The 131,936-nt window shown below is 39.5% G+C and overlaps 4 protein-coding genes and 1 non-coding gene across 6 annotated transcripts; 2 read left to right on the top strand and 3 right to left on the bottom strand.

The window, feature by feature from the left end:
- Nucleotides 1-3,978: 3,978 nt before the first annotated feature.
- On the top strand, nucleotides 3,979-4,066 carry trnay-gua. The gene is given in 2 exon segments: nucleotides 3,979-4,015; nucleotides 4,031-4,066. It is a non-coding gene; the product is annotated as a tRNA-Tyr (tRNA).
- A 5,013-nt stretch (nucleotides 4,067-9,079) lies between these two features.
- lrrc32 (leucine rich repeat containing 32) lies at nucleotides 9,080-18,524 on the bottom strand. The gene is made up of 3 exons (XM_031750359.2): nucleotides 18,331-18,524; nucleotides 16,654-16,747; nucleotides 9,080-13,344 (listed from the first exon to the last, which is right to left on the bottom strand). The coding sequence occupies exons 1-3, from the start codon at nucleotides 18,372-18,374 to the stop codon at nucleotides 11,512-11,514; spliced, it is 1,971 nt and encodes a 656-aa protein (XP_031606219.2). The 5' UTR covers nucleotides 18,375-18,524; the 3' UTR covers nucleotides 9,080-11,511.
- A 9,222-nt stretch (nucleotides 18,525-27,746) lies between these two features.
- Nucleotides 27,747-49,812, bottom strand: mpzl1l (myelin protein zero-like 1 like). Its single transcript, XM_031750281.2, has 6 exons — nucleotides 49,665-49,812; nucleotides 43,059-43,240; nucleotides 39,974-40,184; nucleotides 36,926-37,055; nucleotides 32,468-32,573; nucleotides 27,747-30,083 (listed from the first exon to the last, which is right to left on the bottom strand). Exons 1-6 carry the CDS (start codon nucleotides 49,735-49,737, stop codon nucleotides 29,988-29,990), a joined length of 798 nt encoding a protein of 265 aa, XP_031606141.2. The 5' UTR covers nucleotides 49,738-49,812; the 3' UTR covers nucleotides 27,747-29,987.
- Nucleotides 49,813-56,551: 6,739 nt separating this feature from the next.
- Nucleotides 56,552-106,867, bottom strand: rabep1 (rabaptin, RAB GTPase binding effector protein 1). 2 transcript variants are annotated; one of them, XM_031750292.2, is made up of 19 exons: nucleotides 106,703-106,867; nucleotides 98,993-99,121; nucleotides 98,420-98,623; nucleotides 92,964-93,124; nucleotides 90,104-90,223; nucleotides 88,178-88,313; nucleotides 85,631-85,809; nucleotides 84,292-84,402; nucleotides 82,582-83,043; nucleotides 81,301-81,405; nucleotides 81,074-81,190; nucleotides 76,889-76,987; nucleotides 74,157-74,297; nucleotides 71,085-71,274; nucleotides 70,945-70,956; nucleotides 65,325-65,380; nucleotides 61,137-61,235; nucleotides 60,707-60,823; nucleotides 56,552-58,550 (listed from the first exon to the last, which is right to left on the bottom strand). In XM_031750292.2, the coding sequence occupies exons 1-19, from the start codon at nucleotides 106,746-106,748 to the stop codon at nucleotides 58,449-58,451; spliced, it is 2,586 nt and encodes an 861-aa protein (XP_031606152.2). In that variant the 5' UTR covers nucleotides 106,749-106,867; the 3' UTR covers nucleotides 56,552-58,448. The 2 variants fall into 2 exon arrangements, with proteins under 2 accessions (XP_031606152.2, XP_031606153.2); XM_031750293.2 differs by lacking the exon at nucleotides 70,945-70,956 and having other exon boundaries at nucleotides 106,703-106,866.
- A 721-nt stretch (nucleotides 106,868-107,588) lies between these two features.
- LOC116328533 lies at nucleotides 107,589-124,515 on the top strand. The gene is made up of 5 exons (XM_031750348.2): nucleotides 107,589-107,750; nucleotides 108,463-108,581; nucleotides 113,992-114,040; nucleotides 117,373-117,449; nucleotides 121,726-124,515. Exons 1-5 carry the CDS (start codon nucleotides 107,740-107,742, stop codon nucleotides 122,226-122,228), a joined length of 759 nt encoding a protein of 252 aa, XP_031606208.2. The 5' UTR covers nucleotides 107,589-107,739; the 3' UTR covers nucleotides 122,229-124,515.
- Nucleotides 124,516-131,936: the final 7,421 nt, after the last annotated feature.

Here is a 131,936-nt window from a genome sequence, read left to right as displayed (position 1 = left end):
GGAAAAGGGAAGAAAAAACAAAGCCAGGATGTAAAAAATACAAAGAGCCACATGAAAAACTATCCTTCAAAGTAAACCGGGAGCTTAAACTGGCAAACATGAGGACAGAGAAAGGAGAACTGAAAGCACAAAAGAGTACAAGAACTGTGACATATATTTTGTTTAGGTACTAGCGTTAACCCTTTCCACCCATAATCTCGCTCCACAGAGACCAGGCTGGTTTCTTTTTAAATAGAAAGAAGTTTTTCCACTGTGGCATATTCAGCAATGAGGCTTCAGAGATTATTGAGATGACTGTACTTGATGAACTTTATCCACTCATTTCACTCGCATCAGATTTGGTAGAGCTGCGGTTGGTTGAATAATATCACTTTTTACCAGCTCATTTTCTTTATGACTCTCTGTGCTGCAATTTTTAAAAAGGCTTAGAAGAAACGTCTCTGACAGATGATGTGGTGTGATTTGGACTCCTACATATTTACTCTCAGACAACTTCATCTTGGTGTCCCATGTCCAAAGAATATTTCTTTTATGACTGTGCAGGCTCCTTTAAATGTTTTCTGGTGAAATCTAATCTGCCTGTAACCAGTGGTTTGCACCTTGTTCTAAACCATCTGTGTTTCCATTCATAAAGGTGTCTCTTGATTGTAGACCCTGATAATTACACACTTATCTCCTCAAGATTTTCTTGAATAATGTTTTTCTTAACCATTTTTTTGACCATGGAAATCATTCTGAAGTCCCTTTTATTAGTTGTCTTCTGTAATCCTTTGGCCACTTTCACTTTCATTTATATATGTTCAGACCTGTTACTGAACATTGCAGTAAAAAAACTACCAAATTGAGTTCAACACCTGTGAAAATGGGGCACTGTCTATAAAAATGGGGGTAATTCTTAAACAGTTGATGCAAAAAGTTTGTAAAACCCCTTTAATTAAAGAAAAGTGTCTGAACTTCAAGTGTTTTCTGATGTGAAAAAGGACACAATAATTTGTGCTGGTGTGATTTGACTTCTAAACCATTTAAAAGTTCTTCCATAATCCAGTACTGACTGTAATTAGGACACAGGAAGGAAACAGACCTTTCTGACCTTTCCATCTACACTGACCTTCCTCGGTGGACTGTGTGACTCAGTAACAATGTGTCAGTGCTCCAACTAACAAGAAAAATCATTAACCTATCCATATGTTGCTACTGACACGAATCATGGTCTCCTTTTTCTTGGGAACACATCAAATGCATGGAAAATGCTGTTTTAACCTTTTCAACATGGATATTTACGACCATTGAGACGCAATTTCTACGTAAAACATACAAAAATATTAAAATCTACAGGGAATAGTGCCATGAACTTTCAAATCCCTCGAGGATGCTAACTTTCCATTTTGGATGCTCTTTCAGTTTTCGGGCCAAAATGACAACTTTTCTCACAAAACATCTCTTAATCTAAAAGGCAGATCACCATCGAATTTGCTGTTTGCATTGGCTGAGTGTTGATGGGATTTCCCCGATCACGAAGTGCCAGAAATGTAAAAAAGTGCCTGTTTCTTGGAATCAGCAGGCAAAAGGACTGCCTCAGATTGTGGAGCCATTCAGTTCAAGTATTCAGGTACACAACAGAAGGGCTGCACTTGTTTATTAAGTCAATGAGCAGACGTAATTTTCCCCACGTAAACACAGTCTAGACAGTTCCAGATTCCAGATAAAACAGATGTAGATTACAGTTGGAGTTTCCTGTAAATCCAAACTCCTCACAGCAAATAAGCAACCTCTTACTCGCAAATCCAACAAAGAAGGCCACAGTGGGTTTATTCACAAAACTGGATCTTTAATATATATTTTCTACTTAAATAAACTTTATGTTTCAAAGTATTATTTGGATATAAATATTTATGTCTTCGTCTTTTTGCGTCTCCCAGCCTCCCCCAACCTCCTAATTAAAATATAAAAACAACGACTTAGCACGAGACACTCAACTTAGACTGAATATTCTACTTTAGCACTTGAAAGACTTTAAATAGCTTCACGGTGTAAATCAGGACAGTGTTTAAGTCAAACACAAACACCAGAAGGCTTGTTGACAGACTAAATAGAAGGATAACCAAAGCCTGTAGCAACACGATGCCTCATTATTAACACAAAAGCCAACGTCTAGCTGTGATTTCTGCGTTGACAGAGATAAAGAGGCTTTTTCCCCTTTGACATAAAACAGGATGCCCCGTTGACAACTTCCTGTACCACCCTGGACAGTAAATTAGTTTGAGTAACTGTGTATTTCTCTCTCCTGGGGGGAATAAGGGGTGGAGGGTCTGAGTCACTGAGGGTAAAAAGCTTTCTTTGGACAGTTAAGATAAAGCTGCTCGTGCTGAACAGCATTTTCACAGTTCCAGAGACTTAATCCCAAAAGTAAACGGAGGAAGAAAGCTGAGGTAGTGAGGCTGGGAAAAGAGCAGCACTATCGAGTTAAAGGCCTTGGCTCTGTAAATTTAACTGGGAACTAAAGGCAAAATAATAAAGTTAGGTTTAGCCCTCAGGTTTCTGGTTCAACTCCAGCTGAAAGGATGGGTTTTTGGGGGATATTTTTCTGTTTGGAACAATATAAAGGCAGAGAGGATAACTTTAAGTCTGAAATGACAGTTAGCTTTGGGACACTGGATTGTTTTCCTGTAGTTAGCCTTTTAGGATGCAGGGATTAGCACAGATTCAGTATAAAGAATAAAAAAGTCCAGTTTCTGAAATGTTGAGCTGAATGCCAGCTTTGTGAAATCAGATGTGAGTGAATCTAACTGTGTACGTGCAGTGTATGTTATCTTCAGTAGTTTACTGGCTGGCATAGAGGACCTCAGGTCAAAGAAAGAAAGAAAGAAAGAAATCTGGGTAAATTCCCAGATGATTAAACATGCAACTACTTTGCTGGTAATAACTGAAATGCATATGCAAGATAATTCATAATTTTACTGGGGGTGTTATATTGGTTGGGTCTGATTATTGGGGGGGGGGGGGGTCATAATGCCCCTAACCCCCCTGGAAATTACGCCCCTGTCCATAGGTTGCTGGAGCCATTTGAAGGTTGGTAACTTTTGTAGGTGTCTATGGTTTTTAGAGATGTGAAAGCAGAGAAAGCGACTTTATTTCTTTGAGTTTAGCTGCAGATATTCTTTTCAGACCAGAAGTCTATAATCATCAAGCATTAATACACTAGTATATTATATAGCAGACAGATTTATTTTCATTTGGATTTCATATTCGGTGCTGTCCTGCAAAATGTTTTGTGGGCAACCATTTGTTTTTAAGTTGAACAATTTCACCACTCACGAGCCCTTTGATAGTGGATCTGGTAGAGTGGACGACTGTGGGTGGCTAACACAGGAATCCTTGCTCATATCCTGCTGGTGAAAGAAGAGGCTTTTGTGTGCACATAAGAAGTTAGAGAAAGACAATATCTTGATCAGATTTTCAAGAACAACGATGATCTGCAGATCTGTACTAACTAGAACGATGACGCTGATCAGCCTTATCATAAGGATGATATGATGTATAGAGATGTGAAGGCAGAAAGAACAACTGTAACTCCCAGTTACCACTGAGACAGAGATTTAAAAAAACAACATCCATCAGGTACACTAATATACGATATAAAACAATGGCTGCACATATACATATATTATTATTTAATATTTGAAGACGGTTGATCAGTCCTACAAAGCAAATTGTGGCATTAGTTTCTGCAACCAAAAGTTGAACAATTCAGTTCATTTCTGTAGGGATTATTGGCAGAGCAGATAAACTGACTTGTAGTAAAAATACGGATAACTGCAATCCTCTAGCCACAGTACAGTAGTCCACTAGCAGCACACATTGTTTTATATTGATTAACATTCAGAGGTAATTATCGAGTCCTGCAAATCTTTGGTTCAACAAATCAAATCTTTGGTAAAGTTTCTGCATCCGAAACTTGAACAGTTGAGGCATGTGTGCCCTTCGATAGCTCAGCTGGTAGAGCGGAGGACTGTAGGTGTGAGTGGTAGGCATCCTTAGGTCGCTGGTTCAACTCCGGCTCGAAGGACACAAGTTTTAAATGTGCCTGTAAAAAGAAAGATGACGTTACAGGAGGGCGATCCCTCTGACTGACGGGAATGATTAATGGCTAGAAAAACCATGAGGAATTGTCGTCACAATGACACAGAGTTAATATTCAGAGCCAGATGTTCAGTCTTCCATACTTGTGGTTAAGCATTTCTGCATCCAAATCTTGAGTAATTCTACACCTTATGGACCCTTCAGAGGACTAGGTGAGAGAAACAAGTATCCTTAGGTCATTGGGTCGATTCTGGCTTGAAGAGGTGCCTTATGTGTGTAACTGTACGAAATGATGGTTAAGGAGGGTCGGTGTCTCAATCTAACTGGAATGAACAGAAAATCTGGTGAACTGTCATCAGTATTTACTTTGACTGAAGGTTTGAGGCTGGCTTTTCAGTCTTGCAAAATAAATTTATGCATCCAAGGAGTGAACAGTCCAACACCCTTTAGTGGGAGGACTGCAGGTGGGAGAAACTGGTATTCTTAGGTTGCTGGCTTGGTTGAAATCTTGTGTGTGTCTGCACAACATGAAAAAATGTAGAGACTCTTTGGAGTTTTCTGTATGACAAGCCTATCAGAACACTAGAAAGACTGTTAATACTGAGCTGCTGTAGGTGATAAAGTGGAACACTGTAGGTAGAAACAACAGTCTGTGTTCACGTTTTGTGTCTGTACAAACTGGAAAGGTGTGAAGGCAGAAAAGACTGTTGTAGTCAGTAACCTTTCAGATAGACAGGGTACATAAAGAAAGGAGGTAGCCTTGGAATGATATTAAGACTGTATTACAGAGTGGAGCGCTTTAGATAGAACTAAATGAGTAACAAAGATGGCTAACAGGATGAAGACAGTTATCCTGCAAATTCAACTTAATCTCCATGAAAATAACATGTGCAGCCAGTGCGCTACACACCTTTCTGTAATCACCATGCAGTGGTAGAGTAATATAACCTTTGTATACAAACTCATTTTGATTTAGTGTTTGGAGCCAGCATTCCTGAAAAACAAGCATCAGGATGGTAAAGCGTCAAGCTCAACATTCAAAAGCTGGACAACTAAGGTGAAATTAGGTCTATATCTCTATCACAAGGAAATGAGTGACTGCATCCAAGACTTAAACAATTTAGCATTTCATATAGTCTTCAACACTTCTGCTCGACTGGGAGGAGGACTCCTGTTAAAGGAGGGTGATGTCGCTGTCTGACTGGAATGATTGATGTGTAGAAAAATGATTAATTTGTACTGTCATCATTCACTCAGACAGAAAGTTTGTGGTTTGGCTTTCAGGCTTGCAAAACAAACTTCAACATAACATACACTCTTTGACAGTTCACTTGGTAGAATGGAGGCCTGTAGGCGGGCTAAAGAGGTATCCTTAGGTTGCAGGTTCAACTTTGGCTCATAGGAAGTAGAAGGAACCTAGAATTTTTAATTTAATATTCAGAGACTTTTCATTGCAGACTTGTGGTTAACCATCAGTTTCTGCATCCAAAACAGCTAAGTATTTCATATGGTCTTCAACACATCAGCGTGGTTGGGTGGAGGACTGTAGGTGGATGCTTACTTGATGAACTCTGGCTATTTGAAACCTGTCACAGTGGAAAAGCTGTAAGGCTTTTATTCTTTTCATTTTTAAGTACCAGAGATAGAAACTTAGTCTTGCTCTTTGATAGTGTGGAGGACTTTAGGCATAGGATCTATGGTTGAAAGGAGGGTCTTTGTAGGAGTAAAAATCATGTTGAAGTACTTTATGAACATTTTTGGTTGGCTTTTCAGTATTACAAAACAAATTTGTGCATCCAAGAACTGAACAATACCTACTCAGTACCCTGCAACAGCTCAGTTGGTAGCATGGAGGACTATAGAATGATAGAAAGATGATGTCCTTAGGTCACTGGTTCAACTCTGGCTAAAATTAAGGTGCATTATCATATTTTTGATATAGAAGCATTAGTACAAGTATTGGAATATATTAAACTGCACAAGGTAGCTAATAAAGTGTTCTGAGAGAAGCATTAACAAGCATTCAAGTTCCTATTTTCATTACCAGTGACAAGCTGCTTCCAGTCGTTGTGCTAAACTAAGCTAACAAACTAACAAATGGCTCTATCTACATTTTCCACAGGCAAAACCGATTATCTCATCTAACATTTAGAGACAAATCAAACACATTTTAACCGGCTCATAAAAATCCCATGACTCTTTCACCAGATGTATTTAAGGTCACCAGTCTCTGGTAAAAAACCATATTACAATGCTTCAACATGAAGGACAGATTTATTTATACACATGGTGACAGTAAAGAGGAAGTTTTAATGATCTAATCATTAATAATCATGTTCCTTTTATGCTACAGAGAATATCACTGCTAATTACAACACACACTGGAATTCACCCCTTTGGCTGTTGACTTCATGGTGATAAGGTTAGAAATTTCCCACTCCACATAAGCTACCCGAATGCACCACTGTAAATTGAAACCAAAATAAATGCAGCAACATCTGTTATGTCATCGACAACAATTCACACTTATTTAACCAATACATCAAATATAAAACCTGACCAGTTGTTCATTTCATGTTCTGGCTCAAGGTAGCTGCCTTTGGGAACATTAACATTAAAGGTAAATTCATTATATAGAGAGAGCAGTATATACTACTTAGTCTCTGTGGTGGGTAATCATCCTGTTTTATACCCACAAGGTCAGAATTGGCTCGCTAAGCTCATGGTTTCTGCTAATCTTTTAACTCATGTCACAGGTTTACATGGCGTCAACACAGACAGTATAAAAGATGGATGGAGCCTCTGGAAAGTGCGTTAAAGCTAGATATATATATGTATTTTTTGATGGTTGCCAGAGGGGGACTTCTGATCTCCAAGAGCCTTACGAAAGTTTTGCAGAAACATGACCACTAACCATGTGACTGCTACCCATGTGAAGTTAACTTGTCTGCTGTTTTGGACGTGTGACAATCATGGCGAAACTGTAGGATCAAGAGAATAAACACAAACCACAAAGGCCTAAAGACTCCCCGAAGCAGTGGGCAGCCACCAGTCTTGAGGGAAAAATGAGTATTCCCCAGCAGGTTGAAACCTTCAGGAACCACTGCTAACCAGCTGGGGAATACACATTTTTCCATAGCAACCAGTGGTTGTATCACATCCAGTATGGCGGAGTTGATTAACTCAGTCACTCATGAAATAGGAACTTTGTTTTGGCCATTTTAATGGTCACAAGGGAGGTTTATCTTGAGTGTGCCCACTGGCGAAGGACTTGTGACATCACATTGTTAGCAGTGAGTGTGCGGTTTCATAGTGAGGTCCTCCCCTCGCCCACAACATCAGGTTTTAAAGCAGTAAAATGGCGAAAACATGCATCTTTTACCCCGCTCATAAACTAAAACCGCGCAAGGAAAGACATTTTTTAACTGTCAAGTATTAACTCTGCAAATAAGTGCGAGTCCTTTCTCTAGAATTACTGTCATTTTAAAATACAGCGTTTGTGAAAAAAATCCTAAATTAAAGAAATAACAAAGGCCAGGGTACAATTCCAGTGAAGCACTGTTTGCTACAGAGAAACACATTGCCAGCTTAGCGCATACGTCTCAAACTCATTGTCTTTGATAGCCACATTCCTCAGGGACAACTAGTCGATACTTACGGGCCCCTTGCTTATTCCCTCTCTGATACAGTAAGCAATTTAGGTGTTTTTCTGGATAGTTCTTTTAAACTTGATAAACAAGTGTCCTCCATAGTACAATCTAGCTTTTATCAACTACGTCAAATTTCTAAGGCTAAGCCTTACATTCCATGTAAGGACATGAAAAATGTATCCATGCCTTTGTTACTTTTAGATTAGATTACTGCAACTCCCTTAACCTGGGCCTCCAATCTGCCCTTCTTCACAGATTGCAACTTGTTCAAAATGCTGCGGCACGTCTCTTAACGGGAACTAGAAGGTATGATTCGATCACTCCGGTTCTTGCTGACCTGCATTGGCTCCACATTAAGTACCGTATTGATTTAAAAATGTTATTGCTTACTTTTCAAATCGTAAACAATATTGCGCCTAGCTACTTAACTGAACTCCTCAGCCTGTATACCCCTAGAACAGCCCAAAGATCAATGGGCCAGCTGCTCTTGGTGTAACCTAGGTCCCGGCTGAAGACCAGAGGTGACCGTGCCTTTGCTAGTGCTGCAGCCAACCCCTGGAACAATCTTCCAGCTGACATTTGTGCATCTGAATCTATTCAATCTTTTAAACTACCATTGAAAACTTATTTATTTAATCTAGCATTCCTGGCTAGTTCATGTTTTTATCAGATAGTCTTCTTTGTACTTTGCAATCCCACCTGTATGTAATTTTAACTTATATTATTGTATTACCAGAATAATCTTCCAGTTGATATTCCAGCGTCTGAATTTATTCAATCTTTTAAATTACGATTAATAACTTATTTATTTAACTTAGCATTGCTGATTAATTAGTGCTCTCTTTCATCTGGTAGTGTATTTTGGACTTTGCTATCGCATCCTTATGTAATTTTAATTTAATTTCATACTATTGTATTATTGAGAAGCACTTTGGTGTACCTCTGGTCTTTAAATGTGCTATATAAATAAAGTTGTATTGTATTGTATAACTCAAACGACCCAAATGTCAGTTTCAGGTCTTTACAAATTTTAATCCAGCACACATGTAAGTTTGGACTGTTAATAAAAAAATGGCACAGCTGCAGCTGTAGAGCAACATGTACCCAGAAAATACATCAAAAAGAAAGCTAACAATGTACTTAAGGGGCAGACTTTAAGTAGAGGTCTGTATATCCAAAATACTTGTTGTTCAACCTCTATTTAAAAAGCCATGAAAACACTCTTGGCTATATTTGTAGGATCTTTAGGATACATTTATGAGAGTGTTATACATTACAATATAAAGTGCCTTGAGGCGATTGTTGTTGTCATTTGGTGCTGTATATTAAAAAAACAAATCATAACTACACAGAGTGTAATCTTTAATAACAATATTTGAGTTGATGTTAAAATAACAAATAAAACACACACATTAAGAAATTGTCCTTCATTTACTAAAAAAAAGAAAACAAACTTACACTTTACAAAAATACATGGCATGATGAGAAAAAATATTTAACTTTGGTTTTTGCTAATAACATCAATAATAATTTGCTTTTTAAGGATTGAACACAGTAAAAATCACATGAAACTGTGAATCCCAGTGTAGCCCACAACAGCACAGCGCTAGATTTACCATTTTATATAATATTAATGTGGGAAAAACAACACAAACACTCATGCCAACACATTATTCATATCAGTCAAATTAACAGGTGAAGGACCATGGGCCTGGTATCAGTATGGAAAAGCTTTGTTTTTATAGTTTTTTTTATATATATATAAAAACAAACAGAAGAAAAATAACTTATGTCATCATATGTTCTGCTCTATGTACTTAGCATTATTAAGGTCTTATAGTGTTCTAAAATCAGATACAGTCACACATACAAGAGGAAGTTTAAAGTGCAAACTATAAATAAAGGTTAAAGTGACGGCTTGAATTTCTTAAAAAAAACAACCAAAAAAAACAACCTTCATCTAATCCTACTTCATGAATAAAGAGCATCTTGTTTCATGACCTTTAGTAGTGTTCCTGTCTTTATTTTTAGCTTAGAGGAAAATTCCAACATGTCTGAGTGAAGACATCTGTCTGAGATTCGATGCTCCCTCGCCCCGTTTCATCTTTCACCGTCTCAGTCACTGATCCATCTTCAACAAACCTTCATTCTACCTTTAAATGAGTGTGAGTGACGCTTTTGGAAAACACACAACTTTGCTTTCTTGTTGTGATTTAAATGAGAAGGTCAACTTCAGTATGAAGTTAAGGCGTGGAATGAGCCGGAAACAAGCTAGCTTACCTTTGAAGCTCAACAACAAACACGCTGTTGGTTTAATGCACGCACAAAAAAATTAGATTAAAAAAATATGTTAGGTGTTTATTTTATTCCTCTGGGATAATCCATCCATAGGGGTGATGCTTTTTGGTAGCATCGCCTTGGTTCACTAAACTAACACCCAGTGGTCTTCTCTTCAGGCAAAAATTATAGCAGAAATTAGCTCTGGTCATCGGAAGTACATGTTTTGTTAATGAAGGTGAGTGCCACATTTTAATTTGAATTTTTAAGAGCAAACGTAGTCTCCAAAAGTAAAAGGTTAACATTAATTCATGAACAAAATTAAGTTTCGCTACACTGAGATGCCGTGTTCGGTGGGATAATGAGTAATTTCGCCGACAGCTTGCTAGCAACACTTATAAGTTGCTAGCAAGTGGGGATATTTGCTTAGATTGGAATGGCTAAATCTTTTTTTTTTTTTTAAGTTTTTTTAAGTTTTCTTTTTAGAAATCTAACCTTAAAAAAAAACATTACAAAAAAATGCTGGAAGCGCAAAAATGCAACCTCATTTCTGTGTTTTATTAATTTCTTTGGCACTCTTTGGCTTGATTTCCCCAACATGGATCATTTTTTACATTTTGATATGAAAGAAGATATTTTTCCAAAAATTAAAATCCCAGTTTTAAAAAATACAGGTTTAAAAGTGTGGGTGTAGCCTGTGTTTATTTTTACTAAAGCACATTTTTTCTGGCAAGCTTGTTTTTTGATAGCCAAATTTAGCTTTCCTGTTTGTCAGAGCTAACATCCACAAGGCAAATGCCACAAACCAATGAGTGACTAAACAAAGGCTAAGTTTCACACTGAAATCAAAGTGTATTTTCCAAAAGGCCAAACACTTATAATAACTTTTATTGCTGCATTTCAGGCACGCTTGTTGATGCCACTCTTTTGTGGAAGTGTTTTTAGTGTTAATTCTTCATTTTACATTCAGTGAGATAATGTGCGGTCATGGCTCTACAGCTGGCTTAGCCATACAGTTGTGTTTAGACAGAAAGCAAAACAAGTTTTCACTTTGTGTCCCTCAAGCAGACACGGCTGCTTAATGTCCAATGCACCAGGTGTATCTGCTCTGTTCAGTCTTTGCTTGTTATCAAGTCACCGAAAAGACTTTTATGTGAGTTGCCATCACTCTTGAAACACTCAGTTTTGTAGTTTTCATTTGACTTTGCATTCTCACACTGCCTTGTTTGGTGTCTGAGCACACCATAAGGTCCTTAAAATCTCTTGTAAAAAATGATTTCTTCACTTGGGAAGATACTGAGGAATGCTTGCTTGTTGATAGATGTCCCAGTGATCAATGGTAGCTTTTCGTAGTGGTAAAAACAACTCAAAGCCTCACATTGTTCCTTCAGGAGACTTTGGTTTGCCCCACAGAAGTTACATTCACATTTTCAGCTGTGTCTGACTGAAACCTTCAGCTGTTTCCTATATTCCTTCATGGCTTTCTGTGTCCAACCTTCATTCATTATGCCCTAAAACCTCTGTTATGTTTCCGCCTCCTTGAGTGGCAGCATTTAACCCAGAGCACGAACACGATCATCACAAGTAACAATAACACTATAACTGTAATAATATAGTTCTGGACGGGTGGTCCATGGCACATTGTCTGGGTCACCATCTTGATGCTGACCGGCTCAGAGTAGTCCTCGTGAACGCAGGTCACCGTTTCAATGTCAGGAATGACCACAGCGGACTGCTGCACCATGGTGATGAATCTGAGGTTGCCGCAGCAGCTCAGAGGATTGGAGCCCATGTAAAGAGTCTTTAGAGAGCGTTTCAAAGCAAGGATGGTGCTGTACTCCAGGGTCACCAGGTGGTTGTTCTGCAAATTTAGGGACTCAATGGAGGACTCTTTGCTCCACGTCGGCAGAGTGGTCAACTGGTTGGTGGACAGATCTACGTATTTGAGGCTCCTCAGTAAGGACAGGTCTGCTTTTAGAATGGAAATGTTGTTTTTCCTCATGGAAAGGTGAACCAGGGAGTGCTCTAGACCAGAAAGAGAGTCTTTGTGCATGTCCAAGCCTGGATTCAGGGACAAATCCAAGACCTTCAATGGGGTGTTGGCAAACATGTTCGCGGGCAGACTCCTCAGGTTGTTTTCAGAGAGGTACAAAGCCTCCAATTTAGGAACAGATAAAAAGGACACACAACTTTGAGGATCCTTGTGGTTTTGGTCTGTTGGCTCAGAGTCACAGACTTGCAGGTTGTTCTGCTGGAGATGCAGGTATTTGATGTTGGGGAGTCTCTGAAATATTTGATAGTCCAGGGTTGTGAGGTCGTTTCCTTGTAAGAAGAGTTCTTCCAGCGACTGCACAGTGTTTTCTCCAAATGTCAGACTCTGCAGTGGATTATAGCTCAGATTGATGATCTTAACTCTCTGTAGAAGGCCTCCATCAGTAATAGAAAATGAGGTAATGCAGTTATTACTCACATTTAGGACCTCCAGTGATCCCATCATGGAAAAATACTCTTCAGGCATTTTTTTGAGTTGATTGTAACTCATGTCCAGGTATCTGAGGCAATTAAACGTTATATTTCCCATGAATTTAATGTTTTGGATTTGATTTTTTGAAAGGTCCAGATATTTAAGGCAGTTGTTTTTCGGGAGATGGGGAAAGAAGAGCATTTTGTTCTGACTCAGGTCAAAAGTGACAAGTTCATATGGAGTGTCTGATTGCGCGCTTTGGAATGACTCCAAGCTGTTTTGGCTGAGATTAAACACTTTTAATTTGTCGAGATTGAAGTCGTCGATGCACCTTATCGAATTCTTGGACAAATCAAGTTCGGTCAAATGAGATAAAATGTCAAAAGCTCCATCTTCAATTTTCAAGATGATATTATTGTGGAGGCTGATTTTCCTCAAGGACAAGGATCCACTGAAGGTATCTTTTGCTACTTCAGTGATGCTATTGCTGTTCAGAGAAAGGTTCACCAGCCTGGGAGAGTCAGACAAGAAATAGTCTGACATCCCCGTGTAGAGGCCGTTGCTTGACAGATCCAGTGACTCAACAGCTTTAAGAGGTCCGATGTTTGTTTTGGAGTGGGCAAAAACATTCAAATGATTCTTGGACAGATCCAGGATTTTCAGATCATTCATGCCTTCGAAGAGCCTGGGCTCGATGAAGTGGATCTTATTGGAGTGGAGATTCAGATGCCGGAGGTTGGTGTGGTGTGCTAAAGTTTCCCGGGTGAGATTCTGCACCTGGTTTCGTGAAAGGTCCAGCATTTGGACGACATCGGGAAGGTTGAGTGGCGCACTTCTAAGGCTCAGATCGCTGCAAAACGCATCCATCTGGACCTACAAACAAAGACAAACACACGAGTCTGATTATCTCGGCATACAGCCAGGTTGACTGACCATGACACAACACAGACCACATGTGGATGTGGAGGGTCGATTTATGAGTCAGTGTATCTGGGCCTAAGGCATGTTCTTGGCAGCAAGACAACCCGGTGTTGTAATTTTTTTTTTAAGTGTTTGAACTATGATTATTTCTCTTTGAATTGATTAAAAAAAAGCCAACCAAAAGAAAAAGAAAACAAAAAGTTCCTAAACCAAGAAGAAAACACACCTCACACCTTTACTTCTTCTTTCGTCTTTCTTCCCTATTAGACGTTTGAGGTATTAAGTGCAGTTTATAATTGAAACCATATGGCCACAAAACCCCCATGTCCAAAAACAGCTCATAAAACTGTCTCCCTCCCTGCTTACTCTCTAAGGCAGAGTACATTTAGCTTCTTGGCGTATTTGTGGTATCGCGAAAGGGGCATTCCTTGTTGATTGCAAGCTGTCTGTAAACAAATAAGAACTGGATGGCAGAACATCTTGTATCTGCTCAGGAACAAATCAGTCACACTTGGAGAAAAGTTTTATCATTGAAAAAACACGTATGTTTCCTATGTGACTTTGTGTCTCATCAGCAATACTCCTCGTGTGGCATGCAACTGCTTATGTCAGACTAAGTCAGACTTTAACTCCACATTATCTGATTCATGCGTGAGGTGGTTTACGGCACATTTAGTCAGAGTAACTGTAAAAAAATGACTAATACTTGTGTAAATAATGGGAACCAAGTGGGGAAACTGCTAAGGTCGTGCTCAACTGCCTGAGGCTAGAACACCGTAAAGTGCAACATCCCCAATTTGGTGATCTTTGTTTTACGGTCTGCTAGTGGTTTATTTAATGGCTCACAGTTCAGAGATGACAGTAAACGAGAGTGAGCGTGTTTAGTGCAACAAATGTCGCCAAACTGGACACAAACGTCGCAACTGAGGTCAAGGGGGGGGTGCCCTTGACCTCAAGTTTCATTCAATTTCCCATCTCTCTATCCCCTCATTATCGGTCATCTCACCGCTTTCAGTTCTCTTATAAATACTTGCTGTAACAAGGCCAAAATATGCTTTCAAGAAAGACTTTAATGCTGGAAGATACCTATCTGGTTTCACAAAGTCAGACTGAGAGGACTGCACAATGTTTTTTAATCACAAAAGCATCTATGGACATCCAAACACGGGGATTTTTCCCCCTGCTCTTGTTTTTCCTCACAGTTGATTAACAGCTGATTTACGAACAAGAGTGTATCTTACGCTTCCACACCACAGACCTCCACTGTTGTCCAGAAACTGTGACCACATTCATAATTTCATTCCCAGTGTACAAAATACAGCGTTTGTTTATCAAAGCCGCTGGTGTGCCGCAGTTTTGTAGTGCGCTTTCTTGGCTGTACACTCGTCATTTTTCATGCCGAGGCTTTATTGTTGGTGAAGGGTTTATTGTAACCCTAACCACAATGTTTTTCTAAACCTAATCAAGCAGTTTTCAGAGCCTAAACCCAACGAACCGACTGGAGGATGCAGTGTGGTTAAGCAGGTGACTCTCTGAGGGCCTTACTGCAGCAGACTTGGTTTGAATCTGCTCCAGACCATTTGCTATGCTTCACCCTCCCCCTCTCGCCATTTTCCAGCCTACTCTTCATGGCCCTGTCTAATAAAGATCTGAAATGCCCCTCTTAAAAAAAAGTAAACAGTCTGTATTGAGAAAAAAATCCTAGCAGGTTGTAAACTGTGGTTTCCTGGCTGGTAAACATGAGATTTATGCCACTACTATCCCTTTACCCTACTTTGTTGATCTCTTAAACAGAGCGTTTTATATACTTCTCGGGACATTATTGCTGCAGTTACTGTGTAACAGTATCAACGGTTAAAAAACACCTTCATCATTGTGGAGACTCTGGCTAAACAGCATCATGTGACCATCCAGAATGAGAACCTTGGGGTGGGACAGTCCTCCAGAATAAAAACTGCATTAACTTGTTCGCAAGCCTTTTTTTTTTTTTACAATGTTTTAATTTCTTAAGAGCTTATATTGGAGCGAATGATGAGTTTTTTAATACTAAACTAAACAAAAGCATCACCTTTTCGAAACCTAACCAAGTAGGTTTGGTGCCAAAACCTTGAAATTGGTCAGCAGAGGTGTCAAACATAAGGCCAGGGGGCCAGAATCAGCCCGGCAAAGACTCTAATCCAGCCCCACTGGACGGCTTCTAAACACAGGAAGGAGGGCATAAACTGTGGACTCTTTGACATTCCCGGCTTAGAGTGAACAAATGATTAATACCATGGAGGACTAGTTTATTCTAATTCCAAAAGTATACCAACCAGTGAAGCAAATAGGTATTACTCCACAGCCCAAAATAGTCTTTAACAAATGCAATATTTGCTGCTGTCTCAATAACATTTTGTAAGAGCGACACTAACCAGCTACTTCAGGGAACTACAGAGCCTTTTTGTCTTAGACTCAAGTGTACAGAGTGTGATTTGTGGCAAAGTAAATGTATACCTAACACAATATACACGTTCTGATAGACTTTTGAAGATATCCTTAGATTTGTCTCATCAGTAGTGTCTTTGTGCTGCTTTAGGATCTTTTTTTTAAACTTCATTCAGAAAGTGTGATGCTCTAAAAACCGTTCCGATTTCAACAGAGAAGTTCGCTGATATCTGGGTATTTATAGAACCACTGATGACCACATCAAGTGTAAGTGACGCACCTTTCGCTTTCACTATCTGGCTATTTTTAGCTAACACATCTGAGCCTGACACTAATGACTCTGACCAATTGCGACGAACTGTGACCCAACCTTTAACCTATAAAGGCTTTCTTCATGTGTTTCCGGCTCTTTCCTAAGAAAAGCGAGTACTGTAGCTTACTGGAAGTGATGCATTTTTCTTTTTGTCATTTGATTACAGCAATATTTCTGCAAGATCAATCACTAGAAATACCAAAAAAAGAAATCACAGCACTGTACACAGTGACACAGCTGGGTGACGCATGCCCTCTATGTCTAAAAAAACCCAACCCTCTATCAGCATGACTTCCAGTGAAGACAAATAACATTTTAATGCCCACTTATTAAAGCTGGCAACTCGTGAACAAACTATTCAGGTCTAAGCTTGCAAATAATTATAAAATAAACTGCCTGTAGCTGATCTGAATGCACGGAGAAAGCACACATACAATGTAAAACGTAAGTGAACAAAAAACAGAGAAAAGATGCCGTTAAAAAAACAGACAAAAGACCCGACGTGCGTGTCTCTGTTTACTTACAACTCGGCATGGAGGGGGTTGCTGGGGAGGGTACGCGGATGCCGCCACGCAGCTGACCAACAGCAGGAAGAGCAGCTGGAGGACGTCCATGGTGCTGCAGGCACAGACAGTCCAGATCACACAAGTGAGCAACACATGAATGTGGGAAGCATGCTGTATATGTAACTAAAAAGGGAAGGAGTAGTAGTGTGTGACCTATGAAGGCGTTTTGTTGTTTTTTTTATGCAATGAAAACGGGGGCTTTTTGTTGCAATTAATCTGAATGCCGTTTTTTTTCTTTCTGGCATAAAGAATGACTAAGCCAAAAAAAAGGGTTTCCATTAACTCTTTGTACTGTTATTGTTTTTACAAAATTAGCGACTGTTTGAGGCGAGTGAGTCACGCTTATAGCGCTTCACTGTTTCCTGATAGGTTACTTAGAAACAAAACAATACATCATGTCACCTTATAGGGGAGACACGCTGTGCCCCGGAGGGTTGATAAGCTGATATGCATATGGAAACTTACGGGGGAAACAAAAGGTTTGCAGTTTGAGGCTAAGAATGGTTTAAAGTCATGAGTGACAAACACGGAGGCAGTTTGCTCTAATTTAATTCATCACAGTGCTCTCATGTGATGCTTGGAGCACACAATCATCCTTCATTTATCGTTAGAGAAACCTTTAAAAAATTGAATGAATCAGCCTTTTACTCCGATTTAAGGCGGATCGCAGAGCTGCAGGGCTTTGATGAAAGTCGAATAAACTTTAAGGTTTATCTCATAGAAAAAAAGAAACGTTTACAGTCTGGTTAAACACCACAGCCGTTAAACTGCAGCCAGAAAAGATCCACACTTTCAGACTTTTAAATGTTCCCATTCAACCTTTTTTTTTCTTCTTCCCATTTTAATTCCCATTTTACTTCCAGCCCCACCACAGGGAAATTTCACTGCATTTGTTTAAACTATCCCACTAATACCATGAAAGAGATACAGAGCATTGTTTGGCAGGGGGACATCTTCAGATTTCAGATCCACCAAAGAAATGTTTCCCCTCAAAATTCCTCACATGGTTTCACTTATATAAACATCTAAGGCACTAAAGAGGCCATCAGACATTATGTAATGTAGGATGTATTAACTAAGGTGAGGAAAAAGTCCACCTTATTAAAGAGCTTGTGACCCCTAGTTTCAGAAACGCCGGAGCGCCTATAAAAGAGGAAGTTTTGTACATTTTGCAGATAGTTGTAGTAGTAACAGTGCTGCAGTGGTAGAGTTTACTGCATAAATGTGAACCAGGAGGCTTTTATTTTGGCAGCATCACAACTTTTTTAAAGATTCTGTTACACAAAATAATATTTTAGCACGTAGAGTTCAAGTCCATGTGTTGGTACATGGCAACTTCATCACAGTGAAGAGAGAAAATCAGCCTTTTCCAGCCTTTAAAGTCCTGATAATGCTGATTTAAAAGTATTTGAAAGAGCTGTTTAGCTGTTACCCATGCAAGCAATACAGCTGAGTTAGTAGCTGGTAAAACACTTTTTCTTCTGTTTTAGAGTTTACATGCAGGACTTTTACTACAGAATGAGTATTTGTACTCCCTCCACCTCTACAACTGTAAGCAAGTACACAAACGTCAGCGAGAACCCGAGAACCTTCCAAAAACCTCTGCAGCAACAGCCCAACAATATGAACTTTTACCTCACTTTCAGCTGATGACTAATCTTCACAAGCCTCCTGACCATGTCGATTTCACATCCTCACACACCCACACAGGTCGATCGCTCCTTTCAGCTCAATCTTCTCCCCACATCTCACGGCGGCTGCCGGCTGCTGTCCAGCCATCCTCACATCCTGTGAGAATATCCTGCATGGCTTGGCCTCTTTCCCCCCTCCCACTGTTCTCGGGGAAATGCCATATAAGGGGGGGCTGGGTTGGGAATTCTAGTTTTGAGCTGCAACTTCAAGGAGACTCAACCCTAACCTCTCTCCCCAACCTCCCCCCAAAAAAAGATTTAAAAAATGCCATCTATTAATCCTAAAATTGGATGTCTCGAGGAATAGTTTGAACGTTCTCACACGCACCAGACTCCGTTTGGAATCTGAGGCATTTAAGCCTCAGCTCTGCCCAATACTTTTACGTTCTTTGAAATCTCTGGAAAGCAGCCTTTTATGGATGGTTTTTTTAAACATGTTGAGCTGTTTTTGATGCTTCTACGTCAGCAGCTCTTATTGATAGCGTTCACAGAGACGTGTGGGTGCGCTGAAAAATCACACATCCTTTTCATGACTGTGGGAGTAAGTCAGACTTGTCATGTGGCTTTTCTCTGGTCTGCCCTACTGTAAACAAACATCGCTCTAATTATAATGAATAAGACCAGTTTATACATATAGACAATCAGTTTTAAATGACTGTACGAATGTCTGCTTGTCTAGACAGGCTGGAAAAAAGCATGAGTAAAACTCTCGCCTCCATAGAGGGCTCTCGAGCTCTGACTGCATCGGTGGAGATTTTCAGCCACAGATCGCGCTGCATGTGAAGCAGAAATGCTATTTTTAACAAATAAAATCAGATTGTTTGTAAACTACAGTCTGTTTTAGGACGCGAATATTGGAAAAAATGCAATTTATAAAGGGATTTGTATGCATTCTATCTCCAAGTTTATATAAGCAGGTGTTTCTTAATTCGTTGGCTTTTATGTAAGTGATTAAACTCAACATTTAATCAAACAAATCTGAATCTGTTATAAAGTATTAAGGATGCTAATGCTGTTTATCTGTTTCACAACCACAAAAATAAATATGATCATATTAGAAACTGAAACAGGAGGAGCTAAAGCAGCTAAAGGATAATTCTATTTATTTAAGGGGAGGTAAAGAGGACATCCTTCATATGCTGTAATGAATTCTAACCAAAGGTGGCATAACCCTCCAAATCTTTACCCACTTTCTGAAGTTTTCTCCAGTGAATTATCAGAAAACAGATCGCGCATGCAGAATAGCTGGTTTCTGTTTCTGCATCATCACAGACAAAAACTAGACTGTAGTGTCAGATTGTGGCACTTTGGAGCGCGTGTGAAATTGACCTGATTGCAGAGCGTTTCTCGTGTAGTTATGCTGAAAAGAAATTTACCCAGAGGGCCTGAAATTTTAAAAATCTTTTACAGGATGAAGGTTACATTTTGGAAGGCTTTGTTAAATTTACTGAAGTTATCGCACACACATAGAAACCTGTTGAATCTGACCAACTGAACCAAAGAAACAAGACTATCGACCTGCAGAGCGAGGGGAACTTATCAGAGCTGACGGCGTGGTCCTTCGTGCTGCTCTCCTCGGCTCTCTGAGCTTTTTTGGGGGATCTCTTGTCTTTAGTCTCGACCTTTCCTCTTACATGTGGGAACTCCGGCCCTGTGTTGCCCCACTAAAATGATGACTGACCCTACAGTTCATTTTTGCTCTGAGAGTTACTTAAAACTGTGTTGATGTGTAAAACCCAGATTGTGACCCACACCTCGAATCATCAAACAAGCCTAAGGTGACTTATTTCGTTTTTCGAGTTCCTGATGATTTGCCCGCTGAGTCTGAGTCTTCAGTATCAGCTTTACTTTGTAGCGTCTGAGCTCAGTTTGGGTTCTTTCCCGCTAAAGACGTGACACAGGATGAGCTCGCCATCAAAAAGAGACGAATAAAGATGTCACCTTTAAATTCTCTGGTTTTGCTTTTTCTTTCCCCCCCTTATGTAAATATTTAGGTGCAGTTTTTAACCTGAATTGACATGGTGGAATTTTCTTTAGTTTTTTGAATTGTAAATGACTTCTTGTGGTACACCTGCAGCCGAGAGCCTTCACTTTCTGTTCTGAGAGAGAAGCCACTGTCCACTCATTATGTGGTCCGACACTTTCACATGTACAGATTGTAGTGATAAGAAAAGCGAGCGATCACATCTATCATGAATACGTTGGTTGTATGTGTTCAGGATGTGTTTCGTAACCTTTTCTCTTCCCTGACCTCGTCGAGAAGCACACTCTCTGGATTCAGCACCTCCTGATTTGCCTTTCCTCTCCTGCTTCAGACGCACATTTCAGCTGTGTGGACTGGCGCGTGTGCGGCTTTTTAAGCCTGTAAAGCATTCCCAAACGTTTGGACAGTTAATACATGCACCGCAGCGTTCCCAAACATCCAGCCTGGAGCGATCTTCATCCAAAAAAAAGAACAAATCCCACCTCACACAGAGAACTGTGACCCGGACTTCATGGAGCCGGTCTGGGATTAGATCAACAGACAACCTAAATCCACTAAAGACCCGTGGATGCCTCCAAAAGAGGCTTGCACCTGAAATAACCTTTAAAACTGAACACCTGCTGCAGGTTTAATGGCTCACACCAAATATTAGCACCACACAGACGTGCTGGGTTACTGCACAAGCCAGTCAGCAGATTATTCTTCTTAAGGGTGTTTTTTGGTTCACACCAAAATCTTTCCCTCTCTTTAACCAAGTAGTTTTTATATGGAAACCTAACCAGTGAGAGGAAGTGAGACCAAAAAAATAAAGTGCCAAACAAAGCCGGTACTAACAGGAGGAAAACCAGGATCCCCTGGTTGTTAATCTTGGATAACATGGTCCTCCCCATTTTCCAACAACCTCCTGAGGACTTCAAGCATCTCATAAAAGCACCAACACCAAAGGATACCTTACAGGTAACAGCGAGCTGCAGGATGCACCTGCCAGAACAGCCTCATATAACACTCTCTAAAGCCGGCACGTTATGAACTTAAAAAACAAGCGCTCTGTTTAGATCTTCAGCAGCTCACGTGGGCTCATTATGTGAGTTATGTGGCTGAAAGCTCCAGAAATACTCAGCAGGTGCAAGCGGACCATTAGTTTGCATCGTTTGTGTAAATATTGGTATTTGTTCTTAAGTTAGATCTGGGGTTTAGAGGTTTATTGTATATAAATATATATTTCCATGCGAAATGTAGAGTGGGTGAAAGTGTAAAATTGGTTTTTTGGAGTAAATCTACGGTGTGAAAATACACAAACACTCCTTGTTTAATTTGATTTTTAGCATATCGCCTCTCTGGCAGGTGGACTCTGATTTATTAATAACTACTAACACTTATTTAGAAATATTTACAAACCCACAGTGTGAAATGGTGCATCAGGTTAATGTTCCACATTCAAACATGTATATTATACATACATTTGCCCTACAGAGATGATATGGACAAAAAAAATCACTTGAAGTGGACTCATTGCACTCATATCCAGACCCAGCCTTTCCACTAAGGGGCTCCAACACAGTAGCTTTGCATGATTCACAGTGCATCTGACCCCTCAGCCAGCTTACTTCTGATTGGCTGCCCCTCACAAACAGGTTTGAGGGTTTAGGACATCACCCTGAACCAAAAGTAGAAAGAAGGATCTGAAGCCTGTTTAATAAAAGCATCTCCTACTGTAACGGCACATGTGGTGACAGCAGCCGCTTTAAGGCGTCGAAGCAGAAAAACTCGTCGTATTTGGCGAAAACTATGATCTCCATCTCTGAATTTGGTGGACGCGAATATGAAACGCTGTGCTGAAAAGCTGCCGAGCTCCTGCTGTTTTCGGATAACAGCTGATCTATACTAATGCACAAGCTTTATCGTCTTAACCGTGAATTTTTAAAAACAGCGTAAAGCTGCGCGAACACAGGCACGCGTTAGCAAACAGGTGTAACCCTTCCAGAGGGAGTCACGTAAGAAGGAGCCTTACCTGGTCTGCTGTCTGCTGGCTGTCGTTCATGTGCAGGTTTAGTTTCAGATTAACTATCCTTTCACTCTTTGCCATGTTTTATCAGGTGTCATGTTTACACACAAATACACAATGTGAGTGTGTTTGTGTGTCACAGATCTCCCTGGGGGATTGTCCCCTTACATATCACCGGGATTCCCGGACTTTTTGTTTCCATTTCATAAAAAAAAAAAAAAGAAAAAAGGTCGCCATTACTCGCGGGTGTGTGGGGTGGTTTTTTCCCCCCTTTATTTCTCAGATATTTGTTTCCTGGAAAAATACAGTGAGATCAGTAGGATGTTATTCCTGCAGGTGAAGGGTGCTTAAGAAAAGCTAAGATTATGGACGGCTCAGGTAAGGTGTACCTGACGGTAAGGGAAGGACCACTCTGCCTCCTGCTGGTCATGGAAAGAAAGCACACCTATGTGAAAATTTGACTCTATGCGCACAAAACGACCTCACAGCCAAAGCTGTAATAAACAAAACTCGGTGTAAACTAGACTTAAACAGTGAAATGTTAACGCATTTTTCTCTAGAAATATAATAAAGTACTGCGTAATAGCCATATATTCAGATCAACATTTACTTTTGAATTTGTGACTTGAAGTAGTAGATTAGACTTTTCCTCCTCTGTTTATTTGCTCAGAGAAAACAAAAAGTTTAAATTTAAATTATCTTGGTTCTTGGATACCAACGTCATAAGTAATTATAAAATTTTAACCCTTTTTCTTGTTGGTACCCTAAAAAAATAAAACTAAAAATTGGCAACTTAAAGGTGGAAAATAGTCTCATATATCTCACACACACCAGAAGTAGAAATTAATTTTTCTCTTTTATGTCCCATCAACCGCTTCTGCATCTGTCAGATTTACACTAAGACCCTCGCTGTTCCTTGTTCAGCAGCACCCTCATGTTCCCTGCTTTTTCATGGAATAAGTTTTGGTTCCAGACCAGACCTCCTCCTGGGAAGTGGACCATCAGGTCCATCACCAGCAACAGAGCACAGACTCTGGCTGAGCACAGACCTAAAGGCGCTGTCCTTTGTAAAAGGATTAAACTTTGTATAGTACTATGCAAAAGTCTTGAGATGCCCCTCCTTTATGCTTTAGGAATGTTAGGAATGTGCAGTAATTTAGTGACACACAGACAAACAGTGTACAAGACAAAAACAGAGTTTGTACACCTCTAAAGTTGTATGAACCTTTATTCTTCAGCACAGCCTGAACTCTTTCAGGCAAACTTTATTGTAATGTCTTTAAGTAGTCTTCAGGAATAGTTCTCCAGGCTTCCTGAAGGACATTCAAAGCTGTTCTTTGGGTTTTGGTTGCCTGATCTCTATGAAGTGCTGCCAACAGTACAGCTGCAGAGCGCCCTCTGGTGGACAAACTGCAAAATCAACACTCATAACGTGGTTAAAGATGCATCTCATGTCTCTTCTTCAGTTTTTAAATTCTCATTTAATCTAATGCATCAGTATATAGCCAATATATGCCAGCTTGTACTGTAGGCACTCACTGTTATACCCGTCTTCTGACCTCCTCTGTATTCTTTTGCAATTTCAATCAAAAAACAAATTCACATTCATGACTCCATCAAGCCTGTTATTGATTTTCAGTCCAGTTCTTGTGTAATGGGCCCAGCATGGGCCATACCTCAGCCTTTCTTGACAGCCACCCTTCCACTGAGAGCATTACTGATGAGGTGTCAGTGAACAGTAGATGGATCAACTTCCTCAAATTTTTAAGGTTGCATTACCTGGGACATTACTTTATCCTAAGATATGCCAACTTTTTATTCAATAGCTTATTGACAATCACCTTGTTGGTGCCAAAATACAATGTTATGGCTCTCTTACTCTTATCTTTGGCATATTTTATACATTCTGCTAAAGAAATGGGATCAAATGGCTGATAAGCTACGTGTCGACAACACAGGTTCATCCTTTGGGTTCGGTGCCTTTTTATATGTTTGACTGACTCAAATTAGTTTTAAGTGGCTTAAAAACAAAAACATTCCTGTGAAAATGGTCAGGTGCAAGGACTGGACTGAAAATGAGTGAAAAAGAAGCCAATGTCCAAAGAAATTCACAAAAGGTATGTGAACTATTGCTCAAGACTACTTTAAAAATATTAAAGTCTGGCTTCATGGAAGCAAAACATGAAGAAATGAGGGGTGGCCCAAGACTTTTGCACAATATTTACACCTAGTAGTTAAAAATTAGCCAACATACATAATATTCATTGGGGGAAAAGGTAATGGAAGAGAAATCTGACAGTTTTGTGAGTATAATATAATAATAAACAGAAACACATGGATAGTTGGCCAGGAATAAGTTTTATATAAAATTTGAACAGTGGATACAGAGGCGATATTATGTGTATAAAAAAATACATACAATAAAAGTAAAATAAATGAATCTTATTTCTATTTTGAGCAGATGTTCAAGTTAGCTGATGAAATGTAAAAGGCACTAAATGTACAACATTCCAGTTTTAAAGACGGTAAACAAACAGAGGCCAAAGTCATTCAGAGACGAATGAAAATAACAATAATAATAATAATCACAGGGCATTTTGTTGTCTTTGTTATGCCAGACATAGTGCAGATTTTACAACATAACATACCAAACGATTCTCAAATAACACACAACTATTTACCATCGATAAACACCGAGCACGCACTTTAAGACCTGCGTCCAATCAGAACACCAAACGCCGCCACCGCGCGAGCTCCGTCACATCGGAAATCTTTCATAATTTATAGTTTACATCACGATTTCTACAACGGCACTAAACACTGCAACGAGTCACAACTAGGAGCAAAGCGACCAGCAGCTGACGGTTTGTACACGGATGTTTCGTTTTGGTTTGAAATGCATGCTGCAAACAAGACTGTTTTTAAAAAACAACCCAAAAACAAAAAGAAGAAACAGAAAGGAAAAGATGGAAGACATCGCGGTGCTTGCGGGCTGTGATGTCACAACCACAGTCGGGTCAAAGCGGGCAAAGCCTGGATTTCTTCAGCCTGAAGTTGGTTATGACCCATTAAGTTTTACTGCTGTGTCAGAGGATTTCACAAATTTGGGATAAAATTACAAAACGTGTGAGTAATTTCCCTTTTATGTGTCAGCGCAGACACGGAAACATCTGAAGAGGTCTAACAAACACTTCCTTCCTTGTGGAAATCCTCTTTCACCACAGTTGTCAAATCTGTCCTGAAAACACAGGCTTGGTTGACGGCCTGAGCCGGGCTGTTTTTACCCGGGGGTTTCCTCGGTAACTAACCAGACTACTTCACTAGTTTTAAAAGTCAAAGAAAACATTCACAATTAGACACAAATCTAACAGATGAAGTTAAATCCAGTCCACACAATTACAGCGTGTACATTTTCAACAGCCTTTTAAAATTATTTATCACATTCAAATGTTGCTATCACCTCAGGGGGTTACCTGAGGTGACCCCTGGTAATCACTGGTCAACAGGGAAAAATAGGTAATCTCCAACTGGCTGTTCATTGGCTGTGGGTGGTGGCAGAAAGCCACATGGTGCTGCACCAAAAACCTCACAGGTTGCTGTGGTCAACGGTAGCCTGCACAGAAAACTCCAAACTGTCTACACATGCTCGACAAGTACGCGCCAAGTGGTGCAGAGGCTGACGAGCGCAACGGAAACTGGAAACGGAGAAGGCTCACCTTCAAAGTAAAAGTTGTGCCTTACTTTTCAAATGAGCTGGTTTCAAAAGTAAGGCACAACTTTTACTTTGAAGACAAACACTAGTTGCACTAATACTTAGCGTTACAGGCAAGTTGGTGTCTTCCATGCAATCTGATAGCAACCAAAGCAATCAGCTGTGGTGCAGCACCTGGCAACCACTCTCCAACCAGTTGGGGAATATAAATTTTTACAAGTCAGGTCTCTATGTGACTGAGTGTGATCAATCATAGTCAGTGCCGGCACCCTTCCTTGCAGGTCCACGTTTCTGCAGAGCCGCTTATTTTCTACATTAAAGTGCCGCCTTTAACCTGATTAAACGGTTACACTGACAGGAAACATTTCCTCTCCATTTCCAATAAATGAACTTTATTTACTAGCCCTGGCAGGTCAATAAAGTTGGGTTCTACTCACACATTTTAGACCAGGGGTGGGCAATCTCAGTCCACGAGGGCCGGCGTCCCTGCAGGTTTTAGATCTCACCTTGGGTCAGCACACCTGAATCACATGATTAGTTCGTTACCAGGCCTCTGGAGAACTTCAGGACATGTTGAGGAGCTAATTTAGCCATTTAAATCAGCTGTGTTGGTTCGAGGACACATCTAAAACCTGCAGGGACACCGGCCCTCGTGGACTGAGATTGCCCACCCCTGTTTTAGACTCAGGGGTTTGATGAGCTTTACAGCCTTTACCGCTTTACCGTAGTTGAATAACTCCTCTGGATCTCAGCATCTAAAGGAGGCTTGAAGGATTTAGGCTTTAAGAGCAAACTTCAAGCCTACCCAAATTATTCTGCAGGATACCTCTGCACCATGTTCAACAAACATGGACTTAAAGGCTTTTTTAATCAGGTCACATTTATTAGTGTGTTCTGCTCAGAATGTTGGCTGAAGAAACTTAAGCATGAAGAAACTTTAAGACGGCGGGTGTTGTGACACTTCTTGCAAGAGCTCTGTGCACATGTCAGACTGTCTGGTGACAAATAATTAAGACTTAAGAAAAACAAAGCATGCCACCAACTTTCTTGAGCAAACCGCTTCCATTCTCAGGAAAGACATCCACAGCCATACCACACTGGAATGAGTTACAGTATAACAGCACTATATCTTACATGAGGAGCAAGAAATATATACAAACACTGGTCAGCATGGAGTTTTACTGCATTTGGAATCACAAGACGAAGCTTAAGGAATCAAGACAGCAACACAAATATTCGCATTAACAAAAACCAAAGAAATTAGAAAATGAATTTGGCTTTTTGGAAGAAAACAAAAGTTTTGGAATGTATTTAAAGCATCTGAAATCGGAAAGTGTTGGTATTAGATATTTGGCCCATTAGATTGACAAACAAAGAGCTTTATATTATGCATAAATAAGAAAAAGAGGACGGATATTCTCATAATAATGCGTGTTATGTTAGTAAATTGCATGCAAATGTGTGTATTGTTCCACAAAATAACATCTCCCAGTTTTCATAGGAAGGAGATCTTTCACCTCAATTGAACCTAACATGCATATTTCAACATAAAGAAATAACAAAACTGCCCATGGCTCTTTAATAAAAACAAAGGAATCACATAAATCTACCTGGGTTGCATTGTCCGTATGTTTATATGTACACAACTGGGACAAAGAAAAATAAAAAAGTGACAACAACTGAAACTCAAACGTACGGAATGTTCCACTGAGGTGAAAATCTAAACGCGGCGTCTTTACCGGTACCACAACGACATGCTGGGAGTTTACAGAGAATTGAAGCATTCACAGTAACACCAACGTCAGACAGCTGCTTCTGCTCTTAAAAATTAAATAAACCAGCCGAGCAGTACCAAAGTTATTCTTTAGATGTCATTATATCTGCATGCAAAGTTACCGAAGGCGGTGTAAAAAAACAAACAAACAAACAAACAAACAACAAAACAAAACCAAAAAAAATCTACATCACACGCCTCTACAGAACAACATCACTATGGAAGTGCCCAACGATGGAGAGGGAGCCGTGGCTTCGGCAGACTGTTGCACCAGCTGTTAGCGAAGGTGATGAGATATGAAGGCAGACAGACAGAAGTTACAGTACAGGTCGAGCCCGCTTTAAGGGTCACCGCTCACTCACGGTACAGGACGTCTAAACTTCCACCGGGAGAAAAAAATGTTACCGTTTCAGTCAGAAGTTATTCTCCTGATGTTAAAGATTTAATCCTTTTACTCAAAGTAGTTTTTTTCCTTTTTAATTTGACTAAGGTTGAGTTCAGACAACACATATTTCCCTTGATTACTTTCTAATCGGAGATGACACAGTGCACAAACTTTGGTCATTTTATCTCATGCAGTGTGGCATAACCGACAAAAACTACAGACATATTTACTCTTTATCATAGAAACAATATTGGTAAATGTACCTTTTTCCCTTTTGAACATGTACTTTCTTTATTGTTCTCGTAGGATGATCATCGTGTCAGCTCTCAGGACTGAGCAGCTTGAAGTTTCACATTTTGTAAAGAAGCAATTTTTTTTTTTTTGTGCTTTAATTCTATAAATTTTTTTTATATTCCAGTGATCACTGAAATGAATGCAGGGGTTCTTTCCTCGTTTAGATGGGAGTTAAAAAAAAAAGTATGAAATTTGCCCAAAAGCACTGCAAAGCTGTTCTCTGTGAACAGAAGTTACAAATTTTATCTGATTGAGTGAGTCATAGTGTGTCATACACACCACTTCAGTTGACTCCACGTGTTTACATTTTTTTTTTTTTTCCTGGAAATTACTAGCACCTCCTTCTCAGTGCCATCATCGTCTCAGGTGTAGAAAGATTTTATGACTCTATAATCATGTAATGTGACACAGTGACCCATCAGAACAGGAAAAACTTGCGCAGTCTGAACTCTGACCTGTTGATGAACCAGTCGGGTTTTCAGGATGACAGAGATGCCCACAGTCAGATCAGAAGCCCGTAAACAAAGGAGGACAAAACGGTGGAGCGTCTGCCCAGCTCATTAATGGGACTTTTAACACTGTGAGCACACATTTGGACCACACTACATCTCTTTACATTGACCTAAATGCGGCACAGTTTGGTTAAGACGAGAGCACAGGTGCTTTGTGACGACTACAGTCCGCCGTTTCTAACAAAAAGATGTAACTTGAGGTTTTGACGTTGGTAGGATTTCTTTGATCTTTACTGATGTTGCTGTTTGTACAGTTTCTGACCAGTCTCACCGGCCAATAAAAAGCACCAAAGTTTCGGCAGAAGTGATCAATGAATGAGAAGGCGATGTAAGACAAACAGTGAGAGTATCGTTCAAATATCTGCTTTATAACGTCGTCTTCTCTCTGGAAGAAACAGTTTAACGCACCAATGGTCTTTTGTTTTGCTTCGTTTTATTAAACGGGGCTCACTCGGTTCAGGTGTGAGCATCCTAAGTAGGACTGTTGAGTTGGTGCAACAGCCTGCTAAACCTTTAATGTGGCACAGGGGGCACAAAGCTACAAGAACAAAAACAAAAACAAACAAATAATATTTGGAATGATAACCGAAAGCTTTCTCGATTTTATGTGTGCCCCTGTTTTTTTTTGGGAGAATAGTTTTGATGTAACGGAGTGGTGGAACATCGACTTGGAGTGTTTTCATAGCTTTTTTTTTTCTTTTGTTTTTACAACAAAGCACATGGAGACATTACTTTATCATATAATATCATCATGCTTTCAGAGGACAAAATTTTAAAGAGAGAGAGAGAAATAGAGAGAGAGAGAGAGAGAGACTGCACCACTTGTGTCCCTGTTGAGATATCCCCACCCTTCCCAAGAGCAGCTGATAGAGAGGTCTCATATTTTACTGGATTTTTGTTTACTTTTTTTTCTTTATTTGGTCCCCGGTTCCTCTTCAGTTTTTACGAATGTCAGCATAGACCACGGGCTCCATCTTATGGAAGGAGTTTTTGCTGCCTGAGTGATCCAACTGGGCGTATATCACCGGGCCCTGGAGGACAAATGAGATGCAGAGCAGGAAAGAAACACAGTCAGCCAATGACACAAGTACATACAGAAAGAAGCAAATAATAAACGGCAACCTTTATATGATTTTATGCACATGGGTGATTAAAAAAGCCCAAAGTTAGAAACCTAGGTGTTTTTTGTTTGTTTGTTTGTTTTTTAAATGGAGCTTCTGATTGCGAGACAACAGCTTCTTATAGTTTGACTTAATTAGTGCTTAGCTGTGGAGATGTAAGGGCAACACACACACACACACACACACACACACACACACACACACACACACACACACACACACACACACACACACACACACACACACACACACACACACACACACACACACACACACACACACACACACACACACACACACACACACACACACACACACACACACACACACACACACACACACACACACACACACACACAGGCTTAGATAATTAGTCCATATTTGGAAAATTACTTAGCAATTACAGGGCCTCTGAAAAGTGGTTTACATTAGTTTTTTCCACATTTCCTTCCCACTCCTATTAACACCTTTGGCACTGGTTACATTCAGTAATAATGATAATAATAATAGTAACATTACACTGCCAAAATATGGAGTGTCACTCAATATACAAGTATTTAACATACGTCTCACAAAGACAGGAAGAGGAACTCTTTAGCACCTCATGTTTTGATACCTGTATTCGGTTGACAGGCTTTAGCTGTGATACAATAGTTTCCAAACTTCTGGGATAGATGCTGAATATTTTATCTCATCTTACTGCATTTAAGATGATTTTAAGGGACAAGCTACAGCTGGCCGTGGTAATCGTCCAGACTTGCCGTGATTGAGATTCAGAGCCTTGGGTGCTTCCTAAAGAGAAGCGTGACCAACACACCACAAAAGTGCAGGACTGCCACAGGATCATCACTGCACGCAGACAATACAGTGCAGTGTAGTGAGAGTGTGACAGCCGTGACTACAGCCGCAGAGACAGCTGTGTCATCCCGTGGGTGCAGTCATAATTACAGTGACAGCGTCTCTCAGTGAGAAAGCTGGTGAACCAGCTCCTCTGTTTCTCTTTCTAAATATAAATGGTGCAGACCGGTGCCCGCGCAGCCGCAAGTTGGGAACGTGCGCTGCACAATACACGATACTGTATCATAAAAACGGCTCTGCACGGGTCACAGGAAATGCAAACGTTATTGTGAGAGTTAAAAAAAAAAAAAAAAAAAAGTACTGCAAAGTAGAGCAAAAGTTATCAAAACATCAATTTAAAGGGAAAGAACCCAAAACAAAACCAAAAAAACCCGCCCACGCTTTAAGAGACTCGAAAACTGAACAGCAGTCCCGTGTCTGTATGGGGTAGTCTAGTCTTCTTTTTAAAAAATAAATAAATAAAAATAATAATAACAACAATAATGATAATGATAATAATAATAATAATAATAATAATAATAATAATAATAATAACAACAAATGCTGACATGCTGGCCTTAAGACAAATGTAAAAGTTGTGCTTGACACTGATTTTTCTAATATTACTTATTATCATGGATAAGTGATGAAAGGAGATTTCACATTTAAATATAGCAAAAATTTAATTTTTTGCAACAAGGACAGCAGTTCCGCCTTCATGTATTATTCAGAGGAAACACTTCAGTAAAAACAATTAATAGTCAAAAGCTGTCCTAAGATTAAAAATAAATTCTCACTGTGGCCACTGGGTGGGGGACTCTGTAGTCTGTAAATAACCGTCCTTCATTTTTTTCATTTAATCTACATTTTTCAGTTTTCGTTGAATTATTCTGCCGCCTTTCACTCACACTTTAGAAATCAAATCCAATTTGTTGTTTTGTTTCGTTTCAAGCAAAATTCACTCGCAAGTTTGAAGATTAGCTCTGCTCTCTGTCGTATTAAGACAGCCCACTGAAGATTTCTCAGGGTGGGTTGACTGTTTGGTCAATTATACAGCTGATAAATCTGAGAAACATCAATAAAGGGAGAACACACATCAGAAAATTTCAGTCTATTAGCTAAACAAGAAATGCAACACTAATAACTGTTCATGATGTCTAAAAAACGTAAACTAACAATAGCATTTTTTTTCTTATTCATTTCTTCCTAATATTTTGCACCTTTTTTTAGATTTTTTATTTGGCAAACAATAAAAAACATGAATGGAAACAACTGAAAATAAGATTACGTAACAAATTAAATTCATATAAAAATCAAAACTAAATATTACGGATGGATAAAAAGTTATTTTCAGTTGTATTTGGATACGTTGTCCACATAAATGTGACCACCTTCCAGTAAAACAGAGGCAGCCACTAGTTTTTTGCTCCTTCCCTCTTTCGTCCCCCAACTCATACCTGTAGCGGACCCGAGGGACTGGTAGATCTGGAGCCCTCCACTCTGGACTCCACCTTCTTTCGAGGCTGCGGAGCCTGAGAGTTCACGCTTTCCAAGGACGTACAGCTAGTTTAGGTGTAACGGAGTCGAGCAATCATTGGTGCACAGTCAAAGTGAGACGGACACAAATAATGGACAAGACAAAAACAAAATCATGAGACATGAGAACATGAAACGCTGCAGCTGAGCGCCGACTAGAGGTGCACCGATGGGATTTAGACCATATCAGATTGGTAGGCCAACAATTTTGGGAGCACATTTGCAATCAAATAAAATCCAAATTAAGATATTTTGATGAATATTTTTATGACTGATTCTTTAGCACAAAGGGTACAGCTTATAATTTTGTACTTAATTCATAGTGTATTATAATTTAGCTTCTTTAATTTTATAGATGAACCTTATCTCCATCTACTCTTACGTATAACAGTTTAGCTGTTTTAATTTTATCTACGTGATAGTTTTTTCCCTTTTCGGTTTTGAATCTTTTTTACAACAACAACAAGGTAATAATTGTGGCTCAGTCACACTAGTTTTTAAAAAAGGACTGAAAAACTGACTGCAAAAACATTCGTAGTTGCTTAGTGATTGCACTGAACCAGCTGCAAGCAGTTGGGACAATTATGGTTGCCAACTGCACGGCTCATCTGTAGGAGAACTGGTCTCCAAACAATTGTGATCCGACTCAAACGGACTGCAGTTGCTTTCAGGCAGATTGGCAAAAGTTTTCAAATTACTGTCATCTAATTTATAAATGCAGACTGCTGGCCAACCCATCGCAATCAAGCAAAGTAAGTTTGCACTGATGAGTCCAACTAGTGTCTTTGCAAATCTCTTTCCAGTAGGCGGCTTAACTCAACTAATTATAAAACTCAGAGATACTTCAATATAAAAGCAAAGTAGCCAAGCACCTTAGAAGCAGCCAGTTCCAATGCAACAAGACTGCAAGTTCACTGCACACAGCTGCAATAATTTGGGTCATCGCACGTCTCCGACCAGTTTTCCCCAGTGTGACCATGTGGGAGATCTTATATTACATTATCATTTGTAATATGTGGTTTATAATCTGAATGTGAAGACTGGTGATTTCTCTGATACTGAATTTATTCCATTTGAGGGATTACAGATTAGGTTCTTTTATTCAACTAATTAAAACTGCACTGAAGGTCTGTGCTTTGGCTCTAGAAAACTGTACAAACAGCCACTGATTCAATTGTTTTGGTATGTAGAGCAGAAGTACAACAGTGGAAATTAACCCAATAAAAGGTTTATTAACATTCTCTATTGTTTATCTTACTGTTCTGCATCTGAATTACTTGATTTCGAGTATATGCTCATCTAAATTATGGATAAATATTAGTCATTAATAATACGTTTACAAAAGGTTAGTGCAAACAACACAGAATAACTTTAAGAGGAGTTTAAATAGTTAAGAGGCAAAACCAGTCATTAGATGCTCTTCTATTGTAATGACATCTTAATTAATGACAATGAATTTACCATTTTTTTGACAAAACAACAAAAAGTTAATCACATAAGAGCAGCAACGACTGATTAATGTTAGTACATCAACAAAAGACTATAAGTCTAAATGTTTATACTAAGTTTTATCATTCCTTCTTCAGTATGAAGAGTAAACCAAATATTTTTGATTTTAATCAGTAGCTCAAGCAAACCTCAAGATGTCTCTGTATTCGCAACAAATTTATTTAATTTTAATCTTACTTATAACATATAAAACAGACAAAACAACAAAATGCCAATCGGTTTGTGCTTGAATCAATACATATATGATCCAATTTAATGACTCAGTCTAAGGGTTGTTGTAAATATTATAAGTCAAGCAGCCAATCAGTGCAACTCTAGTAAAGGCAACAGGTGAGAGAGGCAGTTTACCTGAAAATAACAACATGAATGCTAAATGAACAATGAGAGGCCAATATTTTGGCCCGTTAAGGTGACTGAACACTGCGGAAAAAAATAAAAATCTGTAAATACTGTTGTCAAATAAACATGTTTCATGGGAAAAAAAAAAGCTGATGACGAATGGTTAGTCTCACTGAAGCAGATGAGAAAGACACTGTTTAGTTTTGTATGTTAGTGGCAAACAATGATGGATAAAAGTTCTACACAGTTAAATAACCTGGTAACATGTTTAAATGGTTTCCATCGGCCTGGGGACTAGGCTGCCTTTAGCTTTTCCTATTGATAAAATAGTCAAAAAAGTGAATTAAAGAATTAAAGTTTTACCTTCTCAGCTGATACATGTTATGTAAATTCTGTAATTAAGTATTCCTTATTCTATGTAAATGAGGGTCAGGATTATCGGACAGGTTACTGTAGATATAACTTCGAGTCTTGTTGTGCGACATCACAGCATCATAGCAGGTGAATGGCTCTACATTAATCCTGCCTAACATTAAACATTAAATTGTTCTAAAGACAGTAAATCTGCCTAAAGGAGAAAATGACTGTAACCAGGATACTTAATTACATATAAATGCATTAAACAACAATGCGTGGATTATTTGGCAACAAGCTCAACCTTGATGTTAGTGGAAGGTGTTGCTGTGAAGTTAGTGGTGTTAATACAATACATATATGTAATGGAGGGGGAAAAAATGACTGGCACCAGTGAAAACAGCCACCCCACAGATCCCTGTTAGCTCAGCTCACAGGCTCAACCCACTCAGCAGCCAAGCAGAAGGTGCCAGATATTTTTTTTCTTACTCAGTCAGAAGCCAGTGCTGGTGCCTGAAGTAGAACTGTTTCCACACAAAGCATTAGCACTGGCATGGCTACACAAAATTTCAAGGTTGAACACAAAACTATCAACAAGAAATTTGCAGCTGCTTTGACAAGAGAGACCTCTCAGTGAGTGCAGCTTCTGCTTTGCAACATTTAGTGTTCAAACCTTTTAAAAATGTGGGCCGGTTCTCAAAAGACAGCATAACAGACCTGTCCTCTCATTGACACCTTCCTGATGGACAAGAGGGACATCTCTCAGATTTGTGGCTCTTTTGTTTATACCTCAGATGTAGAGAGAGTTTCTATGGCATGCGAGGTAGACGTGGTCAAAAATACCTCAGGCATGCAAAGTCTGAGGTAGTCTGAAGTTGACACTTTTTTAAAAACAAACGTGTTAATAATTAGTACCCACCAAACACCAGATACTGTGAAGTGTTAGAGCTATACAGAGGGTTACCGGTCTAACAGGAAAAAAACAACCTCTGAAGTGAAATATTACTGAAAACAAAACAATGATTTAGGAAACCAGTACCATCTGTTTAACTTACCTTTCATTTTAACAGCATCAAGTATAATTTTTACATCAGTATAATGAATACATAATGTGAGCATTAAACATCAACAGACACAAATAACCAAAGAAAACAACCCAATTATAATTCAGTCAGTCTGTGGGGGTATTTTTCTGTATTCACAGGAGATTAACGTTAACATATCCTCATTGCTAGCTATCAATTAAAATACCACTTGCTGTTTATCATTATTGTTGCAGGTCATTTTTACAGGATGTGCAGATGAAGCACTTACTTTATGGATTTAAAACATCACATATAGCTGTAGATATAAAGGATTTTACAGGTGAAACCACTGTCTGTGGCACACAAGACAAAACATTCTCAAATCTTTTAGAAATGTTAAACTTTAATACTGTCTAAACTGTATTTATGAAGAAAACACCTGCAGACCCTGCATGGATGTGGGTTAATAACAGTATCGCACTTCCCTAAAAAACTAAATAAATACATTAAAGTAAATAAATAACACACAAAATTCACTATTAACTACTTTCTGTAGAAAACTGAAAAAGTAATTGCCGTAACTGAGTCCCATTGAGAACGAAATTAATTATACTGAAAAAAATGCAAGTAGAGTTGGCGAGTCTGAAAAATGTACATCATTATCACGTGTGCATCGCTCACACAAGATCAATATTTCATACTTAAATATAATGATAGTGTCACACTTACACTGAAACTACTAGTATAGATATAAAGGTGTAAATCATATAATTGTAGTATTCAGTATTTACCAGCAATTACAACTTCAAAAACTTTATTGCTCTTCATGATGTATCTTTATATTTTTATATCTATAATATAAATATGGACCTTAAAGCTGCTAAGAACAAAAATAAATAAACTAACAAGGGTTTGACTGCGACTATGTCTGGATATATATGAGTGGATCACCAAATAGCTGTTTTATCACGTGTACATATGTGTTACATTTATTAAATGAGCGTTGAGCTTATAACTGCATAACGATGGAGCTGAGAGTGAAGCTACTTTTAGGTTCTGAATATAGTTTTGAAGTTTTGAAAATTTTGCAGCTGCACTGTAGTTGAGGTCATCGGTAATCAGGAACAGCGGAAAGTCGAATGGCTCACTTACCCTTCGTAATCATGGCGGTTGTGAAGCACCCTCATGACAATGCAGGCCGCCACAGCAATGAGCACAAGCACCAATAAAGCACCACAAACTCCTGCAACTATAAACGTAGTGTTGTTCTGCGAATACGACTCTGAAAAAAAAAAACAACAACAAAAAAAACACACACACAATGAAGAACATTCAAGGTCAGTCCACACATCCATGATATTCTAGACATTCCCAGCCACACCTAACATTTCATCCTGGGGGATCCTGAGGCATTCTCAGGGCATCTCAGTAGCGGGTACTGGGTCTACCCCAGGGTCTCCTCCCAGTTGGGCATGCCTGGGAGGCACCCATGAGCCATCCTAACCAAATACCCGAAACATCTGAACTGGCTTCTATTGATGCGCAGGGCCAACCGCTCTGCAGGACTGTGGAAAAGTCTTGAGTCAACTAACAGACTATTTTGTAATGTTTTAAAGTGGTCCAGAGTTTCCAAAAATGTTGGACTAATTACTCACAGATTATGACAGAACTGCCCAAGATTGTGAAATGTACTGATATTACACACACAAACACAACAAAAAGAGTTTCATGGATTTCAGAATATCCTCCAAACCAAAACAAATTAGATTTCATGTGAAAGACCCAAATCACTCAGTCACTGTAAATAAAGCTACGCTACTATAAATAAAACACTTTTAAACCCCATTCCTGGAAATAAAACTAACATCACAGATGGGAGTGGTGCTTAAACCTGAGTATCCAGTAGTATTAAAAGCTGGAACAACACCAAGGCAGCTCTTTGTTTGAGCCAAAGTGTGTGAAGATAAACAGAAGTGTGTGAATATATGTATATATATAATTATTTTAAAGTAAAAAGTGGATTTCAGAATAAAAAAAAATAGGATTGTGAGCACAAGGCCGACTCGGTTCCTTCACCATGTATAAATACAGTTATGCTACCATAAATAAAGCACAAAACTTGAACCCCCGGGCCTGGAAACCAAGAACACAGCTGGGTGTATCGCTGAAAGCTGAGCAACAAAAGCTGGAACAATACCAAGGCAGCTCATTGTGAGAGCTAAAAGAAACTGCGGCTAAAACATACTCGAGTACAACACACATGCTCTATTTAGACCCTTTATTGCTTCCTAGATACAGATGTTCGGTACAAAGAAAAACCTCAACCTGCGAAGAGGTGCAGCCACATGTAAAACAGACAAGCCATCACATGCACATGTGGTCTTCAGCTGAGTGAACACAAACAGTGGTTGTGCAGTGATTTGCCGTATGTGCTTGAATAGCTTTTATTTATCAGTCTTTTCTCATTAACTGATGATATTCGATGTGTTTATTTTGTACCTTTAATTAATTTCACCTTTAAGTGATCAAATGGAGTCATTTATGACCTCAGCTGTGTATGTAAATGTACTGTTGTGATCATTTTAATCATAAAAATGTACGTCTAATCTACTTCTCCTACAACTTTTTATAGTTTTTCTTTTCCTTTTGTTTTTCTTTTACAGGAATTGGTCCATTGATGTGGCAAAGATAAAGGAAAATTGGGTTGCTTGTTTTTTTTAAATATATGCAACATTAAAGACTTGTATTTTAGTGCAATTTTCCACTTCAGATTACTACAATGTGAACCCTGGCTGACAGACCTAGTCAGAACAAGATTCAGAGATATGCTGAGGTACATGCAGTTTATTAGACAGAGCAGACAATCAGGCCGTGGACCTGTTGCTGCTTTCGGGGATATTTGGATAATGTTTGTTGCCCAGTTACCCAAATACTATCTCTCTGGCAGGGAACACAGTGGTCACACCCACTCGGTGATGAAATCACAGTTCTTGTGGTCAAAATTCTGTGATTCGAGCAGACCATAAAAGGCGCCATGCAGACTAGAGGCTAAAACACTCCTAGCGTGATTTAAATTTGCGTGAAGGGCCTCAAAAACCTGGTGAATTATGGGGTAAAGCCAGAAAATGATTGCGTTTTTCATTCCTGATTGGCAATTGCAACTTTACAAATCAGTCTGATCAGAAATATGAGAGAGAACAACACAAATATCTGTAGAGGGACATAGTGAACGGGTTTAGTCTATCACTCACACAGCATATAAAAACAGTATGTGTGTGCCCCTTTTTGCAATGCACAAACATGCCAATGCAAGTGGAAACCTGCTCTCATGAAAGACCAAAGGTAACGTCCTTTTCCCGTAACAGGATGGCATAAATAAATCTCTAATGAGCTTGTCACCGAACATTGTTTCTCTGTTGTTGTTTTTTTTTTAATTAATCATAACTTTACCCACATCTAATATGAACACCCAACACTGTAACATAATGCTCGATTTAATCGTGTAATAAGCGATTTTTTTTAGGGCATGCGAGGGAATAAATGTGAGCCCATAAAAAAAGAAAAGCATTTTGGCAGCTAAATACGTCACTGTGTGCTGTTTAGTGCCAGCAGGCAGCGTAGAGTCAGTGTTCAGCACTTTTATTCTTGACAGTCTTTCACATTTATCTTTTCAATTTGGGAGATATGGATCTAATGTTTACAGATGCCTAACAGGAGATTCAAAGAAAGTTTGCAGTTAATCCGGTTTGGACTGCAAGTAGTATAAAAGCATGTCGCAACAGCATTCCTAGATAAACCATTAAGTAGTCCAGGATTTAACTTGTTACAGGTGGTGCAATCGACACACTGTGGTTAAGATGGCCACGATCCAGTCCATCATGTTTGATCAGCTAGTGAAACAGAGAAAAGTCTCCTCTTTGCCTGGAAACACAAGCGATAGTGCGCAGAGGCTCACACTGTGCTACACTGCATTTTCTCGCCATCCAATCAGCATGTGTGTGAGCAGAGCCCTGCTGAGTGGGTGAAAACAACTGACGAGTGTCTGGCCAAGGCCGCAGAGTAGCAGGAGGCACTTAAAAAGACATCTTTCCCAGCCACACTACCTCAACCTGTCACTGATTTGTCTTTTTATAAATTTTCTACATTTCCAACATTTAACTCTGGTGCATTAATTTCAATGTAAATCCGACAAAAACTCACCTTTCAGCACGACCCTGAGCTCGGTTCGAGCCTGCGTCCCCTTCACATCTGGGGGGTTCTTCACGTCACAGAAAAACGTGCCGTTGTCGCTGAAATAAGTCGGGCTTAGCTGTATCGAGACGTCCCTCTTGTTGATGTCCCCGATAAACTGCACGCGGTCTTTAAACTCCTCTGGCCCTGGGAATCCTCTCCCACCTGTAAAGTAGAAAATCTACAAAAAGGAAGGAAATGCTGGTGAAAATGTACTCATGTATAAATGGGGACATTTCCAACCCCTGAACATTCTCATCTAGATCAGCCTTGCTGTCTAGCAACCACCGAGCAACGGGCTAAAATGACCTGATTTTAGTGATCAAACAAGCCCACATTTTTCTCCCCACAATGTGATTAAATGTATTTGTTTTTCAATAGCACAAACAGACCAAGCAATACTGTAACATGGACTTTTACTATTAAATAAAATGTATAAAAGTACAGTAATGCCAGATTAAATAAAAGAACAGAGATGTAGACAAAATGCAATAAAGTGTACAATAATTAAAAAACAAATCTCCGGGTACTAAAAACAATAATAATACATTCTTTTGACAATTACTTGAACAAAAATCTCTAATATTTACTGCTTTCTTACCATCGTTTTATATTTGTACTCTATTTGTATTTATTAAAATTATAATTTTTATTCTTTTTTGTTCTTACATTATTTGTATTGGGTTTTACTCATCGTCCAGCACTTTGGTCAACATATAAACACTTTGGTGTTTATATGTGCTAAATAAAATGACTTTTTTTGGACAATGCAGACACTGCAGCAATATTGTTCTTATATTTGACATACATAAATTAATAGATAAATATTTCCATAATTTAGTAAACAAAGAGGTCAAACAAACTGGTTTCCTGGCTGTGACTAATATTCCTGTATACAGGAACAACAGCTGTCATAAGACACCTACACACTGAACAGTCTTCACTGCAGCCACACTGTGCTACGTGGAACTGACAGGACATCAAGCATCATGTATGTGAATTGTATGAGGATACCGAACTTGCTGCTGCTGCTGCCAATGCTACGACTATAACACAGACGGCAGTTTTTCATCTGTCATTTGTTTCTGTGGTCTTTGGCCTTGGCTCAGTCAAGATGACATGACACATCATACAAAAACAAGGCTTTGTTGCCACAACTCAACTAGATTTTCTTCTTTACTGGAATCCCAAATTGTTTTGCAGTTTTCCTTTTCTTTATTATGGCTGAGGTTTTTTCTCTACCTTGAAAAATTAACACAACAAATAAATAAAGAATTCTCTCAAAGTTGATGTCAGATAATTCGATTCTTTTGTAGAAAAACAGACAGAACTTGAAGTGGCTTTCATATTGTTATCAAACTATAAAGAAGGATTAAAAATGCCAACAATTATTCAGTTTTATTAGTAATAATTAAAGCAGTAAACTGGTTTCATTCTTGTAGTTCTATAAACATAAATGCAACAAAAAATAGCATTAATGTAATTTAAATGCAACATTAAACTACTAAATAACTTGTAATGTAATTATTTGTACCTATCAGTAATGGTGAAAGCTGTGTTACTGTAGCTGTAGCTTCAATTTGTCTTGCAGCTCATTTCAGATTTTTTAAGGGTTAGTAATGCGACATTAGGCAGTACTGATTGACAACTTCTTTTCTGGATGGAAGTCGATGATTAAAGGCTCTCCTTTGTAGTCAAAATGAATGCAAGAAAATGATCATGTTATCCCAGCAATTTTGTTTTTATAAATGACTGGAAGCCAAATCTAATGCAGCCTAATTAAATTTAAAATCTTATTGGTTAACGCCCTGGACCGTTTCCTGCATGTCCCCTTTGTTCTCCTAGCTGCTCTCTAATGTCAAGTTTGGGTCTCAAGCCAACTTTGAACCTCTTTCACTGCACAATGTCTTAAACAAAAGGAGGGAACATCTCAAACCTGTCTAGGCAGCTCAAAGACGGCCCTGCAGATGTTTACAGGGAAAGTAGGTCACTCTTGATTAGTTTTTTTTTTTTGTACTGAAATGCGTAGAATTTGAAACGCATGCACCAACTACAAATTTTTGGTATCCTGCCATCTCTAATGACAACAGTTGCTTAGTGTGTTGGACAATTTTGACATTTGGATTAATCACAGAATATCTGAGGTACTAGAAAGACCTTTTTTTTTCCAACATTACTGCTGCACAGCCTTTTTCCTTCACTGAGCAGCTTTCCCTTATCTTAGCTTTTTGGTGTTTTTTTGGACAAGCATCATTTCTGCAGGAAGAGAAGTATTTAGTCTGCAAATGATGGGTCTGAAACGTCAGAGAGATTGATGTTTTAAGATACACAGCTCGATGTTACAACATGCTCCAAGTGTAGACTGCGTGTATGTGTTCTGCCATGACTGCTCTGCAAATTAAAGGCCCTTCAGCTATGTCATTATATATGCATGAGTCAGATCACAGCAGACAGACAGGCCCCGCCCAGCCTGACTGGACTGTAAACAAAAAGTCTTTGTAGATAGGACATGATCCACACAAACGTCCCTCTTTTTTTCTTTTTTTAGCTGCATAAGAGTTTTAGAGGAATATACACTAATAAGTTCATGCTAATCACCACAAGTCAATTCTCAGCAGTAATAAATAACAGTGTAGGAAAAATCTGTAGCTGAAAACTAAAGTCTACAAAGAGATTTAAGTCAACAAAGTGCTATAAGAACTAAAGAGAAAAATGAAAGCATACCACGGGATCCAATTACGATGCTCAAGCAAGATAGCAGCAGAACATAAACAGATGAAAGCAAACGGAAAAATTAGATAAAAACAAATATGTAGATATGTAAAGACAGTACATGGAGAGAGTATAAAGAAATAAAACTGTACCTGATGTTTGTTTGTTTTTGTTTTTTTTAAAAGGCTGGCGCTTAAACTGAAAGCCTACTGAAACCAAATCATAACAATGTGCTCTCACCCATCCGTTCTTCTTGTGTCACCACAGATAAAACAATCGCAGGAAAACATCCTTAAAACTGCGGGAAATCTTCCCAGAGCGGACACAACCAGCGGGGACTTACCACGTATGGAGATTTGTAGAACTGACTGTCGGGATGACTCGACTGAAAGTACCAGGTCACCGTGGTGACCGAGCTGACCACTTCGCTGGACTTAAAGGTGCATCGAAGAATCCCCGTGGTACCATTCTGTACTATCACCTCAGGATCAGCGTGTATCTCGATCGCAGACGTGGGTCTTGTGACTGTTTATGAACACAAAACAACAAGTGTAAGCACACAAAGCAGCAAGGGTTCAGGGCTAAACCAACACCACGGCCAGCAGGTATACAATCCAGAAAGGCTATTGGTTTATTTTGTAGTTAGTCTTCCAAGATCCCAAAATGGTTTTTAGTTAGTTTTAATTATTTTTTTTTCATAAATAATTTTTAGGTTTAGTTTTAGGTAACTATAATAGCCTTGTTAATCATCGGTTAATAATCGGAAGCTTGGTGCAGTCCCACAGTATTAATAAAAAGGGACAAAATCTGTCCACACGAGTTAGTGTGGTCAATGCACCTTAGAATTACATCATTTTTTTTAGTTTTTAGGTTTGGAACTCCGTAACTGTCGCTTGCAGAAAGCATCCTTTATTAAGGTAAACAAAACAAGGGGCATTTTTCATCATTCACCAGCAACATTATAGAGCAGCAGTACTGCTAAAACTATCCCAGGTGGTGAAACATTTAAGCAGAAATATAACATACCTGCTTAACACTTTGATAAAACTTAACCTTGTAACTCTTCTGCAGCTGCACAATATTGTCACATAAAATTCCACAAAAAGCAATTAAATGCAACTCCAGCACACTATTTGTGCGTGCAGAAGGGCTTTGAATTAGTTGTTTGTCACATAATAAAACTGAAATTGGAAAATATTTTCTACCTGGGATGTTTTATCTTGGATTGGGTTTTTTTTAATCATTATTATTCTTATTCTCGTTACCATCTGCATCAGTAATTTTAATCCTGTTTGCTTTTCCTGTCATTTGGAGTCCAACTAGGGAGGGGTCAGCTGAGTCATGCGTTTTAGTTTTCTCATCCTTTGCAGCCTGGTTTTACTCCAATGGTGTTTTTGCCTCAAGTAGTGAATTAAGTGTTGTTACCACTTCTAGCAGGAAATGTTTTCTTACACAGTTTGTAAAAAAGTTTGCTTTGTTTGAAGTTGTTAAAATAACTTCTTTGACATCATGACACTTATATATATGAAAGATTTCTTTTGCTTCCCCCAACACAAAGGGCACAACACATACACATAAGAAAAACAAACATGTATCAGGCCAGAATTTCACAATTGGTGCATCCCTATTAAATTTTAATTTCACTGAATTAATTATTCAAGTGTCCCTAATTAAAAAGATTTCGTCCAAACCCTGCAGTGGTAGTAACGTTTACTGTGAGCATGCCCCAAAATCATAAATTACAGTCTAACACATTCATGCCACTGATCTTTGAACCCATCTAAACTTCCTCATGCTTGTCCTGTAGAGCTGGATGTTGTTTTAGTACTTCTTGCTTGCTCTTAACTGGCCTCTATGTGGGAAAACACATATGTATGAGTCAGAGCACTAAATAAACAACTGAAGTGAGGTCACAAGCAGTGAGACAAGCCGGACACAGATTTTAGTCTGACTTCAGTTTGTGAGAGACATGGAAAGAGGTAGTATCTTATCCAACCACCTGTAAGATTACTCAAACTATTTTAATGTAACCGGAAAAACAGACGGATGGTTGTACAGCTCTGCTCAATTATCCAGAATCCTCAATTCCCATTTATGGCTGCATCAAAGGCAAGTTGGGTTGTGCATAGTGTAAAGAGAGACGTACAACTGAGCAACACGGGCTTTCTCTGCTCAGAAACAACCTAACAGGTATCACAATGCTGATTATCAGCCGTCTCTGCTAAACCAGACTTCCTGCTACAGGGTCTGTCACAAGAGTCTCTTGTGACAGCCTGCTTCATTTAGACATTATCAAAGGAACAAAGATAAAGATATAAGACAAAGACGTATAAAGAATAATTTTTAAACTGTAAAACACAGCACTGAAGCTGCAAATAAAGAGACTGAAGTTTCACAGATTTTTAGCCATAAACATCCTACAAAAAGACTGATTAATTTTCAGAGATTTTCTGGTGTAAATGTAGGTCCGCAAGACTTTGCCGAGTGTTCTTTTGCAAGGTTTTTCCACTGTTGTAACATCTCCCTCTGTATATACGTACATCTCTAAGCTCTTGTACTGGAAGAAAAAAAAAAAAAAAAAAAAACAATCGTACACTTGTGTCTTCAACCTAGCTGCAATGGCCGCAGCGTAACACGGCAGGTTACACCCCCCCCCAAAAAAGGTGCAAGGCCAGCACCAAAAAGTAGACTTGTCTGCAAACAGTCACCAAGAATACCCTCTGAGAATAGTGAAACTGCATGGCACAAAGTCTTTTGAAATGACTACGGCAATAAGGCACTACTTTGTTTTTGAGTTTTTTTGGTTTTTTAAGTCAATGTTCTCCATTTCCAGTTTTGGGTTGCACTTTCTCAAGTCATACTAGCGCTCGGCTAGTAGCTGACGAATATTTGCACACAAGTCGATGACTTGCGTGTAACTCATCGACCTGTCGGTGACTTTGGCAATCTGCTAGTGACCAGAGCAATCACAGGGAAATTTCTGTTGCAGCACCTGCTTTGTGATTGATTTCAACCTCCAGCAACCAATTGCAGAACACACATTTTTCCCAAGCAAATGGTTGGTTGCCAGATTATTACCAACTGTTCTCTAGGCCTGTGTGACAGCTTAGAGACCGATGAACACAGAGCTAATGAAAAGTTTTTCCAGCATTCACAACACCAGCGCTTTTTACTGTGATCATAATTATTAGAATGATTTCGTGGAAATGTCGCACCTGGTTCCAATTTTAAACCTAAATTGCTCAGACCAGATTAGATTATCTGTTAAATTCAAGTTAACATGGCAACCTGCATCAGGTAATGTGATACTTAATCTGATTGTTCTTATAGCTCAGAAAATATATACCTAAATGTGACCCTGACTAAATCTGCACAACCTTGATCACCAAATCAGAACCATTTTTGACAACTATAAATTATAGAAACAAGATTGCAGTGCATACTGGACACATTGGAGACAAATAAATGCAACAAATGTTCTTTAAAAGGCTGTGTGATAAATGTCAAACACTGACTGCACAGCTTGATGATTAATAAGCTGACCATAGCAGCTATGAGTAGGAAATGTTTGGCAGTACATTCACCTTTTAGCCACCTTGAAAGGTTTTAATACAACTATGAATATACAAATCGAGCCACACAAGTATTAGCAAACAGAGATACATGACTTCCACATCTTGTAATCAGAAGAGCTAGCAGGCCAAGGTATAAAAGCAACAGAACAATAAGTAGCCTCGGCCTCTCGCAGACATTAGATCCAAGTCTGTTTAATGAACACCAACAGATTTAGACTCGGGGAAACACCGTGCTTCAAAAACAAAAGCAACTCTTAGAGCAGCACATAGTCAGCACACTGCTGAAACAATCTCACAATAATTTATAAAAAGAAAGGAAGTATTTGTCAGATGATATCAGTCTGTGATTCAAAGCAGAACACTGTTTTCCATCTTCAAATTTCAGGAAACAGCTTTAAATGTTTTTTTTAGGGTTGACAAAACTGTTTGATTTCTGCTCTTAATCTCACTTCACAGAAACATCCTCTCCAACATCAAATAAAGTTACTGTCAACTGCTGAGTCGGCTAATTTGCAATTTCATGCACATCCTTTCTAAAATGCCAGATCATGTTGAGCCTGTAAAAGCGGAGTGATCTACCAATGATTTAAATGTGATTTGAAGTAAAAACAAACAAACAAACAAACAAACAACCCCCAAAAAAAAAGAAGAAAAAAAAATCAGCTGGATTACGCAGAAGATGACCTGCTAGTGCTTGAGTTCAGAATGTATCTTTTTAAAAAGGTTGCTCTCCATAATCTGCACTTCATATTTTCTGTGCTTGACCACAAGGTTAAATTTTTAGGTGCGGGGTAATTTTCTATTTGTGAACCTTCTTCTTTCAGTTGTACACCAGCATTAAAGACATACTTTGACCTAGTCATCCTAAAAGCCGCCATTTTAAACTTTTTCTGTCTTTTTAAATATTAGATGGCAGAGAAATGTTCAACATTTTTCTTCACAAACCTTATTAAATCATTGTTTTATCGATTATTAACCGCTCTTTATACATTGCTTTTTCAATATAGTGTGGTCGAGCATCTTTTAAACAAACTAAATCTTAATCCTTCAGTTCTTAATAACTTCGGACCAATTTCTTAACTCCCATTTTTAATCACAAATTACAGAAATTCACTTCTTTTGAAAAGCTTCACTCATCTGAGCTCACATTAACTGTGGTGTACCACAAGGTTCGATTTTAGGTTCTATGATGTTTTCTGTTTTTATGCTTCCAGCTGGTCACTTGTATTAAGTTTCACTGCCACATTTACTTCTTATTATTTCTTCTTTCATTGCAACACCAACGACATTAGGATATATCCGTGAGACCTGGTGATCCTTAAACCCTAGGTGCTGTTTTAAGCAGTCTCAGTGATGTTAACTGTTAGATACAATCCTTCAGTTCTTCATCCTTCATCAAAAGTTTCAGAAACAGTGATTTCAACCCACTTTAGCGTTTGTGTGCCTAAATGGCAGTTTGGAGAAATTTCAATTGGGTTTTTGAGCTCTACACAGCACAGAAAAGGCGTTCCTCGAGGTAACCAAACACCTTCTTTTAAACAGCATAAAAGGGACAGAAAGCCACTATATCTTTTTAGACATAAGAGCAGTTTTCGATACAACAGATTACAGGATTTTAATAGATGGGTTGGGATCAGGGACAAACCACTTGGTTGGTTTCATTTTTATCTCTTAGAAAAAAATCCCAAAAAACCCTATCTAATAAGAATATGCAACTTCCCGTCATCTACAGCCCACAGGTAAATGTGGTGCACCATAAGGTTCAATTTTAGGTCTTATGTCATTTCTCATTTATATGCTTTTCACATTTATTTAGTTTTACTACACCCACATCACAGGTCTAAATTCCCATGAAACCTGCTGTTTTAAACTGTCTTGTCATGTGAAATGTTGGACGGTGCATTTCTTTAAATCTGTTAAACCCCAAACCACATCTCTCTCAGCTCCAAACTGTTTGGTCTTGCTTTCTCCAAATAAGAACTATCTTGATAGAAAAATTGATACTTTCACATTCAGACCTGGATGAAGTATACAGATTTGTTTTCTTAAGGATCAACTACTACAACTCCTCTCTGGTATAAAAAATGAAAGATGCTCAATTGTGGATTAGAGTCAACACTTTCCTAATACATACTGTTAAAACTACTCAAATTGTATGCAAATATAATTTTTTCCGATGTTCATGATGTTAAAAATGTTGTAAAAAATTAACTACAGATAAATTAGATTAAAGTGTATGTTTTCCTTCTTAAGATGCACATTTTGAGCTGCTAAATGTATAGCACAAAACGGCTTAGTCAAAGTAATGAATGCAAGTTCGTGTTGTAGTTCACAGCTTTTTATATTACTATGCGACCAAACTGTGTGCTTTGCGAGGGCACATATACCCTGTGCATGAGTAGATAGAGGGCCCCTGGTCATTTCAGTCCGTGCCTCTCATCAACTTGCAGGCAGCTGCAGTAACACGTAGTTACAACACGAAGCCACTATTGTGCTTCCTGCCAAAAACAAAAAAAAATAATAGTGACGCAAATCTGGCTATCCAAAGCGAAACTTGGCGCAAAAATCATGTCCCTGCCGTTGTGATGCTACGTGTACCATTAAGTACACAGTGTTTAGTACCCAACATACTTCGTTATCTGGGTCAAAATACGGTTAGCGGACGACGAAATGAGACGTTATCGCGGGGGCTGGAGGCTGTGCTAGTCCACCTGCATGCAGATAAAAACAGTCTTAGTGTGCTGTTCGATTATGTAAATAAAATAAGACTTGATTGGTAGCTCTATTAGTAGAAGACATTTCCCAGGTGACACGTAAATACCGTTGAGACACACGCCCAACAAAAGCTCTATTCAGAAATCAGCGTTTAAACGGCTTTACTTTAAATTTTGGTTACATGTACGACAGCACACACTTTTAAATATCTCCTGCCTTACTAGGACATTTAAATCAATACGGCATGGGTCTTAAAACACCCAGGGACTCTTATTTCAGCTAAACAGCTGGTTAGCATCGCTACTTTCCACGCCTGAACCCACCTTCACCTTCCGCAGGACGACGCGGCCAGGGGCGGCAGCCACCATCCTGTGCCAATCTCCATTCATGTTTTAGTGAATTTAACAGATTGCATTTTCTGTAACACTGTCTCTCACATAAGGTGGAGTCTCTATCCCATATCCCAGTAAAAAAAAAAATCCGGGCTGTGTTAAAGATAGTTTCTCGCTTACGAGGCTGAAGAAAGGCGTGTTAACTCTTAAAGGATTGGGAATAGAGGTGTAAACGCTGCTAGCCTGCTAACCTGAGATCCCACCTAAAATAATGAACTCAAACGTTTACAAATGGAAATTTAACCCAAGCGGGGCTTCAACACTCACCCAAAACAACACAAAGCGTAAATCCAGTAAATAATATACGCCTGCGAATCGTATTTGGCCATTTGGACTCCATTATGTGGTTGTAAACAGGAGTAGTTGCTCCGCTTTTTTTTTTCCTCCACCCTCCACTGTCCTAGTGGTTTCTTCTTCTTCGCTGCGGGTACAAACAAATATGGGTGCGGCTGCTGCTGCCCCCTATAGAACGACCAGACGAACCACACATAACGTCTACCAACAGACAGCAAACAAAAGGAGGATCATCAGTATCAGCTATATTTTAAACCCCTTTCTCTTCAATGAAACCAAACTAAAGTGAAGAACAGAGGGTGATATATAAGGGTGGAGGGAGGGGCACACAGGTAGACTGCAATGTGGTGTCACGGGAGAATGAAGCTAGAAAAAGAAGTGAAAATTAAATAACAGAAGTTAAAGAAGGAAGAATGTTGCACAGAGTTCAGGGAGGAGTTGAGACGAACTCTGAAGAGTTACCAGATGACTGGGAAATTGTCAAGAAGGTATTTGGTGCATTGTCTGGAAAGAGGACAAAAGGGTAGAAGACTTGGCGGTGGAATGAGGAAGTACAGAAAAGGATTCAGCAGGAGTATGGGCTAGTCAGAAATATGAAGAAAGCAAACAGAAGTTCTGGGAGGCTAGACGTACCGAAAAGAAAGGGCCGCAAAGACAAAGGTGGATCAGGTGGCGTTTAATCTGATGATGTGGTGCATGTGTAATTGTGATGCTTGTAAAGCAGTGAGATGACAGTCAGCTGATAGTTATGCTGTAGTGAGGATGGCCTAGGAGCCACAGTCTGTAACTGATAATGGTGGTGCTTTTGGTGCTGTGCAGAAAGCACAGTACACTCGATGTTGTACTGAAGTCGGCAGGATCAGCGACGTGATGGAGCACAGTCTGCACACGCTGAAGCAGAAAGGGGAAAATCCTCAATCTCTAACAGCTCAAATATCTGATCTGTAATCATCTTTATAAAATCTGTCTGCAGTAGTTTGCTTAGAAAAAAAAAACTACTACATTTTATTACAATCCCTCCTGTGATGGCGTGATGAAGTGAAGAGCTCCATCTGCTCATAAATACATACTAAAAAGAGGAATCATTTCTCCAGGGCCTGAATGCAACATAATGCATAAAAGTATGGAGGTAAAATGAAGGAAGGTTTCTAATAGCAGATCAATGATGGCAAGATATCGAACCAAAAAAAAAAATCACCTGTGTGGAAAAGATATGAAGGCACGGTATGATAACTTTAAACCTGAGCACTGGAGGAACTGCGCCTCTCCAAATATGAACCATCGTCTTATCTTTTGGCATTGTCCACACATGCTGAGTCACTGGAAACAAATATTATTAGTATACCAGTAAGAATGATTAGATTTCAGGAGAGGGGACCAGACCTTTGCAGCAGGAAGGGGCTGGGTTTGAATCCACGAGTCATTTGGGGTCTTTCAGTGTGGATTTGCATCCACCGTTCTTCCTGTGTCTGAGTGAGCTCTCTCTGGGCTTCCTACCACAGTCTAAAGACGTGCATGTCAGGTTAATTATCATGTTAGTGATAATTAATTATCATTATCATGTTAATCTCATGGTAGGTGTGAATACTTGTCTGCCAAGTTGAACCTCATTTTGCCCTCATGGCTGCCTTAATTTCTTGTGGCACAGATTCAACAAGGTGCCGGACGCATTCCTCATGATATTGAAATGATGACATCACACTTATGTTCCACCACATCCCAGAGGTGCTCCAACAGATTGAGATTTGATGGCTGTGGAGGCCGTTTGAGTACATAAAACTCAGTGTTATGTTGAAGAAAGTAGTTTAAGGTGATTTGAGCTTTGTGACACGGTGCTTTGTCTTGCTGAAAGCAACTATCAGAAGACGGGTGCACTGTGGTCATAAAGGGATTGATTGGGTCAGATACATGCCAAATTCTGACCCATCCATCCAAATGTTGCAGCAGAAATTGAGCCTCATCAGATCATGCAATGTTTCTCAAGAATCTTCTATGATCTAATTTTGGTGAGCCCGTGTGACCTGTAGTCCCAATTTCCTGTTCTTAGCTGACGGTAGTGGCACCCGGCGTGGTCTACTGCTGCTGTAGCCCATCTGCTTCAAGAGTCAGCCTGCAGAGATGCTCTTCTGCATACCACAGTTTGGTTATTTGAGTTACCGTTGCCTTCCTATTAGCTTGAAGCAGTCACACATCAACGAGGCATTTTTACCCAGTGAACCACAGCTCGCTGGATATTTTCTCTTTCTTGAATCATTCTCTGTAAACCCTACAAATGGTTTTGTAGCAATCCATGAATTACTCAGACCAGCCAGTCTGTCACTTAAAGCCACTTGAATCACTTTTCTTCCTCATTCTGATGCTCAGCAGGTCGTCTACATGCCTACATGCACTGACTTCCTGCTGTGGGATTGGCTGATTAAATATTTGGGCTAACTAGCACTTCAACAGGTGTACCTAACAAAGTGGACAGTATTTTATTTCAACTTACTAAAAGATTAATGACAAACACTGTACCTACTGTAAATAAGTGGGTGGATGTAACAATGTAAAACTAGACATTTATCAAAGCTCTGATGCCAGACCTTTAAAGAATGAAGGGATTTTTCTGCCTTCTCTATTTTCATTTATTTCCCATTTATTTTTCTCATATATGCAAGTATGAAATCTCACTTCCCCCTCTGTGGATCCACGTGGTTATGAGAGGATTTTCCGATTGTTTTCTGCAGGGAGAGACAGTGATTTAACTTAAATGAAAGTAAACAGAGTTAATGTTTCAGGTGCAAAGCCTCATCTCCTTTTTCTCGTTCTCCAGGAAAATAACAAGAAAATAAAAGCTCAAACTGTGCACTTGAGTCAGTTTTTAGTGGCTAATTGAGAGAAAAGTGCAAGAATAAAACCTCTGTCATCGTATCTGAGTCATCACTTTTCTAGTTTGTAAAATTTTATACAGCTGCTGTAAAAACTGGCTACAAAAATGACCCAAAATCCAAGTTTTTTAAATTAAGCATCATTAAATTTAACAGTAAAAATTCAAAATTAAAGTGCACTTTGAGTAATTAGTTATTATTTACACTAAAAACAAGGTAGCAGTAGACAGTGAGAACTTTTAGACCAATTTCATTTGAACATTTACTTATATATCCTTTTCTTTTTTTGACATTAGATTTAATAAATAAAAGCCCAATCTGTGATGACCAGCTCAGAATCATCTCATATTAACATCATATGACACTATAATATAATAATTGTTATAGACAAGACTTTATTTGGTCTTCATAAATAAAATTCAAACACAATAAAGCTTTCAGAGGAAGTTATATCCAGAATTCACTTTGGAAACTCACTGCATTCATCTCTCACAGGTCTCAGCTCAGGGCTTTCCTTCACCCTCATAGACCCAACGAAACGTGAGGAAATGTTTGACATGCAGGCCGGAAAATACAAAAAAAAGTGATCAATATGTTCTCAAACCAAGCAAAGCTGCTTCTGCGTGCTCTGCGAGTAGTCTTTCGACATCTTTACTTCTTTTACAATGGAAGAAAGGCTATCCTGCGTCATAGTTTCCATGAATCTGAAGCTTTGTGTTCAGCCTTTTCATACCAGTCCAGAACATCACACAGCGAGCCAGCTCCCGGAAAATCATTTGCATCTTTAAAAAAAAATATGTAGTTTGATGAAGTTGTGCATTCACTTTCTGTGCCAGTAAAGGAAGTAAGTCTCCTTTGAGTCATCTGAGAAAACTAGTTTTTCCACATTTTCAGTTTTAGCCATATTCAAGGCACAAATGCAGACTTAGACACACGTCTTCTGACTCACATGCTGAATTTTTTATTTTGAAAGAGGCTTGAGGATAAAGAGCAGCACTGTTTTACAGATCAGAGCACTAATAGCTCCTGATTAGCAACTTCTTATGATCAAAAAGTCTGGATTAAAAAACGATGAAAAAGAATCTGCAGTCAACTGTGTAACATCTGACAGCTTTATCACCTTCTAATCCGGCCTATACGACAATCTGGGGCATGCAAAACAAAACAGGTTTGAACCAAAGCTTCTACATTTTTATGTAAAAGCTTTATCTTACTTTCTGTGGCTTTCAAGATTGGACTTTTCTCACACTTTTCTCTTCTCTCACTCTCAAAAGTTCTTGTACTTTGTTTTAAATCCTTAATTGGTCTTTCCTTGTCGTACTTCTTCGAGCCCTCAGGTCATACGACCAGTTGCTCAAACCTATACAGAACTCTAAGTGCAAGCTCAGGTGGGGGACAGAGCATTCTTGATTGCTGCCCCTCGGTTATGGAATAGATCGCCTTTGCACAGTTGTCCTTTTTTGAAACTGTTTTTATTATAGTTTTTTTCTTGGTGTTTTCAGTGTATTAATTCTTTCTTTTTCCTGTGGCTGTTTTTAAAGTGCTTTTTAACTAAAGTTAGTTTTCTTTATGATTGTTGATTGTATTTGTCAGGGTCGCGATTTAAGAAGTCTAGAATAAAACTCCTTGTGACAGGAACACATCCACCTCCACTCATCCATCCGTCTAAGCGCTTATCCAGTTCAGGCTCACCACGCTGGAGTCTATCTCAGCTGAGTCTATCCCAGCTGTTATAAAGCAAGAGGCGGGGGTACACCTGGATCTGGACAGGTGATGTCCATCACAGGATGAAAATCCCTGTTGTGACAGAAAACATATGAACCAAAGCCTTCTGATGCTTGTTGACAAATTTGAGCAGCTTTAGTAAAGCCTCATGCTATATCTACTTTTACTTCAGTGAGTTAAAATGTTGTCTCACACCTGGTTTTAGTGTACTTCTAGTCCACTATAATAGCCCTGGTTGGAACCTCATAAACAGAAAGAGACTAATAGTGATGTAGCTACACACTGCACACTCAGAGCCTGGAATGAGGCGAGTGAATTGCTTTATAAGTGAACAGAGCAGTGTGCCATGTGGGCGGCACATTGATGTAGTGGTTAGCACTGCTATCTCACATCAGGGTGGTCCTAAGTTTGAATCCACCAGCCAGCGGAAGCCTTTCTGTGTGGAGTTTGGATGTTCTCCCTATGTGTACATGGGTCCAAAGACATTCATGTTGGATTAATTGGCGATTCTGAACTGGCTAACTGGCTGTCGGTGACAGTTTCTGCTATAAACTGGTGACATGGCCATCTTTCCTCCACCCAATCACCATATATTGGATTAGCAGAAGAAAATGCACAGCTGGAGTTCTTGTAAAGGTGTCCAAAGAGCATGGAGACCGGCTAAGAAATATACCCACTTGTCCAAAAACCTCTGGCTGTCAGTAGTGAATCAACAGTTTGGGTCACGTTACAAATTTGTGGAATGTGTCTGAGATGAGAGGTGTTTGTGGATGTCCCTCCAGGTCGCCTTCAAAGAGAAAACTGAAGGAACGTAGTTTAAATTTGGGAGCAGCGGTGCACAGTTTCTGGCAGTTTGCTCCTGAAATGCAGCTGAAGTGCTCGCAGTTTGTCGTTCATGTCAAAAAAATCAACATGACACTCTTTTACAGTGAAGCAAACTGTCACTCCACTTCTCGCCGACTTCTGTCAGTTTTCATGAAAGCAACACGATGAATATCTTCCAGCAGCAGCTGTCAGAAAGTGTTAGCAAATATACCCGTGTGTGAAAAGCACAAACAGCAACAAGACACAGACTTTAAAGAGAGAAGGGATGCATGCATGACAACCAGACCGTTTTTGAACCATACTCTCATATCTAAAGGGGACCTATTACGCTCTTATTTTCTCTCGTACTGTTATAATGATGGTTGCTCATATTACACACGTATCTACAAGCTCTAAACACACCGTTTCTGGCAGATTCGTCTTGTCTTGGCTCTGTCTTATGTCATGGTCAGCCTCACCCACCTGCTGCTCAAAGCTGGGGGCAAATCTGAAGAAACAGTGGCACTAAAAGATCTCATTTCAGACAAATGCAGATAGGCACTGTTTAAGTCGAACAAGTATTATTTTGACCATCCAGTCATGCAAAGCTATCCTACTCGGGTCTAAGAATAAAGATACAGAGCTGGAAGTGGGCAGAGTAGGTAACCTTTAAATCTGCTACTAATGGTGGGTTGTGAACTTTGTAAATAAATCCCAGTGTATGGTCTCAGCTTTTCACAGCAGAACTGTGACATTAAGCACGTTTGAATGTCAGACACTCAGAAGTGTTGAATGAGGTTTGTCTGAGGCTACGTCCACACTAATGCGTTTTCGTTTGAAAACGCATCGTTTTCTCTCCGTTTTGGCCTCCTGTCCACACTGAGACGGCGCTTTCCTCAAGGAAAAACGCAGCGTTTTAAAAACGCTCTCGAAAACGCATACATTTCAAAACGCAGCTGTCCCGTCGCAGTGTGGACACACGAAAACGCAGACTTTCTAAAACGATGACGTATTTTAGTCATGTGACCAAATAAACAAAGATAGCGGAGTGGATTATACAGCGGTTGTTTTGATTGCTCTCAATTTTGACAGCCCTAAAAAAGATGAATATCAGTTTTGTACATGCTCCAGATAGCTTTTCTTCAAATTCTTTAATTCTCACTCGCTTTTGCGCATCCGCAGGACTGGAACATTTTCATCCGATTCAATGTGGACGCACAACTGTGAAAATGACTGAAAACGCTAGTATGGACGCGGAGCATTTTCAGATGAAAACGCCGTTTTCAAATCTATCCGGGCTAGTGTGGACGTAGTCTGAGCGTTTAGAAACGAGAGGTCATTGGTTGGAGAGTTTACTGACTGAGAGGCTGTGTGCTCACGTCCTTTTTAAATCTGATATGGACCATCATTTACAAAAAACTAGTGAGTGAAACTGTAAACTCGTCAGGAAAGTACTTACTGAGATGAAAGGGACTGAACGTTTATTTTTCCATTGATTTCAACATTAGGCCTCAGGTTCACGCAGGCCTAGATACTGATAATGTAACAACCACCAGTTGTTAAGAAAAGGCTTCCACAACAGGTTGCCGAGTGTTTGCAGAAGGTTGGTGGCGGTCTCTCTAGGCCCAGTCATGCAGGCTTAGAGACCAGTCGGTGACGCCCTGCTAAACACTGGGTGCTCTGCAACCGGTTGGAAAATGGTTGGAGATTGCAGGCAGTTGCTAGCCTGAAATCGATCACAAAAAACTTCCTTGTGATTGCTTTGGTTGCTGGCAGATTGCCGTGGACGCAGTACTTTGCATGGATTAACACCGGCTTATCTGCAAACAGTCGTCATTTGCAGCAAGTAGCAACCTCCAACAACTACTTGCCAACTGGTTTGGAAACACATTTTTACCTAGAGACCAAGTCGCCCCCTGCTGGCCATTATGAAGACTGCAGTTGTTGTTTTTTTCCTTTGTAGATGTGGCAGCTAGTGCTAGCATTTATACGATTTTGGTTGTGTAGAACCAGCCAAAGTGATTTTTACTGACTGGTTTGGTGTTCTCCATGAACAACGGAAGCACCTCCATTTAGTAATTCTTGTTTTTTTTTTACCCAATTACACATAACCCACAGGTCACTGATGGTTAGCCTCTGGTGCACTGAAGTCCTTAGAGAGAAAGACCCCGACACTTAAAGGTGATTTAATTTAATTAGTAGCTTCAGAGACAACAGAATCCTCGTAGTGATGAATGAACTGTTTCTTTACACTTTAGAAAAATCACTAGTTGTGGGGACAACAGGCCTGCAGGCGATCCATCCATCACACCTTTAAAAAGCCCGCGATAAATTAAGATCTTCAGATGTACATTAAGGAAAGTCAAAAAAAGGAAAAGAATACCAGGAACAAAGTGTGTGTTAAAAGCCATTACTTTCCTGTTTTAATTCTGTAATTTCCCTCCTCACCTAAACATCCGTTTACCTGACATGACCTGGATTAACTAGTGTTTCTTCTCTTTAATTTTTTTTTAAACATGTTGAGAAACAAAAACACAAGTTTGAACGTGACTAATGTTTCTTCACTGTATTTCTGCAGCTTTAAAAAAAAAAGAAAAAAAAAGGCATCTGTCAGACACCAAAGAGCAACAAACAGAGCAAAAACACAGCAGAGGGTGCTGAAGACATGAAGGGTATTGCTCGCATTTTGTTACTTTCCACATTTTCTTATCCCGGTTAAATTATGTGCAAGTATTTTCCTTCCTTCATCGTGCTGCTGTCACAGAGTTAAAAATGACCAGAAGAGGGTGGAAATGTCACAGAGAGAAAAAAAGAGCAAGAAAACTGGAGGAAAAAGGAAAAAAAACCCCAAAACAAAACACGGAAAGAACAAGCAAGAGGAGAAAGGAAGCGATTATCAACCGCTTTGAGAACAGACGGAGGAAAATTTATGCATCCAATTATTTTCTATTTACCTGGAAAGAGAAGTCGCAGATGAAAAGTGCTTCAGAGGACGACAAACCTTTTTTTGGTCGAGCTAATACAGACAGTCGTATCTACAGTAGAAACAAGACAGACAGAACCCACAGGGAGAAGCACCTCCGCCCGCTCCCTCCGTCCACATTTAGTTATTTACATTTTATTTTTTTTAGTAGTGTTCTTCTTCATTATTCTATCTGTGGTGTGTTCAGAGACTTCTAATGTACACAAAAGGCCATGAGCTCCTCATGCCACGTCTGTCCATGTCCCTCCAAACTCTTCCCAGGTGGTTATGGGGGGGAGGAGGAGGAAGAAGAAGAGGAAGGGTCGGGTAATATGTTACTGGGTCAGTGAAATAGAAAGAAGGGGAAATGAAAGTGAAGGCAGTCGTCCTTCAGTGGTATCATGTCTCTGGAAGCTGATTGATGTCAGTCAAGTTGGTGTCATTGAGGATTACTTTGATTCGATCCAAGGAGTCCGCCTGTCGTATCCGCTCCAGCTGTACCTGAGGACACGGACAAACGGCGATTAATTCTCTGACACGGGAGGATTTCTCACACAGCACTATAATGCTTTAATAATCAAATATCATCTGAAAGGAGTTTTCCACATAAAAAAATGCAGAAAAGTTACTTTAAAAAAAAAAAAAATTCCCCCCATTTGTTCAGTCTTTCTATTTTTAGTACTTTTTAATGTTCTTTTCTTAATTATATGTTATTTTTGTACAAGGTTTATTAGTCTTGTGACGCTTTATTCACATATACATGGTTCATGTGTTTATTTTACAGGTGTTAGTAGCTTGCATAGCCTCACAGATCTCAGAACATAAATTAATGCAATTCTGTCAAGGTCTTTGGCATGGATCACTTATGAACAAGTAATCCCTTTGTGGTGGAGCTTGATGTACTTAGTTACCGGTACATCCTTTTATTGGGCAGGACAGAGGACACAGCAGACAGGAAAGAGGGGAGAGAGGTTTGGTCTAAGGTAGACTTGCACGAGGCCTACAGAAGTGCTGCAAGTCGTCATTTTTAAATATGAACAGCAGCTAATGTGAAAAAATGTGTTTATTAAGATTAAAAAACTCTATTGAAGCCTTTAAATGTAACTGACAAATAAAATCAAAAGAAGAGTAAAGTAGCTGGTGAGTGTATATTTGAGTAATCTCAATATTTTGTGTCTTTCAGTAAGTAATGTGCTGTCCAAAGTGTTACAAAGTCACCAGTTCTTCTATAGTTTGCTGTTAAATTAACAGTGACGTCACTAAAACATTTGTTTTCCTCTTAGTTTGACTGAAACAAAGAATATTTGCATTGTTAAAACTAACAGACGAAGACTGTGACTGAAGCTTGTGTTTGTTTGTTTTTTTTTAAATAAAAATGATAAAAAATGACTAAAACAGCTCAGTTGCTTGAGGGTTAAAAACAGCTGTGTACCTTCTTCATAATGCAAAGTCATTTTATGGTTTTACACTTTAACCACCTCGGCCATCTAAAGCTTTGCCCTGCATGCGTTTTATTTATTTTTACTTTTAGTTTTTCCAGCCCTCCTGTAGCGCCCTTAAACATGCTTCTTTTAAATGTTGTGCTACTTTAATAACTCACTTAGCATCTGGCCTGGGACAACAGCTGGAAGGCAAGCATTTGGAATATTTACAGCGGTGTTACAGTTGTGATACTGCAGTGTCTTGCAGCGTGCAATAGACCGCTGGTTGCGACCACAGCCACAGTCACTGCTCCCTCAGTTGTGGCTGCACCGGCTCAAGTCTGCACCGCTGTGTTTAGAAAGATAAGTCGAGCAGCTAACTCTCGAGCTCTGTGGCTGACCACAGCCGGGACTGACTGCAGATCTGATTGTGAATGCAGCCAGATGATGACAGCTGTCCCTGCCGCTGTGGCTGCTTTGTTTGTCGTGACTCGGGCTGACACGCCGACTACATGCAGCATCAGAAGCTGTACTGAAGCTACTGCGCTCATGAGGTCCTGTGGTATGTTTGTAATACATGTGCTATAGACAAACCACAGTTTACTCAGAAGAAACACACGTTCAGAACACCACAGATTCACACCAAGTTATATTTCAGGCAGGTAGTGTAAAAACCCACCAACTGTAAGCATGAGGTAAAACACAGAAGGAGGGGACTGCAGCAACCATGAAAACATTCCCCGTCATGACCTTTTGGGGGCTCTGGAGATTATCAGAATATTTGCAGGTAAAAAAAATTAGATGTAAATTGGGTAAATGTCTTAACTACAATATTTTCAAATAAAATCTAAACATGCTGCATTAAAATTAAAGACAGTATTCACTGTTTGTGATACATTTTCATAATGGTTTGGTATGTTTACTGGCTTGTTGTATTTTATTTCTGTGTTTATGTTTTTAAGACACTTTTTTATTAATAAATGGACGCGTTCCATATATTTCTCCTCTGATTTTTACCTGTCATAGTCGACTGAGAAGCTTCCAATACATACACATAAAGTTGTGGTCAGGAGTTTACCAACGTTATTTATATGCCCAAACAAAGAACCTGAAGCCAAGAAATAAACTCAGAAATTTTTGGTTTTATGGTTCTCCTGTTTGGTTGAATGTAAGCTGAACAACTCTAACTGGCTCGTTGGTGACCTGGTGGAGGTTAAACAGACAGTCGCTGCTTACCTGAAGGGTCTGAGAAAGTTTGACAAAGTCCTTCTGAACCTGCTCGCTGACGTCCAGCTCGGTCTGCAGCCGCTGGGCTTTGTCTTTCTCGTCGAGGACTTGACTTTCGAGTGCACTCTACAAGGACATGCGCACACAGGTTTGTTCAGAAGAGCTACACAGTCTCAGTATTTAAAATACTAAAGTGAAACTGGGCCTCATAAAGCTGTCGGTAAACTGCCGTCGTGACACGAGGTTGGGATTTTACTGTAATATGAGCTGCTTGGAGGATCAGATGCTGCATAATCTGTCAAATCCTGATAAACTGTATAAAATCCCACAACAGCCGGGTTAGATGACGATGATGATGTTACTGATCGAGTTAAAGTGACTTTTTGGACAGGGGTGGTTGTGGTGGATCAGCAGATAAATGTTCGTGCCAAACACGGACCTTTGCAGTGGTGAGCTCTTTGAGCTGATGCTCCAGGCTGATCCTCAGGCCCTGGAGGCTCCTCAGTGTCTCAGTCTTCTCGGCCAAACTGCTCTCCAGCTGCAAAAACGATGTAACACAAATAATCAGTCGACAAATAAGTAAGATGCAGAGATGCCGATAAAAGATCAAGGCAGATTCTATGAGCAGCGGTAAAATTAATAATAAGGTTTAAAGGCTTTGTTCATGGATTTTTGCCCACTGTAAACGACATCTGACCACATATCAGCACAGCATTATTTTAAGCATGTGAACTTTATAGCTCTTTATCTCAAAAAGGTCCTACATGTGCAATCATTGCAATGACTGAACAAATGATAATTTCTCTATTAATCTATATTTATTTATTTCAATAAATGCAAAATAATGTGCCACCTACAGGACGTGAGTGGGAAAGTACAAAGACATTTGCAGGGTAGATTAGCGGCTTTATGTGTTGAGGTTTTTTTGGTCTCTTTAGGGCAGGGGTGGGGAACTCCAGGCCTCAAGGGCCGGTGTCTGCAGGTTTTAGCTGTCTCCTTGATCCAACACAGCTGATTTAAATGGCTAAATTACCTCCTCAACATGTCTTGAAGTTCTCCAGAGGCCTGGTAATGAACTAATCATTTTATTCAGGTGTGTTGACTCAGGGTGATCTCTAAAACCTGCAGGACACCGGCCCTTGAGGCCTGGAGTTCCCCCACCCCTGCTTTAGGGGATTCCTATTGGCCTAACATCGGTAGAAAAGAGCTGCTGTGCAGATTTTTTGATTTAAACATGACCGTGCCTGGAGAAAAAAGCCTTTTTTCCTTTTTTAAAGAGTGCCTCAGAGTTCTTTGATGTTTGAGAATGTGTTTCGCTTGGAAAGAGCAACTCAAACAACAGTTCAAACAACAATTCCTGGAAGCAATCTTATTACAGGAAGCGCTATTTCTTAAAAACTGACCCAAAACAAACATTTATCTTCCGACTGTGTGTGTTATTTCTCAGCTATGTTTGTTTTGTCTCACGGGGAAAACAACACTAGTTTGTTGCTAACCTTGCTTTGTTGTGTCACCCTATTTGCAAGATTATAGATCATATCTGCAGGGTTTCCCCCCTGTGTACGATCTGTGTGGACTAATCGGTCAAAGCCGATCCTCACCATCTGGAAATCTTTTGAAATATGAATTGCTGTAACGTATTTTCTTTTGATATACAGTGCTGTCCAAAAGTCTTTAGCCACCCCTTATTTCTTTATAGTTTGCTGGGAAAATGAGAAATAGGTGCAAACATACCATGTAAATACAGTAAATACAGTACATAAGGGAAATTCTAACTTTTTGATAGCTTCAAAGTCAATATTTGGTGCGACCACCATTACTCTTCAACATAGCTTCAACTGTCTTACTATAGCTGTCTTTTAATTTCTTTAATTAGTCTTCGGGTATCTTTCTTTAGGCTTCTTGAAGGACATTTAAAGCTCTTCTTCGAATGTTGTCTTCCTTTTTTTCTACCATCTTTTTTTAGAATGGCTACAGAAACTCACTGCATATAAGACCTCGTCACTGATTCTTAGTCTAGTTCTTGTGTAATTTAGTATTCCTCTGTCTCAAATGCATCTCGGGTCCTATGTTAAGGTCTTTGCTGGATTTGGATATGACTTTCAGATATAACACATGCTGTGGAGGTTGTTTTTTGGCCCATCACTTCCTCTCTTGTGCTCCACTTGTCCAGTTTCCTTAAATATTTTAAACTACACACTGCAGACAATCCTGAGATATGCCAAGTTTACAAAAAATACCATTTATGCCTGTCAAACTGTGTTATCTTGTGAAACTGCTTCTCTGTGAAGTTGTCTGTATACACAACGTTCATCATCCATTAATTTAGTTTTAATTAATTTTTTATACTTGAATAAATGAAATCATTCCTTTGAAAATGATCAGGTACAAGGACTGGACAAAAAATGAGTGAATAAGCAGCTAATATCCAACAAAAATTTTGAAAAAACCTTCAGAAAGCCTGAAAAACGATTGTGCAAAACCCCTTGAAAAACAATTACAGGGAAGTCTGGCTCCATGGAAGCAAAATACAAAGAAATGAGAAAGAAGAAAAGGGAAAGACTCTGAACCAAGGAGGGGGGCGTAGGGGTACACCTATCACCATCTTACAACGCTGTACAATCCCCTCTCAGTGAAACGATATTCATGGCCAGTGATCAATGGTCATGACTAGTGGTGCAATGGATCACTGTTGATCCCTGATCCGAACCGATCCCACTCCACGGTTCGGCAGGCACGTGATCCGAAGATTCGAAAAAGAAACAAAAAGTATATGTGGTATATGTGGTACGTATATGTGGTTTCGCTTGACAGTCTGTCATGTGAAAGTCATGGCCAGCACTAGCGGTCCAAGTGGAAGAGCAGAGGAGTTCGTGGCATTTAAGCAGCCCTTTGCTGCCCAATCCAACCGGGCTAAAGCTATTACAAAAGCTACTGGGGGTGTTTATAGCTGCAGATATGAGGTCGTATTCCGTTGTGCAAAACAAGGGGTTTAAACATATGACGAACGTGCTTGAGCCACGGTCTGATATCCGGTTGCGCGTCCACTTTAGCAACAAGATCGTCCGAAACATGTATGAGCAGAAAAAGTCTAAAGTTATGGCTGAACTGTCCCAGGCATCTTCTGTTGCCCAACTACAGATGGGTGGACCTCCAGAGCAACGGAAAGCTACGTGACTGTGACCGCTCATTATACCACAGTGGAGTGGTAGATACAAAGCCCTGTACTGCACCTTAATTTGTTTTTATATAATTGCGTGGAATGAGTCTTGAGTTTGTGTTTTTTAATGGGGGGGAAAAAAATGGTGAGTTAGATTTTTCTTGTCTTTTTTTCTTCTTTTTTGCTGATCCGAAAATTGATCCGATCCGTGACTTAAAACCGTGATTCAATCCGAACCGTGGGTTTTTTGATCTGCTGCACCACTAGTCATGACATTTAGCACCCTACTGTTAGGAAACCGTACCAGTTTCAGTCGTTGTGCAAATGTGCTGTTTATAAGTTTGAGCAAACCTGCAGTTAGCGAAGACTGAAGCAGTCACTCAGATGAGTGACAAAATGCAAAAAATTCAGCTAACGTTTGCTCAGGTTGGATAACTGCAGTAAACTAAGGCATTAATTTTAATCCCTCAGTCTGCACGATGCGCTGCAGGATCCGAGTTATCTACAGAATCTGAAGACAACGTTCATCTCTGCTAATCCTTCCTGAAGCACCCAGGCCTGATGACTTCATAGTATAAAACCCCTAAATACCATTTTTATACCTTTCTATTTTTTAAATGTATTTATTTATACATCAGCGATGATACACAGTTACATTGCTGCAGTTAAACAAAATGCAACTGATACTAGAAGTCCTATGTACTTTGCAACAGCTAATTTGCAGACCTTGACCTTGGTTAGAGTTAGAAGACCTCAACAACAAAAACAATGACAGCAATAATAATAAATAATAACAGAAGTAACAGCAGCGACTACAAATAAATAGAAACAATCAAGAACAACCATTAAGAATGACAAAAAAAACCCCAATTTCAGTGATAATGGATTTGCTTCTCTTTAAGTCATAATTTTGCTTTTGCATTAAAAATGTTAAAATCAGTTAATATTTTTTATTTAAAAGAAGACTGACCAAATGGTTTTTTTACATTTTGGTAGCTTACAATCCTCATTAATAGCTCCCCTTGTGTTTACTTCCTACAAAGACAACTTCAGAGTATCTCAAACAGGAAAGGTCAGGCAGTTAAAAGAGTTTCTCACAGTTTTTTCACTACATAAGTTACTCCAGTAAAACTGGAAATAACGTTGAGGAGTTTGGTGAGAGTGAGTCAAACAGCGAGGAGGCTTTATAAGTAGCTTCTCTGTGGGTTCACCTCTACAGGTGACCCCTTCTATATCATAGTGATTTGATCCAAGTATTGATCAGTGCAGCTTTATTTATCAGGATGAGGAGAATGACCTTCTCTGTCCACACACAGGTTAGATTAAAAGAGTTGCAGATACATGAAAAAAATAAAAACCTGTGCATTTGTCCCACATCTAGATTAGTATTATGATTTTTAGCATTATTTGAAGCACATTATCCAAATCTTTTTCCTTCACTGCATGACAATTTCACAGAAGACGTACCTGTTCCTTCTCCGCTTTTATTCGCTCCAGCTCCGTCTTCAAACTGGAGAAAGATGCTGTGGGAAGAAGACATCATTAGAGGATCACGCGGCGCTCATCTGAATCTCAAAGCCCAGATATTCTCTCTGGAATTATTATGAGATCCCCTGAAAGTTATGAATAATGCAACAAAGCTGCTTTGCCTGGAGCTGCTGTGTGTATTGAGCTCAAATGAGCACACAACTAAAAGAAACAAACACCACAAGCATAAAACACTCCAGCTGTTAATAACTACACTGACTCGCTGGCCACTGACAAGAGAACCGGCACCAAAAATCATCAATCAAGTGGAAACACTTGTGTTTAAATAGAGATAAACCTCCTAGTACGTTTTAAAGAGTGTGTATTTTCTTCACTCTAAATCTCCCAGAGAGAGAAGTCTAAAGCAGCGCAATGCAAACAGTTCGGTTTTACAACTAAAACAGGACATTTAGTTTTATCAGTCAACAGAAAATGAATTAACGACGAGCCCTTTCATAATGTGTACACGAACCAGCTGTTAATACAAACAAAATAACATGAATATTACTGGGTCTCTTGCTCTAAAGCATTAATTTAGATGTTAAATATCTCCTTAACCTCTGAACTTAAGCATGACAAGGGATAAAGTATCCATTAAAACACACTGGGAGGGGGGGAGCAGCTGTCATATAAATGTACCGTATTTTCAGACCATAAGGCGCACCGGATTATAAGGCACATTAAGCGAAACAAAACAGTCAGATAAGTCAAACTTTACTCAACTCATTCTTCTTGCTTCCTCCACTTCCGTACCATTGATTCATTAATGTTGAATTCTCTCGCAGCTGCTCTATTCCCATGTTGTTGCAGTATATTAATAACTAACCTCGTATTGTGGATGGATTATCTCAGTTGTTCTCCTGACTGAAGTTTGGTCTGTTTACAGCATCCTGCCATGTGATTGCATTTGTCCCTAACCATCGGGAACCCTCACGTTAACTTTTATCGAGTGGAAAAAAGTTAGCTTATCTTCCAGCTTCACTGTGTTTATGCTATGCTAACAGAGCTGTATCGCTAGCGGTCATGTAGCACATCATTATATACCAGCTAGTCCAACTTCAGTAACCCTACAAACGTCACTGCTGTTTAGTTTTCTGTCTTTATTTATGTTGAAGTGATAGCAGAGCTGTACATTTTATTTTTTTCAGAAATCTCTCAGTCAGAACATGCTATATCATGTTTAGGTGGAAACTAGCGAGCTAACTTCCCGCTAACTTCTAACTCCGTTAAATTTAATAAATTCTGTTTTCATGGGTGCCTGGATGTTAAACTTAATTGTTACACCTGGTAAAGCAGCCACGCTGATCATTTTATTAAAGATGAACGAATTTAGACAGTTTTTAACTCTCAGTGATGCCAGTGTTCGTTTGACTTTCGGACCTGAAGTGGAAGGAGTTTTGGACCCAGATTCCTCCGCGAGGCTCCTGACTACGGTAGCCGTAATGCTCCGACAATCCATCAAGCGGTGCGGCTTCATAGCTTACCAAAGTCGTACTAAAACATTTTTTGACAGATTTTTGAGTGCCATGTACCACATAAAATCAATTCAAGGTCAGCAAGCACAACCAGAATTTATACATAAGGCCCACAGGATTATAAGGCGCACTGTCAATTTTTGAGAAAATTTTAAGTGCGCCTTATAGTGCGGAAAATACGGTATTTTATTTTTAAACGAGAGAGATGATGTGTAAAATGTATTTATGACCCTGTTACATTCAGTAAATGATTGCTTTTTTAAAATATGCTTATCATTCCTGCACTGTTTCCTTCATCTATGAAAGATATTCTAAAATATTCTAATGCCATGACTTTATACACTCTTTATGGAAAACGGAGTTTGTGCAGACAGCTCCACCAGACATTTATCCTGTAGTTGGCTGGCTTAAAAGGGAGGTACTCCCTGAAACTGCATACAGAATAAAGTGTTACGAAATTAAATCAAATGAAAGAAAAAGCAGTGGGTTTGTCCACAGCCTGTCACAGCACGTACCTCAGGATATCTCTCCTCTTTGCTCTAGGTCTGTTAGTTATGATTCACTGCAAATCATCACAATGCTATGGCTGCAAGTACAAATGTTTTTTTAAAAAAAAGAAGAAAATCACAAGTTTCTATGACCGTTGCCACATCAATGAAAGAATTCCAGTAAAAACTAGAGAAAATTCTCGTGATACGGGCGAGGGCTTTGCCATATCATCCCGTTTATGATAACATGTATAACTTCTAATGGGTTATCTTGTAAAATGAAAGATATAGCAACACGAAGTGTTTACATTCCCTAGCGCAACAAAAAAACAAGCACAGATACATCTGAGAGGGAGAGGAGCCCCTCAGCTCCCAACGGTGACTCCCAAAGAGAGCTGCTTTATCTCTGTGAAGTGTTTTTGTAGGAAGAAAACGGTTTCTGTTGAAAGGTGGAAACACAACAACCCTGTTTCACCACTTCAGCCCTAGTGGGAGTCGTCCCTAGAGAGGGTTGTTGACCCACTACTTATCATGTGCCTCATCATATGAGCCAAGGTGTGGGAAAAAAAAAAAGGGAGTGGGGCATTATCAGCAGAGGATTCGGGTGAAATCATTGTGAGATCTTGCCTCACCCTGTTATGTGACTTGTTGAGATCAACTGACACAAGATGTGAGTGGGCGTTAAGTGTAACCAAGGTAACATCCAACCCCACTTCCGGAAATCCAATTATTGTGGCGGGAATGAACTTGGTATAAGTTCCGGGTCAATCTGCTGCATCTTCCCTGCTTCAAAGCTACTGCTGTCTGTGGTTAGCGTGCTTGTCATAAGTTGACTAATTACTGACGCCATATCGCTTGACAGTGTGAAATAACTCGGCCAATTCATTCAGTATTGTGCCTCCACTCGATCTACTTGATGGTGAGTCGGTTACTTTGTTTGTTTGTTATAATTAATGAAAATGCGGAGCCACAGTCAAAACACCGGTAAACTAACGCTAGGCTAGTGAAGCTTAAGTTTAATTATTGGTTTTATTTATTGATTACCTGTTGTTTTTGGTTTTTCACTATGGCCGAATGTTAAATTAACACTTCCGGAGTTGAAGGAACAATTTGATTTTTGTCCGTTTTGGATGTTTTTTGTTACTTTTCTAATTGAATGCCAAAACAGCCTAACTTAAATTCCTTCGAAATTATTGAACTTGTTGCACAACACATACAATTAACGTTGTGTTAGATGTTCATTAGCTTTATTGCTAATTTACTTTACTTTGATGGGACCCATAAATATATTTGCATATAATATTATTTGGAATGAAATTCATTACAAGAATGAGATGTTATGACTTGTTGGTTATTGGTTTATTGGTTGTTGTATAAAATATGGCATTAATTATTTGACGTAGTTATTTATAGATTTATTTATTTTGTGATGGCAGTAGAACGCTGTTCCAATTTAGATGTGAATGCTAATTTATGTTTTTGACCTTGTTTAGGTCAGGTTTTTTTGCCGTGATCAAAGCCCTGATCAGGGTGGGATGGCGAGCCACCCGACCACCCCTGCATTGCTGTAGGACCAATATGAACTAAAGCTGGACTTGAACTGTTGGAACATGACCTATTACAGGTCAACTGAACTGAACTGGACTAAACCTAGTCCCACTTCCTTTTGGGACCAAATTGGTCACTTTGCAGTATTATTATTATTATTATTATTATTGTTGTTGTTTATAATATATATGTTTTTTGGTGTTGTATCTGTCTATAAAGTCCACATTACCATAACATACATAATATATATTTTTGAGCTCTATTTCTGTTGTTTGTGTTTTATTCGCACACTCAGGCTCCGTAGTTGAAGCTACTTCTGATTAGCTTATTATCCATCAAGCTGCAGTCAGGTGCCCTGGCCCTTTACTGCGTTACATAAGGTGTCAAAACTGGATTATAGGTGGCAGATAGTTCCCTCTGTTCACGGATGGTCACTGACAGTGGACATAGATGGCTTCTTTCACTTCTCTTTCAAACCATCTGTATTCTTTGTCCAAAATATGAATACTGGCATCCTCAAAAGAGTGACCTTTGTCCTTTAGATGCAGATGTACGGCTGAGTCTTGTCCTGTCGAGGTGGCTCTTCTATGTTGTGCATTTATGAAGCGGCTGTTTGGTTTCTCCAATCTAGGAGGTCTGCTCTGCACTGCACTGCACAGTCCAGAAATGGCAAACTATTAACCTTTGTATCTTCCCTAGTGAACTTTATTTTTCTTTCCAATGAGTTGATGTGAACAGCGAAGGCTTTTACTCTTGGGTTTCTCACACCTTGGCTCATGTGATGAGGCACATGATCAGTAGTAGGTCAACGACACTGTCTAGGGAAAACTCACACTAGAACATCTTCAAGGAGAGGTCCACTCACTTTTCTTTCCAAAAATCCTTCGAACACCACTGAGTGCAACCAGGCTATGAAGGCACACGAAGAGGAGATGCTACTAAAACTACACAAATGACTCAATTGAGCATCACTGAAACCACTCTATACTCCGTGTAACAGGATGTAAATATTGGATGGAAACTAGTGATGCAGCTACGTGCTGGAAAAGACGACCTTCAAGCTTGGAAAGTTTGGCCAAGATACAACACCCAGGGTAGAGAATACTTTTCAAAGACGCTCCTGCCTGCGATGTATAAAGCATGCCAAAACAAATCAGCAGCAACGCCATCAATAATTTATCTTAAGAAATATCATTATTGGGCACTTTACTTGAAATATTGTGATGTAATTCTGAAGGGACAACAACAACCCCTAACAAAGACCGATAATTTATGGCAACATTTTTGTGATTAAAAACATCACGACGACACAAACATACTGCTCGTTCACTTGAAGGTTAGACATCCTAGTTTCAGTAAACTAGGCGGTGGTCAAGGACAACACACAGCAAGGTACATTTTTCAAATAGCTTAACAAAACAGATAAGGCCTCAGTCACACAGGCCTGCAGACCTGTCAGCGACCATCTACCAACCATAAATCACAAGGGAAAAATTAGTGTCCTCAGACCAGTTGCAAGTGGTTGCAGGAGGTTGTTGGCAGTTGCTAGAGGACGTGCACGGTGCTCCACCAAAAACCTCCTTGCAAATACTTTGGTTGTGGTGACAAGGAGTTTGCATAGAAAAAAATGCAGACTTGTGTGCAAACCTTTGCAAACTACTTGTCAAGCGGTGGTGAAATTGTGAGAAGAGCGAAGCAAACCTTAAGCAGAGAGTATTTGCCTTCAAAATAAAAGCTGTATCTTCTTAAATGTTTTGTTTGGTCAGGCACAAATTTTACGTGAAGGTGGATGTTTTCCGTTGTAAGTTTTTTTGGTACACCACCCAGCACAATCACCAACCTATAGCAACCACTTGCCAGTCAGTCGGGGGACTGGAGGTTGCTAGAAAGAGGCCAACTGGTCTCTAGGCCTGTGAAAACTACATTAAAAACATGTGAGGGGAAAGCATCATGTTAAATGCTGACTGCATCATTAGTCTGCCAACTAAGTCATCAACGCACACACATGCAGGTAGCTAAAGTGAGCTTGTTTCAAACTGCTGATCATACCTTCCAGGATGTCTGAATGACAAATGGGGAAAAACAAAAAACAGAAATGGAAGATCGTTTAAAAAGGTAGCAGTTAAAACACAAATACACACCCTATTGCTGATCAATGACTTAAATACAAGCTGATCGTTCAGTCTCACCTATTTCCTCCTTACATCCCTCGATCTCCAGCTGCAGAGTGTCCTCCAGGTTCTCCTTCAGGCACTGCTCCGCCTGGATCTGCTCCTTCAGAAACAAGATCTCAGCCTTCAGCTTCTCCTCTATGTGATCGGCCGACGTCCGTAACGCCACCATGTCCTCACGCAACCGCAGCACCAGTCCCTGGAGCTCCTGAAGAAGAATCAACGAATAACTTTACAGCCACCAATGTGGACATCCCCGTCACCTCCGTCTTTTACACAACATTTTCTTTTGATGCGATGCGACTGTTCTGTAGGAAATGATCAGAAAACCTTAAATATCCACGGTACCAGTACACACTTCTATTCATGTCACAGACATTAAATTAGTGCTGTTAAAAATATTATATATACCCCTTCAAATTAAATTCATACAGACGTAAATCTTCTGTATGAATGAAGTTACGAGGGCTTAAAATGCTAGAAAAAAGTAAAATTTCAGTCACTCTGTATGTATGTATGTAAAACATGATATATGTAAGATGAAGGAAAACCACTTCACTTAAACTAAAGTTATTGTGTATAAAAAGTGGACCAATTCTGATTGGGTTAGATGGGAACCTTTATAGTTGGTTGAGTTTATATGGAGTTACTCAGTAGTAGCCAGACAGAGGCATACTCTCCTGGGGGCTAATTTGTAACCTGAACACTGTATTTCTAAGATAAGATAAGATAAGATAATTCTTTATTGTCATTGCACAGTCATACATAGTACAGTAGTACAATGAAATTGGAAGTTCTACCATACTTTGCTGAGTTATTATGGCTGAAAGGACTCTATTTCACTATGACAAGTTTTATAAACCTCTTTTGGAGTACTATAAGCTGCTGTGGCCTGTTTTGGTTTCTGATAAATTAATGAACTTCTTGCATCATATTTCTGATTTGACAGATACCTGAAACAACACCTGCAGAACCCAGATTTATCCAAGCACGCATGAATGATTAAAACAGATACCTGTACATGATCGTAAGCCATCGCTTGACGTCTGAGACTGTTTACATTTGTAAGTTATGTGACAGCTGGGAGAGAGAGCGGGCAGTTAAATGACTTGGAGCAGCGGTCTAGACGTCCAGCTGTCAAAAAAGGAGACTCAGCTGATGTGGCGCTGATGGGGTATGCGCTCAAAAACCACTCAATTATTGGGCCACTCCTCCCAACCCCCCTCCGTTAATGGTTTTTGACTGGATGGTGCTACAGATGTTTCTGATTGTGGAGGTTTTTAAAGACACGTTTATGTTTAAACGATGCGACTTTAAATGCCTCTAGCAGTTATTGCAAATTAACGAATGCAGTAATGGATATGCACAAGGCTTTTGAATGCATAAATCTGCCTCTGCTCTCATCATGGCGAATGCTTAGAAGCACATTTAGAAGTGGAAAACCACTGAATGAATTGCCCATCACATTAACATGATTTCTGGTATCCAACAGTAGCCGAATAAGAATGCACACCTACTATAACTGGAGGAGGTCTGGCTCTCACAGAGCAGATTTAAATGATCATGTTTTAACCACCAACATGTTGCGAATGTCACAAGATCATCAGCCTCCGCTAAAACATGAGTCCGCTCTCTTTTGTAATGCTGAAGAGTAACTCAGCGTGAGGCTGAGAGTAACAGTGTGGGAGGAGATGTGTGTTAGAGGCGGGAGGGCAGCCCACGGACGTATAATAGATTTATGTGTGTAGCAGACTTTTTTTTCCACCTCATCAGATCAGCTCAAAGTAAGCACCGCTGCTGTTAATCACTGAATATGAGCTGGTGGAGCCACAGAGGTGTTACCACTGAAGCAATTAGCCGAGCGCTTCACTGCAGGGATTACTCTGTGTCACTTTTATCGCTGTCTGTGGTGTGAGAGCAGACAGAGCTGCTCACGCTGCGACAGCTTTTAAATGAACAGTTGACTCTGCTGACCGAGAGCAGCAGGCTGTGAAGGTGCTTTTATATTTAAACCCTGCATCATCTGTATTCTTTACCAGCTCAGGCTGGATCGAGATTATTTGCTTAACATTTGGAGAAACCCGGCGTAAATGTGCAGGAACTTCATAAAAGAAAAATTCTTAGTCTGTCTTCTTAAAACCTGGCACAAGGTTTAGATTTGAACATCAAGCAGCAACATCCAACCAGCTGATGTATTAAGAAGCACCGTCCACTTAAAGCACTTAACAAATCTAAGACAGGCTCAGATTTTTGCAAGGTGATTTTTTGGAAGGGATCGTTTTGGTTCTTTAGCCTTTTGGTTTAATAAGTGCAGTCGAACTAACATTCACCGAGATATCTGGACTCTTCAAATTTCAACCCAATACTTTTCCCCATACAGAAACTGTCTTCAGCAAACCAGCGGTGATTGAGAGCAGATGATAATGTTGTTCCAGTATTTCATCCATACACTCTTATCCTTATCCAGGTTCGGGTCACAGGGTCAGAGGTCTAAGCACAAGCGCAGATTCCCTCATCCCAGCCTCTTCTTCTACCTCATCTGGTGGGGGGAGGGGGGCTAAGCCAATCCCAAGTAGATCTTGTTAATCTCTTTAGCAAATCCTGGGTTTCCTCCCGGGTCCTCTCCCAGTAGGACATGCCCGAAACACCTCACAAGGAGGCATCCAGGAAGCACCATAGTTATTTGCCCGAACAACCTCAATTGACTTCTTTCAAAGTAGAGGAGCAGCGGCTCCATTCCCTCTTGAATGCCCGGCTCCTCACCTCATCTCTAAGGGAGAGTTCAGCCACCCTTCAAACTAAACTCATTTCCCCTGCTTGCATCTGCAACCCCATTTTTTAGTCATCACCCAGAGCTCATGATGCTAGTGATGGTAGTGATCTCGTTTTAGGAGTCAGAGAATACTGTTTGTTTGTTTGCTTGTTTTTTGTCAAAGTGCAAAGAACTGCACAAAAGCTATAACCATGAATAATTTCAGAGTAAACAAAACTACAAATCTAGACTTTAAACTGGTCTTTGGATGCCTCCTTTCAGACACATTTCAGTAAGTTCCACTGGAGTGTTATGGATGGTGCCGAGGCTTCACGTACTTGAACAGTAGTGGGCATTTGGAAGTCTTCTTGCTGCTGCAGTTCTAAATGCAGCCTGTGCTTCCCCTGCAGACTCTCGTTGTCTCTCTGTAGTCGACTTAGCTCATCTGCCACCTGCTCCCTGGACTTCAGCAGCACCGCCTGAAACAAACAAGCACAAAGAATAAATCATCTCGTCATGTGTCACTTTTTTTTTTTGGCGTCTCCTGCCATATGAAACCATCAGCCCGTGAACACATGTGAAGAGTGACTCACAGGCCAGTGTCTGCTTTTAGAGCCACCTCCACCCAAATCTCCCTGCAACGCTAATATTCAGCTAGGTGTAGCTCTATAAATGAATTTATGACGCCAAGACTTCTGCACATCAAAGCCACCAGAAGCAAAAGGGATGCCTCTCATCAGTGGAAGACAAGACTGTTTGCAAAGTCTTTCAAGTTACTTTGATGCCTGTGCTGATGCAGCTTGCAGAGGCACATTCATTATTGAGAATGCTTCTGTTTCAGGTGCTTCCTGCTTTTTCTTTTGGACAATAAGCTCGGAGAAGAAATGTACCTTGCTTAGAAATGCACTTCACATATTGACCCAGATTTTTTTTGCAAAACCTCTGTACATGAGCTGATATGAAGATTCGGACAGATGTATTTAAATTTGTAGGGACGACAACTGATGTTGCATGTTTATTCAAATTTACTTACAAAAAAAAAAAAAAAAAGAGCAATCTGGGAAAACATCGGGGTGATTTAATTACTTTTCAGGGTTTCCACTTGTGAATATAATGCTTCAATATGTGGATCGGATATGCGTCTGATCCCGACCTAGAAATCATTGACCGTAGGCTACCAGAGCAGAGAGCTAACAGCAACTAGACATCAGTGTGGAGATATTTTACGCCTGCTACACTTTTTCTTTGTATGTTTTTTTAAATTAACTGCAAACTGTGGTCGAAGTGAATCAACGTGAGTGACAGGCTCAGATGAGACAATGCTTTCTCTCACACTCTCATTACGTTCATGTAACACTTGCAGGAAGCTTTTAGAACGCTGACAGTAACATAACATGCTGTCAGCACCTCGCACAATATTTCACTTCACTTTCTTGTGTCTCTTGTCATCTCCGCTCCACACACGGTGCGTTTATGAGGGCAACGAAAGAAGAAACTAACAAGACCGTAATTAACATCCGGATTCAGTTCATTAAAAGATATTATTATACTAAGAAATACCAGTTTGATAAAATGGATTTAGTTATTTGTGAGCAGGGATGCACTGATTCAATTTTATCTGCTGACATGGACTCAGTCTTAATGTTTAAAGCAACACCAGTCTGAGATTCAGCAATTCTTCATAAAATAAAATCAACCACAAATACATCCAAGAATGTAAATTTATTGAGTTGGGTTTTATTAGTGAGAATAAAGTGAAGTAATAAATGACAACGGGCCCAGGATCCATCATAATTCACTGGTTATTGTAAGGTGGGAAATGCAGAGAGACAGTGCTAAGGCTGTTTGTCACTGGTTGGCTGTATTGTCAACAATTAATTCTGTCTTGAGCACAGTTTGGGTGATCATTGTGTGCCAAGGTCTCTAAAATCTGATCGATGCTGTAGGAGGAGCAGCGATTCTTGTGAACTGTGGAGGGTCAGATGGATGCTTTGCCACAGTACAAGCTCATTACGCTCGTTACGCTTTGCAGGCATCTAATTTCACCAGGATTCTACACACTGCTGTTATTTACAGTCACACCAGCATCTCAGTTTCCTGCACATCCTCACACACACACGCCGGCATGTGGAGCTGACATAGAGAGCAGAAATTAAATAATGTTAATCAAGACAACGACAACATGTTTGTTGCCTAAGTGTCGTAAAAGCTTCCCAGCAAGCAATACACAGAACCAATATAACCAGAAAGTTTTTTTGATCTTTTCAGTCTTCTGATCTCACTGTGACCACAATCTGCAGCGTTTTTTTTACTTGACTGCAAACACACAAATAAAAGCTGCTGGTGCAGCGGATGTGAAATACCACCAAACTGTTGCTGCTTGCGGCAAATTGTCACCTATATCTGATCCAACCTTTTGGACGTCACATTGGATGAATATCCAGTAAAAGTCTGCTCTATTGTGACCAAATAACACCTTGAATACATAATATTCATGTGCTGACATTTCTTAATCATTCAGGATTAAACTGGTTATTAAATAAGCAGTCGGGTAGTTAACTGGTTAGTTTAACTGATAAATGTTGTGCCGTACTTCAAAAACACTAATATTTTTGTTTTCAACCATTTTAAATCAAATATTTTGGGGCTTAGCACTGGTTTTGATTGGGCAAATATTGGGCCTTTTTAAGATTCAGTGCTGACTTAACACTCTTAATTTTACTTAGTAATGCAAATAACAGTTTCTTCAGCTGTGCACTTTTGCTGCAGACAGGAGCAACTTTTTGACACTGAAGCAAAAGATCCTTTAGCCACAAGCTCTGTCACATCAGCAAATATTTGTAGTTGGGGAGGAACAGTGAAGTTACTTCTGTAGAGGCAGAAAAATGCAAATCCAATCATTAGTGCCTCTGAGGTGCAATTCAGTCGGGCAACACGTCGAATAAGTGACCGAGAGTCTGTTATCTGAGCATTTATTTGAATATGTGCAGACTTGCCAGAGCTGATATTAAGATCCAGACACAGCCGGCAGGAACAGGCGACACAGCTCACAAATGAATATGCTGCTCACCATCTGTTCCTGTGTGTTCCTCTTAGCGTCACTGAAGGCTTGCTGTAGTGTGCTGAGCAGTGTTTCTGATTCCTGGACTCTCTGCATGAGGCCAGATACCTACAACACACATGTACAAAAAAAACCCATCAATAAGACAAAAGCAAGCAGGCCACAGTTACACAGACATGCAACAGTTCTGCACAGGGCACAAATTACTTGAAATAGTGAGATCATAGGTTCAGGAACTAGAACACTAGTTCGAGCTAGCTGTGGGCAGTGCTGCACTAAATTAACTTCTGGTTTGAGAAGTGACAAAATGCATTCACACACTTTGTTTTTTTTTTTTAAAGTTTGTGGTCAATGTGACATGTTCTGCAACAAGAAAATAATGAGGTTCATGTAGGGGCAACACAGAAGCAACATGCCGCTCTCAGGTACACTGCAGGATGGCTGCACAAATGCAACCAGATCTCAAAGAACAAAGAAAAAAAATTATATTTCTCCATTACTTCCTGTGAGAAAACTGCCTTTCCTAAAAACTGCATTTTTTTTTAGAAGTAAACCCAATAAAACACCTTCATACTGAAGGCAGACAGTGTATTTTCATGACTCTCTGAAAAGTGCATACGAGTGTGCAGAGAGCATGGCAGCACAGTTTGTTGAACTGATTTGCTGGAGGCCTGAGCTGCACCCTGGGGTGCGCAGAGCAGCAGCGTTAGATAAGAAAGAATCCATTATCTCACATCATCTGTGGGCAAGTTAGCAACAACAGTGTGTTCGAGGATATTAACAATGAAGGGCGATCACATCCGCTCCACTCAACACTTAAAAGCTTCCCTTTTCTCATTAGGGCAGAGACAGTTAAGTAATGAAGCAGATTCTGGGAAAGCTTTTCTACATTACCGCTCTCATGTTTTCTTAAAGTGTGAGAACATTTGTCTGAACCAGTAACATCTAGTGATGTGTAAACGTTTTGGAGATACTGGATGCCACATTTCTACATAGCCTAACTGGTAACACGGGTGGAAAATCTCAGTGTAGAAATGAGTTCAGTCAAAGTGTTTTTGAGGCCACAATATGCAGAATATCTGCGGGGCTGTTATTAAGCAGGGATGAAAGTTGGAAAACGTGCCATGGAAGCTTTGACCCAAACACATCTCGTTCAGAGTGATGCTGCAGTTTTAAGTAAACAAAGGAAATACACTCGATATAACAAGTGTTAAGTCATATCTATCACTTATTTAATTCAAATGTGTGCGAACTCCTCTTTATATGTATGCAGACATAGTTCGATGCGGAGGCTACCCAATCATGTGATCAGTGATGATTCTCAGGCAGAACAGGGAAAAGGATGAGTTGCTGCTTTAACTGGAGTAGTTTAAGTATCTCCCAGGGTGTTCCTCACAAGTGAGGGAGGGGTGGAGCAGGTAAGCAACATACTGATCGGTGTAGCAATGATGCAGATGTGTTGTGGTGAAGAGAGAGCAGAATAAAGGCGAAGACGTCAGTTGATTGATTCGGTTACACCTGTCGCCACAAGCAATGGATACCGAAGGAATCAGATAGTGGATAAGATTCCTCTTACAGGTGGCTGGGCTCTCGCTTACTGAGGGGGGGAAAAAAAACGCTAGTAACCACTCGGTAATTAATATATAATCCAACAGCACAAGCCTAAACGCCGGTTACAATGTCGGCCGCTTACGTTGGTTACATCGTAGGCTCTACAAAGACAACCCAGAGTTTGTTTAATATACAGCACCATGAGGCGACTATTAGCAGAAAAACATTAGTCAATCACTGACCGATCAGTCAAATGAGACAGTAAAGTCAACAAAACTGAAGGTTGAAGGTGTTCCTCAGGGCTCAATAGATTCATACCAAACATTTTCCCTATAATTGTAATGTCTGTTAAATTACCCAAGAAAATTATACAGAGAGCAATAAGTGTTAAGAAATGTAATAACATTACAGTGCCAGCCCTGCAAACCACCTGTAAACCACCACCTCAGTGTTGTAAAATCAAAGATGCAGTTGTGGTTCTTCTCATCATCGCACTCACAGGACTGAATAAAGAGGTTAAAAGCTTCAGGCTCACAACTGCTGGTCATGCTGCTGTTGCCCTGGTAACAGATGAGAGAGCTGATGGGACTGGGCATATAGAGATACAGATGTATAAGATTTATTTGGTCAACAGGGGGTCTACAGGTATACAGAAGTTAAATTTAGGACTTTTTAGGATCTTGTACATGAACAGAAAAACACGTATGAAACTGACTTTCTGTGGATCTGTGAATGAATATCAATCAACTACAGTGACAGCAACAGTGAGTATGGGTGCCCTGGATTGAGCAGGTGCACGGTGCTAAACTGTTAAAAACTGTGTTTCACAGTTTCATTGCCGGTTATCTCTCCTCCCGCTGTGGCAAGTCATCCAAACATCAAAGCAGTGCTGATGCAAAGCTGCACCACCTGCACACAGATGGTGCCCATTTTATCACACAGGATGTTAGCACCTTCACATGTATCAACACATTACTGTTCGGAAGTACTAAACTTCCTTTCCACTGAGCCAATGCACTACACCGAGGAAGACGGCCTTAATAATTATACAGTAACAACATTTTTGGTGGTGACACTAAATAATTTGAATAACTAGCTTCAACTAAGGCCACCTGTTGCCTTGTTCACAGTAGACCTTTCATCTTTCTTATAATAATCACCTAAATCAGGGTCACTAGTTTTTAATTACTTCGGCGAGTTCCTGTTTCCAAAAGTTGCTTTCTGAAGATATTATTAACTTATATTAATACGTATTTATTGAGTAGATCCATAATTTTAATTTAATAATTTGCTTTACTTTTTATACATTTTCTTTCTCCCACTATTCTAAATGGTAGCCTGTAAGCTCATAGTAGAACCCTTTGCTCTCACATTGCATCACTAAAAGTGACTGTTGTTGTGATTTGATCCTACTGAATACTTCCTGAGTTGCTCCGGAGGAGATAGCGGGGAAAAGCCAAGAGTAGGAGATAAGAAGATAAACTGTTCCAGCCATTGTTAGCTGAGAAAATGGGTCCTTTTACAGCAAGATGGATGGAGAGCTAACACTGTCAGTGTGTCTGATGTGTTTCATGGAGATGTTGCTAAACTCGCACTTCCTGGACAAACATGTGACTGTAGCTGGCTTCAGGGCTTTTTTTGGGTGGACAGCGATGTTAATTTGAGCGATGAAGCAGACGTCATCTAAGTGACTGTGGCTATGGTGAAAGCCTGTGGATAATGAGTGGATCGGACAACCCTCTGCACCACTTACTGGACATGCAGCAGAGCACATAACTCCCTCTTCTCTTTCCCCTCACCCCCCTAGATGGCTACCCCTCCTTGAACGTGCGTCGTGTGATCTTTGAAGTCTCAAAAAGACAAAAAAAAAAACTAAACAAACAGCAGCTACGTGTACGCTGATTGCTGACTGGCTGAAAAGTTGGCTTGAACAGGAAAGAGATTAAAAGTGTCATTCACCACAAAGAGGAAGAAGTGTGGAAAAACCCCACCAATGAGCTCAGACAGAAGGTGCAGTGGGAAGTTTTTGCTAGAAAGAAATTCTTAATCTATTATGATTTAATCTAAAGTTGTGTTTTTGGCACTGCCTCCAGCTGACCTCACACAGCCACCACATGTAGACGTGTTTACAAAGCTCGGCACAGCACCAGTGCCATGCTGGGACCATTAAACTGAAGAACTTGCTTGAGCTGTTTTAGATTTTTCTTGAGTATGACAGCTGGGATAGCCTCCAAGACGATGGCTGGATGGAAATCCAATGAAAGTAACGTGTACGTCAGCGGTTAAGGCATGAATATGGACTGCTTTTAAGTAATTCAGCAGCCTTTTATTATGTTTATTTGCAGATGTGGTAAATGTGGAAACTGGCCAAATCTCTGCTCTGTTGGCTTTGTCTGTGAGAAATAATCCGCCAGAGCTCACACCAAATTTAACCAACGAATGAACAAACACAGCTAAAAGCAACTCAAATGAATCCAATTAGACTTCAAACGAATGATTTTTCTACAGTAATTATTCTAATGTCATCAACTCTGACTTGAGTATGACACACTGGAATAAAAAGGGGGTTTAAAGTCTTTAAATCCACACGGACATCAGAACCAAGAGAACTGCTTTGGAATAATAAAGTCACATAGTCCTGACCTTAGCAGCGGTTTCCTCGTTTCCTGCTTTGACTGAATCTTCCAAATTCTGCTTCTCAGTCATCGTCCTCTCCAGCTGATCGTTGGCCTGACGTAGCATCACCTGCAGCTTCTTCACCTGTAGGACAGTAAGAATGGAGAACCCCTCTGATGAACATTGCAAGTCAAACCTTAAATATCTGCTTGATGTGATTAAAAAGCAATGGCATGAAAAAGAAAAGCCCGAACCTGATCTCTCGTCTCAGCCTCCTGTCCTTGGATGGCCTGAAGCTGCTTCTCATAGTTTGAGCACATGTCGCACCTTCGTCCGAGCTTCCTGCCAGCATTTTTCAACTGGCGACAGATAAACAAGAAACCCATGTGATAAAAAAAACTACTTAACAATACTCAATAACGATGCTCAGCTCTAGGATGTAACAAATTTAGACTTTGTTATGACTGAAAACGTGAAAAAATGAGTCTTGCAGATTTCACAGAGGCGACGCGCTAAGTGGAGAAGGCTGATCTCCTGATATCCGTCAGGATGCTTCAGTCGGAAGCTGTTTTCAGCTACTCCCTTATTCACGAGGGGTCGCTTCACGGCAGGTAGCTCTCATGTATGACTGTATGATTTTTACACCACATGGCTTTCAATGCCCAAAGGGATCTGCCACGGATCTTTCACTCGCTAGGCGACTGTGTAAACGACTGCACTATTGAGCCACAACAGACTAAAAAACGTAATTAAGATTAGTGCTGTCAGCGTTAATCTCGTTAAAATGACGTTAACGCCATAACCGCATTAACGCGGCAAATCTCCGTTAACAAGTTAACGTGTTAGCGCGGTTAGCTCGTTAACGCCGTCCAGCCCCACACACGGGGCAATCCACGTTAACTCGCTAACAGAGATTTGCCGCGTTAATGAGGTTATGGCGTTAACGTCATTTTAACGAGATTAACGCTGACAGCACTAATTAAGATCATTAAAAACATAAAGCAGGTGAGGTGGCCACACTAGTCATCTTATATTCGCTGTTCTTGTTTTATTACTACATTTAATCAGCCATGTTCATGGTGTTCAGCGTTTATTATATTACATTATCACCATCATTTTACTTCTACTGTATTTTAATTAGATTTTAAATTACTGAAATGTTTGTTTTGTCATATTTTATTAAATTCTATTTCTATTCTGTGTATTTAAGCTTTTTTTGGAGACTGTGCTGAATTATCGATCTTTTTAAGCTTTCCCAACTTTGGGGAAAATTTGAAGAACAAGGAGAAAAATGTGTTTTCTTTTCTCAATGCTGGGAATTAAAAAGGGAAAAAAAATTGCACTACAACGTGCATATGCTGCTCTGATGTCGAGGTACAAAGAACTAGTCAGGAAGTAAAGATCTTAAAGCGAAGTAAAAACCTTATGTGCTGTAAAAATGTTACGTCCAGTCATAACCGTTAAACTCTTTGAACAACCTTTGACCCCTGCAGCGTTCAGACCATTAAAGCTGTTGTAAAGCCTCGGTGAAGCACCTCTTGCTGTAGCAGGTTCCACTCGCTGTCACTGACGAGCCGGTAGCCGCCAGGCGGTAAGTAAGCGGTGTCTGGGGCGTGAGAGATGCTGGACAGCAGCGACGCCGTCTCCTCCTGCTCCGGGGTCATGGCTTTGATCGCCTTCTCCTGGTCTTTAGTCAGCAGGAAGTGACTTGTCGGCAGCTTGATTGAGCTGATTGACGCAGTCTCTCCAAAACTACTGTCTGTCACCCCGCTGTCGGCCCCAACCAAGGGCCCAAAGTCCGACTCGTCTAAGTGGCCTGCTGATTTGGCCTTGTGGTTCTGGCCGCCGAGACCCTGCTGGGCGGACAGCGAGGAACCGAGGCTGTCTGTGGACTGAACTCGCCGCAGGTTGTCCTTGTAAGGGTCCATGGGGCTGCTCGTCACCACATCAGTGTCTAAGGAGTGCATAGAGCCGTGGGCGCTGTGGTTCACATGGGGCTGGAGGAAAAAGCGGAAAAAGGCATCCTCAGGAAAATCTTTTCAGGAATTTTTTTTTATAGTATCAGATTTATTTAATAAGTGGGATGAAGCTGGGCAGACAATATTTTTTCATTCATCTTTTAAATATATAATTTTCAGTAACACTTGCCAGAGTGTTCACACTTCTACTGTAAAGCCAGTGGTTAATGTGTTAGTCTCCCTCGCATGCATATAAAGCTATAATCGTTTTTCTTCTGTAGCTTTTTGCCGTTTTGCTGCTCATTAATTATTCACTTTTTAAGGGGGTGAGGGTTTGGTTTTGTTGGTTTCGTTTCCCAATGCAAGATGAAGTGAGAAACCTGATGATCAGTGGTGTGATCTTCCTCTTTTGTTTGTTTTTGCCAGCGTTTCCTGTTCCAAAATTTGTGTTCGGCTTTACAAGTTAAAAATAAACCAAAAAAAATGAAGTTCCTTGAACAGCAGCAACGTGGCATTTCACATGCTGAGCAGTTTGGGAAGTAAATAAATAATCATGTTGGAAAAACTTGAGACTATTGACAACATCATGATTTTAAAGTCTGATTTTTGAGCAGCCTTACAACATGGACCAGTCAACTGGCACTTTATCCACCGACAGCTCCAACAATATAAAGACGGCTAAGATGCTGTTTTTTAACCTGATTTTGTCCTGATCCTGCAGCAAAGTTAATACCATTTTCTTCAAGATCAGCCAGGCTGCAATGTGTAAAACGTTATTAATGCGAAGACAAGTTTCCCGACAATCTGACAGATCTTTGGAAAACGAGCTCAAGCTGCTCAAACTTTAAACAGCGATCATAAATTTCTGACATTCAACAGATTCTCTCCAAAAGCAGATCAACTATTTATCACAACTCTTGAAAACTGCAAAACGAAATCCAAATTCAAACTTGTTCCAGTGTCTGCACAGCTGATGTAGCTCAAAGCCATAAAACCATGACATCGTTACAACAAGACTTACAGCATGTCTCAGTAAACATGTTTTTCAGAAACGGGGATGACTGAAATCGTGCAATCAGATCAAATATTTACACTGAGATTACATTGAATCATAAAAGTATATTTCTCAGAAGAGATTGTTGCTATTTTTCCCCAATTTAGGACCGATAGAGACACAACACATAACCAGGAACTTGAATGTGAAGATGGCTCAAAGTGAATATAATACAAACTAATCCGATTACAGACTGCTCAGTGGAGACGTATCAGATTACTCTCTGCTCTTACCTCCTCGACGCTGAGGCCGAGGAATAAGTCCTCCAAAGGCTCGGTGTTGTCTCCTCCGTCGTCCTCCTGCAGGTCCTTCACTTGACTCAGGCGCTCCTTTTCGTCATCCTCCTTGGATGGAGAGACAAAATGTTTGGTCACATTTTTTTTTTTTTTTTACACTGATTACATTCCCACTCAGTGGACACTTAAATAGATACTCCTTTAAAATCTTAGATTCTACCTTAATAAATAAAATAATACTGAGTTTTACTGACATCATTATCACATTTTATTGTTATAAGGATATATTTGTTCCCCTAGCACAGTCCTAAATCCTATTCTGTACTACACATGACCACCACAGCCCGATACGCAGCTTCGTCTTTTATGTGGTGCCAAAAGCAGCTCAGTTTTACCAAAGTGTGGACTCGACTACCTCTTTGTCAACAACACGGTGCCGTGATGGCGCACAACCACTTCTGCTTTTGTGCATCATGGTGGACAGAATCTGAGACACCATGGTGAATTTGTTCCTACGGCAACTCGCAACAGTGTTGGCTGAGCAGCTTTGTGGCGTCCTGCCTGTGTCATGTTTTTGGCACCAAAGCCATTTTTCTAGTTGAAACACATGCAACTGGTTCTAGGTCTATCTGTACTTTTCCTGCTTTAGTGAAAAAGGGCTATTAATGACCTCTTTGATGTCCTGTGGGATCTGGCACAGAGTGAGGTGAGACATTTAACAGATACTTGATTTTAAACGTGGAAGCTGCAAGTCGGAGGCAGCTCCTGACGAAGAGTATCCTCAAACCTTACAGTTGTTTTTGGGAATACTCCACCTAACATCAGCATCCACTCAAACTGCCCTAAACTATTAAAGAGGGACTGTTATGAATGATCACTCCCAGCTCCATGTTTTAATTACTGGAGTAGCTTTGCATGATGTAGTACTGGTACTTGGTGCAGACGCTCAGTTTATCTTCTCTCTGAAACAAACTGCCTGAAACTGAGTGTTTAGAGCAATCTGAGCCTCATTATTTGAAATGTTGGCCATGCTTAACATCAGCATGCAGATTTATAACTGTATATATTTAACAGAAAATAAGGAAACGCATAAAAGATCTCCTTTAAAAGGTCGTGATTTTGGCTTTTTTCAGTCCTCTGAGCCACAGTTTGTGAACACTCTTGTTCTTGGCAACTTTTTCTGGCCTGGTTGGCCTTTCCCCACTTCCACAGCAGATAAACCCAATAATTTTATTAACTCTAACCACTGCAGAGACGATTACGCTTCCCAAGTGGAAAGCCAAGCCTCTTTAAACTATCTGCAGAGCTGACACTGTTGTTAGGTTATGTTATGTACCTGGTCTTTCTTCTTCATCTCCTCCACCTGGCGGAGCTGTTCTGATGACAGCACGCTCTCGATCCTCTGCATGTCCCTCATAAGGAGGCGGTGAGACTCCAGGAACTGGTCGTTGGCTCGCTGCCATGTGTGCTTCAGCTGGTTGTGCTGCTGCCGCTCCAACTCCAGCTTGTGACAGACTGAGGTCATAAACAGCAGAGAGAAAGGCGAAAGACAAAGTTCGAGCTGCAGACTAAACATGAACACAATGCACACACACACACGTCCTCCACAGAGTCTGCAGCTATAAAGAAGTAATATATAAGACATTTAAAACCCTTTTACTGGTGTTTTAAATCAAATTTAAAACCAAATTTGCAATGGAAATGCAAACTGGCATCAGTTCAAAATGAACACAATGGTAAAAGGAGCTTGTGAACGTTTATTAATGTGAAAAGCAAACAAAGGAACACCTTTAAGCTACAACACAGTTTGCTCTGCAAGTATTTCCAAGCACCAGCTTTAACCAGAGAGAGTAATCATAACTCTCAAGCAACAACAACGAGTAGCCTGGCTAGAAAAGCTTTCCGCTTCATCTTGTTCAGGGTTTCCATCGTTGTACTGCAAGCACTAAATCAGGGTTGTCTAACAAGCAGTCCAGGGGCCAGAACCGGCCTATGAGAGGATCAGAGTTGGCCTTCCAGCTGGATGGCCTTGCTAAGCGTGAAAGTTGCAGTGAAGTTATGAATAAGATAAATTATTGGAGTCATCCAAAAACTCTGCATGGGAAGGTTTTCCACTTTTCCACTCCATCTCTCAGTTGTAATGTGCACACACTTAGAGCAGAGTCATTGAATGTGGAAAAGCTGAGATATATTACTGCGGTTTATTTTATTTTTGAAGAGACATCTCAGGCTATTTATCATTTTTTATAAAGTGGATGACTCATGAACATTTCTGAGTATTGTTCTTTACGGTAAAAGGAGGAAAAATTAAGAGGGTGGTTTTGTCACCTCTGTCATCAACTGACCGCTCGCTGAGTATGAGCACTGGGGAAGTTTGTATTTTTTAGACATAGCATAACAACTCATATTCACTTGCCACTTCATTAGGTACACTTGTTCAACTGTTTGTTAATGAAAATATCTAATCAGCCAATCACTCTGTAGTAATTAAATGCATGTAGGCATGCGGACATGGTCAAGATGATCAGCTGAAGTTGAAGCCGAGCATCAGAATAAGGAAGGAAGCTGGCTTAAGTGACTCTGAACCAGATGGGCTGCTCTGAGTACCTGATAAACTGCTGATCTGCTGGGATTTTACCACACAACCATCTTTAGGTTGAAAGAAAATTGTGCAGAAAACAGAGAATATCCATTGAGTGGTAGTCCTCAGGGCAAAAATACAGGAAAAAAACCAAACAAAAAACAGATTGCTTCAAGTTGGTAGGAAGGCAACAGTAACTCAAATAACCACTTGTTACAACCAAGGTATGCAGAAATGCATCTCTGAATGCACAATAAACCTGAAGCCTTGAAGCAGATGGTCTACAGCAGCAGAATACGCCACTGCATGCCTCTCCCAGGAAAGTGAGGCTAAAATTCACATGCCTCACCAAAATTGGACCATAGAAGACGGGAGAATGTTGGCTGGTCTGTTGAGACTCGATTTCTGCTGCGACATTCCGATGTTTGGGTCAGGATTTGTAGGAAACAACATGGGGCATGGATGCATCCTGCCTTGTGTTAACAGTTGAGGTTGTTAGTGGTGTAATGATGTGGGGGATATTTTCTGAGCATCGTTTAAACACCATTACTGACCATGTCTATGCCTTTTTGACCATAGTGTACCCATTACACATGGTAATGCAGTGAACTTAAAGTAAGTTCACTGTACTCAAATGAGCTCCACAGTCACCAGCTTTCAATCCAACAGAGCATCTTTGGGATGTGGTGGAATGAGCAATTACCATCTTGGATGTGCAGCGTCGATATGGACTGAAATCTCTCAGGAGTGTTTCCAACACTGTGTTGCTCTCTGCCACCAAGAATTAAGGCAGTTCTGAAGACAAAAGGGCGTCCAACCCAGAAATAACAAGATGTTCCTAATGAAGTGTCCAGTGAGTGTAGGTTATTAGGCTACTGCTACTGTTTTACATATATAAAAACACACTGACAGAGACAGTCCACTATTATTTTAACCAGGTAAACTTCATGAATTTTTTTTAATGTTACCTTTAAGTTGTCCTGCTGATATGTCCAGACCTGCACATCTAATTACAGCAGACTAAATCATTCAGCGCTGTTTTTGAGAGAGGTTAATCACGATTCGGTGCTTTGCTGCTGGAGTTTAGCTCGTTTCCAGAAAAGCACGTTTGTCTTAACGATGCAGTCGCGACTAAAGCGGCACTGTGTGCAGAAAAATAGGCATGAAAAAAAAAAAAAAACACCTTTCCAAACTTGATCTAAAATACTTGACAATTTTTTAAAGCCTTTTATTATTAAATGTCTTTTCAGAACATTTTAATGACTGGGGACCACCCTGCCTTTAGCAAGACAAGGAAATTACCATCATGAAGCTCCTTCCGTAGTTTCTCCGCATCCTCCTGCAGGACGGACTTCTGCGTGTTCAGCACAGCGACATACATCTCCAGGTCCGTACGACACGACTTCTCAGCCTCCAGAACGTGATTGAGCTCCTTGACCTGTGAAAGACAATGAGAAAAATCATTTATACAATTGTCAGCACATAAAAAAAATCCTGGAATATAAACAGGAGCTGAGAGTCTAATAATGTAAGGTTACAACAATTTTAGCTGAACACCAAAACTTCACTACTTAAAGTGATTTATCAAGAAACTGTGCCTCATTTTTATTTGTTTTAACCCTTTGTTATATTTTATTCATGATTATGTTTCTTCATTAATCTGTGGGTTCATTTATGTAATCTTCTCTGTAAAGCACTCTGAATTACCAAATTGAAATAAATGTGAATTTACTCAGCTCCATGATGACTGTCTGTTTTGTGAGAACAAATTCAAATCTACAAACTGAAGCTTCGCTGTTGTCAGCGGACATATCCAGCAGAAATGGAGCTTCATTTCTTCAACTGGGTGAGAAACGTGTTGGTTTTTCAGCATTCTCACCCCCCTTTCAAACACTTTCGAAAGCTATAGGGATTTTTCTTTTTGTCCTGAATCAGTAACTTCTGTTCCCTGAATCTCTGCGACAGATGTGAGAAGAGTAAAGCTAGGATGACCCACAGAGACACAACAGCTGCATCACTGGGCGATAAACTGGGCTCAAATAAACTGGAATTACATCGTCCACCATAAGAAGCTGAAATACTCCATAGACTCAGTGGAAACTGCAGAGCCAGTGAAAAGTAAGAGTACAGTAGTCATACAGTAACCACAGCCAAGCCTGTGTATGAAAATTTCAACTGTCAGTTGTTTTTTTTAAATGTTTTTTTTTCACACCTTTGACTGCTGAGTACTTATTACAGGTGCTGTACAATTTCATTTCTCTTTTTGCTAGTGCTGAAATAAAACTCTCACTTTCTATGTGAGCCAAATTAGGGACACTCCAAAGTAACGTATTTAGCCATTAAAACGAAAGAAAAAACCAATCAAAATCAATCAGTCTGAAAACACTGAGAAAAGACGAGGTCAAACACTGCCATCATAAATATTAGCCATTAAGACAACTAATCAAAAACGTCACTAATCAAACAGTATTTTAAATGTCGCTGAAATTTGCTGTGCCATGTATACGATAGCACACACGCACACAGTCCATTACTGTATTTTATATAAAAACTGTATAATAGTTTGGCCTAGGCTAGTCAACATTAGCAGTGCTAGCAGCAGCAGTAGCCTTCCTTCCTTGTATATTAGCGTCTACACATCTGTGCTGAGACTGGTTATGCATCATACCGGTCGAGCAGTTACAGCTGACATACACCCACTCACAAGCTGCATCACTTTACTGCAGCACCGCCCTGATTTGCACAGCTGTCTTTCACATCTCATGTTTAAAGTATGAATGATTCTTTTAACCGCAGACTATTTCTATTGCCGACTAGTGAGAGCAAAAACGCTCAGTCGATTAATCAACCAGCCAATACTGAAAATACTGAAGAACACCCTCAATACTGAATACTGAAGATAAACTGGTTTAAAAACCAAACTGTGCTTATGACATAATGAGCCCTTTAAAATTAAATTCACTTACAGAGTGCTTAATAAGATGTCCAGCTACGCACATGCAGAGTTTACTTAAAGCGACAATTCTCTGTTATCTTAACAACCCAAAGTCTGTGCTTTTTTTCCCCAAACTTATTTAAAAATTATTTCACAGCTTAAAAATAAACTGTTATTAATGTCTTTATTACAATCTTTGCGATTCTCCGCCTCATGGGAGACTGAAACCTATTTTTCAAAAAACCCAAAAAACCAAACCAAAACACAAAAGCACTGATTTCTTGCTGACTAACCTTCGAGGCCTCCAACTCCTTCACCTTCTCCTCGGCTGTGGCCAGTTTGGCCTTCAGGGCTGCGATCTCGTGCTCCATGGGCATCACTACTGAACGCAGCTTCTCTGCATCCTCCTGGGCCTTCAAAATAATTTGCATAAGATAATTATAAATGTGCACACAAGGAAACATCTGGAAACATTTATTAACAACAACTATTAACCAGCAGATCTTTAGTTAGATCTGTATTCTTCTTCAGCATTAAAGATAAAAATAGAACTGATATATGATAAAAAAAAAGAACCAGAGATGGAGGTTGAGAGGCTGGATGATTAATTTTTTTAAGGTGTTTTTTGTTGTTATTTTGATAAATTTTTGTTCAATTTGGTAAATCATGAACCTGAAAGTCATCAAAGCATCTCCTAAAAAGAGCTGCCAGTTGGTACTAATTCCTCGTTCACAGAACACGTCAGTAAATGACAAACCAGCCAACTTTAAAACGTGCACTTTCCCACTCTGGTCTTCTAATGGCATATGTTTTTATTAAGCTTTTTATTTAACCAGGATAATAAGAGTCTGGAGATTAAAAATCTGTTTCCTGAGACTGTCCTGGCACAGACAGTACAATCCACAGCAGTTTCACAGACACTTAACACACACGAACAAAACACAATACAGAAAAAATACCCAATGAACATGAAATACAAAGTACAATACCTAAATTCATGAACTTCAATGGAATTAAAGCCTAAAACATCAGCTTATTTGTATCAAGCTTAGGGATGGGTATCGAAACCTGGTTCTTGTTGAGAACCGGTTCCCACCGTTTCAATTCCTTGGAATTGTTTGCCATTTTTGCAAACGATTCCCTTATCGATTCCAGTCGCCCCGAATGACGTCACCACGTTGCGGAGCGTCGCTGGCAGGAAACGCTCAAAAGTTTGGTTATACTTTACGAGAACGGATGACAACAGGGCAACTTGCAATACTTGCAAAGTAGATATTTCATTTAAGGGAGGAAACACTACGAATATGCAAAAGCATTTGGTCACAAAACACGCGATGACCTTAAATGAATGTCGTGTTTTTAATTCCGCTCCGGACTCGTGAATCTCAATCCAGCAGCAGCGGTAACGTTTGCACGTCCTCTCCCGTTAATGCAGCAGGTAAATAATCAGCTAACAGTGCATATTATGTTAGCGCGATCTGCCTTATTACAAAACCTGCCATTACTGTGCGCTGCTTTTAGGTGACCATGATGAGAGAGACAGAGTCTGGTTGGCAGTTCTCGCTGCAGTCTACCGGTAGCGTCTCCTTTCAGGCCAGGATAGACGAATGTCACCGAGCAGTGACTAAGTTTGTGGTCAAAGGCTTGCACCCATTTGCCACAGCAGATGCCCCCGATTTTCGGTAAGTGAATGTGTTTAATTGTAGGCAGGGACATTACTGGATATTTCTTGTGTAATTGCTACAGAATAATTTACGTTATACTTTGTTATTGCTACAGAAGAATATTTATTTTATTATTTTACATTTACAATTTTTTTTCCTGGGGACCCTGTGACACCCCATTGAAGAGCCGTAGACTGCGGATCTCTTAAGATCTCACTGTTGGGTTTGTAAGGCCATGTTACTCCTAAATTTCTATCTTGTTCAAAGAGAAGATATAAAACAAAGTTCTAAGCTAATCGACCTTAGTGTTCTCCTTTTTAAAAAAAGAATCGATAAAGAATCGAATCGTTAAACAGAATCGAAAATGGAATCGTAATCGTGAAAATCTTATCAATACCCATCCCTAATCAAGCTAAAGAACACAGTTAGTAATATTTTAGGAAAACATACCCACCTCCAGGTCATTTAAAATTAGCTTTAATTTGTTCGAATAGATCAGCTCTTTGAGTTTTAGTTATTTTCAGCTCCTCAGCTTTTAGACATTTAAGGGCTCGAAGCAGATGTGTTCATAATCTGATTAATAATCTGATCCAACCAGATGATCAATAATTCAAAAATTGCATGTTCCTGCAATCATGAGCTCCTCAGATGATCACGACTCCCCAGTCGGGATGTTATTCCTCTGAAGTCACAAAGTTTTGTGGGATAATTAGGACATTAAAATATATGTTATCATATTTGTAATGTTCAAAAAAAGATTTTACACACATTCATCTGCACCGTTAACCAAAACCTTGTAACAATAAAGGAAGAATTATTGCCGACTCTTCACCTCATTGACTGAACTTACATTACTAGGAGATATTTATCAGATTTCACAGCTTCCTCTGCAGCTACAAATTGCTTAATAAAACTTCTCCTTAGTTTAAATCACAACAGCAGCACAGATCTTGAGAGCTGTTTGTAAAAATGTATCCCTGTCTTAATTAAGATGTCTCTTAGAACATGGGTGAGGGAGAGGGCCAGCAGTCCTCGCTCCATTTTTACTAAGCACGGGCAGATCTTTAAGACAGCCAGTCAAAACTGCAGCATGTGAAAATAAACCCTCTTGTACTGTTACCGTTTGGATGAATTTTTCTTCCTGGCAATGAAACACAGTTAAAAATGCATCTGACAACAAATGACACAGTCCCAGCCATGAGCAGTGTGAAACTTGAAAGCTCTGATATGAATTTTGGAATCGGCCTGCAAGACTCAGTATTGCTTAAGACACAGGAAGGAGTCCAGCTGGCCGGAGCATCTGGGACATTGGGTTCTGTTCTCTGGTATCCATCTTGTATTTTTTTTAAATTTATTTTTGGGAAGGAAACTTGAGAGGAAGCAAACAAACTTAAGAAACAGAAAGTTAAGATTCCATATTAGCAGAAAATAACAGCTCTCTATTTAAGGGAGTAGACAAAACTTTGAAAAATGCACGTAGCAGACATACTTTCTTCATTTCATCCTCCAGGTTCTCCTCCTCCTGACCCTCGGAGAGCCGGCGCCTCAGCTCGCCCAGCTCCCTCTCCACCGCCTCGCGATACTGGTTCCACTGGGCACGCTCTTGCTCCAGGCGTTGGTGGAACTGGACCTCATACTCACACACCGTGTCTGCACGGGGAGAGGAGAGGAAGCAGGCGATGAAACCGAACAATAGCACATCCATATCGAGTGATGCAGTCAAGCGTGAATACATAAAAACAGGAACAACATTTTTGATATAGGTGGGGGATAATTTTCATTTCAAAATGTTTTTGTGATGGTTATTCATGATAAACAAATAGACAAAAGATTTTTAGGGTTGCATTTATTTTTTTAAATCATTTAATCTTTCAACTATTTTTTTGGTTTACTGTCTTAAACTAGTTAAAATTCACTTACATAAAGTCTATAATACCCTTGTTTTGTACAACTCATTTCAAACTGGTTTCTTGAACTTGACGGGGAGTTCACCATACTCAAAGGACCACTGCAGTCACCAGGTCTCAGTCCAATAGAGGACTTTTGGGATGTGGTGGGCACTCGCATCCTGGATGTGCAGCCGACAGATCTGCAGCTACTGTGTGATGTTGTCATGTAAATATGAACCAAACCTCTGAGGAATGTTTCCAGCTCTCTGTGGAACCTGTGCCATGAAAATTTAAGGCAGTTCTCCAAACAAACCAAGTACCACCCAATACTAGCAAGATATACCAAAAGATGTGTCTGTTGAATTTAAAATTTTAGCTCTATACCAACATATACGGTTGGATCTACTTTTAAAATACACTTTACACTTTCCCAGTGCTTTCCCAAGTGTAAAACTTTGCAATTAAAACAATCTTACTGCATGTCACTGAACGCAAGCTTTTCACATAAAACCTGGGTTCTTAACATAACTTTAACGCATGTCAGAAGGTGCAGTGAACACAAATTGTAGCACTATGCCATCTTAATGCTGGTAAAAAACTAGTGCAAAGGTCAGTTTTATCATTCAGAATCAGGTGACATTTTTAGACAGTGCTCACCTAACTGTCTATTCACAGGCCGACTGCCTTTATATTGCAGGAAACATCGGTCATCAGCAGTGAATGGTGTAATGCACTATTGCACTCAATTCGCTAATCACGCTAAGCAGTTATGTTCTTACTTGCATTGCAAAGATGGCTAGAAACTCGGATGTATTATTGTGCGTGTGTGTGAAGTACAGTCACCTGATCTCAGCTGACCTCTTTAGGTGACAAAGCAGAGAGGAACAGGCTTGTAGGATCATGCATTTCTAAAAAAAAAAAAAAGATCCTGTGTGTGTCTGTTTGTGTTTTAAGATACACCAGGTTTATATCTGATTATATATATATTAGAGTAAGTTTTTTGTGTAAGCTTTCTAAATTTGTTAATAGTGCACTAAAAAGTAACAAATTATGTATAAATAACATCCTTTTTCTTAGAGTAGCATCCCCAACACTGTCTGAAGATCACTTCCTGTAGTTTCAGGAGTTGTTAGTGCACAGACTTTGGCCATGCTTCCAGTGTGAATACAGAGCAATGATGACATGATGAAAGACAGCAGGAGATTTCTGAATGGTTTTTACTACTGATGTGCAAATTTGGTTCTATGAGGTGCAATGTCATCATATTTGTTGAATTTATTTTGTAAGGACTGCCCGGGGTGTTCTTCAGTAAGACACAAGCACCATCAACAGAGGCAGTTACACCTTATCATGAAACCTTATTATGCCTACGTAACTTTTACAGCCATTTTTAAGGCCACCAGAATCCTTTAACAAAAAAGTGGAACTTCGCTTGACAGAACACGAAAACCAGAATACGACTTTCTGGTTTTACCTCATTGATTCAAATGTCAAAAGTGACATAATAAATCAAAGAAATCAGCTGTGAAGCAGCAAATTAAGTGAGCTGAAACGTTAAATTACTGCTGTAATCCAAGGAGACTGAACAGTATAACAGTTCCACATCAGAAAGAGCTGTCTGGCAACACAAAGACAAAAAATATTTTTTAATCAATAGTTCCTGATTCACATTTGTTTATGTTATGCTTTCACTGTGACCTCACAGTTAATGTAGTGAACAAACAGCTGAGACAGCAAGCCTAGTCTAACTGGTCTGTCTGCCTGTGTACAGATGAGCTGCACACATACCACTTCAGTCAGGCTGAGGCGACAGATGAGTTGAAATTGTATGCAGTGTATGGATTGTGTGTGTGTGTAGTCTGTGTTTCATGGAAACCCTGGCAGCTTGGGTAACATTAGAAAAGAACACCAAATTTATGGTTGTGTGTATTAGAATTATTCCAAATAAAGTTTGAAAATGAGTTTCCCAGGATAGCGTGTTAAAGTAAGGGAGAAACCCTGGAACAACCGGAGTGATGGAGTGTAGTGGTTTAAAATATTCGTCTACAAATGTAAAGGTCCCTGGTTCAGTTCCAGGGGTTGACACAAATCTTTTGGGTGTTGCATCAGTAAGGACACTAGTTATAAAAATCTGCTCATGAATAAGCAGCTTTTATACGCCACTCTCTTCATGCCTTTACAAATCACATGATCATTACCTACCTGAAGTCTCAGTCCCTCCCTCTTTAATAACATTAAGCACACCTACCATAAGTATGCAGTGTTTTCACAGTTAACAGCTTTCATTCACACTTTACTGCTGCACAGATGATCACAGGACAGCTTCATTCATAATCACAGATATTCAGAGGATCTACTGAAGCTTATTTCAGCATGCCGATAGTACTGTTTTTGTTCAATTTACTTCAAAATCGAACAAACTTTCAGTGCAACTCACGTTGGATCCATCTAGGCGCTAAATTAAAAGCTCTATTGAAGCACAACTAGACGTTCCTCAAATTACATGTTTTTTCTTGGTGTGTACAATGGACAATAGGAACTTGCCTCACTATTAATGACATTTTAATACTTCTGCAGCAGTAACAATTACTAAAGATGAACTGTTAAAAAGGTTAAAAATGTATCGATATTACGTCGTATTAAAAGATCTATTCCAACATACATATAATGAATATTTTCGACATTGTTTTATGTTTAAAATCAGCAAAAATCAACAAGTGCTAAAAACAAGAAAACTGAATTAAATCGATTAGATTTACTTCACAACTAAAAAAAAAAAGTCAAGTCAAAGATTAAAACAAAAATTTAAAATTTTCCACAAAACTTTAGGAGTGCTAATTGTGACCAACAGCACATCGAGACTGAGTTTATGCATTGATTATATCATCTAATTTTCATTTTGGAGCAGCGGTTAATAACCCCACTGTGACTGCACTACAATCAGGTCATGTTATTCTACATTAATCTTTATTCCTATTACATGCACAGCTCTCATGCACAGGCTGCTCCCTGCACACTGCAGATATACTCACTTTAATTTGTTTGAGATATGATCAAAAAGTCAAAGTCAAAGCCTTGCCTGACTAAAAAGTGTCTGATGTACCACCAAAGATCACGCTCTAGTACAGGGGTGGGGGAACTCCAGGCCTCGAGGGCCGGTGTCCTGCAGGTTTTAGATGTGACCTTGATCCAATCACAGCTGATTTAAAAGGTCAAATTACTTCCTCAGCATGTCTTGAAGTTCTCCAGAGGCTTGGTTATGAACTAAACACTTGAATCAGATGTGTTGACCCAGGGTGATATCTAAAACCTGCAGGACACTGCAGGTGGTTTGCAACAGGGATTTTAGTTTTAATACTCTCAGTGGAAGTTTTGTTGTGTGTGGCCTTATACTTGTTCCTCTAGTCCAGCTGGTGAGTAAAAATCGTTTTAGTATGCCCCCCCCAAAAAAAAAAATTCTTTCAATGCAGTCTGAGCCAGCATAACATGGCATAACGTGAATCATGAATCTAGATCTTGTGGTAGAAGTCCATGTTGACAATCTGAACTTAGAGGATGAATTCACAGTGCATAACCTGATGATCGAACACGTGGTTTGCAAACTGTGGACTCGTTGACTGAAAATCACAGAGTCATAGGGGGAGACCGAGTCACTTTGAAACATAAGTTGATCCCAGTCTGCACAGCGACAAGTGGACTTCCAGGGATTGATCTATGAATAGAAGCTTCACTGGAAGCCAACCAGACATGAAGAGGACTTCGAAGGTGAAATCAAACTTTAAATCAGGTAGAGCTTTTGTTTTTGTTTTTTGGACCTGCCTTCAGAAATGTTTTGATCACACCACTTAAATGTAAACAATCTTTTAGAGAATATATTCATAGTGCTATCAATCTAAGTAAATAGTAGGGATGCAACGATACCAATTTTTTCAAACCGATCCGATACCGATACTTGGATCTGAGTACTTGCCGATACCGAGTACAAAAACCGATACTTCTACCACACACAAGTTAAACTTAACCAGTAGTAAAGAAACGACCCCAGACAACTCTTTAACACAAACGAAACGTTTACTGAACGTAAGGGCAGAGACAAATACTGTACAACACATCCCTTTTTTAAACTCAAATGATATTCCAATTCCTTAACCTTAAATGAAATACACTGTATAAATGAAATAATTCCCTTTCAAATTATATTAAACAACCCAACTTATGTTATCACCTTTTGGTAAGTGACTCACTAATATACACTCCAAAACACGTTATATAAATCCACTAAACATACAATATTCACACATGGGCCCCACACACACTCACATTCACACTTGTTGCAGGCCTGTTTGTTGCTCACGCCGGACGATGGAGAAAAATCCTCTTCTCCCCAGTAAGAGCACAAAAGTCTGACTTACAGTTCCGTTGCTCGGTAGGTCGCCGTTCACCAGTCCCACACTAAATCCACTCCCTGCGGACCCGATGCTGTCTCTGCTACAGTGTGTTAGCGAGTCACTGTCCAGCTCTCCGACAGTCCTGCCTCCGTGGCGCAACCAAGCAGTCCGGGCTAGCCTTTAGCCTCGGCAGTCATGGCTGGAAACACAGTTTTCCACGGTGGTGCGACCGTTGAAACAAAAAGTCACTTCACCCACACTCTGTTGCGAAGCTCTCACACGGTTAGCTTTCTAGTCACACACTCTTTTGTGCTAGTTAACCTCAGTAAAACTAGCCGAGTCTCTCACTTTGGTTCAGCTAACCTCGTGCATCTCTCCATGCCGTTCTCTTCTGTGAACTGTGAACACCTTATGTGGCGTTCAAGTCCATGGGAATTATGATTATCTACTCCCAAATTCCCATCCGGGCTACATTAGTATCGGTTCATGGTATCGGTTGACTTTTACGAGTACGAGTACGCACACATTTTGCAGTATCGGCCCCGATACCCGATACCAGTATCGGGATCGGTGCATCCCTAGTAAATAGCCTCCCGAATAATAAGCAAAAGAGCAATGATATTAGGAATAGAGGTTTTCACTGCTCACACAGCATCAGCTCAGTTTACCTTTCATTATGGCCTGCAGGGAGGCCACCTCCTCCTGCCATTGGCTGCGGACCTGGTCGATGGCTTCCTGTTTGGTGTTTTCTGACACAGTGGCCACAGCTTTGATGGTCTCTATCTCAGCCCGGGCCTGAGAGAGCTGGGTCTGGACAGAGCTCAGCTCAGAATGGGCGTCCTCCAGTGCAGCTGTCTGCCTCTTCAGCTCCTCTGGAGAGAGGTGAGACATGAAATGAATGATGGGAAGAGAGAGGAAAAATGCACAATGTGACACTTGTGTATTTCAGACTTTTTTCATTATTCAGGACAGTTTATTACAGATAAAAATTTGTTTATATATTTTAAAAGAAGTCCTCTTTCTACTCTGCGAACCTTGGATTCATTTACAAGGCCTGTGTTGTCTCTCTGTGGGGAATTTCAAAGAATCTCCCACCGTGCCAGCTAGCAGGCAGCCAGGCAGTGTTGCACCTCAGCATGCATGAATTTAATTCAAACAGACAGCTTAAAAGGCCAAAGATGCTCCACAGCTATGTCCAACAAGACACTTTACATTGTGTAGAGTTTTATGACCATCCACACCTTCCTTGGAGATGTAAAGGTCTTTGAACTTGGCCCGCTTCTGGTTGAACTCCACCTCCAGCTGCTGCTTGAGTTTGATGAACTCGGCCCTCTCCTGCTCCAGAGCTGCCACTCGCTGCTCTAGCACCGCTGGATGATAATGGAGGAGGAAAAAAACAAAACAAAATTAATCAACTGCTGATTACATGTAGTTGAAAAGAAATCATTCAAGTCAAAGGGCAAACATCCACAAAAATCATTGCACTCATTACGTCGTTTATCTCATTACTAAGGACTCAAATCAGAGGGTGAATAAAAGCAAACAAGCCCTAAAATGATATGAATACAAATTATTATTGATGCTTTTGGGATAAATGTGGTTCTTAGAAATTATAACAATTTTCAATCTTATGATTAAATATATCTAATATAATAAAACCGATAAGTACACCGATTAAATCACTGAGTTCCTTGTTATGTTCAGCCATAATCTTACGGAAATGTTAAATGTAATGAGGCTGAAACATGTGTTATTACATCCAGTGCTATATAATCTACTGATCATTAATGTAATAATGTGACAAAACAGTACAGAACTCACAAATTACAGACTAAATGTCTCTGCATAGCGAAACAGAAATAAAAACATTAACAAATAATTTATTATTACGAAGTAGCAAATCTGCAAAATTTGGGAACTTGAACTGGAGACTACTTTTTACTTTTAACAAAAGTTCTAAATAGGGATTTTTGCAGATTCATTTATTAATATAAGAGATCTCATGTGGTTTCATGTGGTCAGTTACTTAACTTTTATTATACCAGCAAGTTTCAGCTCGTGACACCTTTAAAAACAGAGTAAAGTCCACCAGTGGCTTCTTTCACAAGGCTGTCAACAGTCAGCTAAATGGAAATTTTTGCTTAGATAATTTTAAATAACTTCTAGAGATATCATATGTAGAAGCTCATAAGAAAAGTGTGAGGAAAAGTAAATCTATATATGTATGTATGTTGCATTAGTCGTTTATAAACATTTCATAAACAATCACATTTACTGATTGTTTTTAAACCTTTTCTGGACACAAATATCTCGTTCACACTTCTTTCTAGTTCTTGGACTGCATCAGTAAATCTATGATATAATACCCCACCTTTCTTCTAATTTGTCATCAAATCAAAAAGTACATTAAAAAATTTTTTTTTCCACCTGATCATCACCAATTTGACTGAAAAAAAAATCTAGAGGAAAGATACACTTCTTAAATGAAATAATAAAAAATTTCAGGTCATTACTGTCACAAGTTTTGTAGTAATGTTTTAAAAATTTCAATATGGAGAAAGCTACTTACTAATTTTGGGGGGTAAGGATCTAATACTACAGCTTAATGAATATGGACTATCACAATATTGTGGACAAATAAGTATTTAAAAAATGTATATGTAGAAAATATTTAGAAAAGTTTGAATGTAATGTTAACAAAAACTTGGTTGTTTCTAATAGTAATAACAATAATAATAATAATAATAATAATAATAATAATAATAATAATAATGATAAGGGATGTCATCCCTGTTTAAATCTAGTTCTTATTAATTATGAAAAACATCTCCACATCAGTTTTATCGTTTAATATATCTAATATAATAAAACCGATAAGTACGCCCCTTGAAGATTATTCTAGAAAAACATCTAAAAAACAGACTCACCTTTATTACTTACACACTTACATTTAATGAACCATCTTGATGAACACCCACATTTAAATTAAAAACATCTTATTACATGTGTGCTACAATTCACAGTGGATCTACTCAGCACAAAACCTTCAGCATCAAACGAATAACATATTTTACTCCATTATCAAACTGTAACTCAAACTTGACAAGATCTCCAAATGCTTTTTTTATTGTTGGCATCACCACACCAAGTACTGGTACGTGCAGTGCAAGATATTTTAGCCATCCACTGAACTGCTGGGATGATTTTCATGATTGGCATCCCTTATTTCAAATTTTTAACTATTATTCAGTTTATAAGTTGGGCCCTCAAGGATTTATCGACATAAATACAAGTACAAAAATAAATCAACAAAATAAAGGCAATATTTGTTGGGAAAACACAATATAACATAAAAAACTGTCACAAATCAATACTTACTTGCAGCCTTTTTGATTTTACCAAGTCTGTTATGGCTAATTAATTGAAATGTGGATTGATCTGAATCATAAAAGGTAAAAAACAAACATAGTTAACTCCCAGTAAAATCTAAGTAGACGTGACCTCAATGAGCTGTAACCCGCTCTATGGTATGGTAAACCATAATCGACACTTGTTAAAAATCTCGCTCTGCTTAACTTGGATGAGCTGGTGGTGTGTTTGAAGCGTTACCAACACATGCTGCCATCAGTAAAGTTGCAAAGTGCAGTCTTGTGGGCAAACTACGCAACATCGAGATGCAGAACATAGTTAAAGGGCCTTTCTCCTCTCTCCTTTTTCATGTTTGTTTAGCCAACCTTTATAAATAGGTCAATAGTAATATCAGCTGATAAATCGTGCCCACCGATATGTCAGTCAGGCGACACATAAAATGAAGTATAAAAACCTGCCACTCGTTTTCCTACAGTCCTACATTTTCCTACTTCTTCATCTCTTATTTAAAACCGCAGAGATACAGATAAAATCCTTAAAGCCAGACAGCCAAATGGAAACATTTACGAGCAGCCGGACGGTTCAGCTCAATTCCACCATGGTCATGTGACAGCCAAACAAAAGGAAACACTAACTCCATCGCCACGTATTCATAAGTTTGTGTTGTATTTAAGCACAACGTATATCAAGCTTCTTTTCCCACACTTACCTCAGCTCAAAAGCTCTGCATCCTTTCCTTCTTGGTATTAAAATAAAAGCTGACTGCTCTGGTGTGTAACCGATCACGTCGGGAAGCCACAAAGATCACATGATAGAGCGCATGAAGAAAGTCAGTAATTAACCAATTTAACAGCAACGCCAGTTCATGATGATGCAAATATGACAGAGGCTCAACCTCACAGCAGCGTTTTTGCCTTTGCTTGATAAAACAGTGACGGTTTCAGACAGAAAAGTGGGGACAGAGTGAGGGAAGGCACACAGCAGAGGGCCCTGGGTTGGAATCAAACATCAAGCCTAGCAGCATACAATCATCTGCCAAACCAGGTGAGTTAAACCGACGCCCGGCAACAGATTACTATCTAAAAAGGAAGTACATCCACTTTAAATTCTAAGAGATTAACAACAGCATGTGACATATCACACCATGTCTCTATTTATTTGACTAAAAGTAAGCCAAAAATGCAGAAGCAGGCCTCAGTTAGCACCTTAAATGTTAAAGTTCATAACAACACAATTAGAAAAAAACTGGCCAAATATGGCTTAATTGAAAGGGCTGCCAGTAGAAAGTGTCTTCTCACCAAGAAAAAAAAACAAAAAAAACATGGCAGAACGGCAAAGATGTATCTGACCAAACGACGAGACTTCTGGAAATCTGTCCAAGGCTAATAGGACTAAAGTGGAGATGTCTGGTTTCATTTTCAACAGTTTCACAGTCAGGTCCACACCTTGCTTGTCACATCCATGTTCAAAATGCCAAGAAAGCAAAGGCAAAAATGCTCAAGGCTTCATAATCAGATCCCACACAGAAGGTGGTTGATATCATGTGACACCACAAAGGAAGGAGTGTTTAAGAAGCAAGTCTTAATGCAGGGGTATTAGAAAAAAGTGACATTTAATAACAAAAAATGTAATAACACATTACAGGAAGCTGAAATAAAGACAAAAGACAGCCTCGCAGCAAGCCACCACTTCATCTGTTTCGTATGTCTCTCCAGCCTCACCTGCATCCTCCTAAATCAGCACAGGTAAACAAGGTGGTAACCTCCTAACCTGTGCTGAGTAACCCAAAATATAAACACACATAAGGCTATAATCCTAGTTCCTGCTGACATACAACTTAAGTTTTCCCAGCTTAAGTTTTCACAGTACACAGTAAGCAGTTCTGTGAAAACCTAAGTTTGTCCTTACTGCTCCACAAGTTTAACAGGGTAAGTAGTAGCCAAGTACCGCTAATCAAATGCAGTTGTTTAATTGATCAGCAGCATGTGTGACAACTTCTATAAAAGATTTGTCCGTTTGCTGGTCTGTGGTGTTCAGGTGTGTGTTAATACCATGACATTCCAAGGAGTGGACGTCCTAGCAAATTCACCAAACGTCAAATGGTGGTGCATTGCTCAGAGAAACTGCAAAAACACCCACAAACGACATCTCAGACTCTACAGGGCTCAGTGAGCATGTTAAATGTTAATTCATAACACTACAATTAGAAAAAGACTGAACAGGTATGGCTTGTTTAGAACAGTTGCCAGGAGAAAGTCTCTTCTTAGGTTTGCAAAGCTGCAAGAACAATGTCCTTTGGACATACGAGATCAATGTGGAGGTGTCTGACCATAATGAACAGCGCCACATTTGGTAAAAGCCAAACACACCATATCACTTCTACATCACGGTGATGGAGGGGTGATGATTTGGGCTTATCATCACCTTGCAATCCACCATGATAACCCAGTCTCTGTATTCTACAGTCAGATGTGAGGACATCTGTCTGAAAGTTCAAACTTGACTTAACTTTCCTGCAACAGGAAAATGATCCCAAACAAGCAGCAAGTCTATAAGAGAATGGCTGAAAAAGAAAATAATCAAGGTGTTGCAACGGTCCAGACCTCACAATGCTGTTCGGGATCTCGCATTGAATTAATTCCCACAACCTCAATTCCAACCTCAATGAACTAACGCAACATTGAAAAGGAGAGTGGACCAAAAATCCTCCATATCAAAGTCAGAGACTGATACAGTCATACCAAAAACAATTACACGTTAATGCTGCTAAAGGTTGTTCTGCAAGCTACTGAATCAGGGTGTGTACTCAGTTTTTCACACATTGGTTCTGCATTTATGCTGTTTCTTTCAAATAAACATGATGTGATGTCACATGATTATATTTAAATAATTCTATAACTTGGTAAATCAGAATAAAAAAATAGTTGCTAAACCTTTAAAATAAACTGAGTAAATGCTATCTGTCCTTGACTCACCCCTAACCCTACATGCTGCAGGTTTTACCACTTGAAAGAGAGACTGAGTTTATCTGCGTACAGATCCTTGCATACAGTTAGAAAACAGGGCTTCCCTTCATATTTTAAATATCCACACTGTTTAAATGTTAATTTCATGTGAAAATATTGTCTGTTGGGAAAAAAAACTAATTATTAGTGAAGGTATATTTAAGCCAGTCTGCTTCACAGGTGAACTGATCAGTAGAAACACTGTCATTGGCCAGTCAACTTGCCAAATATACATTTTTACTGGTCCCAGTCCACTAAGCCATTATATTGAACCATGATACATTTCCACAAAACTTTCTATTATCTTACCCACACTAGTAAACCACTTAAAGTCACCCCAGGCACCCACATTGGCAGTCAAAGCTATTTTATACCAGTTTCAAGTTAAACAGGCCCTGCATTTTCAGAAGTAAATAATTCCCTCAAACCTCACGACTGATTGAGGGTAGGCCTGTTACTAATTACTGTTTCAAATATTCAAATCCTCCTCTTTTACTCACTGCAGGCAGCGTCTTTTCTCTGGCTGCTTTTAATATATATTAAGATAAAAATCAAAGCGCCACGAAGCAGTTTCTTTTAGTCTATTTTACCACCACCCTTTGTAACCCACTCCCACAGCAACTTCTGCTCAACAGGTGCCATTGTCAAGAAGTAATGACATGTGTATGACTGCTCAGCTCAAAGCAGCACCATTACTAACACCCGGCTCTCCAAAATTCTACAGGTATCTGCAGCTCAGTGTGTGAGCAGACAACCATGGCCCTTTGCTGCGTGTCTTTCTCCCTCTCTCTCTCTCTGCCTAAAGTCAAATGCCAAAAAAATAATATTAAAAAAACAGCTTTGTTGAGAAGTCAATAACACAACCAAAGCAATACCGAACACAAAGTGCTTGTACGCCAGCGAACACGCAAGCCCTTTCCATTATTTGTAGAGGTGCACGTGTGCCAAATTAAATAATAAATAAAACAGCCACCTTTTGTTTTTTCAGCGGCTACATTTATGGGCCATCACAGGAGATCATCTACCCCCATCTCACCCGACCCCAAGTACCCTCCTCTGTTACACCAACACTCTTCATGTCCTCCCTCACTACATCCATGAATCATCTCTGTGGTCTTCCTCTTTTCCTCCTGCCTGTCAGCTCCATATTTTACATCGGTTCCCAAATATAGCCTCTCTCTCTCCTCTGCACATGTTCAAACCATCCAAACCAGTATTGCCTCCAAAACATTTGACCCGATCTGTCCCTCTGATGTACTCATTTCTAATCCTGTCCATTCTGGTCACGTCCAATGAAAATTTTAACATCTTCAGCTCCTCTTCCTGCCATTGTGTCAGTCAGCATGGTCATCTTGTAAATCTTCCCCTTCGCTCTTGCTTTTATCCTTCTGTCAAAATTCACTCCCACCCTCGTCTCCATCCACACCACCCTCCTTGCACTCTCCTCTTCATCTTTCTTGTGTACTGCTCATCGCTTTGGAATGTTGATTCCATGTAAACTCCTCGACCTCCACTATTTCTACTTGTTGCATTTTCATTGTTACACCTGTCTCCCTCTCATTCACACACAATTTCCATTCATGTTCTCTCCAGAGCATACCTCCACCTCTGCAGGCTCTGTTCCACCTGCATCTATTCTCCTTACAGATCACTATGTGGATCTGTGGCAAACATCGCAGTCCATGGAAACTCCTGCCTGACCTCATCTGTCAACCTGTCCATCATCAGAAGCAGCTCAGAGCATATCCCTGATGTAATCCCACCTTGAACCCATCTGTCACTCCTACCACACACCTCACCAAGTGCCATCTTAAAACATTATGTACAGTTCTATTAATACAGCATAAAAACAAAAGTAACCACTAGGAGATGCTCCCATCCCTCAATCTCTAATGTGTGTGTGTGTGGATTTGTGACAGACTCTCAAGCTACAGAGTGTTTGTAATATTACCTCCGAAGATGCATAAGGCTTAGATTGTTTTGCATGTATTAAAGTACCGTTGACGCAGTCTATTTTGTTTAACATGAACCTGGACTGGAATTCTTCACACAGTTTCTGGAAAGTGGGAGCCCCACGTTCAGCTCCTGAAGCCCCAGATGCCCTCAAGGCCGCCTCTGGGTCCCTGGACCTCTGCTTGATAACCAAAGGGAAAGCCTCCTGCAGGATTTGTCAGTATCCCGTACACACCACAGAGCACGGCCACCGATGAGACCCATATGACTGACCCTGTCAGTGGAGGGCCGGACTGCCAGAGGCCAGAGCCGACCTTTAGATCAAATTAGTCAGACTAGCCAGAGCTAGGAGCTAACCAGCTAGGTGTAGCGTTACTAAAGAGACAACCACGTTAGCTTGGATATGTCACACATACACCTCATGTTCAGCTATACAGAGCTTCAGTAAGTTGCCACAAATTTGTGAACCACTGCGCAGTGTTAAATGCCCAGCATGAGGCAGTGACACGTCGCATTGATGCTAACTAGCTAATGTTGTCAGTGATGCAGAGGCCGTCGCTGGCTTCGCTGCTCCCAGCCCCTCAACACACCCACCACAAACCGCCAAAAACACAAGAAATTTACCGTCATGTTGGGACGACTGAGGGGATCCCGAGGCCTCCGAGGCCATGGTTTCCTGAGGGGGGCGTAAGACAATTAGCAGGGCGGTGGGATCAGAGCTAGGAGCGTCCAAGAAAACAAGCTAACATCACAACTAGTGTCAAGCTAGCGACGAAAGAGTGCGACTTCTGGTTTGACTTTCAAAATAAAATCCACACTTGTGAACGCTCCAAAACGCCCGCGTTTAGTCGTAATGAAAACCAACATAGGAATAAATACAAGACAAAATAATCATATATCTACTCATTTCGAAAGTTACTTTTATATCTGTCCACCACTTAGCAGTTTTGTGCTAATATTTTGAAGGCATAGAGTTAATATCCTATAACTAAACAGCGTTAGTTTCCCAATTCCGGTGTCACCTTTTTAAAATAAAATGATTTTTCCTCCCAAACTAAATCTCGCTTTCAACAATTAATTCTTAACAGAAAACGAAAGAAATATTTATCAACAGGTGATATAAATCACAATTATTGTGAATGTGCAGCTGCACAGGAAAACACCTCCCTAAAGATTACACTGTGATAAACTGCTGTAAAGTCATGATTTGTAAGAGGAACTGAAAATATGAGAGACCTACACAAGAGTCCAGTGTTCAGTGCTGACACTGGCATTATTTTCTTGTAGTTTAAGGAACATGTATTAAAAATATGAATTTGAAACTCTTTAAAATAACAAAAATCTGTGATGAAATTTCTATTCCGGCCAAATACATAAAACAAAAACAATTTTCTCCAACTGAAGTATTAACACAGATGTGTGAATTTGTCATGCGTGTCTGACTCTTCTTATAGCCTCACACAAACACCCACATGATTTGGTCACTGGAGCATGACAGGGGGTGGGGGTATCCAGTCTCAGCCTTCAAGTTTCTTTGGTTAGGTAAGAAAATTAGACGATGGCATGCAAAGATGCAGCACATGATGAGTCCTGTCATATCTAGACACCATCCGCTTTCACCTTCTGTTTACTGAAACTGCCGTCCTTCTTTAACCAGAGATATGGAAGAAAGGTAAGGCACTTATTTGGAGTATTTGGAAGTTGACATGTATTGAAATAACACTTTTTTGTGATAAAAGTCATTCTATTCTCATCCATAAGTAGAGATAATAAGTAAAAAGTGGTTATCAGGTCTAACTGCAGTGAAAGGTGTCACGTGTCAAAGCAGACAGTAAACTGTTATGTGCTTTCATGTCCAAATATCACTTTATCTTGCATGGCTGTATTCTGAATCAGCAGTATTTGTAACTGGGAGTTGGCAGGAAGCGGCTGCATAGAGAGGATTCCGGGCATGAAGATAAACTGGGGAACAAGTATTTATATCATTCTGCTCACAGCGATAAAGGCACATAAATACATCCGTCCAGCTGGAGTAAACAATTCACTTTAAAGCTGACCTTCTCTTTCAGCTTTAAGTAGCTCAGATACTTTGGCTGAGGTTGTCTGAAGTGAGAACAAAAACTGAGACGTTTTGATGGTTGGCAGTGCAGGAGGCTCAGAAGAGTCCCCGGAGGTTATTGAGATGCCTGTTTAATTCTCAGAATGCTAATCTTAATACAAAAATAACCCCAGGACTTAGTCAACGCAGAAAAAAAAGAGGAAGTGGTTGAATGGCCTTCTTTCCGATCTACAGCTCTGTGTATACTGAAAAGCAGCGGCTCAGATGTGCTTCTCGTGGTGAAGTGTTCAGACTTTTTTGTTTCTTTTTTAAATCCTTCAAACAGTGTGATCATGGCGTTTATCCGCAAGTACCTATGGTTATGGGTGGTCGTTGGCATGGTTTTCGTGTCTGTGGTGATCAGCATCATCTTCCTTTTCCTCTGCAAGTGCATATCAAGAAAAGGTAGGTTTGAATCTCTGCAGCGCACCTGCCACTAAATACTGAACAAGCCTTCATCTGCACATCAACGACATACATTTTTACCGCTTTTTTCCTGTTCTCACACAGATTTATTCTCTTCCCCTTCTTATAGCAGAAATGTTAAATTGAAAACCTGATAAGCGAAATGTCAAAACATTATGCAACAAGTGTTTGGGAGCTTTAGAGAGTGCGTGAAGGTGTTTTCCTGTAAGTTTGTGTAGAAAAGTTTATTTCAGGGCAGGTATTTGTCCATTGGGTTGTGTGAACTGTCAGACAGCTTTTTTCAGGTGTGGACAGACTGAAACTGCTTGCGTGGTTCAGGAACCAGTGCCTTTTTTTCGTATACACTGTGTACACCCTGTGTACACCCTGTAGCCAAATAGTCCAGTATTTTTGTCATTCGTATTTGCTTTTTTTAGGCATGACTGCTATTTTATGCCATGTATGTTAAGATTTTTTTTACAGGTGTTAAAATAACTTAAACGATTTCTTGTTATTCTTTTTAAATTGCTGATAAACCCCTTAAGTTAACACTTAAAAATGATGCATGTGCTTTTAAAATTTGTCCTTGTCACAAGTAGAAAGATCTAATTCCAGATGTGAGCATGTGCAGAACCCCATCATTCTGCAGTGTTAAATCGCTTGAGAGGCTCTAATCTGTGGTGGCCTTAACTCTGCTCCCGAGTCTGGATGTTCACACATGGCATCATCTACTAAAAATATTTTTTTTAAAACTGAAAAAGAGAAAAATCCTAGAAGCAAAGCAAGGTTGGGAAACAAGAACTTGTGTCATTTCCAGTAATTTTATCTGCACAAAAAGTGCTATTAAAATATGTCCATTCAGCAACCTTAGAGCTTAGTTCAGTTTGTGATTTGGATTAAGCCAGAACAAAACAGAAAGTGTTTTCTAAAGATGTTTTTAACTAAAGGGGCCCTACTGTGCGTTTTCTTACTTTCTGTCACAGACACACACACACACACACACACACACACACACACACACACACACACACACACACACACACACACACACACACACACACATATATAAACTTAGCACAAAATTGATTGCTTGTTTGCAATTGAAAACTAAACACTTACTTTCTTACTTTTTATGCTAAGCTTATATACATACAGATTGTTTCTGTGAGCTAAACTCACTTTCTGGTCTTAAGGTGCTATGTGATGACAGTGAGAGGAAACACGTTACATGGCGTTTACTGAATTCAAGACTGATACAGTAACAAGATGCCATCATTGCAACATGTCAGCCTGTGAAATTTCTTCCCTGCATGATCAGTTGTAGGTCTTATCATTGCAAGTATGACACCATCTAAGAGCCTCAGCAACGCAGCCACAAAGTGGCAGACCACATAAATTTATAGAGTGGTCGCTGAGTGCTGAGGCGTGTACTGTCTAAAAGTCACCAACGCCCTGGTGATGCAGCCTCCTCAGAGTGTCCCGAGAGCTTCATGGCATGGGGGTGTCCATGGCTGAACATCTCCTGTAGGTGTAACGTGTAGGTAGCCCTGTACTTTTGGCCATATAATGCATCCTAATATGGTCATCTAAGGCACATAGCTCTACAGCAATGCTTTCTGTTTAAGAGGGGCAGCCAATCAGAAGAAAGATGTCTTAAAGAGAGAAGAGTTAAAATGCCTTATTTAAACAGAGGAAATAACTAAGGGACCGTAAGACTGGTCAGAATGAGACTATTTTGAGCTCTGAGTGATGCAAAGTTACTCTAGTTCAAAAATAAAAAAATATGTTAGAGGAATCCCTGTATAATAATGCGTACAAACTAATTTTTTTTCCTGATACTTTAAATGTGTTTTTGGCAGCACTTTCTATTACAGCTCGGTAATGAAGGGGTAATAGTAGGGTAACAAGGGGGAAACTAGAGGGTAATAATGTGGTAATTTCTAAGTTATTACTATGCAATTACCAAAGTAATAACCACATAATATCCAAATAATATCATGGTAGCAACACTGGTTAGAGTAATATTATGCAGAATTGGATAATAAAGGCCCCAAAACTTGGGGGGGAGGTTGACAATGTAGAAATAGAGCTCGGTAATAAAGTGGTAATAGTAAGGTAACAAGGAAGTAACAAGAATGTAATAATTTGGTAATTTCTAAGTTATTACCACTCAATTACCTTCTGTAGTTTCTGTGTAATAAGCACGAAACAGAGCTGCAAAATGCAAAACAGTCTGCTTCTATTTAATAGCACATTAATAACCTGTTAAGAACCTGTTAATAAACGTGTGTGATTGTTACCCGGAAATATTATTATGGAATTATTATGTTAATAAATAGAAACAAGCAGTTTTGCATTTTGCAGCTCTGTTTCCTGTTTATTACACATAAGTAAATACCTCCTATTACATCACTCTCACTGCCCAAACAAATAAACGAAAGTCTGATAAAACTGACACTGTAGCAAATCTTGTCTGTGATGAGGAACTTTGACCAATACGCAGCTGCTCGATTCTTAACTTGTGCAAAGAAAACAGCACATCGATCTCATTTGAGTTCTGCTGCTCTGGCTACCTGTGAATGTTTAAATAGATTTCAAAATGTTATTATTTATCTTTTAAACGAAAGAAAAGCCCTTAGAAGAGCCCTTCACTGTCTTGTACACATACAACAAAATTTTGGGTGCTCCACACCAACTGTAACAAACAGGAGAAACATATACACACTACAGGAATATATGGAAAAAAATAAAATACAAATAGAAAAGTGATGCAAACAAAGTCAAAATACTGTACTATGTATAGTTTGTGTATACACTAAAATACACTAATGGGAGTGATAAAAATGCGCATGTATTTTTAAACTGTGTTTGTCCTGTGGTGGTATTGTACGGTCTACAGAGGTATTATGCCCTCAGGTAACTGAGGTTATCAGCCCAACAACCTCTCTCAGTGACCTGGGATTTACTGTTATTCATCGTGGACTTAGGAATAATCTTCCTTCCACATAAGAATCTGCTCAACAACTGGCCATTTTGAATCACCTTCCTCTTTTTAGTTGCTTTTAGTCACTCATGGTTTGGTCTTTTATTTGACTGTTTTTTTGTTGTTGTTTTTTTGACTGGGTTGTTTAAAAAAAAAAAAAAATAATAATCCACTTCTGAAGCTCTGGCATCGCAACCATCTCCTGTGGGTGAGAATAAAATGAGTTTGAAATGTACACTCTGTACATTAGGTCATGTTGTGTGCCTGTCTGTATGTCAGAGACATTCATAAAGTTGCTTCTCAGTAAAGGAAGGTTTTTCTTTATCCAGGTCATGACTCATGTACTGTACAGACTGTAAAGCAAGTCTGGGATTTTTAGGCTTTATGAATAAACACCCGGTGTACCATAATCTGACAGTTCAGAAAAACCTAGTTCCTTCCAGAGAAAGCTGTGGTCAGATTTGTGGAAGTTAAGAGTTGAAGCCACGCATCTTCAGGCTTGACTCACCAGAATCAGGCAGAACACGAGGGCAGTGTTGAGACTTTGGAATTGGAAATGCATTGCATCAGTTGTGAGGCGAGTGATCCAAAGGCAGGACCTTCCAAAAATAACAGCAAACCTTTATTCAGGCTGAAAAGTCTAACACAAAGTACAAAAAACGTACAAGCAGAAACCAACAAGCCCTCCCTGTAACAAAAACTAAGGGGAAGGACAAGACTATATATTCACATACAGTCAGGACGAACTGAGCATAGGCAGGAAAGGAGGCGTTACAAAATGATTTGCAAAAAAGAAATGATGAAACCACAAACATACAGAAATAAAAAAAAAAAAAAAACAGAAACCACTAGAGTGTATGAAATGTTTTATATAGCTCCACTAAAAGCAAGTGTCAGCGGGCTTGACGCTGGGGAAATGGACAGATGGACAGTAGTCAAAGAGCTAGACAATCTAGTGATGTTTCTTTGTTTTTTCTAGTTCTGTGTGGTTTCTAGTGATATTTAGTCTTTTATTTGTAATATGAGGTGATCAGCAAGATTGAAAGAGGTGGTTTACCTGCTGTGATGTGAGGTTTGCCAGGCAGGAGTAAACGAGGAAGCCCACAGATGAGGTTCATGGATTTAGTGAAGTAGGACATGGTGTGAGGATGTTAGGGATAGGGTGAGATGGAGGCAGATGATCTGCGGTCATGACCTCTAAGGAAGCATCTGAAAAAAGAAGCTTCCTCTGTGTTTCATTGTCTCATTTTTGATAGCACCTGTTCCTCTGCCTCTGTGGCTGCTGTGAGTTTCTTGTCCCTGTGTTTTGCGTTGTTTCGTTTCCTGTGTCAGTTATGTTTCTTGCCGTTTGGACCATGCTGATTGCTTTTGCAGGTGTGTTATCCCTTTCCCCCCCTGTGTGTCTCATTTTCAGTATACTGTTATAAAAGAAACTAAGCTGTTATCCTATTATAGGTGTCAAAATGCAATATTGTTCCAAAGCCTAAAACCCCAAGAAATCAGAGAAAGTAGCTTCAGAGTATCTAAATCCAGTTTTCGAAGTTCAGTGTCACTAAGCGGTCCAGCTAATGCTAATGAATCATTTCATATATTCTTTTACTTGATGGGCTTCAAGCTGTTGAAAACCAGCAGTATTAAACAGGAACCTGCACACCTGACACACAGGATTGGTTCATTCCACTTATTTACTATGCCCTTAGATTCAAAACAAGTTAGAGCAAACTGAAATGACCCTCAGACACCAGTTTCATTTTTAATTCAACTACCTCTTTTTTTAAAAACTCACAGCTAAACCAACGCATGCACGTGTTCACCACAAATCCTAAGCCGGAAAGGGAAGAGAAACCAAACCATGACACACTATAGAAGCTAAAGTATTTTAAGGGGTTCGTTGCAAGCCAGAAGAAAAACTATTATAATTGTATGAATTACTATTATTAGGGGGTGCCCTCCGGATCTGATTAGCTTAGATGAAACTTTAATGATCCCTGTGGGGAAAATGTGCTGCATCACCACACAGCGGGGCTCCATGCTGGTTTAGCGAATGTATAAAGAGCTAATAAAATGCAACACAAACACTAATCATAGGTAACAGCATGTGGAGATAAAAGAACACTGTGCGTTTGAAAACAGCAGAGTTGATTGTTTATTAATTTATGCATTTAAATATGTTTTGTTTAGATGCTTTAAACATAACTTAAAAGTACATTTTTTCTCATTTTATCCTATTTAAGCTGCATTTTCCTACAAATACTCTTATATCATATTTGCATTTATTTTTCTCCTTTGTTTGTAGCAACACAATCCAAATCTGTTCTTGCTGAGCTGTGAATAAATCAATTTAAATGGCCTTTTGGTGCAAATATATTGATCTTTTTTCCTAATTGACCTTGAATTAACTGTGTTTTCTTTTTTTCTCCCCAACAGGCAAACACAAAATCAACCATTTAAAAAAGGAATTCAACTTCAAAACTGAGTAATGCCTTCTCTAATGCATAAATGTATACTTATCATATAACAGTGAATGCACACAATGGATTGTACTGTACTAAAAACAGGCGCAGGTTTACATTTAAAGAATCAGACTTGTTGTTTTTATTGCTATTGCCTAAGTTATGCTTCAGTGAGAAGACTATGTCGCTTCTATGTTTATTGTTTTTATTAATAAGCAGTGTTTTTTTTTTTATCAAACTGGGAGCTATTTGTCACATTTTCATTTGCAATGCTAAGCTAAACTAACCAGAAAAAGTGCTTCAGTGCTGAATCATGAAATTCCCAACACAGCCGATGGTGTTTTCAACAAGCAAAACTAATTTTAAACCAACTTTATTTGGACAAATTGGATTGATATATTTTGTGTGTTTAAATTGACTCTGCATAGCTAGCTATAATGCTAACTGTAAGCTGCATTTGTAACAACCACACAGAGTATATATACAGTCTATAGCAACAACAAACTTTCAGACATGAGTTCTTACTGAAATACAGCTGTTTTAATATTCGTTGGAATAAAAAATCACAAGCAAATATGATAATACATATAGCAAACATGCTAAAAATAGTGTATTAGCTAAACTACTTCCACCATTCATTCTGTGGGCTGTGATGTTCTGACACATCCAGGATGTAACCAGTATAAAAATATGATACATTATAAATGTAGGTTTTTTGTTTCCTTTTAAGGGGATGAAAAAATTTGGCTGGGGGAGTATAGTATCAAAATCATTTTCCCCGTTCTCTGACATCTGCGTAACCTTTCATGTAGCGTAACAGTAACATACAAAAAGTAACCAGCTCCCCATTGCAGAACCATCCATACCATCTCTTCCTCTTATCCTTGTTAGGGTCGCGGTGGGCGGAGCTACCATAGGGCTACAAAATAACATCAAACATATGTCACATTTAGACTTTAAAAGTTTATATGTCACATTTATGGTGTTCTGTTACATTTTTACAAAGTTGCAGAAAAATATGTGGTTTGGTTATTTTCCAAGCATGCCAGTGTTAGATAGAGATGAATTTCTTGGGTTTTTTTTTATTGGGGGGTGGGTGGTCAACATGAGCTTGTAACTGATGGATTTCAATTGCGCTTACATGCAAACATTCCTTGAGAGTTGTCCGTCATACTAGACATGATACAGTCAGCGGTTGCTAGGGAAGTGTGTGCCTTCTCCAACTGGTTGGCAGTGGTTCTTTGAGGTTTCTGGCTGTCACTGGGTGAAATCAATTGCAAAAATGGAACTGAACCAAAAACCTCCCAGTGATTGTTTTGGTTGCTAGCAGATTTCCATGCTTACGTGTAATTTTTCATGCCAAGGATGACTCTCTAATACCAAGGTACAATGAGTTACAGTAATCCATCTGAGTTGTAATAAAAGCATGGATTACTGTTCTGAAATTATCTTTTGACAGGATGAGTTTTGGCCAGTTGCCTCAGCTGAAATAAGCTGGATTTCACTACTGCTCTGACTTGATTGTCAAATCTAAAATCCCTATCCATTTTAAAACCCAAATTGGTGACAATGGGCATATTGTGCTAGAGGGTCCATGTCCACAGGAAAGGATTCCCCAGTGACACCGAGCCCAAAAGACAAAACCTGTGTCTTATTTTCACTTTCTCAAGACAATCATTTAGTGTTTGCATGGAGTGGTAATTTTTCTTTCTCCGGGCATATATACCTGAATATCATCTGCACAGAAATGGAAAGCAGTTTTTTGCCTTCTGAAAATAGAGCCAAGGAGCAGGAGAAAAGGGAGAAAAGCAGAGGTCAGAATCAGAATACTTTATTAAACCCCAACGAAATTATGTGGTTACAGCTGCTCCAAAACAATAAGAACAGTAGCTGACTGAACTAAATTGCAAAATATAAGAAATAGCAGTAATATATACAAATAAAACAATTATAAATATCCAGAAAATTACAGCAATTTAATATATATGATTGACATTTTACTCTAAACAGTAAAACTTTGTTATTTTCACCCTAGAGGATGTGTAACGATTACACTGTGTACTGTGCATTAGTTGGAGGTCCACGTATTGCTCAACATAGTAGTGTTAGCATAACACACAGTATGTGACATTTATGTTGTACTATTTGGAAACTTCTTTTGCAAGGCTTCCGAAAAGTCTCTGTGTGGTCTGTTTATTTCACGACTACAGCAGTGTAACCAGTGATAATGTCACAAACTTGTGACCAAATGTTACATTGAACCAGCAGCTCGCTCTTACCACAAAACTTAAAATGACAGCAAGACTTTGTAACTGATATATTTCAGTAGGAAGTATAATTCAAGTCTGCGTCATGTATCCAAACCAAGAAAATGAGAGAAACCAAGGAACCAGAGCTTTTAAAGTACTGTTGTGTTAAGCATTGTGTTTTAACCCAAACAGTGATTGTTTTCCAAACCTAACCAAATAGGTTTAATAGGCAAAGGTAAGAAAGTTGGTTATATAAGTAAGTTAAAAGTAGTTATATCCTAAATCTCAGCAGTTTTAATGGCTAAACTTTAAAAATGGATAGTTTTTTTTTCACTTAATAATAGATTTAAAAATTAAATGAATATGAAAATCTGTGACACGCAGGATTCAAAGTTGAGTCTCTAGTGTGCACAGCAAATTGGCTTCCTCCACTACCTATCCCTCCAACCTACAAAATATGTGCAAGTGAAAAAAAAACTATAATTTTGTTCACATGGATACAAATCAGATTTGGGCCAAACCAGAAAAGTGCTGTTAATTCACAAATAAGTCCAAAACAAAGAATTCTATTGGCTCTTTAACAGCAACTGTACCACAAATCGTGAAGGATCTTTTAAAGCAGCAGCAGCAGCTGGCTTTTCCACAGACAGACGGAAAATCATGTTCAGTGGAAAGTTCATGTCCAAAAGCAGGAATTAAAAGATGTGACTTCATGAACTACCATCAGACTGTGTTGGGCATTTTGTGTTTTGAGTTTCATTTATAAATTCTAGTTCTTTATGTTATTTACTCAGCTTTCTCTCTTTTGCCACATTTCAGTCCGTACAAGCCATCTGATATACATTATTAATATTAATATTATCATAATCAATAAGCTATGAGGCAATTTTTTTATTCATTTAAATAAATGATATATTTATGTTTCCCCATATTTTCCATCTATTCCTTATATATTTAAGGGACCATGTAGCTTAAACATGTCTGTTGTACCAAAGTAAGCTCCGCAGACTTTACACTAGCGTGCTCACATCCAGATTCAGACATTGCAGATGTTCTTTAACGTAGATTTTTTCACTTGACATTTTCTCTTCTCTGCAAATTTGCAGAAGCAACAAATACCAGGAGAGAAGCATTGAAACGGGCACTCCTCCTCTACCTCCGCGGACACAGTTTCTCATGGCAGGCAAGACTTTATTATATCTCTCAGTGGCTCCTACAGATTGCCCCTCCTCTTTTGAAACCGCGCTTCTATCTCTCACTTTCAGATCATTGAAATTAACGCCTCATCCAGTCTGCCATTTGACCATAAACCACAAGCTAAAGGGCAGCGCATGTTCACCAGTTTACATGGCAGTGACAGTTTTATGCACAAGATTCAGATCCAAGACAGCTCCACATATTCTGATCCAAGCTGAGGTTTCAAACTTACTAAGAAGTTTTTATGATGTTTATTTTGTTAAGGATTTGTTGCCATCTCTTGGAAATGAGATTTTAAATCTCAATGAGATTTTTACCTGAATAAATAAAGGACTAATAAAAACAAGTAAAGTGCTGCTTATTTTACAAGTCAGACCAAAACGAAGAATATTTTTGGCTTGATGACGACATTGTGACTGTACCACAAACTGCGGAAGGATACACAGCAGTCTGCTCCTTCTCATTTTTAAATTCAGACTTATTAAAAGTAGAATGGGAGGCAGAGCCTTCACCTTCAAGACACCAGCTCCCAGTTTGGATTTGAGAGACACTACTTTTAAAATTAGGCTTAAAACTTTCTTTTTTGATAAAGGGTTAGATTGGGGACCATCTAATTGTTGATCATCTAATAACTGTAGGCTCTTTACCTTAGAATACAAACATGATAACCCTTTCAGGCGGCTGTTGCTGTGAAATTGAACTGAGCTGAATTGAATAACAGAAAACATTTATGAGTTTCAGAAATGTAAAGTCAAACTGGTGAATTTCACAAAACAAGTAATAACCTCAAGATGTTTAGTCCAGTCAACAGCTGACAAACATCCATAGTGTGGCGAGCTCAGGCAAGGAGGAGAGAAAGACTTCCATTTTGACTTTCTATGCCTGCCTTAGCTGTAATGCTAAGCTACAGGGAGCACAGCTGTTTATTAAGAATGCCCCTTCACCCACAACAGCAGCAAGAGGTGGTGCACAGAAACAGCCGTGTTAATCACAGTGCTAACCACATAAAACACAAAACACATACAGCTGCAGAAATGTTATACACTAACACAAAAATGGCAAATCAACACCGGATACCTGTAACTGTTGTATAGCACAAAAACCTAGAACACATAAACATCATGTATACAGTCCCATAAGTCACCGGGCCAGCGGCCCCTCCCCCTAGCCCGCAACAATAGATAGGTTTTTTCTTGTTTAAATTTTTCCTGTTTGATATGTTAATTTTTTATGTGACATCAGCACTTTGCAAGTAGTAATATTAAAGTATTACTACTATTAATAAGAATTGCACTTAAGAAGAAAACTGAGGGGTCAACAGAGAGTTTTCTCTTTAAACAAGCTGAGAACGTTGATTCTGTTGATCTGAATGCAGCGTTTTCAGCAGAAGAAATGTTTTCTCACTCATCCGAGTGACTTCTTCAGTCTTGGCTAACTGCAGGTTTCCCCAACCTTGTAAAAAATTTTCACAATTAACGAAACTAACACCTTTGACTAACGATGGGCTGTGAGGTCAGTTTCATTATGATTGATGTGCCAGTCGACATCACCGTTGCTCATGACTTGCTCATCATTGGTCATCAGTACCATTCACAGAGAGTTAGGGAATGACTGCAATCACAGCACTGTAAGATGGTGAAAGATGAACCCTTCTGCTTTTCTGGTTGCTAAGTCTGTGAAGATGATGTTGTAACATCCTGATGACACGCAGTTTGTCCTCCAGTAGATGATGAGACTCAAAACTTAAATACTGATCAGTGTTGTTGGTTCATGGTACACACAGACTTGTCCCCCATTACTGATGGAAAACTCATCGTCTGAGAAAACTAGCCTGTCATTTCTTACTCCTCCTCCCCCCTGGAGAACTTGATATGTTTGTCCACTAAGTTAATGAAGTCAGTCAATTCTGATATGTGTTGAGGTTTGGTTTTCAGCCAGGTGTTGTCCACATACCTGAACTAATGGCTCAGTGGTGTTCCAGGAAAGGATAACATAATTTTCTACTTTTTCCATTTACAAGTTAGCTACACTGAGCGAAACTATGGAATCCACGGTGCACCCATGTTCCTGCCCATAGTACTGGGATTGAAGATGCTGCGTTCAGATGAACAGAATCAACTTGGTGGAGCTTCCTTACCTTGATGATAAAGCATTCATCGAGACAGACTTTACTAGCTTAGTTAATGTTTTATGCAACCTTGTTTCCACCACTGAAAAAGTCCTTTTTTGGCATCAGCAAGTCAGAAGTTGAGGTTATTTTGTTTAGTAAGTCTAAATTTCAAGATTAAAACCCAAAATTTATGTTATGGGAGGCAAAAAATGTTTGTCTTTATCTTGTTTTTTTCCAGTGGTGGAATCAAGCTTCCATGAGGATTCTATGGAAGCTCATAGTTTTGTTTTTTATCCACAAAACCAAACAAATTAGTCAAATGTTTTGCTGAGGCTGTCAGTAACTTTACCCAGCTTTGTTCATGTTTAGCCAGAAGGGCTTCACTAAATAAAACCATAGGTAGTAGATAAGATGGATGTAGTCACTCTGGCAGTTATTGGTTGTTGAAGGAGTGTTGAAATTGGATTTTATGTATGATCTGATACCTTTGTGTTGGTGGTTTTCCTGCGTTATTATAATAAATGTTGGTCCCGAATCAACACTGCCATAGACTAGTCAACTGTTTGGAGAACTCAGTTTGCATTAACAAAGAAGTTAGCTAATGCAATTGAAAGGTATCACAAGCAAGCTAACAGCAAGCTAAACTTTGTAATATATTCATTATAATGTATAAATGAATAAAAATAACACTTGAAATCCTTACTGTTTGCTCCAGCAGAAAGTTCTATGTAAACAACGATTTATTTATTTTTTTATTATTAAAACAACAACAACATTTTCCCCACTTTACAAAGCTTTGACATAATGATTGGTCGATTGGATTGTTGATCCTAGATTAATATTAATAATGATGATGCGGGGACAACAGCTGCACCTGGGTATCCGATCTGATTCTGGAACCGTACATGTGTGATTGTTAGCCACTGAGCACATCTTGAATAATCCTTCCTTCTGACTCGTAAGCCTCAGTTATACTGTCCATGTTTGCAAGTCCCAACGTCCAAGGACCTTTGTAGTTTCCTGCTTTAAGCCTTCTTTATCAAATTATCAAAATGGTTTCAAAAGTCTCTCACTTGCCAGCATGAGAGATAAGAAAGCCTCATTACATTAAACCCACGTAGCTTCCTCAGTGAGTTTTTCATATGTCCAAAAGTAGTCAGCTTGTATTTTTGTTTATTTGCTCATATTCTTGATGTGCTTTTGAAACCTAAGAGTGTGATCCGAGATAACTCCTGAATATTCAACTACGTGGTCATTTTGTTTGTTTTTTTACATTCAACATAAATATTTGCCTTTTGTATAAACTTCATAGCAACAGTGTAAGTTTTCTAAATATTCAATCTGGAGACCAGTTGGCATCCTCTGGTTGCTAGGGGAAAATGTGTATTTCCTGATTGGTGGTTGGTTGCTGAAGGTTGTAGCTATATTTACTGCAGCAATAATGCACAAGTTTTACCTTGAAGGCTAATAGTCTTTGTTTTCGGTATGCATGGTGCTTTTCAACATTTTACTCTGTTTGGTGAGGAGTTGGTGCGTATTTGCAGGCAGATCTTCCATGCGACTGTGGCAGCCTGCTGGTGGGAGGTTTCCAGTGCACAACTGTATAACTCTTTGAAAATAATTCCACCTAGCAACTTCCAGAAACTACTCATCAGCTGGTTTGGTAACACACTTTTTCCCCTTGTAACCTCTAGTTTCCAATGAGTCACTTACCAGTCCAGTCTAGGCCTGCATGACGGGCTGTAGCTAACAATTTTACAGCAACTGTCAGCAACCTCCAGCAACCACTCAGCAATCACTGAGGAATAGCATATTTTTCCCAGCGTGACTGGGGCCTTAGGTATAGCCTCAGGCTGCTGGGAGATGTGCCACGATGCACTGACCATCTCTTCTCCACCCCGTTGTGTTTCTTCTGCCATCACTGCAGGGTAACTTTTATTCTCTTTCTTTCCTTGTTTTTGGTCTCTCTGTGCTCTTCTTTTCTGTCTTCTCTTTCCCCTCACCCCCATTGCTGCTCACTGCCCCTCCTTGAGTCTGGTTCTGTTGAGGGTCTCTTCCTGTTAAAGGGGAGTTCTTCCTCCCCACCGTTGCCAAGTGCCAAGTCTAACTGTAACAATCTTCTAACCCTTAAATATGGAATTTGCTGTTTCAGAAGCCCAAAGCTACGAGAACCTGGCTGAGGAGAGCCAGAGCATCCACGACTACGAGGATGGCAACTGTGAGCAGGATCTAAGCAACCACGAAGAAAGCATCCATGACTACGAGGATGGCAACTGTGAGCAGGATCTAAGCAACCACGAGGAAAGCATCCATGACTACGAGGATGGCAACTGTGAGCAGGATCTAAGCAACCACGAGGAAAGCATCCACGACTACGAGGAGAGCACAGAACTCCAGGCTGACTACGTCAAGATGGAGGGAGACATAAAGTTTCCTCTTCCTCCAGTCTTCAACAGCATGAACGGTAGTGTTTTGGAGGCCCAAAGCTATGAGAACCTGGCTGAAGAGAACGACTATGTGGAGAGCATGGACAATCAGCCGGACTATGTAAAGGTGGACGGGGAAGATCAAGCAGGAGACAACACCTCCACGGAAGACTATGATGACATCGGGGGTGAAGAACAGGATGAGGAGGACTACGATGATGTGGGATAAACACAACACAACGAGATGGAGACACTTTTGAATTCTGCTGAGCAGAGATTACCTTTACTGCAGATTTCTCTTGTCATTTTGTATTTTTTTTAATAACATTCATAAAAAAAAGAAAACAATTGAAGACACTGAAATCTGCCGAGTGGTGTCGAGACAACTGGTTTGATCTTTAAGAGGTTTGATTCTTTTTAATATATCAAAAAATTTCTGTTTTTCATCTGAATGTTGTAATAATTCTTTTTACTGAATACATTAACAAGCAGTGACTTGCACAGGGTCCCAGATTAGGATGATATCTGGGTTTGCAAACTACACATGAAAGCAATCAAACAATATTTCTTTGTCTTCTTCTGATTTAAATGTCAGAAGAAACCAAGATCTTTAGTTTTAAACATGAAGGTTTTGCATATATCATGTATAGATCATTCCCATGCTTTTTGAGAAAGAACAGAATATGTTTAACTGTTGCTGGAGGCTTTCGTTATCCTCAGTTTGGAGAGATTTGGTACTTTTTTTAATGAGCTGAACCAACTACATCAACAGTGAAAGTAAGGCTTTTGTTGTATGAATATAAAATAATTGTAGAAACACAAAAAAATATTGGAGCTTCAAATTTGATCCTGTTTGAAATCTGAAAGTCTGTAATTGTAAGAGCCCGATATGTTCTTCTTTCTTTATGTGTTTGTTGATTTATTTATACACATGAACACTGATAGAAGAATAATATGTAATTTTTTTGTTTTTTTTGCTTCTTTTCCAAACTGAATATCAGTGTAAAGGGAGTCTCCCCCTGTCCAGATCCCAAACATTATCAGTGAGGAGTCTGACTATAGATCATATGATGAGTTTGTTTACTTCTGTATATGAGTTGGTCCGTTTGACTGGTTAATAAATGGGGGAATCAGCAGGCAGTGATGACATGTTTGCATGATCAGATCCTGAGCAGTGAGTGAGTGGGGCACAGGGGCAGTGATTACAATGGTTGGTTATGTGGATGCACAGTATCTATACGGTCCTGCGAATAACTAAGGATTGGTTTGTGATTCAGTAGCTTATCCACATTCAGCAGCAATAACTCAGAGTAATTGTTTTTTGTATGACTTTGTCATGGTTGTAAAAAAAACTTTGCTTCACGTCTTTCGTTTACGTACAGCTCTCTTGAGGATGCGCCACAGCGTTTTAGTCAGGCTGAGGTCTGCACTTTAATTCTTTTCTTTTATTCACCATGATGTTGTAGATTTGCTGCTGTGCTTGGGATCATTGTTCTGCTGAGTCAGCGAATTTGGGTCACACTTTAACTGCTGGACAGATGGCCTCACATTTGACTCTAGAATACTTTGGGAAATACTTTGGTATACAGAGGAGTTCATGGGAGACTAAAAGGTGTCCTGTGACTGTGAAACAAGCCCAAATCATCACCCCTCCACCACCGTGCATCACAGTTACTATAGTGTGTTGGTTTTTGCCAGATGTACTTTGCACAATGTCCTTACATTTGCAAGGACATCGTTCTTGCAACTTTGCAACCCTAATCCAAGCCACCATGTTCATTTTAGACAGAAGAGACTTTCTTCTGGCAACTTTCTGAACAAACCATACTTGTTCAGTCTTTTTCTAACTGTACTGTCATGAACTTCAACATTTAACATACTATCTGTCGCCCGAGATCTGGCACTGGGAATTTTGCGGTTTCATTGAGCATTGCACCGTGTGACCCTGGTTGAATTTCCAGGGACATTTACATCTGGGAATATCATGGCATAATGTTAACACATATCTGAATGCTCCAGACCAACAAACTGCCAAATCGTCTGCTTTTGTAGAGGTGGTCACACTCTTGGCTGTCTATTAACTGAAGAATGGTTCAGCATGGGTAAGATACTGAACCTGGAGTTTCCCCTGATACATCCATTGGGATGTGAGTGTGTGCGTGAATGTTAGAGGAGGTGCTCGGGTATAGAAAAAGCTTGATTTGATTCATATGGAAGCAGTAAAGATGTACTCAGTATCTCACAGGACTGCTTAGAGTCCCACATATTTAAGTTGTATGTCAGCAGGAACCAGGATTATAACCTTATGTGTATTTATATTTTGGGTGACTCATCACAGGTTAGGAAGTTACCACCTTCTTTACCTGTGCAGGTGGCAAGAGGATGCAGGTGAGGCTGGAGAGACATAAGAAACAATGAGAGGAGGTGGTAGATTGCTCCGAGGTTGCCTTTTGTCTTTATTTCGTTGTCATTTGTTATTAAGATTTTTGTTAATAAATGTCACTTTTTTGCACACATTCCTGCCTCAAGAACTGCTTCATAAACACTCCTTTAAAAACTTTATGGTCTCAACCACCTTCTGTGTGGGGTCTGGTCTGCCAAGGCCCGTTATGAAATCTCAGGTGTTTTTGCCTTTGTAATCTTGCTGTTTTGAAACTGGATGTGACGACCGAGCAAGCTGTGGCTCTAACTTTTACACTGAACCCTCACTGACTAACAAACCTGTCCAATGCCCTGAGTAATCCTCCTTTCTAAAACAGAATGACTAAAATGTACAAAATGGACTCGTTGTTATATTCGATATGATCTGTAATGACTGAGCCTTTTCAGTGAGTAGAATTGTGGGTAATTGTCTATATAACGGAAAAGCCTTTCACTGTTATAATTTGATCATTTTGTCACTTTAGAGTCATGTAACATACTGAAATACTTCACGACTTATTATTCTATGATAATTTCACCATTCGTTTTATTATGCTCTGTATATTTCTTATAACGGACAAATATATGGCAATCTAATAGTGACTGAATATGTCTATTTTAAACATGTTTTAACCTATTTTAAACAGTTTATAATTGTCTATTTAAAGCCTGATTTGTTTCTCATTTTTTTGTGGTACGAAGCTCTAGTTTATCAAAAACCTATTAAAAATAACCAAAATGGTAAGCCACACTGTTACACACACGCTGTGGTTTGCTGCTTTAAATACTCACTTGAACATGAAATAGATGACAATACTGAGCTATTTTATGAAATATATTTTAGTGACCAGTTTGTTGGTTTAGAGTTATACAGCACAGGGAAACAGCAGCAGTGGTGGCATTTTAACTGACATCAACAAAATAACTTGAAAGTAACAGACACATAATCAACGCAGTGGTCAAACTGAAACTGTAAGTTTAATTACAGTTACTTTTACAGATGGTGTCATACTGTGCATACAGCTTCCCTTTAAGCCAGACTTTTGCATAACTAATGCCTGCTGAGCACTGGAGAAAGTCTGTAGACATTCTGGTGTATGCCTCTCCTCCTGTAGCCACACTGCCCCCTGTGGGGAGGTTTGGCTTAGCACTTAATTGACTGTAAATATCATTTCCTTACAAGCCCAAAAAGATGTAGGACTGAGGGAAGTAACATAAAACTAGATGGGGGGACATCTAGTTTGAAAAGCTTTATTGCCAAGATGTTAACAAAACGAAGAATAAGTTAACTTCAGGCAGAATCAAGGCCAACACAACAAATGAAATGAGTCTAACTCAAAATAACAACTGATTAACAGAAAGATTACAAGCCTACACCTCAATTCCCTCCAAACTTCCCCGGGTTACAGTAACAGAAGGCAAAAAAGGACAAATCATTCAGGTTAACAATGAAAATCAAGCTAGTCAGAAACATAAGGAGCCAAACAAAAACCAGGCAAGCAAAGCTAAGGCTAGCAGCACACACTCAAAAACGCTGATACTCTGACAACCAATAGAAAAAACGCCCATGGTCCCTGAAGTGTAGCTTCATTCAGCTTATAGAGGCCCTGGAGAGCATCCACTGGCTGCAGGACTCAGACCTCAGCTAATGACATGAAAATCAGGATCAGCAGGAGGGAAGTGTGAAAGCCAGAGGTCAGGACCTGGAAACAGCATGGCTTTACATCATTTTAAAGGAATGTAGCACAAGGTGGAAGTTTAAGTTTTGTAGCTTTTTGCCCCATTTTGCTTTCCTGTTTATTTAAATGAATAATTTGCACACAACTTTTGTTCAAGCTCAGATTTTTAGCACTTAAGTTAAAATCAGTGATGTGTGCCATGATTACTTCAGTGTTTGTGTGATTTGGGGTGCAAAACAAGCCACTGTTACACAATTTGGCTATTTTCTGTACCAAGCACAGGAACAGGGGACACAATGAGAGTCAAGTCATCTCAGCGAAGACGTAGTTCATCTCTCCATCCACGGTCTGTGCTTAAAGCAGTTTGAAACTTTGCAAATTTAACTAAAGCTCTCAACAGACTGTGAACAAACGACATCTGTGGCTGCACGTCCAAAATATCTTTGCACCGTGTTGAGAGACATTCACTGAAGGTGAGCTAAAGCCAAGCTGTACTTTCAAGTAATACCAGTTTGTTCCACAAGATGGTGCAGTGATTAAGGCAAAAGAAAACACATTATGCAGAAGTCTTGAGCCCAATTTTGAAATATTTGGTTAAAAACATCATCAGTAAGTACAGAGGAGGTCAGGCGAGAGCTACAACAGTGAGTGTCTACAGCCTTCTGTAAAGCACGGTGGAGGCTCTGTCATTCCATTCAACCACTGGTGATGGAGATCTTGTCAAAAATGAGCATCAAATAATTTTGAGCCAACATCGAATTGCAAAAGACTTTATATTACTGCATGGCAACAGTTCCAAACACACTGTCAAAGCAGTAAAAACATACCTGGAACGCAAAACATACAATGAAACACTACCAGTCATGGATTGGCATGGAAAAGCCCAGACCTCAACATTTATAATCATCATTGATTATAAAACTCATTGCAATGAGTTTCCTCCTGCAGACAGTTTTCCTGTCTGTTCTGATGTATTATGTTCAGTTCATGCCAGACACAAAGCAAAATCTGTCCCTGAAGTCTTTTTAGAACCCACAGGTGTTTGTCAGCAGGTGAAGGAACCTTAGCTGGACTCAAGGAACTGTAACATATTCTCAGGATTTAATAAGAGGTCTGATGAGTTTGCTCGCTCTTCTCCAACCCCTCTCCTTTTATGTTCTGTCTCTATGTAGATGAAAAGTAAAGCAGAATCAAAGAATTTAGCAGGCATCTTACAGGCCTTTGCAACACAGCGATGAGCTAATTTTTTTTGATTGTCAAAGTTGAGATTTTTGAAGTATTTGCTCGCTGCAGATTTAAGTCCACTCTTGTCTTTTAACAGACTTTTGCAGGTGTTATACTTTTTGCATCTGCACAAAAGTTCCCCTTGGATCCAAATGATATAAAATTTCACCATAAAAATGAATGAACGTAAGGCTCTGAGCAAATGTCACCTGCTCTCTTTTCCAACAGCACAAAGCACAATTATACCTGTTTACAGCTGCAGGTCCCACAGAAGTAGATGCGCATTAGTGCAGTGTCTGCATGGAAGCAACTCTATGGCCACAAACAACCTGAAGGCACATGAAAATACACATACAGCCTTTGATGGTGAAATTTTTATTATTCTGAGCCAAGCAGACTTTTATGCGAAGAATATAGAAGTCCAATGTTATGATGCGTGCTCAATAATCCAAGTAAGAAAATGCCAGAAAGTCGATTCTGTTCATCTTGATGTGGCGTTTTCAGCCTCCAGGGTGCCTGTAATCAAACTGTTCTTCATGTTTGGTCTGAACACACTTCTAAAGCTCTGTGATGAGACTCCAGTGACAAAGTTACTTGGCTGGAATTATAAAGGACTTGGTCAGTTGAAGGTAATTAGCTTACTAACTTATTAACATCAACTAGGCTTTATGTTTTTTTATATGAGAACCTTTATAAATGATCACACAGTTAACTGAATTTATGTATTTTTTCTATATTTTCTTCTTTCTTGCATATTAGGACCCCTCAGATTCCTCTTGTGGCTCATTGGAGGGGCATGATTCATAGTTTGGGTACACTGGACTATTATTGTGGTTAAGTGGTTTGATGTCACCCAGATACCTCTGCAACATGCTACATGAACTCTGATCAGTAAGCATTTTTTATTTTGATTAAATATCACAAGTCATAAAATGCTAGCAGCAGTCATGAGTGCTTTTATTTTGACACAGTACCTCAAACAACAGGTTTAAATGCAGTTTTCTTTTCGCTAAGTTCTTATTCACTGTCTTATTCTTTGCATTTTATGCAATTTTGATGTATTCCTCCCCCAGAAAAGCCCTCAGTTTGACCACTCTGACAGCACTTTGATTTTGATGAGTCAGGAAACGAGTTTGGTTTGGTTTCACTTTGCTTTCTGACATTACAGTTGGCTGCAGCAAGCTTAGCGTCACCACTTTTGCTGACTGTTGCGCCATTTGTTGCCAAACAGCGGTTTTACGCATAAACTTTGGTTTCAGTGGACAAAGCTCATGCGCTTTTTTTTTTGTGGCTTTAAGAAAATGTGTCGAAGACAAGGCAGCCACAGACAGAAAGCAGTTATTGTTTCTCTCAGAAGGATCATAATCAGTGCATCCATGCAGGAGAGCTTGACGATTATGAGCCAGCTGTGTGTGCTCGTGTTTCAGTTCTTTTCTCTATTACTGGAGTGCCTGTGTTGGCTGTGAGTTTCTTAGAAATCATTAACAATAAAGGGCAGTCCATAACTTTCCATATTTTTAAGTGACTGATTACCATATATTTCCATGCATAGTGGTGATATGTGTGTGGGGGTTAGAAATGTATGTTTCTGTAACATTGCATGCTTTGATTTCAGGTTCAGGTGTCTTTAGTTGAACACAAAGGTAGATTTGGTCTGCAGCAGAGGGTCATCCATCCACACACACATATTTTCAGTAAGATAAACATGATACAATAGACTGAAAACACGTAAATAAATAAAATAATAGAGAGGCCACATAGCATTATGCTGCACAGCTATGATTTGTTTATTTGACTGATCGCTGCTGGAACAAAACTCTATTTAAGGTTTGTTGTTCTCTACTTTGGGACCACAAAACTTTATCCAAAAGGAAGAAAGTGAAACTCACCATGCAAAGAATGGCAGCCAACCGCCGTAGCTGTCAGGGGTGCTGGGTTCAGCTGTGGCTCTTCAATTTTATTGTAATTTCTCCTGTTTTGTCATGGTTAACAGACCTAAACTACTGGAAAACATCTGGAAAACAAGGAAGAGGCTCTGTCAAGGTTTGGGGCTGGATTTCAGACAGTGCCGTTGGACATCTCATCAGAATTGATGGAATTATGAATACGGAAAAGTACTGTCAGATTTTGATCTACCGTGGATCTGGAAAGCTTCTGAGTGGCATCGACTCTATTTTTCTGCATTGACTGGCATCCCCAGAGCCCAGACCTCAACATTATTGAAGCAGTGTGGGATCATTTTGACAGAGAACAGAACAAAAGGCAGCCAATATACAAAGAAGAGCTTTTAATGTCTTTCAAGAAGCCTGGAGAACTATTCCTGAACACTACGTGACTATGAGAGTTCAGACTGTGCTGAAGAATAAAGGTGGACATATCAAATATTGACTTTAAAGCTTGTTAGAATTGTAAAAACTCTGTTTTTGCATTAAGAAATTTATTCTATGTATTTTTGCAGATGTTTCAATGAATCGCTGAACTTTCCTAGCAAAATATGAAGAAATGAGGGAAATGAGAGATTGCTCAAGACTTTGCAGAGTACTGTACAACAAGTATCTTAAAACATCACAATCCAGGCACTAAAGATAGGTTTGTAAAAGTACTGAAAGACCTTTATTTATCACGTGCTTGCAGAGGTACAAAGAGCTTCTTGATAGCCTCACTCACCATGCGTGTGCAGCACTAATCACATGCACCATTTTCTTCAGCCTCTAGGGGCAGTGGTGAGCACAGCATTTTTCTAGCCTTTCAGGAAGCACATAGCCCTCTGATAGGCTGTTTATTTTAACATACAGTAGCCTGAAGCTTAACATGCGTGTAACAGCCTATCGAAGGGCTTTGTACTTCCCGGGTGAAGTACTTACTTTAACCTCAAACGACCCTGGTTTGTGATTTTAGTAAGTAACTGGCTCGGTCCCTTAAAGGTTGAAAAGCATTTTTAGATCAAACAGTCAGCTCTTCCTGATGAATTAAAGCTTCGCTTTAAAAGTGACTCACAAATGATCTATAACGCAATACTAAATGGTTTACACACAGTTATTAAAGTGACTAATTAAAATGTCTATAAGACAGTGATTACAGTAATTACCACAAAACGCAGACTTACTTTTTGGGCTTCGTGGTTTTTTTTTTAAAGAGTAAGTAATTTTAACCTTGTTTAACCTTCAAGTTTTTATGCAACTGAAACCACGAAACAAGTTTATCTGCAATGAAACCGCAAACAACACACAGACGCTGATATCTCAGACATCAGTCACTGCTCACTTGTTGTCTAAGATGTTTACAGGATCTTAAAGGATGTGGTGGCACAAACAGTTTATGAAGGGAGGAAAACAAATGCAGAGAAAAAAGCTTCTGTATAAAGGCCAAATACAAGATGCAAGTCTTTCCTGTAAAATCATATTTTATTTTAGAATCTTACAGCTACAATTATTTAAACCAGATGAGTTTAAAAAATTTGTAGTGTGATGTAAATCCTTTACTAAAAGTTTTGACATAGATTTATAAATCATAAATAGTTCTGATTAAATATGTGAAATCCAAGTTTAATGATCTGGTCAGAGTTTGTATTTTACATGAACAAGGTTGTCATTGTCGTCCATAAACGAGTAGCTTTTATGTTGAAAGGTCTGAAACGGAAGTTAAATCAGAGCTAAACGCGCAAGTTTCACGCAGATAAATAAGACACAATTTTGGAAGAAAATCATATCAAACTGAGGTTAAAGGTTGTTTTATATTTAAAAAGTATATATTAATATATTAAACGATAAAGTGTTTGCAAATAGAAAGAGCAGCTTATTTGACTCCTTTGTGCAATCATGAAATATAAATGTGGAGCAAACAGGAAACAACATTTGTTTGTTTGTTTGTTTTTTAACTTCTCAAAAACATAAATGATGATGATCCAGAGCAGGAGGATCCAAGAGCAGACCCAGGGAGAGGTTCCAAGTATAAGTGATTAATTTGCAGACTGTAAGTACTAGAGATGGCACGATACCACTTTTTTATGTCCGATACCGATACCGATATCATACATTTGGATATCTGCCGATACCGATATGAATCCGATATTGTGTTTTTTAATCAATAAAACTGTGTTTTTTAATATCTTGCTGCATTTTGTATAAGTTCATACTCAAGTTTAAATAAACAACAACACTAAAGCTATTCTGTTATACCTGTGTGTAAAAAATACACTGCACCCAAAATATTTCATAGTTCAGCAACACTGATCAATCTAATAAACCTTACCTAACTTAAAACCTAACTTAAACCTACTCCATCCTCCCTATTCTGGTATTTTAAAGAGTACTTAGCAGAAATATTAAGCAACCTAACTAATAGGGTTGCCAACTCCCAGCAAAAAAAAAAAAAAAAGGAACCACCCACCCTCCACCTCATGATGCTTAATCGATGTAATCAACTTTAATTTGATGCAGGGTGAAAAAAATGCACAGAAATAAATTATTTTCAAGAATAATTAAATAGATTCAACATCTTTCTTCAACAGAATTGCAGAATTCACAGACGGTACCTTCCCAAAGGAAAAAGTACTATAGCTTACTAGGGTATATAGACTTAAGAGTTACTATATATAGTAATGGACTTCTATA

The sequence above is a fragment of the Oreochromis aureus genome, linkage group 10 (assembly GCF_013358895.1).
Source record: "Oreochromis aureus strain Israel breed Guangdong linkage group 10, ZZ_aureus, whole genome shotgun sequence".
In the NCBI taxonomy this organism is placed as follows: domain Eukaryota; kingdom Metazoa; phylum Chordata; class Actinopteri; order Cichliformes; family Cichlidae; genus Oreochromis; species Oreochromis aureus.
Note: the sequence above shows the minus strand (reverse complement) of the source record. Positions and strands in the feature narration are given on the sequence as shown.

Coding starts and splice junctions, on each gene's coding strand:
- lrrc32 (XM_031750359.2), bottom strand. CDS start 18,374: ATGGTCAGGAGGCTTGTGAAGATTAGTCATCAGCTGAAAGTGAG. Junction 16,748..18,330: donor AGTCATCAGCTGAAAGTGAG/GTAAAAGTTCAT, acceptor CTGTGCCTGCAG/CACCATGGACGTCCTCCAGC. Junction 13,345..16,653: donor AACCCCCTCCATGCCGAGTT/GTAAGTAAACAG, acceptor CTTTGTTTGTAG/GTCCAGATGGATGCGTTTTG.
- mpzl1l (XM_031750281.2), bottom strand. CDS start 49,737: ATGGAGTCCAAATGGCCAAATACGATTCGCAGGCGTATATTATTTACT. Junction 37,056..39,973: donor GCTCAGGGTCGTGCTGAAAG/GTGAGTTTTTGT, acceptor TTTTTTTTTCAG/AGTCGTATTCGCAGAACAAC. Junction 32,574..36,925: donor AACCGCCATGATTACGAAGG/GTAAGTGAGCCA, acceptor CACCTAAACTAG/CTGTACGTCCTTGGAAAGCG.
- rabep1 (XM_031750292.2), bottom strand. CDS start 106,748: ATGGCCTCGGAGGCCTCGGGATCCCCTCAGTCGTCCCAACATGACG. Junction 99,122..106,702: donor TCAGTCGTCCCAACATGACG/GTAAATTTCTTG, acceptor ATTATCATCCAG/CGGTGCTAGAGCAGCGAGTG. Junction 93,125..98,419: donor CCTGCAGGCCATAATGAAAG/GTAAACTGAGCT, acceptor CTCCCCGTGCAG/ACACGGTGTGTGAGTATGAG.
- LOC116328533 (XM_031750348.2), top strand. Junction 108,582..113,991: donor CAAGTGCATATCAAGAAAAG/GTAGGTTTGAAT, acceptor TCTCCCCAACAG/GCAAACACAAAATCAACCAT. Junction 117,450..121,725: donor GACACAGTTTCTCATGGCAG/GCAAGACTTTAT, acceptor TTGCTGTTTCAG/AAGCCCAAAGCTACGAGAAC.